At 43.6% G+C, this 144179-nt stretch overlaps 1 long non-coding RNA gene across 1 annotated transcript; it reads right to left on the bottom strand.

The window, feature by feature from the left end:
* Positions 1-69910: 69910 nt before the first annotated feature.
* On the bottom strand, positions 69911-143248 carry LOC132225999 (uncharacterized). Its single transcript, XR_009450996.1, has 3 exons — positions 143139-143248; positions 81465-81591; positions 69911-70433 (listed from the first exon to the last, which is right to left on the bottom strand). It is a non-coding gene; the product is annotated as an uncharacterized LOC132225999 (long non-coding RNA).
* Positions 143249-144179: the final 931 nt, after the last annotated feature.

The raw sequence follows: 144179 nt of genomic DNA, 5'->3' as shown, positions 1-144179 counted from the left end.
ATTCTTATTTCTCAGGCCTGTTTGCTGTGTGAGAAACTCAGAAGTCAAAAATAAACCCAGAGCTCAATTTTCCACCTTCCCATTAGGCAGCTGCTGTGAGCCTGGCACAATACAGGGTGTAGTTAAGGAATCCTTTCTCCCAGCAGAACTGGTGGTTGGGGTGGAGTAGGCAAAAAATAGACACATGCAGTAAAGAGTAACATGGTTGAACCAAATTAAAAGAAAACAATGTAAGAACTGTCACAAAAGAGACTGTGTTGTCCTACTATCTTCCATGAACCATGTCTTCAATAGAACCAAGCCCAGTTCCATTGCATTGGGTGCTGAGGGCAGAGGGGTGAGTCAGATCTGCACTGTTGGAGGGGGATACTTCCTGCCACTCCCAATGTTTCCTCCATGTGAAAGGATTACAACTGGTGTGAAATGGCACCTTCTCCCATGTCACCCTTGGATGGTTTGGGGGTCAGGCGATCAGTCCATTTGAAGAGTGTCACGTGAACAGTACACTTGCAAAGATTATAACGGGACGTGCTTATCTCAGGTCCACCTTTTTGGTTCCTTGGAATTGCATTGCCAACTGAGAAGCCTGCTGTTATCAGTTGAATTTCTTCTACCCTCCACCCAAAATCCATGCATGTGTTCAAGTCCTAGCTCCCAGTACCTCAGAATGTGACTGTGTTTCAAGATAGTAACTTCAAAAAAGTAACTAAGGTTAAATGAAATCTTTGGACGTGGGCCCAAATCCAGTATGACTGCTGTCCTTATAAGAAGAAGAGATCGAGACACAGACACACACACACAGAGGGAAAACCATGTAAAAATGCAGGTAGGAGAAGATAGCCATCTACAAGCCAAGGAGAGAAGCTAACCCTGACAACACCTTGATCTTGGACTTCTGGCCTCCAGCATTGTGAGAAAATTAATTTTTGTTTTTAAGCCATGCAATGCAATCTGTGGCATTTGTTATGGCAACCTTGACATACTCTGCCTGAGCGAGAACCTATGTCCAAATAAAACTGTAAGTCTTAGTTGAGCAGGTGTATCCCCACTGTCATCACGCCCTTCAATCCAGTGTTCTCTGGAATAAATTCATAACAAAGCTAAGAGTTCAGCCTCCATCTGCCTTCCTTTTTGTCTTTTTTTCTCATTTTGTTTAGATGTTGGGTGAAGCAGTGCTTTTCCTCAAAAACTCCAGGTTAGACCATAGCAGCCAAGAAAAGTCAACTCTACTGTGGTAGCCAATAACCTCCAAATCTCAGTGGCTTTACCAAACAATCGATTATTTCTGACTCACATTCTGTTATCAGCTTTCCTAGATGGAACTTGGATTCTACACGCCCAACACAGCTCAGCATGGAGACTATTCATCCTAGTCACAGTCACTCAGAGGCCTTATCTCATTATGAGAGTCCATGGTCATCTCAGAGGGAGGAAACAAACTTGGTGCATTGCACAGTGTCCCTCCAGAAATGACTCACATCACGTCTAATCACATTTCATTGATCAAAGCAAGTCATTGATCATGGCTAACATCCAAAGGGGTGGCAAAGTGTAATCCTATCTAATGTCCAAAAGGAGGCAATCTGGAAATATTTGGGAATGACTCCAAAGACCACCACATGGACCATCACCCCTGTCCCCAAGAAGGTTACAATTTAGAGCAGCAAGATGAGGAACTGAGCCCATGTAGTCATTCTTGTGTGAAGAAATTGCCCTACTTGTGTGTGTACTTGAAGATCCTCAGATGAGCAAGTTACTCCCTATAAAATGAGGCTTTAGAAGGGGAAGCTATGGTCATGGTTCTGCTCATTCAATAAACAAATATTTGTTAAGCAGGCCAGGCACAAATTCTATCCTGAATCTTGTAGGATTTGGGGAAATCCCTAACCTTCTAATCCCTAAATACCAGTAGGATCCCCCAATCATTGTGAAAACAAAAATATCTTCACAGATATATTTCTATGGCAGAAGTGTTGTTGCTGTTAAATTTTCATGATAGAAAAAAACATGTTATTTGCAGCGGGGTGTGGGGGGGAGAGAAGCATTCATTTTACAACAGGTTTGGTCGGGGGAGAGGGCAGGTATTTGGGACAAAAGGAAACAATAGGTTTCCAAAAATGGGTATGGAATGTTCATGAAATGATCATCACCAGAGCTGACAGGAACCTCAGAGAACTGCAAGTTCAAGTCCTTTTTTAATCAGGATTTCCGGTGGGGAAAGAAGAAGGCAGTTTCTCTTCTTCTCTATCCTGATCACGTTGTCCCCTTTCCAACACTGGTGCCCGGGACTCCTTTATTACACTGCCTTTCCATGAGTTTGGATTTGGGTAGGTGGAGGCAAGAGGGAGGGAGGGGCAGCAGAGGGTTAAGAAAGAACAAGGAAAGGAGAAGCCGAAAGAGCACTTGCAGAGCAGGTGTTCCCTTCTAGGCGTGGTGGAGGTGAATTTGAACCACTGAAAAGAAGACCCGCAGTGTAGTGGACCTCTGAGCTGACGCAAGTACCAAGAAGACAAATCAGAAGATTGGGGAAGCACCTGGCAATCGCTGGTGAGGAAGAGCTCTAATGGAAACACCAAGCAGCATTACCATAACTGTTTGTATTTATAGTGTAGTTTCTAAAACTGGCAGCCTGCGGGGTCAGCAGAACTATTTGAGAATGAAGGCAGGAAATAGACTTGTAAGCATCATCAAAACTTTGTTGGTTTCCTCTTCCTCTTTCTGACTGACACCATGGGTTTAAAAAGGATGAGAAAGCACTTAGTTTGTCGTAGTGGTTAGGTGCTCCAGATGTTAGATCACCTGCTTCAAGATTTCAGCTGAGACTTGCAAATGTGTTTCATCCTAATCTTTAAGTTGGTTTCAAGACTTGGTCCCCAAAGCAAAATTGGAGGTTATAAAATGAGCCCACAGGTACACCTCCCAGGCTAGAAGGCATTTGCTGCAGGTCTAAGCTGTCTTCCTGGTTAGAACTGCTTCTACTTTGGGGCTGCCCTAGACGAAGTTTCAGAAATGATTGGGAAGATCGGAGGGACCATGGATTCCTTGGGAACTGTTTGTTTCGTTTCCCTGCAGTATCTTATATAGGAATGTTGGTAGATAATGAATAGGGTTTGTGGGATGGTTGCCAGTGGCACCAGGAAGCAGTAGTCAATTCATAAGCCAATGCCATATGGTGTGAGAATACCCCTTGGCTCACCTCTGAACGGACAAGCCTGTGGCTGGCTGAGTGGACAGGCGAAGTGGGGACACCGCTGCCCTCTCTGCCACTCCCTGCATGTAGCGCTCGTGTGCAGCTTAGGAAGGAAGTCAAATGGATGTGTCCATGTTCCTCGGGGCGAAGCAGCTGTAATCAGCAAGCACGTCAAGAGGTGTGTGTGTGTGTGTGTGTGTGTGTGTGTGTGTGTGTGTGTGTGTGTGTGTAATGGGAGAGACAGCTCATTTTGTCTGAGGACATTTTGTTCTAACTTTGGCCTTTGTTCTTTGGCCAAAATGAATTGTCCAGGCCCCCAAAACACCACCAGCTGGTGGCGATTTCTTCATTTCCTTTGGTCTAGGTCCTATGTGGCCCCACCCCATAACAAAGAAACAGAATTTCCGGAGGATGAGGCCCAGAAATCAGGATTTTAAAAAGATTCCCAGGTGATTCTAATGTGCAGCCAAGGTTGAGAACCACTGGTCTAGGAAGCAGAGGATGGAGAACAAATACCCCAACTCTCTCATAAACCTGCTGCCAGGAGAAGCAAGTCGGCCAATCCTTTTCTCTCAGCTTCAATAATTAGCAGAAAGGGAAAACCAGTCTTTATGAGACGAAAGTGAATTGTTTTCATTTGGAGCAGCTAGTTCCAAATGACTTAGTTGTGGGTCCCACCAGTTTCCTAAGTTAGGAGGCAGAATGGGATTATGCTTCCAACACAGAGAGCTCTGCCACTTAATGGCCACGTGGCCTCAGGCAGGTTACTTTAGCTTTTTTCCCCATTTGAACATGAGAATAAGGACCTAAGGACACCCCCCCCCCCCGCCACTTACCTCACAGAGTTGCTGTGGGATAACATGAAATAATAGTTATGTAACACTCTGCCCTGGGTCACATAAGTGGCCTTGCTCTCATTACACAGATTATCCTGATCATGGGAGGACCTGAGCCCTGGGCTAGTGTTCAGGAGCCAAGATGGCTACAGGGCTCTTGAGTGGGACTGGCCAGGGAGCCACATCTAAGGGAAATCTAAAACACAAGTCCAGGCCCTGGACCAAGCAAAATGCCAAGCTTAAAGGACCGGGAGGGAGGACACAGTTGTGAAGCAATGGGTTGGAAAATGAATAAATCAAGTCTGAGCAGATAGACTCCCAGTGGCTAGTAGGACGTAAGGCCTGTAGACTAGTCCCTGAGGCCTAACCATGCAGCAGGAAGGCTTGTTATAGAGCGACTGCAGAGTGGATACCAGTGAGGAGGGCATTGCGGGGGGAGGGGGGGGGGACTGAGTCAGTCTGGATAGGGACACAGGTCCTGTCGTTAGTGCTTCTTCCCCTGTCCAGCCATAGAAATATGGCAAAATCGTTCAGAAGATCTGGCCCTGGATAGAGCCAAGGTGCTTGTCATCTGGTCACAGAAGTCCAAGGCTTCTATCAAGAGCTAACTTAAGAAAACCTCCTGAGGATTCTTACCCACCCATCTCACCACGCCCTGGCCACACCCAGCTTCACACCAACGGTGTAAAATGAGATGGTGGTGTGTCTGCCTCAGTTGCCAGGACCTCTGCTGAGGACAGACAATCGCCATGCACCTGGAGAATTACACAGTGCCTGGCCAACCAATCTCAGCAGCTCAGCATTACTGCTTAGGGGAGAGGGAGGAAAGCTTGGTGGACATGTATTCACAGTATTTATAATGTTATTAGTGTTTTTTTCCTTACTCACTTACCTTACTCAGATACCTTGGTTATTTCCAGGGTGTGTGTCTCTTGATTCTTTAAAAGGTCACTAGATCCAAGAACATCCACTAGAGGACAATGCCAAGTTCAAAGTGGACGCCTGAATTTAGTCCAGTGCTTGGCGTATTCCCCAGGCAGCTGGGAGTATATTCAATTATTTCTGATGCTGATGGCGATAGCTCATTTAGTAAATCATCAATAAGTCTTCTTTGACCCATCATTTGTGATTGGACAGTTCCAAAATCACATTCCTCTCCTTATTGACCCAATAGGACAGAGGTGACACGCAAACTCATTTTTTTTTTGGTTGATTTTTCTTTGTTAAATGGCATTTAAATATATAAATAAATATCAAAAATATAAGTCTTTGTTTTAATATGGTTGCAAATATCAAAAAATTTCTATGTGACATGGCATCAGAGTTAAGTAAGGGTTTTTCAAAATGCTGACACGCCAAGCTCAAAAGGTTCGCCATCACTTCAATAGGAGCTCCCCAATTAGGGAACAGGTTGACAGATGATACCATTCCCTGTCTAGCTCCCTTTCTCACCAGTCCCCTTTCTGCAGAAGACCTATTCTCCTGAATAAAATGACATTATTCAAGGACCTACTATATATGTCTGCTCAGGGTGGCCAATGCCAATGGGCTTCCCTGCCTTCTGGCTTCCTCTTGAGTTAGACAATGGGAGGCACCAGCAGGAGATGGGACAGAGGAGAATGAGGTCAGGGCTTTGTACTCCAACATCTTCCTCATCAAGACACCCTGGGCTGACCATGTCCTTCTAAAGGTTTCCTTCTCCTCCCAACCTTTTCAGTTTCTATGTTCAAGGAACCACACCCTGTCCTTGCCTGGGCGTGATGCCAGAACCTTGCTGATGCTAGTTCCCAGGGGAATTCTTGTCCTTTGTGGTGTGTCAGGTAAATTCCCTTACTTGAATTTATTAAAAGTCCTTGTATTTGAGCCCTCCTGGTTCTATTACTAACACCATCGCCTAACATTGGGTACTTTTTTTAAAAAAGTGAAAAAATTAGCAATTTGCTGAAAAATATTGAGCCTCTAAAGAGCAGAGCTCTGACCTCTTCCTTATCACCTTGTCCTCTCGCTCCTCCAGTAGCTTGCTGGCTTTCTGATGTCGCCCACCTACAGGCTTCAGCCCACCCAGTCCCTGTCTGGGTCTTGTATGTGGTCCTGGTCATACCCAGCAGAGATGCTGAGCCTGGGGCTCTGTGCTGAAATGTAAGAGCACTGAGCCTACCTGGGACAGACGAAAGAAGTGCAGCCAGGCAAAGTCTGAACTGTGTTGACCAGGGAAGCAAAAGTCAAAACTTGAGAGTGACACTAGACATTGAGTCTGCAGGATGACATGAGGCATCAACAGAGAGATGAATCATCAGGGCTGGGCAAGCAAGAGCAGAATTCAAAGCAGCTTGAGTGAAGTTGATCAAAACAGAGGCCATGAAATGTGTGCAGGTGTCTGAGGCTCATTTCTACATGATGGAGACAAACCCAAAGGAGGTGAGCACTTCATAAACCAATTCCTTCTGTGAGAATCTACAGCAATAGCCCGCATCTCACCCCTTGTCGGGCTTGGAATTGAGTCAGGCTCCCAGTCCCAGGTTTTGGGGGTGTGACCATGACCATTCAGCTCCCATGGAGACCTTGTAATTCTCCTGGTTGCTGAGTAGATCAAGGACTTTCTGACTGGGAGAAAGTCCTAATGTCCAAATCTCAGCTCTCCTAGTCCTCGAGTGAGCCCAGGCCATATGATTGTCTTCTATTAAAAGACCCTCATTAAATCTGAGCCTTCATGCTACTTCGTTACCCTAGCCATTCTCAATAAGGCCCTGTTCTGCTGCCTAACTCTTCCCCCTTCCTTAGGGCTGGATTCTGTTTTGATGACCCCCCACTTCTGATAAGTGTCTTTCAGTATAATTTCAGGTGGAGCGTCTTGGGCTCCACCTCTCTGATCCTGACTAAAGAATATTGATTTAACTTTCTCACTCTTCTACTGGGCAATATCCACAGCAACAGCCCAGAATTTGGATAAGGTCATCATTATATAGTCATCTGCAAGTTCTGAGTGTCCCTTAGAGATTGGCTTTTTGTGGTAGGATTAATATCGCCACTCCACACTGCATTTATGGAGTGGATTTCCCCCCATTCCCCTCCAGCCCTGTGTTGCTGAAAATTTAGGATGCCTTGGGCCCAGGCCCATCCAGGTGAAGTAATTTACAGCCTCCTTTTGTCTACTGCTTCTTTAAGGCTCATGAAGGCCTCCTGAGAGGAATGGGATGTTTTAAGTATTTCATGGAGAGTGAAATGAGTAACGTTCTAGCTCCTGGGGTTCTGTCTCTGTGGGATCTCACTATCTCAGGTGTGGAATGCAGGTAGGGTATCAACCTAGATTAAATTTGAAGCACTATTGCCCTGACTGGTTTGGCTCAGTGGATAGAGCGTTGGCCTGAGGACTCAAGGGTCCCAGGTTCAATTCCAGTCAATGGCATGTACCTTGGTTGCAGGCACATCCCCAGTGGGGGGGTATGCAGGAGGCAGCTGATCGATGTTTCTAACTCTCTATCCCTTTCCCTTCCTCTCTGTAAAAAATCAATAAAATATATTTTTTTAAAAAATAAATTTGAAGCACTATCCACTTAGAGATTTTGCCAACAGATATTCCCTTGCCTTAAAATGTATAGAAATTATAGAATGTCTATTATCCTACCTATTTTACAGGTCCTTTTATAGAACTAAGGTAACACGCACAGGCCAAATCCAGTGTCCTTCAGGAATCTCTGAAGAGAGAAAATTGTCCAAGGCATATATAGTAAGTCCTTGCTTAACACTGCCAATAGGTTCTATGACTTGAAGTGAAACAAAGTATAATGAAACCAACTTAACCATAGGTTAATAAATATATGTGAGAGTTAAGTTCCTACATAACCCCATTGACATTATAATGACAACATTGAATAAAATGACATTATTTAAGGACCTGCTATATATTTCTGCCTCTGTCCAGTCCACAGCAGGCCTTGAGTTTCCCTTCCTGTCGTGGCCACTCCTGTAGGCATGTTCTTATGGCTCATAAATCCACACAATCTACTGTGACAGAGTTTAAGAGATGGTTAACAGGATAGCTCTAGTTAGAGACTTGCCTTTCTCCCTGCTCACTCCATGATATAGAGATGGACTCCCTGGCAACTTCAATCTTTCAGAACATGGACCCAAACCAGGAACCCACACCAGGGACTACCAACAAAGGTAGAGGTGTGATCACTTCTTGTGTGTATGTACTCCTTGTTCCCAGTGAGATTTCCCCACCACCACCGCCACCATGATAGATAAGCATCTTATTTTTATTTACATCATCTAGAGAAACACCTGTCATGTTGCCCAATACACAGCTGGCAGAAAATGGAGATATTCTGGGTGATGACAGTGGAGTCAAAACCTGCTTTTTGGTGGTGTCCACTTAGCAAATGTCATTGGTCCATTTGCTGGAGCCATCCCAAAAAAGTGTTCTCCCTTCCACAGAAAAGCCTTTGCTTTTTAAAAATAATGCCTTTCCCCCATTCTGTTTATGGACATCATAATTGCTTTTGAAATATTTGAAAACAGCAATCATGGGGTCTTTAGAGTAAGACAGGCTGGGACTGAATGAATCCCAGTTCCAATTCCCTGTGTCCTGAGTCCCTGCAGCCCGCTAACCTTCCTTTAATTGTCTTTAAAACTGGGATGACAATCAGAAAGCCATCATGACACAGGTAATCTGGCCCTGAGGAAGATTCAGTGATCATTTGTTGAATTGAAAGAGAGTGAACCAGGTCTTAATCCAGTGCATTTTGACTCCAAGTTCGGTTAGTTTTCACTTTGATGAGTTGCCACCAAGCCTGGTCAAATTGACAGAAAATGCTCTTTGGTTATTTATTCCTCCAACTACCTTTTCCCCCCTCTCTTTTAAAAATATAACACATCTGGGATCTATTATTTGGTGGTATATCTTTCCGTGTATGTTTCTGCTAATGCTTTAGTAAACAGAAAGCACATGAATGTTGACTGCTCAAATACAGTAGCCGCAGTCTGCCTTGAGCGAGGCTCAATATAAAGTTAAACATTGTAGGATTTTTTTAATTGGGTTTATCAAAAAGAGAACTCTAGCCTCCATTGTATCTGAATCACTTTTCATAGTTACAGTAATGCTTTTACCCAGTGCTTAGCATGAGGAAAGTTGTAAAAGTTTGTGATGTTCTTATTGATATCAAAGGCAAGTGTATCAGGAACACTTTTGGCTGTTAATCTCAGTACACTTACCTAAAGGTGGATTTAAAAAATGAAGGGCTATTTTGTTATTATTTTCATATTTTCTCCAACAGAGACCTTGGTTCAAGGCCAGGATATCTTTGATTCTTTTGTATTTTCCTCATGGTTGTAAAATGGTTGGCCTGGTACCAGACATCAAGCCCACATTCAATTGAAGACCTAGGAATGAAGAGGTAGGACCAGTCACAGCTTTTTTTTTTTTTTTTTTTTTTTTTTTAATCAGAATAGCAAGATGTTTCCTAGAAGTTCTGAATAGAGTTACATCTCATAGTCAAAGTTGTGCCACAGGGCCACCTTCACCTGCAAAGGCGATTGAGAAAATGAAGTCTCTCCTATTCCAGCCTCTGTAGTGGAGGCAGACAACACAGAAGAGATGAAAATGGGTATTGTGTTAGCCAATCCCTAGTGTTTTTCATCATGAGCCTTATAAAAGCATTTGTGAGCTTATTCCTACTGCAAATCTCCCTAAACTAACTCTTAAAACAAAACAAAACAAACAAACAAACAAAAAACCAGATGTATCAGGCTATGGAACAAAGAACTTTGGAATCAGACTCACCAAAGTTTCAGTCTTGGCATTGTCATTTCCTGAGGGGGATGGCCTTGGACACTTCACTTCTTCTCTTTCAACTTCTATTTCCTCACTTATAATAATACTTTGTCCTGGGGTTATTGTAGAGATGAGATGAAAGAATCTGAAAGCCCTTTTTATACTGATCACTCTTTTGCACATGTATGTTATGCTGATGAAGGTAATGGTGATGGGCAAACAAATAAGTAAAAGAGAAATGTAAGAGCATCTTCTGCACTACACAGAGAAGCCAGGCTCCTAGGTCTATGATAACCCAGGTCTTTCTTTCTGTGGTCCTTCCTTCAAGCAGGTTATTATTTCACAGTTCACACCCTAGACTCTGACCTCATTGTGTCATGTTCAATTTTGCATCTCTAGGGCTTAATGAAAATGGAAGGTTCTCAGAGAATGTTTAATGAATGAATGAATTCCCCCAGAAGCATGGAATTGGAAAAAGAGGAAGTTGTAATTCAATCAAACATGTTTAATAAAGACAAAGTTTCTCAGGGAACTATTCAGCAACCATTTAAGAATAAATAGGCAAGGAATTTCAGGAAGAAGGAAGTGGCAGTACAAGTATAGTTTTCAGATCTTCTCAAATTTCCACAGAGCTGCTAGATATAAGGACCAAAATTCATGGGCAACATTTGCAAGAAATAGGTGACAAGGTATACCCTAAAACCCCAAAATATAGTGGATAATGGGGGAAAATGCCAATAATCATAGGATCTGCATTGCTAACCCATGCTAGAAGAACAAAGGAGGCAGGACGATGACTGAAGGACCTCAAATAGACAATGTTTATTCACTGAGAAGCACAGAGAGGTAATTTGAGAACAGCAGCTGGCACAGACATTTCAGTAGGATTTTGCCCATGAGAATAGGGGTTAGTATAAGAGGTCCACATTAAGAACTAAAACTCCTAGGACAGTCAGAAATCTTGAAAGTGATAGCCATTTCTCCCTTTCAGGACAAGGCCCAACACTGAGACAAAAATGGTAGGAGTGGAATCAAATTTAGCAGGTCAGAGGCAATACTAATGAGGAAAGAGAAGTTTCAGATAAAAGTAGAGGAAGGAGGAGGGGATAAAAAAAAACAACAGGAAATTTCAGAAAGAAACTTTTATATTTTTAACATGACATGAAAACCTCAGAAGAATAAGCTCTCTGAAGTTAAAAATTTTATCTGGTGAAAGCCACCTTCTTATAAGCAATTAAAAACTATGGAGGTCAAGTTCCATAAAAAATTATTTTAAGAAAAAGGAACCTAAGACATATGTAATATCCCTATGGAAAATGCAAACATGCCAGAATGGCATATTCCTAAAACAGATCAAAACGCCAATCTCTTACTTCACAATGAATAAAAGACATTAAGAAAATGATACAAAACATGAAAGAACAAAATAAATCATAATTTTTTAAAAGCTCAGAAAGAACTGAAAAAATAACTTAAAAGAACAAACCATTTTAGAAATAAGGACTAATCTATAAGGAACACACAGAACAAATAAGCACAACAAATGATGCTTTAAGAGAACTAGAAGATGAAAGGTGCAACATTTTTTTAAATAAAAAATACGTAAGGAAAGAGGGGGAAAGTATTAAAGAGAACATGACAAATAATAAAGATAGGTAAAGAAGATCCAATGTATGAATAATCAGAGTCCCCTAAAAGAAAACCAAAATAAAGAAACAAAACAAATTCTTAAAAAATGTAATTCAAGGAAACTTTCCTGAAATTAAATAATATTTGGAACTTCAAACTGAAAGAGCATATTGTGTATCTGAAAATATAAACATAGACGGAATGATAAGAAATATTACTAAATTTGAAATTTAGAAAAATTCCCTGGGCATCGAGGCATAAACAACTAGTAACTTATCAAGGAAAGAAAATTAGATTACCTGCAGGTTTTTGGACCACACTTTATAGCAGAATAAACTAGAATAACATATGTAAAATGGTAAATTTAAATGCAACTGTATTTTCAATTACATTAAATGTAAATGATCTAGCTTTTTTTAAGTTTGCCTTTCTCGGTATTCCTTCTAATCACTCCTCCCTCCATGTTGCATTCACACTGGGTCTTGTGATGGCAGAGTGAGCTTCCTGTCCATCCACCAGTGGCAGCAGACCTCTGCTTTGCACCAATGCAGGATCCTGATACAAAGCCTGAGTGAGTTTCCTTGCTCCTTCTCCAGGAGCAAAAGGGTTTTCCAATGCAACCTTTGAAGGCTTATTTCCCATCCCTTCCCTTGTTACAGCCAAGTTTTGCCTTGAAGTGAGGGAGAGTGACTCACAGGAGAGTTTTCTGCTTGTCTTGCAGTGGCAGCTGATCCCCACCGTGCACTAATGCAGGTGTTTTGGGAATGAAAGAAAAAAGGAAATACATATATGATATGGAAGGAATTAAGTAAACACCCTACAACTCTGAATTTGAAACACCACTATGAATTTACAAGATACTTCATATTTCCAAATATATTCATTTCCTCGTTCCATCCACCAAAAATGTCTAGAAACATGACTAATGTAGTTGCAATAAGCATTTGCAGTGCCCAAATTGTGATCTTCAAATATCACTTCCTATTATAAGAAACCAGAGTTTCTTGGAGATGTAGCTGATTCCAAATTTGGGGTGGGAACTATGCAAGATGGGGCTAGATAGAACATCTTGTCCAACCAAACAGAAAAAATGCTGTTAAAGATGAATAGGGTCATGTCAGAAGGACTCAGCTGCCAATTTTAAGAAATTTCTATTGGCCAAAAATGGGACAACTTGAGTTTGAATAAAGATAAGAAAGGCCATGTCTTTAAATCCATTAAATATGTTTAGATTCATGCGTTTATAATGATATATATTTTTAAAAATTAAAATAGTCACTTTTAGAGGGTATAAAGAACCAACTCATTTTTAAAAAAAAACAGGTAAATAAAGGGAAGAAAGCAAGCATTTTTCCTTTTATATATAAACTATTCAAGTGAGTAACCAAATAACAGATGAGAGAAGCATCTCTTTATAAATTATTCCAGCTAAAAAGTAAAATGAGATACAGAATTAGAATGTCACCATTTTTCAATCTCCAGTGAACTAATGGGTCTAGGCAATGACCCTCAGAGGCTGTTGACATTATTAAAAGAGAGACGACCAGACATATGCTATCTAATGCAATAACATGCCACTTCCTATGGTCTTGCCAAAACGACTGAGTCAAAGTTTTATCGGTCTCTGGATCCGGCTTCTGATTTGCAGATTATACAGAGGCCAGAGAGACATGTCCAAAAACACCGTGAATACACATTCAGCAAAGTCCAGACAAGTGGGAAAGTCCACAGGTCAAACCTCCAAAGATCTTCAACAGATAAATTATAAGCCAACGCAAGGGATGGAGGAAAAACAAATAGATTAAAAGAAAATTGAAAACATCAGAATGTTGAGTGAGTGAGAATAAACTGGAGTGCTAAGAATGTACACTTGGGTAACAAAATCACGCAAAAAGCAGGGAAGTCATTACTCTAAAAGTCAAGATAGTGGTTATTTTTGGAGAGAGCAAGGGGACACATGCAAAGGGCTTCGGGAAAAATCTGGCAAATTTCTATTTCTTGATCTGAGTGTTAGCCTTGTAATTCACTAAGCTATATGTTTGGTTTTTATAATTTTCTGTATCTGTGTCTTATTTCACAGTTAACATTTTTAAAAAACTGTTTAACAGTGAATTGCACGTGTCTACGTGTGAGAATGAAATACACTGTAATTTTTTTTAAAAGAATAAATAGGCAGGAAGTAAGACTATATTTCAGGTAGGGTTATATTTCCCTAAGTGCCTTTATTAAAACCCATTTCACAAAATCCTTTCCTTCCTTAAAAAAGCCTTTCAGAAGAGTCTGTGCACCTTTTTTCTGGACTTGCCAAGCTAAATAGCTAGAAAGTATTTCCTTTTCAAAGTCCAAGGAACATGCAATCCTCTACATAATAAAAAAATGTATTAAGGCTTCCAATCCCCCCACTCTTTTCTTCCATTTTCGAGGAGAAAATATATGAGTAAAAAAAAATGCACACACACATATATATGGAAGCTGTGTTAACACTATAATGTAAATGTAAAAGTGACATTCAAAAGGAAAACCTTCACAAAAAAAAAGAAATATCTTTTTCAGGTAAGAGTTAGAGGGTGAAACGATTTCATCAAAGTTTAACTACATTAAAGACTTTTTTTTGCCATCTGAGCAGTAATTTCAAAGCCCAAACGGGAGCCCAATATGGGGACTTTAGCAACAACAGGACTTGCTGACTTCTGAAAGGGGATTCTGGGCCCTTCCGAAGTCTTTTGAAGTTCCATTTTGCTTTGTCTTCTGATGTTGGACATAATCGGCCCATTGATGCCCTGTGCCGTCTTGTGGACATGAGCATTCGCCCACAATTCCATCTCAGGGCCCCAGACAAGGAGAGGTTCAGGCCCCTTTGACACCAGGGCGGCTGGTCAGGAAGTTCTCAAATGTGTAGCAATGTGAACTTTGAGCTGAACCATTGCCCAGTGGGGCACCCGTCCTTTCAATCCCCATAGGCTCAGGTCTTCAAAGGCTGGGGGCGTCTGTACCCAGTGACCTGTACCACTGGCCTGACACATATTTTTCCCATGGGGGGTGGAGCTGGGGGCTGGATTGACATGCTTTGTACACCTTCATTTCTCAAATTTGAGCCAGAACATGTGTGAGACTCACCAAGTTCGACGAGTTCACCCCCGAGTTGCCTTGGTCACTAAAAAGCAGCTGTTTGATCTGCATTGAGAAGATTGGTTGCCGTTCTTGGGATTAATACTGATTGTGATAATAACACTGGCACACACTCAGATGAATGTGAACATTGTCCTTGAGTAATCATTACAACAACTGCATGGGTAAATAGTATTATTATTTTCCCCTCTAAATTATTTTACAGGTGAGGGCATTGAGTGAATTTACCCAAGATCACATATGTAATTAATGGCAGAGCTGGGATTTGAACTCGGGCAATTCTGGCTCCCAAATCCATTCCATTAACTACCATGCGATGGTTCTTACAACTAGGGAATAAACAGTCATAGACTTAGCTCTGTAGAGTACTGCTGATAATAGCGATCATTTATTGAGCCCCTCTATGTATCAGGCACTCTACCAAACTTTACAATTTTTTAAATTTGATAGATATAAATATACAGATACTTGAAAGCCCAACAATTAAGAACTAGCCTCCAGTGTGACTGCCTAAATTTCCTCTCAGCAGTTTACCAGCTCTGGGGTTTGGAACAAATGACTTAGCACCCCTGAGCCTCAATCTCTTCATCCAAAAACACCGCCCTCGCCCGGCCTGTGTGGGTCAGTGGTTAAGCGTGGACCCATGAACCAGGTCACAGTTCCATTCCTGGTCAGGGAACATGCCCAGGTTTCGATCCCCAACGAGATCCACAGTTGAGATATAAACCACCAAAGTAGACTGGCGAGGCTGGAGTTGAAAATAAGCCTCGGGATAATAGACCATCCACACAGCACAAAGCACTGTTCTGAGCAAGATCAGCCCCTAACACTCTAAATAGCAAACAGTTGGTATTCAACTCCATTGCCATAGCAGGTGCTACCCATCTGGGGATCCTAAAAAATTCAAGCTGAGTTTGTCACAGCAATGGAAAGGTCTTTCTGTAACGCACTTTTTCAATGTTGATCTTGGCTCCCTTTCATTTCCTTACCTCAAGTTTTCTCCTTTCCTCTCACTGACAGAGCGATAGTGAGCAGGCTTACGTGAAGTGAGAGAGGTCCACTGGAATATGTAAGGCAAAAAGAATGCAGGCAGAGAAACAGAAGGGATAAATGCCTCTCAGGAGGAGCAGGCCTTGGGAAACAATAGCAGGGAAAACATACAAGGCAGAGAGAACAGCATGTGTAAAGGCCCTGAGGCAGGAAGGTTCTTGACACATCCAGGAATCCCAAGGCTGGCACCTCTAGCACAGCTCAAGGGATCAAACGAACAGCGAGTGAGAGGAGCTCATGTAGTAATAGGCAGGGACCGAAGACTTTGAGGACCTGTGTCGTCCATGCTACAGATTTTATGTTTTATTCTACATGAAATGGGAACTGGTAAGATGTGTCAAAAGTTATTTTTTTTGTAGAGTATTATTATCCTATATAATAAAAGGGTAATACGCAAATCGACACAACAGTGGAACAACCAGTCACGATGATGTACACTGACCACCAGGAGGCAGATGCTTAATGCAGCATCTGCCCCCTGGTGGTCAGTGCACTCCCACAGGGGGAGCGCTGCTCAGCCAGAAGCTGGACTCACAGCTGGCGAGTGCAGGGGCAGTGGCGTGAGCCTCTCCCGTCTCCGCAGCAGTGCTAAGGATGTACGACTGCCGGGCAGCGGGCCTAAGCTGTCAGTCAGACATCCCCCAAGGACTCCCGGACTGTGAGAGGGTGCAGGCCAGGCTGAGAGAACCAGCCCCCACCCCCATGAACAAATTTCATGCACCAGGCCTCTAGTTATTTATAACAAGTAAACATACTCAGGAAAGGTTACTTCACTGGCTCAAGATCACCTGTGTAGTAGCAAAAAAACCCAGTTTCAGACCCAAGTTCATCTGAGTGATACCCAAAACTGTGCTATTCCCCTGACAATTCTCACACAGCCTCTAAAGAGGAAAGAAGTGATCAAAGCATCCTCCGGAGAATATCAGGAACAGTGGCCCAGGGAGGCCAGCCAGAGATGGGCCCTGAACGCCCCTGCATAGGCCACACCAGGATCCAGTGCCAACACCAAGATTGTGCGGCCATGTCCTCCAAGAGCAGGAGACAGGACGCCACCGCCGGTCACACGGTTCTGGCCAGAATGGCTTCTTCTCTCAAATCTTTGCGGGGACTGAAAACCATGAACGTAGAGCCGTGGTCCCAAAACATGGTCCCGGACCAGCAGCAGCAGCATCACTGGGTAACTTGCTAGAAGTGCAAATTCTCCGTCACCACCCCAGATTGACTAACCAGAAACTCCAGGGTTGGTACCCAGCTCTCTGTTTGAACAAACCTTCCAGGAGATTCTGACGCACACGCAAGCGTGAGCCATTGAATTAAAGCATCTGGTTTCAACTGATCTCAGTTTTTGCCTCTGAGCAGCCCTTGCCCGAATGAGTGCAGTATAATCCCAATAACAGGCCGACTTTGGGCCAGTGAGGAAGCTACTACGGAAGCTGGATGGAAGCTCATTTTCCCCCTCCAATTCTCTCACATCAATCTGCATCCAGAAAGGAAATAGCCCTTTTTTTTTTTTTTAAAGGGACGTTTGTTTTGTGGTGAAAAGAAAGCTTTGCTAATTTTAGGAAGATTGCTTCAGTTATGGACAGGAAGTCTTCAGGGAAGGGGAAATTTTGACTTGAATTTTGAAAAGTTGTGTTCTTTTAGTCACATATGTATCCTTAGAGAAGAAGAAAGTTAACAGAAAAGAAAACACTATTAGAAAACCTCCGCTGACTGAAATCCCCGAGTGAGAAGAGGAGCCACAGGGGAGCCATTTGTCCAGTCCCCTGGGCGGCAGTTGAATAAGCCTGGAAGACAGCGGTCCCCAGGATTTCATTTTGACGGTGAATTTTTGCAGCATAAATTGGCTCTAGGAGGAAACAGAGCATCTGGCTTTTTGGTAAGACAGATCCTTGGGAACATTCCTAACCCGCCCTGCTCCATGCTACCGATTAGTCGCATTGGTCCCCTCAGAGTATCATCCTGAAGACCAAGTACCATATTCAAGATGACCTGTCTCACCGGCTTTATAGTTTGCAAATGCTTCCACCTTTCTTACCTTGTTTGCTCTACAGCAAGCAAGGCGTTTTGCATGATTTTCATTTCACAGGTGAGAAAGCTGAGACCTGCCCAGGAGGAAAGCAGGCCTCTCAGATGCATAAAAATCATGAGCCAGAGGAGTTTTAGACATTTGTCTCATTGACTTCTTAAAGGGAGAAGTAGTCCTGTTCTCGTTTCACAGCTGAGGACACAGAAGGCTCAGAAAGTAGAAGTAACTTCACTAAAGTCACCAAGTTAGGAAGTGGGGGATACCACTCAAACAGAAGGCTTCTATGCCAGCCTTCCTCTGTGGGTCAGAGATGAATTCTCTCAAGTAGCCCATCTAAGAGCTTTACTGGGCCTCTAATTGATCTTTAGAGAAATTGAACATTTCAAAACAATTGCTTAAAATTCAATGCATCCCACAGTGGGCCTCGCCAGGCAGTGGGCAAGTCCTTGCATCAGGAATGTTTGCTCTAATAAGCACAGCTCTCAGAAGCTCACTCTGATAGATGGGGGTGTGCAAGGAGGGGCAGAGAGATGGGGTAGGACCACAGAGAAGAAGCTTTGCCCACATATCAGAATTCCCTTCAGAACCTCTGTTCTGCCTTAACCAAGATGAGAATCGTCAAACCCCCATAGCTGCATGAAAATCCCAACCCCAACACCCTGAAAAGTGTGAAAGAGAAGTGTTTGCTATCCTTTTGGCACAGAGATGTGACCTGTGGCCACCTCCTCCATCTGAGTTCCAAATGATGGGAAATTAGAGGTGGCTGCTGGGCCTGGAGAGAGAGATATTGCCCACAAGGGTGGCACCTTCAGGCCACTTTTGGCAAGTCTGAATCAGTCCACATGTCCAGCAGGCAGGCCTATTCAAGACAGTCTGCCTCACACAGATCAAAACTGCTGTCCCATGAGGGTGTCTTAATAACCTCAGCTTCCTGTCAGATTTGACCCACGTGAATCACTGGACTATAAGTAAGAGCCTATCTATTACCTTCTGCTTGGAAATGTTTGATGGCATTCCACTTCTTTCAGAATAAAGTCAAAATAGGATGAAAATTAGAAATTTCTATATGTGCCAGCAGCAAGAAGTCTACCACTCAGTTGTCATAGATTCATTCATTCTCTCCTTCATGATTGATTTGTTTAAAACATCCACCTTCCAGATGAGAAGAAGAAGAAAAAGAAAGAGGAGGAGGAGGGGGAAAAGGAGGAGGAGGAGGAGGAGGAGGAGGAGGAGGAGGAGGAGGAGGAGAAAAAAGAGGAAAAGAAGGGAGAAGAAGGAGGATCAATTAATATAAAACAACAATGCCTTGGCAGAAATCTAAAAATGAACAAGTTCTGTTTTTTTTGTTGCCAGGTAAAATATACATAAATTATAAGAAAATTGAGTCTCAGTCACTCCTTTTATGCTCTCTCCAGCCTCTGGGATTGGCTCATAAATGTATATATGTCCCAAGTCAGGCCAATGAGACCAGAGGGGATGTTTTGTTGAGGTTTCTGCAAATAAATTTTTGCTACTGAAAAAGATGCTCCCTCATGCCCTGGGGGTGGTCGTATGTGGACTGAGGAAGTCATCTTTCTTCTATTCAGGGGACCACACTAGGCCTCAGAAGAGGACAAAGTCCAGTGAGTCACAAAGAAATGACCTAAGACCATGCTGGGTCTTGTGATATGACTCTCCCCGCCCCACTCCCCTTAAGGATGAAAGCCCCACAGCAGGAGCTGGGTGTTACTAACAGGTGCCTGTGCAGTGAGCCTGGCACAGTGCCTGGCATAGGGAAGGGGCTCAGCTCGGGAGGTGAAAAATTAGCAGATACATGGATTTAGGACCTGGGGTTTTTCAATGCTTTCAGCTGAATTGCAAGCTTAACCTCCTACAGGTAAAACTTCTTGACTGAAATCAGGGACATGCAGATCAAATTTTTTAAGTGACTTGGGTAGCATGTTGGGAAGGAAAGTGGCCGGAAAGGATGGGGATGGATAAGTGCAAAAGCTGGCTTTGGGGCAGTACCCTGGCCTGAATCACATGTGTGAGGTTGTCCAAGCCATGGACACAGCGTTCTCCTGTGGGTTTGTACATGCTGAGCCAGTGGGGCGTTTGGAAGGAATCTGGAAGAAGCGTCAGACCTTTATTAGCTTAAGTACTTTACCAGAGTCTAGATTATATCCAAACCTGGAAGTTTTCAACAGCAAACTTACAGTGGCTTTCCAAAAGCTTCAGGCTTGACTTCCCCTCAGTCAAAAAGACAACTGTGCCAGTTAAAGCTAAGAACCAGAAAACAACCGTGTAGATTTTAAAACTTGTATCTGATGAGATTTTTTTCATGCCTTTCTACTATGCAGACATCCAGCAATGCTGTAGAGGTAGGTCAAGTCCAGCCCTTAGGCTCTGGCTCTTTCTGAATCAGTGGCTGCCTTATCTTAAAAGAACTTCAAGGTCCAGTGGAAAACAATGCTGGGTTAGATTTACTTGAGAACTAATGTAACTTGGCTGAGATGCTTGGCCTCCCTGGGCCTACAGCCTCTCATCTATAAAGTGAGGGGTAGAGCTAAACCAATATCGAGTTCCTCTGTATTGAGAAATATAATTATATGAAATGAATATCCAAACCACACTTAGAGAAAAAAGGGCATGGGATCTGAGGACAGCCTAGGTCCATGTAGAACCGCAGTTAACTCATTATACAGGTCTGAATCTCAGTTTTATTATCTATGTTATGGGGGTTTGGGAAGGCTTCAAAGAGATGATATAGGTGAAGAAATTGGCATGTGGTGATCATTTAATAAAACATTAATTCAACAAATATTTATTGAGGATATGCTATGTGCCAAGTACTATGTTAGCCTCTGGAAATAGAATGATGAATACAAATTACCCTTACCCTCCTGGGGTAGGCAGACACAAACTTAGAAATCACATTTATTTCTAAGTTGTTGTCTGCCTACCCCAGGAGGGTAAGGCCTGCAAAGGAAAGGAATATGCTTTGATACCATGCTAATTCTGGTCCCAACTCATCTTTTCATTCAGCAATGCCACCAAATCTACCATTCACCTGATGTTTCCCTCATAGTTTTTTTTTCATGGCTCACCAGGGAGAATGCATCACCCTAAGCTAGATTTCCCACTAGGTTAATTTTACACCATTAGAGGTCTTTGGAAGTTTAGCTGATTTCACTTGCAAAACATGCATAAATAATTCAAGACTATTCCTGGGAGTAGGAGGCAAACCTTTGAACTGATATTGCCAACCTCATGTTCTTTCTCTTATGTCTACATTACTGCTCATCTCTGCTGCAGTAGATTTGATTAATTCACATATCCTGCCCCAGTCATCATCTACAAAGCTTTCTAACTACAAAGAATGAGGGCTTTCTGCCCAGTCTGACACCCACCTGGCGCCAGGTAGATGCAGGGGCCCCGGGAGAGCAATCCAGATGGTGTTGAACTTGTCCAAGAGCCAAGGAATGGGAGAAACCCCACTCTGGTAGCAGTGGGAGTTTAGCTTTGTTAGGCAGGTAACGTTTGGCATTGGAGAGAGACTTGGGCATGTGACTTCTAAGATCTGTGCCACTGTTTTCTCATTCACAAATAGGAACAATCACAGCCCGACCTGTGGGCTGTGCAGAGTTTTTGTTCAAAGTGAGATGATGTCCTATGACTTCTTTCAAATTCACCACTTCATTTACACATCTATAATCACAGCCTTAGTTCAGGTCTTATCATCTCATGTCTGGATTATTGTGGAAGTCTGCTAATGAATCTCCTCTCAATCTTGTTCCCAAATCCCTTCTAATCCAGTTATACTATTGCTTCCAAGTTTAAAACGTAAGTGATAGCCTATCGCCTTCTGCTTAAAACTATGTGATGACATCCCACTGCCTTCAGGCTGAAATCCAAAATCTTCAGCATGGCATGTGTGGCATATACTATGAGTTGCCCACCCACAAGCCATCCCTCCCCTCTTCCATACCAGCAGAATTAAATGTAAGTTCTGGTCCCAATGTGCCCAAACCAAGGGGATAAAGTATGATCACATTCCTCTTTGGACTAAGGGTTGAGGTCAGTGATATAAGGGAAAGTCTACTGGGATTTTAGGAGAAGACCATTTTTTGCTTGATGAGAGAGAAGTATGTGAGAAGATGGTCTGTTTTCAATGTCTCACAGTTTGGGGCTGTGGCAGCCATCTTGTGACTGAAAGGAGAGCAGTAAGATAATGAACTCATCCCACTTTGCTTAGAACTTTCCAAATTTTAAGACTAAAAGTCCCATACCCTGGGAAACCCCTTAGTCCCAGGATAACAGAGACAGTTTGTCTACTTAAGATACATCAGTTACATTCTGAGCAAGAAAAACACACTTATGACCATCATTGAGCTGCTGAACCAATTCTGAGGTTGCCTTTTTTAGTTCCTCTTGTGCAAATTCCCTAAATGCCCTCATCACATGTTTTGTAACTTGAAGCTGACTCTAACTGCTTTGCTTTTAAGAGTCTAGTTTGAAGAGTTCTGGGCTGGAGGAGATGGGGACATGGCTAGAAGTTTTGACAAAAAGGGAAGTAAAAATTTGCTAGTGATTTTTCACCTCCCAGAGCGTATTTTATCTGGCCCATAGAGTCTTTATGAAATGTTTAGCATGAAGCTAACTTCAAAATCTTGAAATTTTATGAAAAATAAAGAGTTCCATTGTCTCTTAAAATGTTAGGGGGTCTGGAAATGCCATCCTTTGGGAGAATGACTGGGGAGGCCGCCCCAGGTTCTGCAGTTCGGCTGAGGGGAGAGCACCCCCTGGGAGAGGAGGATATACTTACCTCACTCTTATTTTTAAGAAATAAGGCCCGAACCAATATGCTCAATTAATATTTGACAAAGGAGGCAAGAACATACAATGGAGCCAAGATAGTCTCTTCAATAAGTGGTGTTGGGAAAATTGGACAGATATATGCAAGAAAATGAAACTAGACCACCAACTTATACCATACACAAAAATAAACTCAAAATGGATAAAGGACTTAAATATACGACGGGAAACCATAAAAATTCTAGAAGAATCCAAAGGCAACAAAATCTCAGACATATGCCGAAGCAATTTCTTCACTGATACAACTCCTAGGGCACTTGAAACTAAAGAGAAAATGAACAAATGGGACTATATCAAAATAAAAAGCTTCTGCACAGCAAAAGAAACCATCAACAAACAACAAGAAAGCCCACTGCGTGGGAAAACATATTTGCCAATGTCATATCTGATAAGGGCCTAATCTCCAAAATTTATAGGGAACTCATACAACTTAACAAAAGGAAGATAAACAATCCAATCAAAAAATGGGCAAAGGATCTAGACACCTCTCAAAAGAGGACATTCAGAAAGCCAAGAGACATATGAAAACATGCTCAAAGTCACTAATCATCCGAGAGATGCAAATCAAAACAACAATGAGGTACCATCTCACACTTGTCAGACTGGCTATCATCAACAAATCAACAAACGACAAGTGCTGGAGAGGATGTGGAGAAAAAGGAACACTCGTGTACTGCTGGTGGAAATGCAGACTGGTGCAGCCACTATGGAAGACAGTATGGAGTTTCCTCAAAAAACTAAAAATGGAACTCCCATTTGACCCTGTGATCCCACTTCTAGGAATATATCCCAAGAAACCAGAAACACCAATCAGAAAGGATATGTACACCCATATGTTCATAGCAGCACAATTCACCATAGCTAAGATCTGGAAACAGCCTAAGTACCCATCAGTAGATGAATGGATTAGAAAACTGTGGTACATCTATACGATGGAATACTATGGTGCTGTAAAAAAGAAGGAACTCTTACCATTTGCAATGGCATGGATGGAACTGGAGAGCATTATGCTAAGTGAAATAAGCCAGTCAATGAAGGAAAAATACCACATGATCTCACTCATTCATGGATAATAAAGACCATTATAAACTTTTGAACAATAATAGATACAGAGGCAGAGCTGCCTCAAACAGATTGTCAAACTGCAGCGGGAAGGCCAGAGAGGGTTGGGGGGCAGGAGGGAGGGGGGTAAGAGATCAACCAAAGGACTTGTATGCATGCATATAAGCATAACCAATGGACATAAGACACTGGGGGGTAGGGGAGGCCAGGGGATTGTCAAGGGCGGGGGGGGGGGGGAAAGGACACATATGTAATACCCTTTGTAATACTTTAAGCAATAAAACAATAAAAAAGAAATAAAAGTTTATTAAAATGATTCAAATTCAATTTCTAATTTCGATATATAACAATATCCCAAAGTAATGCCTCTTCCCAAGTGTGACTCTTTGGGCACTCTATGTGAGTTAAGCTACCCCAGGCCTAAACCTAGCTCTGGGTCTGGTAAGTCTGAGCCCACCTGCCTGCAGGGTGATAAGCTATTGGTGTAGAGTAGCTGACATCTGCTTTGGAAGGGCATCTCTTCCCCAGTTAACTGCCATCCTCCATGGCTCCTATTTTTAGCAAGCCAATGTCACTCATTTATTTACCAGCTTCTGATGATATGTCTCAGTTTAGGGGGTATAGATTTGGGCTTCCCATAAGAAGAAATGAATTACTAACTATCTGAAAAAATTTTAGTGGAATAGCTTTTAAAATGAGATCATGAGTTTCTCTATTACCAGACACATTCAAGAGGAAGCAGAACCACCACCCATAAAAGGACAACCAACATGGACTGAAAGTTGGTTTCGAAGATGTTCTTCGAGGTCCCCCTGCTTCCCTGAAAGGCCCAAGTCCTTGAACAGCTGGGAACAAGCAGGACTTGTTCAAAGAGGACATACAGCAAGAGGCCCGAGAATTAGAAGAAAAAATAACTGGCACCTTATTTCAAAGTGGGGTCCAAAGCATCTGGCAACTTGATCCAAGGCAGGAAGAAAAATTTTAGTGCACACCACACTTGAAAAATAATCAGCAGTTATTCCAGGAAAAATAATGTCATTCATTTGCTTGATGCCATGGGGTTTGAAATACACTTTCACATACATTGTCTTGGACCATGTTCATGACTCTACGATAAGAGAGTAACCATTAATCCAATTACACAGATGGAGAAACTGAGGTGCAGGGAAATTGTCTCTCATACCCTACAAGTAAGCAGTAATCAGGACCTAAATCTGGGTCTCAGCACTCTTTGTCTTGTGCCCACCCAATTTTATCTCAAAGCAGCTAATCCCACAGTCATAATACCAGAGCACAGCTCTAAGGGTCATTAACCTCAACCTCCTGTCCTGATGATCTCCGGTTGGGGAGATCCCACTGAAGATAATCTGCCAAAGCAGAGACAAGCTGTGCTATGGTCCAGCCGTCTTTCCATCAGCCTCACTTAGATCTTCTTTCCTCAACAAAAGCCCATTTCTTCTTCTGCTTTAGAGAGGATGGACAGGTGCTCACCATCTTCCCCAGAACAGCCCCTCACAGACCTGAAGCCTGTTATTAAGCTGACTCTTCATCTTTTCCATCTCGAGACAAAATAATTGACTTAACCTTTCCCCCAGATGACAACTACCCTCTTGAGTATCAAACACCCTTTTCATATAAATGGAGAATTTCAGAGTGCCCACTTAACAAGCCCCTCTTATTTAAAAGCTCCTCTTTCCAAAAGCAGTGGGGCTTTTAGCAAGTTGGGCTGTTCAAGTAGCCCATTCATGTTCTGAAAGGATCAGCAAGAAATACGATTAGACCTTTGACCTCAGGTCTGAGTGAGGGCTTTGAAGAGAAGAGAATGGCCAGGCCCAGAAGTCAGGTCAGCCTGTTCCTCTCACCCTTCAACCCTGGGCATGAGCCTCAACTGCTCCCTTAGAAAGAGAAGGTTTGGGGTGCCAGGCCTGTCTTGGGAATCCCCTTCTGGCCTCATTCTTCATTACATCTCGAAGTCCATTGCTGATGATACCTTGAGAAAGTTACACTTGCTTGACTATTATCCTTGGGCCACAAAGGGGGCTTGCAAAGGGTTTAGACTACTGTGACCCAAACTAGTTTCCATCTGGTTTACGATAGTTAAACAGCTGCCTTTCTGAGCTGTCATGTCCTTCAATATAAGCGGAAAGAAACATTCCTATAGATTTGAACAGCTATTGTGAGACACACATGGAATGAAGTCTGTGCAAAGTTTTTGTCAACTGTGACATGCTTTGTGAAGGTGCAGGGAGATCAACACTGCCACCTCAGCCTCCGAAGATGACCTCCTAGCCAGCAGTTCCCCCTGGGACCAGAAAGACCAGGTCGCAGTTAAACCTGGCCCAGACCAGGGCCCGGTGATGGGCAGGCTGAGGGCCCCAGCCTGCAGCGTCCTGCTTAGCTCCCTTTTGTTCTTGCACACCTGCCCTCTCAGACGGCTGACATCCGTGTAAATAAGCCTCGCAGAGGGATTGCTTTTGTCAGTGCACCTGCCTGCTCCAATTCACTGCTGTGATCAGGGCCCAGGGCTCTTGTTGGCCGTTCACACACTAAAGGCACTAAAGAAAGTCTCTCCCTGGGGCCCATTTGTTTCTGTGGTGAGGTGCCCCAGCGGCCGCTGATCCATAAATGGGGCATCTTAGACCCCCCAGCTTGTTCATCCATCTCTGCCTTTGCTAAGTTCCCTGGAGTCTGATGTCTGACCCAGAACCTGCTTTTTTCCCTGTAATTACTTGGTCTGGAACTGGGTGTTTCCCTTTGTGAAATATTTAAGAAAGATCCTCTATCAATTTGTCATATACTATTTGTAATAAAAATAACACAATATTTTGTGAGTGAAATTTTTGCAAAGTGTTTACATTAAAACGCATTTTAAAAGTTGGGATTAACTAAATTTACATAAAGTTGCACAATTTCTAAGCAACTCCACCTTAAATAATATACCTGTCAATAATAGGAATATGTATAAATGAACCTGCAATAGACCTTTTTCTCTATCAACTTTACATCTTTACTGCTTTCATTTCCTTTCTTTTTTATTAAAGTAAGTTGACATACAATGTTATATGGATTTCAGGTGTACAACGTAGTTTTTCAACATTTATATACCTTCTGCCTTGATCACCACAATAAATCCAGTAACCATCTGTCACCATATAAGTTATTAAGATACTATTGACTATATTCCCTAGATAATTTTTATTGATAAGCCAAACCAGACACAAATAAACATCTCTGTAAATGTAGGTAAGAAGAGAAAAATCTCTTCTTGCCTGTAGTAGACTGATTGCATTATTGGACCCTATTCTTTATTCTTCCTTCCTGGGACTTCAGAGTCCCTCCAATGGGCACAGTACATTCCTTATCCCATGCGACTTGCTTTAGTTTAAAGAATGGGGGAGAAGTAGGGGTGGGCCTAGGTCTCAAGGGACCTTGTGTGTTTAAATTTGTCCTCTTGAGCTTCTACCTTTGGCAGATGGAGAACATGCCAGAGCTAGCTGGTGGACCCCAGGAGGGGGTTGAGGGGCAGATGGAGAAGAGCGGCCCCTGTTTAGCAGCCCCAGCTCAGCTCTGCTCCACTGAGCCCTCCAATCTACCTGCAGACACGGGAGAGAACCCAGCCAGGGTCAACTGCCCCCAGATGACCTACAGACACTTGAGCTACAATAAGAAGTGACTGTTGTTTTAAGCCACTGGGATTTCAGCTGATTTGTCACATAGCAATTGCTAATTTAAACAATGCCAATAACAAGTCCCTGGAGAATTCAAAAGACTCATCTATCTCTCCCTAAAATAAATGTGATGTTAAAGAAGGAGACATTTTAAGAAATACATTATTTTTCCTTATTACAGAAAATTAATGCATTCCAGAATGCTTGGAAAATATAAATAAGAAAAATCAACCATCCTTTTAATCCTGAGAAAATCTACATCTGCTAACATTTTGGTGTTTATAGTCTTTTAAAATGGTTTTGTTACTAAGTTACTAAGTTTAAAAATAACAGCAGTAAATCACAAAGGAAATTGTCAAAAGATTTGAATAGATGAAAATGTAATATATCTGCATGTTTCAAGGGAATACTAGAAAACAAAGCAAGAAAAAAATGAGAGGAAATATATTTGTAACACATATGACAAAAATGGTCATATCTTTGGATCGTTAAGAGTTTAGTTCACTGATAAGAACGTGTGGTCCTGAAAGCTAAATGGTCGAAGGCCACATATAAAACATGGACAAAAAGAGACTCGTAACTGGTAAACATCACATGGCAAAATGCCAAGTCTTATAAGCAAACAATAACATGCAAATTTAAATGACACTGAAATATTACTTTCCTTATCTCCTTAGAAAACAAAATTTAAATGACATTTAAGGTGGGAGGTGGCAGGGTACAAAAAGTACTCACATAAATTATTTGTGGAATGGTAAATATATATAACCCTTGGGGAAATAAATATGGCTTCTTAGCCCTAAAATGTACTTACATTTGACTCAGTAATTTCACTTATGAGCATCTATCCTAAAGGCATATCCAAAAATACAGTCTGAACTCTGTATAATTGCCCAACAGTGAGTTGATCTTTCAGTAAATTATGATATGCGCAAATGATACATAGCTACCAAAATAGGAAGCATGAGACATTGAAATAACTTAAAATGCTGACATTTAATATTAAGGTGTTTTTTTTTAAAACACCCCCTCAATTAACATGGAATGTAATTAAAATTCTGTACAATAAAATTCATGAAAGAAATACACCAAAATGCTCATAGCAGCTTCCTTTGTTTTGGATGATGCAATGATGAACTGCCTTATCATTTGTTCCCATCTTTTTGTTATCATCTGAGTGCAGACCTCATCTTGGCCCTCTGAGCAAATGCCTGGGAAGTGTGGCTCCTGATGCTGAGGCCAGGAAAAGTCAGGGTGAATGCTAGCAAACCCTTCCCGAGACATCTCTTGCTCCGTGACACCCATGGCACCTTGCAATTAGACAATTTTCTTAAAAAAGTATCTCCATGTTGACCCTGGATTTGGTCCTTAGCTGTTGGTGCCTGTGGTGATGTGGGTTCTCTAAAGCAGAGCCTCACATGAGGCCTCTTGTGAAAGTGATATGTTGGGAGAGAGCTCTTGAAAGGAGGGAATGGGGAGGCAGGATAGGACAGGGAAAGGAAGGTAAGGAAGGACTTGGTCCAGGCTGGAGATGAGCCTCAGCTTGGGCCTGGGAGCTCTGGACCATGACTTAAGCTCTTCATCTCTGTGCTCATCAGTCATCAGGTTCTGGTTCTCCTTCCCTCCCCACTCCCCTTCAGTGTGGGTGTCGCCTGTTTGGCAAGGCCCACTCTCTGGAGAAGAAGGCAGTTCTGGGGTGTCATTAACCTCACTCTCAACAGTGGAGTTGAAGGGGTCCGGGAGGGACACCAACCTCAATGCCACAGTATCTCTCTCCGATCTCTCCTATTGCCTGCTCCTTGTTGACCTTGGCCTTATTGGATCTGGACCACATTCAAGGCTAGACTTGCTTTGTTTCTTGACTTCTGCCCTGTCTCTCTGGCTCACGGTGTGATGGTGAGGACATCTTACAAGAAGCCAGGCATGGACAAAATTAGAACTATGCAATGCAGCATGCTCAGTCACCACAGAAAGCCCCTGACCTGAAAGCTGAGGCAAGATGGGTCAGGATCCTCAGCCCAGCCATTGTGTCCTCACTTACACTTGAGTTCAAGAGATGGGTTTTCTAAAGGCTTTCATCCCAAAGCCTGGGGCCATCTCCTGTGGGAACGTGATGGTGACCACACTGGCTACCTAGGGAGAATGGGGAAATGATATTTTCAAAAGCATGCAAGCAGTAAAAAAAAACAACCCTGGTGATGACTCAGGTCTGTTACCCTGCCAGTGAGTTTTCCAGCCTTTTGTTATCTCTTCTAGGAGCCACCATCTAGTGATCTATAAATATTTACTAAGGACCAAAGAGATAAGGGAGTGGAGGGTTTTCTAGGTCAATCAGTCATGAGTGAAGGTGAACTCATGGACATTCATAGAGTGCTCCACAGACAGTAAAAGATGGGCTGCCTGTGGGAGCAGGGGACTCAGTCAGTAGGAGATATTGTTCTTGGAATCTCACTAGTGCTTGAAATTTATCCTGCAATTAACTAGGATCTTGTGATGGTTCTATGGACAAGAGCAAGTGAGAAAAGGCATTACAAGCCACAGTATAGGTTTGTTCCTGGGTATGTTTTCATCAAAGTTTTATTACCAAAATATTTTACACCTATGCCTTATCTCTTTTAATATCTGATGCTTATTTCTCTATTCTCCAGCTCTAGCAGTACAGATAATTTTACACAGTATTTGTTGACCTCATTAGGAAAATATATCCCTAGTTGGATTGGAAGCTATAAGAACTGTCTTGTTTATTTTTGCATTCCAGACAACTGGCACTATGTGTTGAATGAATGAGTGAATGAATGACTGAATAAAACATGCTTTCCTTCTATAACATCTCTACCTCTGCCAGAAAGTCCTTCTATGTCTATTTAATACTTTGCCCAACAAACGCATCATGCCCACTCCTGCTGTTTTATCTTCCCTGCTCTGTGTTCTAGCATGCTGAACCCATTTGATGTTTTTGGTTTTGAATTCTAAAAGTCTAGCTTCTGCTTGTTCTGCCAGGAGAAGCCAATGCAAGTGTTACTCACAGGGCCTTTGATAAGTTATAGGGCCATTTTCCCAGCAGAATTTCTGTAATCATGGCAACTATGCAATGGCTAATGTCATTAATAATGATGATACTGTGTGTTGATCCTTTACTCTATGACTGGCATTGTGCTAAATGTATTTTCTCATTTAATATTCCAACCACTTTATAAGTAAAATGTTATCATTATTCACTTTCCAGTCAAGGAAATTGAGACTCAAATAAGTTTGGTGACTTGCCCAAGGTCAAAAGGCTCATCAGATAAAGGGAAGAGGAGCTAATGGAATGATAGAGCAAACATTTGAATGCAAGTCCAGGTGACTATCTGGTTCAAGTCCCCACCCTTGCATCATATTATGTCCCACAGTCACAAGCACTGACATTTACAGAAAACTCATAATTCCCTGGGCATCATGCTTAGTGGTTATCACACGTTTTATCATTGGGAACTCCAAGGAAGCACTGTAAGAGGGAGTTGCTGAATCGTGGTACAGGAAGTAGCCAGAGGTGGGTGAGGAGAAAAGGAGTGTCAGATACAGGGGTCTTCTGTGACTGGCTGAGGAAGATCTGACCACAGGGTCAGGGGCTGAAAGGGCCTGGAGCAGGCTGGGTTGTGAGGCACAAAATAAGTTGGGTGAACAGTTTGGGATGAGGATGGAGAAGACTGAGTGTTCTAGAACCCCACACTTTCACCTGTTATTGGGTGAATATGGAAGCAAGACTGTAGGTCCAAAGGGCCAGGCTGCACCACCACTGCAGGAACATCCCCCACAGGTACACCCCTCCTGGTCTCTTCTTTTAGGGCTGGTTGGGTGGCGCACACCTTCACTGTAGGTTCTTCACTTACATGAAACCATGCATGGAGGGGGCTACAGGTTAGAGCAGATCCAACACTGATTTGGGGTTCAAAGACCCTAAGTTCCTTTCCTGGTTCAGTCTTGCACCAGCTGTAGAATCTTTAGGAATGAATTTAACTTCTCTGAACCCTGGTTTCTTTAGTTGTCAATGAGAAAATGATACTTACTCCATAGGATAGTTGAAGGACTAAATGGGGTACCATGTGGGAAGCATTTAGACCAATGTGCACGTGGAAGGCATTTAATGAATATTAACTTCCTTCTCCAGTTGTCCTGCTATAACTCCCTTTTTCATTCTCTCTGTCATTTCTCGTTTCATGCACTTGATTCCATGTCTCCAGCGAAATTGTGAATTCTTTCAGAGCAAGGACTGTGTCTTTTATTGTCTTGGTTCATTCACTCATTCATTCACTCATTCAACATGTACTATATATGTTAAGTACAGTCTACTCACAGTTGATATTATGGCTTTGATCACTTGGTAAAAATAATGAATACTATATGATTGTTATTAAAAAAAATACTTCCCAAATGTGAAACTATGTATTATTCATCAGAAAAATGTGGCATAGAAAGGCTACTGAGTGTGTGACACTGTCAACATCGGACCAACACACTGAATGATTTGTTAAAAGGGATCATTCCCAGGAGATTTTCATTTCCCTTCATTAATAAATACATTGCCTTAACCCCACCCTGGGGACCTTTCACACATTTTGGAGGAGTAAATAGTTCAATCAGTTTTCACATATCATCCATCTTGTCAAGTTTTTAAATTAAAAAATATTTTTTTCCAATTACAAGAGAGCTCATGTTCACTTACCAAAAAAAATGCTTTAATGAAAATAAGAGAAAGGAAGACGCATTTAAACCATTGCTAAGAGGCACCCATTGCTAACACTTTGATACAAATCCATCTAGATTTTGGAAATGTGTTTTGGGGTATATTATCTGCCTAAACTAGGGCTGTGCTGTGTAATATTAGTGTGTCTTTCATCATTCTAATTTCCACTTTGGATTCTAGCCATCTCTATTTGTTTATCAGAAAGGAGAAATTTCATATTAAAGTGAAGCCGAGCATGGCGGTGTTTACGTGACCCAAGTTCTTGGCTAAAGTTCGTGTCAGCAAGTGTCTGTCCTCATGCACAGAGAGGAAGGTGTGTGTGTACTCCAAAACATCCTGAAGGTGCGGCTCCATGGCAAGTACTGTTTCTCTCACATCCTACTTCATTCTAAGTTTTTTTTCCTACTTCCCTCCCTCATTCTTGGCACATTCCTCTCTCCTGGCCTGCTATGAGTTACAAGGACATTAGCGGTGTCACCGCAAAGGAAGGTCAAGTCTCTGGAGACCTTTGCTCTGCGAACGTGTCTGCCTGCTGCAGATGGTCCCGCTGGGGTGTCGGCATGTCAGCATACTGTTCGAAAGACAGAGCCAAGCCAAGGACATTGTGTTCTGCCTATGCTCTCCTCAAATCCCATCAAAGGGCGAATCCTTCCATTCAAAAGTTTGAATAGGATGGTACTACTTTAAAAAGAACCCCAGCTGGTTAACTTGAGAGCCTGAAATAATTGAGAGCCAGTCTAATAAAATGATCTGGCTCCAGGCCCTCCACTTTCTTTAGCTGGGGGGACTGGATGGGTTTTCATTCATTTTGGGCTGCCTCTCAGCCTCACAGGCTTCATTGCTTGCGTTGGCCTGGGTAGGCCTGGGCCACTTGATGAGATGAGCAGCTTCTGGCATGTCCGCTAGCTGTTCAAGCAGCCCCGTGTTTGTGGATGCATTTCCAGAGGTTGGCTGTGCAAGAAATATTGCTATTTTTATCAATGGTTTGGCCTCTGTGGTCATCAAAGTGGCGTCGCTCCCCACAGGGCCCCAGCTGGTCCATCCATTCCTTCTTTTGTTTGTAAACTATTTGCCAAAGAAAGTCCCTGCATCTTGTTGTTAATGCCTATAAGGAATCCCCTCTGGTTGTGTTTATCAGCTCAATTCATAGATATTTTCAGGACGCTAAGTACCATTTTCCTAGTTCCCCGGGTCTTCACTTCCCAGAGCACATGGCTAGTCCCAGACCCTTATTCACAAGCACAGTTGGCAAATGATCCGGGACACTCTGCCATGTACCTGGGTGAGGAGAAGGGGGAGAAAGTCCCCATCCTGTGGATTCAAAACTTGGCCATACCCAGCCCTCCCCTGCCCCCTCCAGGCTGAAGCACCCCCCCTCCTACACTCGGTTACCATCTGCTATGAGCAGGCACTACAGGCTCTGCACACAGTGATCCCAAGCCCCCCAACTTCCTTGAGGTGTAAATATCATTAATCCCATTTTATAGATGAGCAAACTGGGGCTCAGGGAGTAAAAATTACTTATGACTGGGATGACACAATTAAACAGTGGCAGAGCCAGATGCAAACACGAGGGAACTGACCCCAAGGCCCATGCTTTTTTCCACTTATTTTTGAATTCCAAACAACTTGCAGCATGTTTATTTTATGAGTGAATGAATAAAACATTGTTTTCCTCCTCTATCAGAAGGAACGTACAGAAAAGAGCAGGGAGAGGAATGAAGTGTGTGTGTGTGTGTGTGTGTGTGTGTGTGTGTGTGTGTGTGTGTGTGTGTGTATGTGTCACGGAACCTGGGATAGCCTCCTAGAGGAGCTAGAATTAAGTTTATTTTTCTAAGGTTCTCCATGCTTCCCCTACCTCTGGGACTTACACTCAGCCTCAGAGGGCAGCTGGCCACTGGGACAGCCTATGCTGAGTGCCAGGGGGAAGAGCTTGTGGAGCTGTCACCCCCTGGGGCCTCTCGGGGATGTCCCAAGCTTGGTTTGTGAAAGGGATGCTCCACACACATGCACACACCTCTCTGGCTGTGAGTCTGCTCAACCCTCTGAGGAGTCCCTTCCCAGAGGCCACCTGCCCCAGGGAGTTTGGCTTCTCACAGAATCTGAGTCTCTTCATAGGATCCTTGTTCAGTAGAGGTTGGAAGGAGATAGAACTGGACAACTTTATCCAGGCTGGAATGTTCTGGAAGGTAGGGACTGCTGGTGGTGGTGGTGGAGTTGTGTGTATGTGTGTGGGGGGGGGGGGAGGGGGATAGTTAAGAAAATTTAACTTTCCACATTACATGTGTGTGTAGCGTCTGAATTTTAACAACAAAATCTTACATTTGCAATACGTGGGGAGCAGTTTAATGCAGTGATTAGATACCCAGGGCCCAGAGTCGAAACGCAAAGGTCAAATCTGAGTTGCACAACTTGTTCCAGTTACTTAAACGTGCTGTACCTCAGTCATCCGTATCTGTAAGCATGATGATGACACTTGCCTCGGAGGGGTGTGGCGAGGATTCAGTGAGATAAGGAATGAAAGGTTTCAGCACACTTTGGGCACAAAGAATACACTTAACCAACTTTACTGTTTATCATTATTGTTATGGTTGGTGATATTTCAAAACAACAAAATTTAATGAATCTTAAGGATTTCAGAGCAGAGAGGCAGCTGGCCACTCCCCCAGACACAGAAGCTTCTGGAAGCCAGCTGGGGGGCAGGATCGAGAACACAGCTGAAGTGAAAACCAATGGTCCCTTTTCTGCCCCCACATCCTTTCGCTTCTTCTCAGCCTTTTCTCATTTTCCTGAAGCCTTAGCTACCTGGGTTATGGGATGATGAAGGGGACAGAGTAAGGAAGAGTGACAGGCCCCAGGGAGCCCCAGCTGAAAGGAGAAATATTCATGGGAGTGGACTCTGCCGAGTGAGTCTGCATAACTAAATGTTTGGGTTCTTTGTAATTCCATGAAACTTTAAAGTCAGCTTGTCATGAGATCACTGGGTGCTCCATTAGAAGGGAAGCTTCTCTGATGCTGGTTTGACGCTGGCATGATCTCTCCAGATCATACCGGCATCAGGAAAACTAAGAATGGAAACTGGCCAATCGCTCATGCATGTGGCTAGGCCATCAGTCTTTCTCATCAGCTCTTCCTCGCTCACAGGGAGCCACAGAGAGGGAAATCTAATCAGACTGTTGCATTTCAAAACTTGCTCAGCAGAGATAAAAAAACAAACTCCAAACATCCACATACTTGATCAATTTACCTTTATCCCTTAATCGAATAAACCTCAGCCCTGCAATCAGAAAGAAAAACATTTTGCTAAGCGTTTCATTTCTCCAGTGATTCATCCAGCAGTGGTCTCAAAGCTGACATGATGGGAATGAGGTATTTAATGCTGAAATAATTTTTATGACCGCATCACAAGAGGCTGGAATGGCTTTTAAGGGACATTCTATTTTAATCAGAAGCACGCAGAAAGCAGATATTGCTTGAAAACTGTGGAAAAGCTTGGACAGGAATGTCAGAATCATAATACCATGATCAAGAAAGGAAGGACTGGCTTTTCTTTTTTTTTTTAAAGTTCATAACTGCTTTGGTGTCCTCAGTTAGCCTTATAGACTTGGAAGAAAAGCGTTTTACAAAGAAAATAACAATAAAAGGAGATTTCAAACCAGGAGTCGCCCAAGTGCACTAAAATGGGTAACCTTGGGCTACTGGTGAGCTGAGGGAAGGTCTCCTGAGAATAACAGAGAGTTTCCCAGGAGCCATGACATCAGCAGCATTTGCAGGGATGGTACCCATCGCCACTGCCTCTCACTGGTGTGTCCCAGACTCGGTATCCCTGTCCTCCACGGCAGGAGAGAAATAAAACCATCACCTTGGTTCCACTGCTGGCACTCAAGCCACCCTCTCCCCAGGCTGCTACCACGTAGGTCCAGGAAAACATAAATGAAAAGGCAAAGAGAAGTGGGCCAGGGAAGAAGGAAAGTAGGTGAGAGGAAGTGGAGAGGCTCTAAAAGTTTTTCAAATAGTCAGGGTGATGTGGTGAGAACATCCAAGCTTTAGAACCAGACAAACTTGGGTTCAGATCCTAGAGCTGCCATTTCCCAACAGTGTGACCCGGAATCAGTTACTTAACTTATCTAAACCTCATCGTCTCAATTGTAAAACAAAGAAAACTAACCAAGGTATTGGGTTATGGTGAGAATTAATGAGAAGGTTTGTGTAAAGACTTTAGGACAGTGCCTGAAATCTACTCGGTATACAATAAATATTAGTTTTCATACTTCCTCTTGTCTCTAACCTCCTCAAAGGTGAGAAGATAAAATAAAATGTTTCACTCAATTCAATCTTATCCTTCAACCCTGAAATCCCTTCCTGGTGCATCATGCTTTTCCTTTTTACAGAAGAAAGCCCTAGCTTCCTGGCAAGGCACCCTGGCTCTACAGAACCCGGCCCAGGCTGCCATCTCTCCTGCCAAGCACATCTGAACACCTTACACCACATCACCATTGGACTATTCCACAACCCTCCACTTCTCCACTTATACTTGTGTTGTTCTCCTCTGCTTGGGATTATCCTTATTCACTCATGGAAACCCTACAGTTCTTTCCCCCTTCCCTTCTCATTTATAGAGCAAATACCATGCCAGACACACTACTGGGTGGCAGAAACATGAAGAGAAAGATGACTAGTCCTGATTTGAGTAGGTGGCTTTGGTGAAGGTGGGGGAGATAGATTTTCAACAAAAGCTTTGGGAGCAATGGCTTCTGCAAGAGAGATGGGAGTGAAAAAATACAGAAGGGAGGTACCAATTGTGCTGGGCTATGAAGGTTGTGTAGGAGTGTTTTAAGGAGGGAGAAGAAAGAAGTGCTATGGTAGCCACACCACACAAAAAAAACCAAAAACAAAAACAAAAAACAGTATTTTCAGAGAGTGAAACTTCTAATTCATACTCTGTAGCTAGAGGAAAATAAAGTAGGGAAGAGCAAATAGGAAGGACTAGCTGGGAGGTGTTGCCGATGGGGTAATCATTTCTAAGGCACAGGACATGGCACCGATCTGACCTCACTTCAGAGCTGTGCATCCCTGGGCAGTTCTCTCACCTCTCTGAGCTTCTGTTTGCTCTTCTCTAGAGTGGGAGTAAAACTAGCACCTAGCCAGATGGGTGTGAGGATAAAATAAGATGATCCCTGTAATATTTTTGCAGAGACTCTGAAAACATGGGAAGTGCTGAACAGGCATTAGTGAGTCTTATAAAATTTTGCCAGCTCCCATTCAAGCTTTTCCTGACTCTCTGAGTCAAGTCTTGACTCCTTCGTCCTCTGTGCTTTCCTGGCAATTTTATAAACCTCTGGGTAGCATTTATTTCACAGCTTTTTGCATGATATCATATTTGTTTTCCTGCTTGTGTCACTAACAGATGAAAATCTGTGTCTTGTTCATCTGCGCCATGCCCTACAGTACAAAGCACAGAACTTTGCACATGGTGATTAATTGCTGAACAACTGTTGATTGAATGAATGAAGCCTCTCATTAAACAACCTAAAATGAATAATTTAAGAAATATTAGAGTTAACATCAATCCTCTAATCCAGTGGTTTTCAAACTTTGCAAACAAAGTTTACAAAAATGCATTTCAATAAGAAATGCATTTTACCTTAAGACCTGGTATGTGTCTACATATGTATTTATAGTTACGTGAAGCAAAAATTTTTTGAAATGATCATTATCCTTACTGCTGCAGTACACCCCAAAATGTTCTAATCAATTCTTTCTTAATAGATTTTTAAACAAAATTTTAGATTTACAAATTTTTTGTGAAGATATTACAGAAAGCTAATATACCTCACACCTGGTTTCCTCTATTATTAATATCTTACATCACTATGATACGTTTTTCACAACTAGTGAACAAATAATAGTATATTCTTAACTTAAGTCCATACTTTTTTATATTTCTTTAGGTTTTAACAAATGTCATTTCTTCTGCTCCACCCAGAATGTCATATTACATGTATGTGTCCTTAGGTTCCTCTTGGCTGTGCTAATTTCTCAGACTTCCCTTGCTTTCGATGACCTTAACAGTTGATTCACTTTAAACTTTCTTTCTGCTCCCAGAAAATCAGATTGTTCTTCCAACATCCTCTGTATTTTCTTTTGTGATTCTGAATTTCATGTTATAGGGCTTCCTCAAGGGTCTGTTTTTATTGAAGAATGAGATCCCATAACATTGACTAGAAGCCCTGGAAGTATGAACTGTTGCATCCTCTTGCATGACTCTTCACATTTCTGAGTGTCCCTCCTGCAGTTCCAAATAAAACCCCCAAGGACTATTGGCAAGACTGTTCTCATCCTAACAAACACCCACCCTGAAACACCTGCCAGGCCAAAAGCCTGCAGACAGCCCCAGCTCACAGGGGCTGCCTTATTTCAGGGAGGAGCCAGGGTTTGGCCTGTCCCCAAGACAGAAACCCTTTTAAAAAATATTTGAGCCCTAGCCAGTTTGGCTCAGTGGATAGAGTGTGAGCCTTCAGACTGAACGGTCCCGAGTTCGATTGCAGTCCAGGGCACGTACCTGAGTTGTAGGCTCAATCCCCTGCCCTGGTCACAGAGACTGCTAGAGACAACCAAGAGATGTGTCTCTCTCCTGTCTGTGTTTCGCTCTTGCTGTCTCTCCCTATCCCTTCCACTCTTTGTAAACATCAATGGAAATTTATCCTGGGGAGAGGATTAATAACAAGGAATAAATTAAAAAATTAAATCAGCGTTTCAATAAACAAACAAACAAATAAAATAAAAAAATATTTGAGCCAGAGAGGTAGGCTGTGGCATCTGCTTGGGGAGGCTGTCTCCTCGTTTCCAACATTCACGCCCGGGGGCCAGCATTGTTTGCCCACTTAAGTGCCTGAGTGTCCGAGGAGCAACAGAAAATGGAAAACTCCCCGATTTCACCCCACCTGGCATCAATACAGCTTTCCCTACGTGCTAGAAAGAAAGTCAAAATAAGTTTAAAATAAGTCCCTTAATGACTACAGTAAGCTCTAGAAGTAGTTAAGATTTTTGGTCTGTCTGCTTCAAAGGCTACACCTCACCTGTGACTAGAAGCACATCCAAGTCTGCAATCTGTGGAGGACCCCCTCACCTACCCACCTGGCCACCCCCCATTTTGGGGGGAGAAAAAAATGACACAGAAAACAAGTACGTTTTATACACTCCAGGCAGGGTCTCCTGAAAACTTGACGTTAAGCTAAGGCAGAGAACATTCGGTCTGGAGGGATGCTCCAGGACCTTCTTGAAAAACAATGGGCTATGAGAACCGAATGAGACTCATGAGATAGTTCCGTCAACCTTTCATGTTGGACTTGAGGCAGCCAAGTGTCAGAGAGTGTAGGCAACCTGGCTCAGGTCTCGGAACTAGTGAGTGTTACAGCCAAGAGTCAAAGCTGGGTTCCTGAAAACCTTACGACAGTGATTACATTTAGGAGAGATATTACTTAAGGAATTAGAATGTTGCTTAGAATGTTGAAAATCCCAAGAGAATGCTAATCCCACTTTAATAAGGAAGAAAACGCTGGATACTTGATAGAATCATCACCTTTTTGACGCGATCAGAGAGCTGAGGTTGCAAAGCTACCCCTTAGGGAACCACATTCCAGAGAGAGCAAACCTCACCAAAAGGAGGCAGGACGCACCTCGCCTTCGGTGGAACACGAAGGGAGAAAGAGGTGGCCCCTGTCCAAGGCGGCAGGAAGAAATCAGCTGAGATGTTAACACATTCTCAAGGGCCAATGTGGGCCAGCATGTGAGTGTGGGGCAGCTGGGCGCCCAGACGCAAGTGGGGACGGCACTCGCTCCCAAGCCTTGCTCCTACGTGCTCATGAGAAAGATGAGTGAAGGCTGGAGACTGGAGAGTCCCAGAGGAGGGACCCGTGGGCAGGAGAGGACACGCTGCTCTCCCAGATCCTTCTCTTTAGAAAACAAAGCCTTAAGCTGCAGAGGCAAGAACAGCAAACGTCTCGTCCCCGGGAAAACCGGAGCCAAACGTTTATGTTTGTCCTTCCTCCGGCATTTCTGATATATCTCCAATGCACTCAAATCTCTTTAGACTCCCAGCCGTAGACGTCCAGCTTAATACGAACCATTCAGCACAGCCCTGCCTGCGTGAATGACGGGTGATTTATTGAGATCACTTGAAGGATCTCAAGTGCAGGCGCTGCTGAGATTGCCGAGGCCTAACGTCATGTGGACGTCGTCCAAGGAATCCGGACTGCAGAGGGCTCATCAGCCCAGTGACGGTGTCTGCCGCGTTTTCTTCTTCTAGTGATTTTCCTAGAAGAGGCCTGAGCTCCGACAGAAGGGGAGCCCTTGCTGTCTGCAGGGAGCTCTGAGCTGCAGCCTCCTGCCTCCCGAGGCTCCGGCTCCGCTGTTTCTGCTCATTCACAAGGAGGTGAGGATTCCAGCTGCAGACTTGGGCTATGTTTGGATGGTTAACAAATATGCGCTAGAAGTGCCTGAATCTGCTTGGTTCCAAATGATACCTGTCCCCTAACTTTTCCACCTTTTAAGAGGTAACACAACAGCCTAGACCAGCGGTTCTCAACCTGTGGGTCGCGATCCCTTTGGGGGTCAAACGACCCTTTCACAGGGGTCGCCTAAGACCATCGGAAAACACATATATAATTACATATTGTTTTTGTGATTAATCACTATGCTTTAATTATGTTCAATTTCTAACAATGAAAATACATCCTGCATATCAGACATTTACATTACAATTCATAACAGTAGCAAAATTACAGTTATGAAGTAGCAACGAAAATAATTTTATGGTTGGGGGTCACCACAACATGAGGAACTGTATTAAAGGGTCATGGCATTAGCAAGGTTGAGAACCACTGGCCTAGACTCTACTGCCAGACTGTACTGGGTTCAAATCCCAGTCCAGCCACTTCCTAGCTTTGTAACTTTGTGTAAGTTACTTAGCCTCTCTATGCCTAATGGATTATTAGATAGATCTAGATAGACATCAATTAAGAGCAGTGCCTGGTACAGAGTATGTCCCACAGGCTATTAACTACTATTATCACCTGAATTTCAAGCCTCTCCTTGCTGAAGTCCAGGTTCTTCACACTGGAATTTCTGATCAGCCTTCAAGACTGCTGTATAGCCCATCCAGCATGGCTCAGTGGGTGAGCATCGACCTATGAACCAGGAGGTCATGGTTTGATTCCGGGTCAGGGCACATGCCCAGGTTGCTGGCTTGATCCCCAGTGTGTGGAGTGCAAGAGGCAGCCGATCAATGATTCTCTCTCATCATTGATGTTTCTCATTTCTCTCTCTCTCTCCTCTCCCTTCTTCTCTGAACTCAATAAAAAAATATTTTTTAAAAAAGACTGCTATATAAAGTGCCGCTTCACTCACCAGCCCTGTACATTACCCTTTTTTCTGTACCCCCAATGGTGCCCATAGGAAGCCCTGCTGTGTTGACCCATCTGCCTCTTCCTCTATCTGGGAGCTTCTGAAGGGCAGTGACTTTGCCTTGATCAAGTCACAGGCCAGCACTTTGTTAGCACAGGGCCCAACTCATCAACTGCGCTCACTCAATGCTCTTGGAAGAAACAGATGAAAAAAATCATCTTCCTCACCTTTAGAGGATGGGGAAGGGAGAACTAACATGTATCAGATACCTAGGAAGTGCTAGGCATTAGGCTGATTTCACCTATTATTCTGACTCATATAGTAAGATTGTAAGTGATGTGCTTATTAAAGGTTTATGTATTAGCTGGTCTTTTGGAATAGATCAAATATAAGTGGTTTGCTTATTCTTGTCCATAACAAAACGCAGTATGTAAATAGTTAAGAGCATAGATTCTGAAGGCAGACTATCTTGGTCCACAGCCAAGATCTATACTGGCTGTGTGACCTAGGAAAAGTTACTTAACCTCTCTGTGCCTACATTTTAAAAATTTGTTATATGGGGAATAATAGGACAGTGAGAATTATATTATGTGTATAGCCAATACACACATAAGGCACGAGTAGCAGTGATCACTACGTAGTGAATATTCAGTAAATGTTAGCTGTTACTATTATGCAGTGTTTGATCTTTTTAATGAAATAATGTATGTATTACAATAAAATTTGAGTAAATACACTTGTATATTTGACTACATTTCATAGGCCAGGAAGAGTGTGCACTGTTAAACAGAAAAGAAAGAAGTAACCTAATAATCTAAAGGGAGGTAGAACAATGGATTTGGAGTAAGGAAACCTAGTTTCCGGTCCCCATCTTGCCACCCTGGCATATTCTTAGCCTCCCTGAGCCTCCTTTTCCTCCCTAGGAACTAGAGAGGGGGGGGGGGCGCGATTCTCTCCGGAGAGTGCGAAAATTACGAGATTGCATCTGCAAAAGCACCCACCTTGGCACCAGGGACATTGGAGACTCCACAGAATCTGAGATGATGGTATTTATTTTATCTTTATTTTACTCATTTACATTTTTCCAAAGACATATTCATTCCATGATATGTAAACTGGGGAAGTGCTTAAAAATAAACACCTCTTATTTGGGGTTGGCAACGGGTCCCTGGAAAACCAGTGTCCGGGTTTAACTTGTGAGAGCAGCGGGGTGGGGCTGGTGTGGACAGTAATGTCAGCAAACATCTCTCAATAGCTAAGGGCCAAGCTCTTGTTCAATATGGGATCTCACTTGTTGAAACTCCAGAGATCTCCCTGAATAAACCCTCTGGTAAAGAGAAATTCTCTGTGAAGAGAAGTTTCCGATCAATTTGAAGGAGATGCGTTGGTAAATGAAGCCAAGAAAGAAGTAATTGCCACCCAGAGTACGCCTCCAAGGGGGTCACGATGGGAGCGTGAGCCGTCTTCCAGAGGAACCCCCTGAGAGATCCAAAGCTGGGAGTCAGCGAGAGCTACACCTAGTGGGGGTATGAGAAGGGTTTGGGGATAAGTCAAAGATGTCTCTGTTGAAGTTATTCCAGTTGCTTCCACTGCCTCTCTTTCCACTCCTGACTCGCAGAGAAACCAGCAGCCTGAATGTTACCCCAGAAATCTGGGAAGAGCAAACGTACTTAGTGTGGGAGTTGACAGGGACATGTCCTTTCTCCTCCGGTCACTTCAGGCTGCCAGATGGCTCCAGGCCCCCTCCCTACAGGTAACGCCCACCAGCTCAACTCTGCAGAGCGCCCACTCCAGGAAGAGGTCCTGAAAACAGACGCATGGCTGAGGGCACCTGCACCAGGGTTCTAGAATATGCAATCCAGTCTTCCAGGAATGCGTGGGTGGCCGGGACTGTTACAATGGGAAGACGGAGCTGCAGAGGACATTGGCACATTGCAAATCGTGTATGTCATTAAATCACATTAGTAAGGGGAAATTGGAAAATCTCACTGCATGTGTATTTCAAAATTTGGACTTTGAATATCTTTAGAGAATCCAACATAAAATTTCATCCCAAGACATGTCTGACAATTATAATGGCAGAACACTGTCCCTAAATTTATGAACAAGACATATTTTTTCGATTATAGTTTAATAGTTTTTAGAATGTTTCCACTGAAAACTTGATCCCTCTTTCCCTCCGCACTGATTGTCTATCACAATAGTAAGGCTGTGTAACAATTTTCTCCAAACTCAGTGTCTTTATTATTGCTTGGGAGTCTGTGCATCAGCTGGGTGGTTCTCCTGGTCTTGGCTGGGAACACATGCATTTGTAGTCAGCTCTGGGTCAGTTCTGCTGATCTTGGCAGGGCTCGCATGTTTGGAGGTTGACTGCTGTAGGCTGGTCTAGGATCGCCTTGGCTAGGATGAATGGGCTCTCCTCCGTGTACCTCTCAATTTCCTCCACTAGGCTAACTTGTTCATGTGCCAATGGGATAATTTCAAGAGAGTGAGCAATAGTGTTCAAGGCCTCTTGAGATCTGGGAACTGGAACATGTCACTCCTAGTCATTCTATTGGCCAAAGCAAGGTCCATGGCCAGCCCACATCCAAGGCTCCACAGCCTGATGGGAGAAGCTGGAAAGCCACATTGTGAACAAGGGCTGTGGCTACAGGAGAAGTGGAGAATCAGGGCCATTTTTGCAATCAATCTCCCACACCCTCCATTCTACTTGTTCAACTTTACAACTTCCCTCTTAGAGTGTGTTTTTCTAGTGGGGCAAATGTGATGCTCAAGATTGATCCAGTCTCATTAGACATCTGCCTCCCTTCCCTATGAAACCATAGTGTTCATGTTCAGAAAATCATAAATAAACAAAGATTTTATGTAACGAGAATAGCATACTAAATAGAATTTTTTTAAAAAAGCTTTCACAGGACAAGCTCAGACAGGGTTAATTTCTCTGAGCCTCAATTTCACAGATTTAAAATAGGGATTATAGTAGTTGATACATATTTGGCCAGGTTTAAGACTAAGTACCCGGACTTTATTTTATTATTAACTATTTTAACCCTCCCAATAACCTTATAGAATAGGAATGGTTCCATCCTCCTCCTTCTCATTTTCTAGATGATGAACTTGTTGCTCAGAGAACATAAGTAATTCATCCGAGGCCCCACAGTAAGTCAGAGGCAGAACTGGGATTTGAACCCTGGTATCTGACTCCAGGGCTTGTGCTCTTAACTAATATGTCATTTTTATCATTTATCATTCTGAGGTACCTACCTCATAGGGTTACTGTCAAAATCAAGGCACACATACAAAGCTCCTCAAACAGTGTCTGGCATATAGTGAGAGCTCATTAACATGTTTGCCATTATTATTGCTTGTCATTATTGTTGGCTATGCCGTGGAGATATTAATTAAATATTAATTATTAATATCAATTAAGCTCTCTATGGGACTTTAGAAGTTGCTCCTCCATGTCCCATATTTTTTACTTTATTATTATTAACCTCTGTATTCATTTGCCAGATTGCCAGCAGTCTCTTCGAGGTAAGTTAGGCTTTTCCTAACATGAACCTCAAAACTCTTCCAGCCTCTACCCATTCCCCAGTTCCAAATCCACTTTCGCATGTTTAGGTGTTTGTTACTTCTTGGTACCCAAACCTGTGTTTGTTTGCTAGGGCTGCCCTAACAAAGCACCACAGACTGGGAGGTTTAAACCAAAGAAATTCATTTACTCATAATTCTGGAGGCTGGAAGTTCAAGATCAAGTGGCAGCTGGGTTGGTTTCTTCTGAGGCCTTATTTTCTGAGCCTCACCTGCTCTTTCCTGTGTGTGTGTGTGTGTGTGTGTGTGTGTGTGTGTCCTATTTCTACTTCTTATCAACACATGAGTCATATTGGACTAGGCCCACAATATGACCTCATTTTACCTTAATCATCTCTATAGAGGCTTATCTTCAAATGTGGTCACATCCTAAGGTACTGGAGGTCATGACTTCTACGTATGAATTTGGGGGGAATATGCAATTTGGTTCATAACAACCTCCTATCAAAATCATCTAGAAGAGAGGTGACAAGAGACTAAAATGAGAGAGTAGGGGAGAGAGATTTACAAATAAATGCATTTTCTTTTTCTAGAAGCCCCCAGTCCCTTCTCCCCAAGGCACCTCAACAATTCTTCCAATGGGCAGAGGGGAAAAAGCTGAGTCAGACCTGTTCTTGGCCTTGTGTCTGGAAATGAATGACCCTGGGGTTTTCTAAGGGCATTATTCATTTTTCACTCCATAGTGTTGGCTCCATGAAGACAGAAGCTGAGAGAAACATTATGAGTTTGGAACAAAGTGACAAATGAAAACAGAGAAGGGCAAAAGGAAAAAAATAACACATTTCTGCCCCAGAGAGCTGCCAATGGAATTGAGACCTTCCAGTCTGGGCCCGGCCGACCCCACCCCAGGCAATGAAGACCCCAGGTCCCAGCAGGGTTGCCAATGAGAAGAGAAGATTCTGGAGAAACATGTGCATGTGTGTTTATGGTGGAGACTGACAACTAGAATCTAGGAAGAGGGTGGTGAGGCACATGCCATGTGAACATAAGTTTGGACACCATTCAAGCCAAAGAAAATCTCCAGCTGTTTTTGGAATGTCTCTGATGTATCTGGAAGAGCACTGGGGTGGGGTCAGAAGACCTGGGCTGGGTATTGAATCTGCCCCTACCACCAGAGTGACCTTGGACCCATTTCTTGATTCTTCTGAGCCAGTGAAATGAGAAGAAATGAGAACGTTATCGTGTGGCCTTCCCTCCTCTTCTTGTAGAATTAAACCAAAGGATGTACATAAAAGCACTTGGTTCAATTCTAAAATGATGAGGAAGAAAGCAGGCAGGCTTTGGAGTCAGACAAGCCTGGGTTCAAATGTGGTTTGAGACACTGACAAGGTGAATGATCCTGAGCCAAATGGCTTAGGCTCCGTTTCCTCATTCAGTTATTCATTCATTCAATAAATACGTTACAGAGGACAAGTCCAGGTCACGCACCAAATGATGAAGACCGGAGTGCTTACCTTCACAGAACTTCCTTATCTGTGAAAAAGAAAAAAATGAATTGCCTGCCTTACACTGCTGCTGGAAGAATCCAATAAGATTAAGTATTTGTAATGCTCAGCCTAGTGGCTTAAAAGGAATGTTCAACAAATGTTAATTCCACCGTCTTTCCCTGACACAAGCATTATCATCATTGGGAAACTTTCCCATATTATCATAACGGAAACTTCTTTTGATCAAGGCCTTTTAAGAAGAAGACATTGAAAACAATTGCAGAGAAAAGGCCACTTTCACAAATTAAAGATTGGTCTGAGCATGAGCACATGCTGCTGTGGCAGGATATCCCACTTGATGGGCTGGAGGATAAACGATTTGGAGGTTCCTTTTAATTGAAGTCAAAATTAATCAGAGCAACTACTCTGAGTCCACTTGACATCATGTAATTCTGTTTGGAGATTGTGGAGATATCGTTACTAATGAGCATCTGGAAGACATATCCGTGAGCATGAAAACCTAGGACCCATCTCTCTTCTGTCTTGATCCCCTTCTCTTTATTACACCCCCCCAGGTGTATACACATGAGCACACATATGTATACATGACAATACATGGGCACATATGCATACATATGCAAGGCTACAAATACACATACACACACACGCAATTCCCAGAAGGCTAGTGTATCCGCTTCATAAAACAACATGCCATTTTGAAAAATAGTGCTTATTTTTGCTACTCTCATAAATGTTAACTGAATGAAGAAATAGGTGAATGAATGAGTTAGCTCTCATGGGCCAAGCACCAACTCTAAATCCTGCTTTTTTGAAGGGTACCCCAGTCAAATAAATTTGGGGAACACTGAGTCTTATAATCGCTATAGGAAATTCACAATGCACAAGAGAATATAAAAGTCCTGAGAATTTTCCTAGTGAAAACAAACAAACAGGGTTTTTTCGATGATGTACTTATCATTTAAGCCTGGAAGTGTCTTTTTGCCAGCTTTATTGAGATATAATTGACATACCACATGGTGTAAGTTTCATGAGAAACCAGTGTAACTGTTAATGCTGGGCCCCAACTTACTTGGCCAAGGACAGCTCATTTATGTATGTGTTAGGGCGCTGTAGCACCCATTAATGCCACAGAACCTATTGTGCCGAGACAGACAGTTTGGAAGACTAGCTGGTTAGGTGTAACCGAGCCGCAGCCCCTAGACTCCAGTTGGGACTTTGCAATGTGCAATGTTGCTGTGTCTGAAGGTAAAGCTTGCCCTGCCTCGCTCTGTAGATAACTGAGGCCAGTTCCAGCCAGGCCCATATTAAAAACTGGGCTCTATTATAAGGACAAAGGAGGTCTCAGCAAACTCAAGGCCATAGGTCAGTGGAAGCTCAGAAAGTACTGGAACCAGGGACAGGGAGGTCACAGGACCATCTCAGTTTCCCATCCCGTCTCTTCTCCTTACATCAGCTTCATTCCTCTGTCTCTGCTTGCTCGGCCTTGGCTACTCCAGGTCACAGAGCAGGTGGAAGTTGCCCACATCTCCACCTTCACACCAAGGATTCAGGCCCACCCCAGCCCAGTCATCTGCCGCCATGGGCAGGGTCACATCTTATAAGGTGGCTGCTGGGCCCTTTCCCCTCAGGGGAGGGAGACAGCTAGAGGTTTCTCAGCCGCCACTATCCATGGGCCTGCCACACTCTCTCACAGGCTCTGCCTGTCTGTGCATCTAAACCAGCCGTGGGCAAACTATGGCCCGCGGGTCAGATCCGGCCCATTTGAAATGAATAAAACTAAAAAAAAAAAAAAAAGACCGTACCCTTTTATGTAATGATGTTTACTTTGAATTTCTATTAGTTCACACAAACACTCCATCCATGCTTTTGTCCCGGCCCTCCGGTCCAGTTTAAGAACCCATTGTGGCCCTCGAGTCAAAAAGTTTGCCCACCCCTGATCTAAACCCTGTCTATGCCTTAGAATCACCTAGAAGCATTTTCAAAATATTTGTTTTGGGCTTCCCAGAGAGATGCCAATTCAGTAGATTTGAGAGGGACACAGAAATCTGTATATTGTAAAAGTTTCTCTGATGTTTGCTAATATACAGCTTTAGAATCATCTATCTACTGTAGTGCCCTGGGTATGTCACACCATCCCGAACTCTAAATCTTTGGTTCTCATTGTCTTCTCACCTTTGTTCCTCTGTCATTTCTCAACCTATCAAAATATTTCTCAGCTCTCAAGGCCCAGTTTAAATGCCACCTACTCCAGGAAGTTTCCCTGATTTTGCCTGCTGGTGTAATCAATACTGTTCCTTTATTCTTCCATTGCATTTGCTGTAATTAGTTAGGAATCAATCTTTCTCTCTAACTAGATTATAAACTATAGCAGACAGAAGACAAGTTCTTTTAAGTAATGTATTTCTTATTAAAAGTAATGTAAAATTTGGAAAATGCAGATACTAGCAAAAAAAGAAGAAAATCTCTAATTCTCCAAATCAGAAATAGCCATAATTTAAGTTTGGGCATGTTCCCTCTAGTCTTTTATCAATGGGTCATGTGTCCTTTTTTCATAATTGGAATCATATATAATTTTCTACCCTGTGCTTTTCTTCGGTTGACTTTATATTGAAAACATTTTCCTATGTTATTGTTTCTTCAAAAGCATTATTTTCTTTAAAAAGAACTTCTTTTTTTCAAAATTGATTTGAGAGAGAGAGAGAGAAAGGGAGAGGGAGAGATAGAAGGATCAATGCAAGAGAAACATCAATCAGCTGCCTCCTGCATGCCCCCTCCTGGGGTTGGAGCCCACAACCCAGGCATGCGCCCTGACTGGAATCGAACTGGCAACCTCTTGGTACATGGGACGACACTCAACCACTGAGCCACACTGGTTGGGTGAAAAGTATTATTTCCAATGACTGTATAACATCCCACTCCAATCCCACACTTGGTTGGCTCGTTTCCCAATGAGTTGTTGGACCCTTCCATTATCTTCCATTTTTATTCTTGCTCTTAAAAATAACAAAGTGTGCTGGATATTTTTCATTTGTCTCTACAGAGCCACTGTTCACCCGGAGCCCATATGGACTTTGTCAAAGGGCTCGCTTGCCTTTGGCTCTGTTTGGACTCAGAATGGGAGGTACCGGCAGAAGACCAGAAGCTGGGAGGAAGGGAAGGGTGGGCCATCTACGCCATGTGGGCCACATGGAGGGCCTCCCCAAACAGCTTCTCTCTCTAGGTTCCGCAAACTGCTTATTCCCTGCCCTTTAGGCCTTGATCAAGGACAAGGGGCTGGCCCCACAGTCCTGCACCATCCCTCGTGCTCGGCCCACACTTTGTAAGTGGTTGTTTTGTTGTTGCTTTTAATTAAACTGTCCTCCAGTGACTTAGTTTGAGTATGCTGTTTCCTGATGAGATCCTGACAGATACACATGGCAGTGGACATTTTGTACCTACATTTTTTTTTTACCACAATCCACTTCCTCCTAGAGATTCCAGATAAATTCTTGAAACTGGGTAAGCAGATAGAAACATGTCTATGGCACTTAATTTATATATTGCCACATTGCTTTCCAAAAATCAGTGATGCCAAATCATACTCCTCCTAGTAGGGTTTAAGAACATTCAAAATTACAGTTTTGGATTTCAAAATATTGGTAAGTAAAAAAGCATTTTGTGTTTTAATTGGCATTTCATTGATTACTAGATAGGATTTTTTTCACATATTTTAATTATTTTATGAATTACCATGCCTGATTTTACTTTCTATCTCTCATAATATCCACCTTCCCACCTATAATAATAATAATCATAAGAATTGGAATTATTATTATCATTATTACCAATTTGGGCAACCTGATGGATGGCTGAAATATGTGATGAACCAGAGACTAAAGATGCTACAAAACAGAAAAGTTAATCTTCATCTGTTAAATGAGAATGCCCAGGGACCACATGTATTTTCAATCTATGAAGTAATGATTGTATTATTAAAAGTAGTAGCTATTGAATTCCTGTTATTTGCTAGATGCTGTGCTAAGTGACTTACATATTATTTCGTCAAACCCTAAATATATAATCTGATTGAACAATATGTTCATTTCTGAAACCCAGCTTCACCTCAAGTTTTATAACCACTAAAAACCCAATCTTTCTCTCCAAAATAGTTTTATCTAATAAGACGTGAGCTTCAACATGATGTGGTCTTATTGATGCTGTAACATCTCTAAAGTGACCTTTGGTTCCCAAGTTAAGCAAAAATGGAAATGTTGAAATTCCACTAGACAAACTGTTCTCGATTATTTCCAACTCACTTTTATAAACACAGGGGGACTGGAAGGTTCGCATAAACATCCAATATCATTTGAACCTTTTGTTGCTTTGAGCAAAGTGTTTGGGATTTATCTGTTGGAGATGAGACTTTTAGAAAACAACCACATAAAAGTTACTTCCAACTTCTCTTTACAAGTTCTATTTTAGAATGCAGGGAAGAATTTCTGGAGCAAAATGGGGCCAGTTTTGAGGTCTGGAAGCAAGCGCCTCTTGAGATAAGCCATATTGCCAGGCGAGCCTGGTGCCATATCATTTGGACACTGTTCTCCCTCTGAGTTCTTCCCTTCTAAACAGAGCATCCCCCCCCCCCCCACACACACACACACAAAGTTTTCAAATTTTGTAGTTTCCATTTTTAGAACATCGATCTCACTTTCCTTATTTTACTGATCCCTAATTTTTTTTCATTTGGAGGGACAGTAGTGAGAATGGCGTCAATTCTCTCCAGGGCTTGGTCTGGCAGGAGAGAAAAAGTGGTAATTTCGCAGAAGAACCAAATGCTATTTCTGAGCTCTGTGGCTTTGCATAGATTTTTATTTCTGGAAGAGGTTGTGTTTTATGTATTATGGTCTTATATTTCTGCTTGTTGCAGCGGGCAGCCAGGCCTGAGTTTTAATGTCATATTACTTTGGCTGGGAATGATGGGTCTGGAAGCTGAAACAGGCCTCAGAGACAATGCTCCCTTCCACCCCTGCTAAATCTGCCCCTTGCTCATTTTCAGAGACAGCTGCAATGTTTAAAGTCCAATGAAAGGAGAAGGAAGGAGAGAAGGGAGCCAAAGCCCCAGCCCCAGCTGATACCGGCGTCATTCCATGGGTGCGGTCATCCAGATGTTAGCTCCTCCAGATGTCCAGCCTTATCCACCTGTGCTGTGAGAATGTGATAGATGCGAGGCCAGGCTGCTCACCTTCAAGTCACACCGTTAAATCAAAGATGCTCTATGCTTCAGCCACTGGGCGTGCTAAGCCCATCTCTACGTCCCTATTAGGTCTGCAGATCATTCAGGCGTTGGGTTCCCAGAGGAAGACGAAGAGACCATTTGTCCAAGGAAACGTCTGTGATACAGGTTAAGTGGCCCATGAGAGAGCCCTCTCATCTACTGGCTGAAACATGAAACGGAAAACATGTGCAGCTCGCTCTTGCTTCTTCCCAGGAAATGGGGTGATGAAGGATGGAGCAAACACGTGAATTCAGGCAGCCCACATGCCTTGGTGTTGCACAATGCAAAAAGCATCTGTTGGATGGAAATCCTGGGCATCGGAATTGGAATTTATAGAGGCAGATGGACTTCTGGCCTCTAGCAGGGATTCTATTCCCGCTGCTATGGAAATTGATTTTTCCATTAAGTGAAAAGGAAGCATTCCTCAGTCAATTATGTTGATTGATGCATTTGATGTGCTTTTACCGAATGTCAGTGTCTGTGTTAGGGGCTGAGGGTGCACCAGCCCTACCCTCAAGGCACTCATTCTTTAATGGGGAGAAAGATAGAGAAATGAATATTTATAATATAAAACAGTCTTCGTGACTACAGAAATGCACATAAGGATTTGGGAAGAAACCAGGGGAGTGTAGCCATCTGTAAACCAAGAGTATTGGCTATTTGCTGTTTTGGCTATCAAAGATCCAGGCTTCCCTTCTTCTTGATAATATTTAAAATACATTTTTATTTGGGTATTCATCTGTACCACCCCCAAGCCCCTCAATCCCAGCAGTGGCCCCTGATTGGCTGAAGCAAACTGGGGTTTCAAAAAAGCCTTTGGAGGAGAAGATACCAAAGATAGATCCTCAAGGCTAGCTAAGAATTAGTCAGACTCATTTTTTCTTTTTAATTGAGAACGTTATTCTAAAAAAGAAGATGATCAATTCTAGAATTGCATGAGCTAAGGCACAGAGGTGCAAACAGGATGTGATATGTGCAGAAAACTACAAGCAGTTTCATGTTACTAGAAAACACAGCAAGCATCGAGAAGATAAGGATAAAGAAGCAACTAGAGGTCATGTCTTGGAGGCCCTCGTCACCTTTTAGGCTTTCTCTTCAGTTTCCCATTTGTGTCTTCTGCCTATTTATTTTAAACTAGGGGTTCCTGATCTTTGCTTATTGATTTCTAAGACATACAGACATTCTTGGATATTCCCATCACAAAAAGTGGCCCTCAACCCGCAGTCAGGGGCGAGAAGTGAGGGTTGCTGGGGTGCTGATGTGGAGATAAGGTGACTGTGGGGAGAGTGTGTCTCCACTGAGCAGTTGGATTCCCCTCCTTTATTTCCAACATGGAGGAAACTTATCAATCATCCTGATATCACAAATTGACTACTTGTCCCTTTAATGCCAGCTCCTTGGCCAAAATCAGTCATCATATCTCTGTAACAACAGCTGTAAGGACAAAGTTGTATTAAGCAGGATGTTGTCCACCAAACCAAGAACCTTGGACTAGACCAGGGGTGGGCAAACTTTTTGACTCGAGGGCCACAATGGGTTCCTAAACTGGACCGGAGGGCCAGAACAAAAGCATGGATGGAGTGTTTGTGTGAACTAATATAAATTCAAAGTAAACATCATTATATAAAAGGGTACGGTCTTTTTTTTTTTTTAGTTTTATTCATTTCAAACGGGCCGGATCCGGCCCGCGGGCCGTAGTTTGCCCACGGCTGGACTAGAAACATGGCAGTGCCCTTCTTGAGGTGAAGATCAGGATAAAGATGTGCAGGAACAGACCAGCACCCCATTTTTCTGGGGCACAGCCAACTCCTGTGGCAATAACAATCCTTCTAGCAATGCAGTTATAGAACATCAGGTAACCTGGCACCCGGCATGTGTGTTCTTAAATCCCTGCGGTATGTTCTGCTATGAAAAAACAATGGAAATGCACAGTGACGGAATATCTATCTCATCAAATGCCAAATCCTAGAGGACTCTTGTTTCTTCCTGCTACCAGTGGGTTCTTCGTTTTCCTCTTAATCTAATTATAGCAGGATAAACTGTGACTTTCAACAACAACAAAAGTGTCCCAGTCTGGGCATTTGCACAGTTTGCTCCCACCCTCTGGATCCCCTTGGAAAGATGTGTGACACTGTAGTCAGCTTTCTCCTGGGATATCTCGAGTTTGGATCCCTGGTCCTGCTGCCCATGCACTGTGTGATCTTGGGGAAATTCACAAAGGCCACTGTCTTAGTGTCTAACTATGTAAGGGAATAGGAAGTAGGGCAGGGCTGAAAGTGATAACTCCCTTGAAGAATGTTGGAAAACTCCCTAACACTTTGCACAGCTCTGAGATACTCAGTGTGAACAGGGGGTCAAACTCCACCAAAGGTCAACTGGACATTTGCCCAGTGACCTGGGGGCAGGAGGGTTGGGGAGCAGAGGATGGCCTAAACTATACGCACTTTTCACAAGGACAAATGAGAGCAGATGTGGCTCTGGTTCCCAGGAAAGGAAAGCCATCCTAGTGCACTCACACCCTGAGGATTTGCACAGCCTGCTCAGCAGAGGGCTTTGGGTGTGATGTTAAGAGCCAAATCCTAAATACCTTGAGCCTTCTCCAAGTCTACAGTATTGGGAAAACATCTTGTGCTTGCTGACCATGGGATGGCCTTCCACTCAAGAGCGAGAAGGACAGGCTCTGCTGTTCCTGACTTCTTTCCATGTGGGTGTGGGCATGACACATGCGCCTGCCACGGCTCAGGCACCACAGATCCTGCTGTCCCCTGGGAATTTGGGACATTGAGTCAGAAGGGATCTCTAAGGTCATCCACTGACGCCTGACTTTCTTTCCATCGTCTTCCACAAATAGCCAGGTCTCTTTTTTTTTTTAACACCTCCAGTAACAGGAAATTCATTAACTTGGCAGCCTGATTGCATATTTGGGGGGCGTGGGGGATTTTTTTATGTTTTATGGAGATTCCTTTCTTGTAATGAACAGAAATTTATTTTTTTGTAGTTTTTTTTTTTCTTTCTAGTCTTAGGTAGGATGGCCATATTATTTATTGTACAAACCCATTGTCTGAGACTAATTAGGGGCACTATTAATAATTACACCAGGACAATAGAGGTAAACTGGAACTCTCCTGGCAAAATAAGACTTCAGACTGCCTCAGTCTTAGGTTTATCCCAGGGGTAACTAGAACAATTCTAGGTCCCCTTCCTCATATCAAAGGCACTTGAATTACTCCCTGTGCCCTTTCTCCTCTAGAATGAACAGAGGAAGCTGATTTCTTTAGTGGAAAGATAATTGGACTGAGAACAAGAAACATATGTGACTTTTGGGTGCAATATGGGGAAGGGCCAGTTGCCTCCCGAGATCCAATGTTATGCTCTAATATTTCAGAAAAGAAAACAATTTGTAGCGTTCTGAAATGTGAAAGGTCTGTCAAAAGGACATGAGTTCAACCACACAAATTGAGAAACACAAATTGTGGTTTTATTTGTTCTGCAGAAGTATTAAAAACACTAAAATTTTTTCATGAGGTGGTATAGTGTGGTGGTAGTGGATGCCAAATTTGTCTACAGCCCAGACTGAGCTGGCTGCATCAGAATCTGGGAAGTGTATTAAAAATCAGATTCCTGGGCCTCAACTCAGAATCTCCATGGGGGCCGGCAGCATTTACATTCTGAAAAGCTCTATAAACAATTCTAATGGTGAGCCAAATGGTCAAGAGCACCAGCAAAATGGTCAAGAGCACCAACTTAGGTATCATATATTCATTCACTCCACAGATAATTACTGAGCACCTACTATGCGCCAGATACATTCTAAGCCCAAGAGAAACAGCGGTAGACACACACACAAAGGCAAAACATCAAACTGATTTGTAACCTGCTATTACTAGCTATGTGACTCAACTTTTCAATGCCTCAGTTTCCACTTCATAAGGTTGTTGTGCTGTTTAAATAAGGTAATATATGTAAAGTGCTTACCCCAGTGGCTGCCTCCACAGTGAATGCCCTACAAATGTTAGTTATGAAGGGCATATCATGTTGAGGATGGCGATGGTGTCAAAGATAACAATGATAAAGCTAGAAAAGGAAAACAAAGGAAGCTTACTAGCCATGGAGACATCGAAAGACGAACTACCATCCCAGCCAAGTTCACCACGTAGCCACTTGTTTTCACTAAGACGTTGAGTGGTCTTTTTTTTTTTTTTTATAAATCTTTGTCTCAAATATAATGTAAAGGACCTATATATGATGATAAATAGAGATTCCATCCAACATAAATATTCCATAAACCCCAAATCACTCAAATATTCCTCAAAAAACAGTGTCCAGGCACCAGGCCCACTCTGACTTTCTTCTTGACCATTCTAGCTGCTGGTGGGCCCCTGAGTCAAATGCATCATTTCAGGTATGATCTTAACTTAATAACATGTAGAAAAATAATAATAAGGAGATTTAAATGGCAAGGAATTCCCTGCTTGGTGTGGCTCAGTTGATTGGGTGTCATCCTGTGCACCAAAGGGTTGCCAGTTTGATTCCCAGTCAGGGCACATGCCTGGGTTGTGGGCTCAATCCTCAGTAGGGGCCGTACAGGAAGCAGCCAATTGATGTTTCGCTTTCACATTGATGTGTCTCTCTCCCCCTCTCCCTTCCTCTTTCTAAAAATCAATTAAAAAATCTTTTATAAATAAATAAAATGGCAAGGAGCTGAGCTATCACTTCTGTCATTCTAGTTCTTGCACATGTGTAGGCTGCAGACCAGGCTCATGTTCCCAGAGTTGGGATAAGGCAGTGGCTCAGATGGACAGAGGGACAGAAGGGATGTGCAGATTAAGACCACCATGGAGCAAGGCAGGGCCCTGGAGGAGGAGGAAGCTGAGAAGCTGCCTAGTTTTCAGGCAACAGTTTTTACTCCTCCAAGGAGGTCAACAGAGATTGTAATGAGAACATCTTGGCCGAGACCGTAATTCATTGTCCAAAACTGGGCTGGGCCCCTTGCACTGGGAGAATTTAGCAGTTTTTCACATTCTCAAACCCCATCCCCCTGTTTAAGGGTGTCACTCAGGGTTTATTGCAGAAAGGGTCCAAAGGCCTCTGTTCAGATGTCCTAGGGGGCCAGAGGCTTGGGAAGAGTGGTGGTGGTGATGGGGCAGCCAGGAGCAGGGATAAAGGGCTGTACTGGGAGAGATTAGCAGGAAAGCTCCTAGGAGGAAAAACTCATCTCTCTCTGTTTACACAGCCTTGGTTCAGAGCCATGAAGAGAAGCAAACACTGCAAGGCAATGGAAGAACAAGCAGTTGAAAGAAAGCGCAACTTCCAAGAGGCCACTGGCCAGCCACAGTGCCACCAGATACAGCTGCATAGTCTGGTCACTGCGCAATTCCAAAGGGTACCATTCGTACAGATTAGGGATAGGCACTTTTCTGCAAAGGGCCAAGGAATAAGTATCTTTCGGGTCTTTGTGAGCCATATGGTTTCTGTCGCAACTATTCGACTTTGCCATTATTGTTCAGGGGTTCAGATAAAATACAGGACAACATGTATGACATGAGAGCAGCCATAGACAATACATAAATGGATGGGTATGACTGTGTTCCAATAAAATTTTCTTCATAAAAGCAGGCAGTTGAAGATGATATAAATGGCAGTCTCTGGAATTTTGCAGTGCCACTGTCCTTGCCAGTCAGCAGTGCCAACAAGGCAGGCCGGTTTTCAAATAGGATGGCCAAGCAGAGAAGTAGCTTTCAATTGTGTTAAACCATAACCTCCACAGTAAGATACATTAGATATCATGATCACAAAACCTTACTTAACCTTACTAAGTATGATAACACTCTAAGATAGTCTATACTTTATTATATTCTATTTAATATTTTTAAAAATGTTGGTGGCAACCAAAACAATTAACTTTACAGTCTTCGAATGGGTCTCCACTCATGGATTGCTGGACTGGGAGCCAAGAGACCTGGGTTTCAATCTTCCAACTCTTACCAACAGCTTCTCTTTCAAAGAATCACTGCATTTGAGGATTTGCATCTAGAAATGGGGATCATAATAATTTCAGGCTTTATAGGAGAAACATGAAATAATTCAGTTCCTCAATGTGGTAACTGGGATGGTTTTAGGTATTGCATGGGTATACATTGTAGATAAGTATTTTAATTATGAAAAGGTACAACTTACATCAAATGTGTAATGTAGCAGTGATATAAAAATACATTTTTTGTGTGAAATACATTTTCAAAATACATTTATTTTAATTCTAATGTATTCATTTATAATATTTTAAATAAATTAATTTAGGTTAGGTTATTTGAATAAAAATATTAAGCAGATAATAGTACAGGTTATATGTGAATGTGGCAAAATCTGTGCAGATGGTAAGTGAAGTGTGAGAAGCATGGAGATAACACATGAGCAAGCACAATCTAAGAGATGGTAGACATGACATGAAGACCCTTGGAGACTTGAGCTGAGTGGATAAATAGGTAAATGAATGATGGATGGTTGGAAGATGAATAAGTAGGTCGATGGGTGAGGGACAGATGGATGGATGGACGCATGGATGAATGAACAAATGCATGGATAGATGGATTATGGATGCTTGGGTAGATGGTTGATGAATAATGGGTAGATGGATGGATGAATTCATGGATAAATGAAGAAATGAATAAAATAACTAACTCCCAACCTTTGTAATAAGAAGGCCTTACATTAGAATTACAACAGATGAGGGGTAGTGTCAAAGGTGTTGGTGACTGGAAGCGGGAAGGGGAGGCAGACATTCTTCCTCTGAGGTGTCATCTGGATGCTAAAACCCTCCACACTGCCACCATTAGCACTGAGCAATGGAAACACTAGGCTAAGACAGGAAACACTAATCTGAAGCCAACTCTGTTGGACACATCAAAATGTCATTGCTGGATGGAGACACTTGCAGCAAATACCTGGTGAAGTAAGCAAGAATGGAAATATCCAGAGCTGTAAACGTTTGGAAATGCTGACTCATGGAAGTCTAAACTCCTAACCATTTGCTGATGAGAAAGGCGTCCTCCAGGTGTAGCCCACGAGTAGAGAGGGTTCCAGAGACCACCAGCAACCACGTGCCAAAAGGATAAGGAAACACAAGTGCTGTGGGCTGCCCCACACAGGTAGGAGCTCCTTTCGCAGGTCAAATTTCAACGAAGGGGTTTTTGCATTGGCAGAGGGGGAATGACCATTTACGTGACAAAGGACAGACTACCCTTGAAATACACTCTCTGCTTCTCTCATGACAAAATGTTTTGGAAAACATGACTTCTTCAAGCTCAGAACCGACTCTTCTGCTTTCACGTGCCTGTCTCTTGCTGAAGGATTTAGAGTGATATTACTTTCATCTCGTCCCTTATTTCAATGCAGGAAAAGAAGCCTGATGGACTAAAGGATAAGGAGTACAACCTTTACCCACAGAGAGGCAGTTATAGTCCACCTCTGTGCACAGTCCTGGGTCCTCCACCTGTCTGTGCCTCAGGTTCCACATCTGCAAAGTAGGAATAACATCCCCAGGGCTGTTGCGAGGATTAAAGAAGTTAATAAAGGCAAAGCATTTAGCTATAGTAAGCACTCAATAAATGTTACCTAATGTTATCCTGTGATCTTACCAGAAACTTTCTCTTAGAGACTATCTAACCCTCAAAGATAGGACACAAACCAGGTTTCATTCCAAATTCCTTGTCTTCTTATCTTCCCTGCCATCCCATGCTGCTGTGCTAAGATTTGGTAATTAAATGCCATTTCCATAAAGTGTTCTTTTAAATTGGATTATATTTAAAATTTATCCATCTAACAACAGCATGAACTCTCCCCTTTTCCCCCCTTTGGTTTTGTTGTTGTTGTTGTTGCTATTCAGTGGTGTGTGTGTGTGTGTGTGTGTGTGTGTGTGTGTGTGTGTGTGTATTGGGTTGGGGTGAGAAGAGGTGCTAAAGTCAGACTCAAATGACCTTAAAGGTGAACGCGATTTCATCTTTTTTCTGTGAGACTTAGTAGTGAGCGTATGTGGAGGAGGGACTTATGAGAAGAAATGGTCCATGGAAACCTCTTGCAGGCCAATCCCAAAGACTGAGGCAGCTGGAAATTTTGGAGCCAGCCCTTTGGTTACCAGCTCCTTCTAGGACTCAAGGCATCTTCCAGCCCTTTGTCCAGACCCAGTGCCCATTCTGACCACAGACATCTTACCCTCCGAGAGACTGTAGGGTACAGAAGAAATGGGCATAAATGAAGACAGGTCTGATGGGAATGAGAAAAAGAAAAGAGCATTGAGTGAGGTTCTCCCAACAGCCTGCGATTTTCCCTAAAAAACGAAGCAAGAGCTCTGTGTGGATGAGGGGAGGTGAGTGGGAGCTCAGAGTGAAGTAGGAGAAAGCTGACTGAACAGGAAAAGGACATGCCAGGAGATGTTGAGGGCCATTTACTAAGGAAGGCTGCCTCGTTCTTCAGACCGTCCCTGTGTCTTTCTTAGAAAAGTAGCTTCCACTCTTAAAACGTCAGGCGCTGGTCTCTAGGGCTCCTCTGATGGCAGATGTTGAGGTCACACAGCTCTGCATGGATTCATTCAGTCCCCAGATAAACCCTTGTTGAGCACGTACTACATACTGGGAACTTGGCTGGGCCCTGAGGCTACAATTGTGGAAATAAACCATGTCCCTGCTCTCACGGAACTTCCAGTGTGATGAGGGAGGCTACAAACAAAAACAACCGTGTTCATAAATAAGGAAACCAGCAGAGTGTGAGGAGAGAGAATAACGGGGTGCGCCTTCAGGGGTGGGGTCGGAGAAGACCTCACAGGAGAGCAGGATACAGAGAGTTCCCTGGGGCAGAGGGAACAGTTGGGTGGAGGGGCCGAGGAGAAGCTGTCAGGGCAGGGAGCCTAGCATGCGGTGAGGAAGGGGAGTGAAGCAAGGCGGGTTCATTAGCGGACCAGGGGGATCGGGTGGGGACTGGCAGGATTAGGGTCATGGAAGTCAACTTGGGCATCAGCTTTTGTACCTAATGAGGCTTTCTCCATTCGCAATGTCTGAATTACACATTTTTAAAAAAATTCTCACGATATGTTTATTAATTTTTTAATGAAAGAGAGAGAGAGAAACATCAATTGGTTGCCTCCCATCTGGGCCTCAACCAGGGATCTAACTCGCAACCTAGGTATGTGCCCTGACCAGGAATCAAACCCACAACCTTTTGGTGTATGGGATGATGCTCCAACCCACTGAGCAAACTGGCCAGGGCCAAGTTACGCATCTTGAAATCTTTAGGCTAAGGTAATATCTGCATCGTCCACACTGTCCCCAAGCTCTCATGACCGGACAAAATACTTAGAGATGGCTGGGATCAAGGGTCATGCTAAGCTCAAATATTTTGCTCTGAATAGAGGCTCACAGCCTTGGCTAACATCAAAGCTGCTGGGGAGCTTTGTAAATACACGATGGATGCCCCCCCCTCAGGCCTTCCACACCAAAATCCCACGGGTGGGGCAAGAGGAGGGGGGGTTCAAGACCCAGACAGCTTTGCTGCCTTATGAATTTCCAGTGTAGCCATCTCGGCCCCATAAAACCCTGGCCTCACCACAGAGAATGCCTTTCCCAAGCATTTCTCCCTGCACCATTTACCTGCCACCGCCTCTTCAGAAAGTAAACCTGTCCATTTGTCAATATTTACTCTGTCTGCTGCCCTCAACGGAAGAAGGGAAAACTGTTTTCACTGTGGAACTCGTGTTTATCCAAAGGATTTGTAGGCTTTCTCAGAGCTATGGAAAATCAATCACCCCCCGTCAACCTGAGCCCTTGATGAGGTGGGAGCTCTTCTCCCACCATCCTACCCGGCAGGGATGACCGTGCACAGCTTGTCAACCAGTAAGAATCCAGGTTGAAAAGGATTTCACCCAGAACCCTGGGGAGACAGATGCTCAGTGTAACCCAATCCTGAGGGTAACGCCTGCCCTGCCGCTTCAGAGGACAGAGCCGTGGGCTCCATCTGGGACCCATTCAGAGGAGACTACCAAATGCTGAGGCTCTTACTATGCTTTGGCCCTGGGAGGGCTTACCAGCCCACCACATTCGCTCCAATCCACAGTCTGTCCAATGTTACTTCCAAGGCAGGATTCTGCTACTGTGGAATCCAAAGAAATTGCGATTCAAGTTGCTGGAACCCAGCATGGCTAGGGTGGCAGGCATTCCTGGGCCCGGCTCCCAGGGGAGAGCGATGTTTGCAATGGGAACACCAGCCAGCTTCCGTCGGCTTCAGTAGTCTCAGTCACAGCCACGTGGTCTTGGACATCTGAGCCACCTGGGACAGACACACTGAAAAGCCATTTACGGGGCTCAGGAGGAAAAACAAATCGGACCACTGCCTTAGTCATTCAGAAGAGCCCTGGGGTTTTATGGGTCAATCTGAGGGGCCCAGAGCAGGAACATCTGAGAAAGAGCTTCAGGGACCACATTCGCGCCACCAAAAGTGCAGCCCAGATGTGCTGCTCCAGCTCCCAGCGTGTGCTCAGCGCTGAGCCGGACACCGAGAAGTAACCAAGGCTGTGAAACACCTGGCAAGTCCCACTCTGTTTGATGTAGCCTTTGGAGGGGTTCTAACTCCTTACAAGAACTGAAGAATCTGTGTGAAGCTAGCTCTAGGTGGAAAAGGGAGGGAGGGAGGAAGGGAGGGAGGGAGGGAGTTGAATGTCTTTTAATGTGTACCTTACTGCTTGCCAGTAAGAGTTAAGTTTTAACTCATTGAATCCTTCTAACTCACCCTCTGAGATAAGCCTTGTTTTCTTTAAATTGGGGACAGATCAATGTCTCTCTCCATCTCCCTTCCTCTCTTTCTATAATCAATTTTAAAAAGCATATTAAAAATTAAATCTGATTCTTAAAGGCTTTACAAGGAGTTACAAATACTAGTATATGAAGTAAGTCTACAAGCATTAGGATTCTAATCTAATCTCCATTATCTCTCTTATTCTGTCATGTATTATTATTCAAACTTAATAAACATTTCTTGGCTCCAAAAGACTATTAACTTGTTTTTCAAGTTATCTAGCTAACCCGCTCCCTTTAAAATATCTGTATTAGTATCACACTGTCTCTGTACTAAGTATTTGGAAGATCTGATAACTTTTAAAATTCATAGGTTTTATTGCCACCATTAATAATTATAGCATTTTGCAATAACAAGTATCCATTCTGCTCTAATAGAATTTCAACATATGAAGTGCATCTTCACTCAAGATATATCTGGCTTGTGGTCCTCTATTTGAAAAATGCATATTCAGGAGCAAGCAATAAAGCCACATGACGTGGCTTGCTCTGATAACTGGCCATTTCCCGGTGTAGACATTCTATAACCTTCAGGGTCATGGATCATAGATCACACAGACACAGCCATATGCAGCAGGCACGCTGAAGCAGGCACTCAGCACTTAGCACTCAGCAATCTTCCGAAGGCCACGCCAAAGGCAAAACCAAACACATGGAGGTTGAATGTAGAGTCTGGTTGGCTGAAGGCACAATAACACACATAACATTGTTCTGAAATTATCTCTTTGCCTATTCCTGCAAACTAAATTGTGAGCCTGGTGAGGGACAATTTGTGCCTGACTCACTTTGGTATCTCTCCCCCTGGCACAGGGCTTGCCTGTCATGTAGTTGGTGGAATCAAACTGTGTCCCCAGAGGCTTCTGAGAGGTCAGCTCATTCTCTGAGCAACACTAACTTCACATGCCCTAGACCCACATGCTCAGGCTCAGGCCTCTGCTTCTAGGCTCTGACTGTCTTCGGCTAGACCCAGCAGACCAAACCATGCCATGGCCCTGTCCATCATAGTTAACCCTTGCGGCCTGGACCTCTGACCTGTCATGCTAGAAGCCTTGGCACAGCAGCTGCCCCTTTCCCTGACCTCAAGGAGCCAGGACCAAAGTCTGTGCCTCATCAAAGCAGAAGTATATTTTGGCATGAGATCAGAAAGGAGTGTATTAGTCTTCTGAGTTCTCTGGAGAAGTAGAAGATAGATGATAGATAGATAGATAGATAGATAGATAGATAGATAGATAGATAGATAGTAGATAGATAGATGACAGGTGGGTAGATAGATAGATAGATGATAGATAGATAGATAGATAGATAGATAGATAGATAGATAGATAGATAATAGATAGATAATAGATTGATTGATAGTCACAAGATCTACAGTCACCAAGTCCACAAGCTAGAGGCTCAGGAGAGCTGATGGTGTGCTTCCAGTCCAAGTCCAAGCCTGAGGAACCAGAAGAGCCAATGGTGTAAATTCCAGAGTCCAAGTTCAAAGGCAGGAGAAACTGATCTCCCAGCTCTAGGACAGTCAGGAAGAGAGAGCCAATTCTTCTCGGCCTTGTTGTTCCATTCAGGACTTCAATGGATTGAATGAAGCCCACCCAAACCGGGGAGGGCAATCTCCCTGACTCAGTCCTCCTGTTCAGATGTTAAACTTACCCAGAGACTCACCCCGAATAACATTTAACCAAATAGCTGTGCACTCAGTGGCCCAGTTAAGTTGATGCAGAAAATTAACCATCACGGGAGTTGAGCTGCTCGTGTAGATCATTGCTCCCAGGAGCTTAGAAATCCTACAAAATTCTAGCTGTGTGGAAAGAACATGAGTTCTGGCAGAAGTCAAGACTGAGCTTGAACCCCACACTAACACTTAAGAGCTGTCTGCCCAAACACAAATGACTTAACCTCTCTGAGCCTATTTCCTCATCTGTAAAATGGGGTGATCCCACCTGTCTTGCAGGGCTAATTTGAGGAATCCTTGAAATATTGCATATTGAGTGCCTAGCTCAGCACCTGGCACATAGAGAGGGTCTCAGGGAATGCCAGTTTCCCTCTCTCCCTATAACCAAGTACATTTCTGCACTGGCCTCTTCTTCAGCCTTTTGACCCATGCCTGGCGAATCTTCCTGTTCTCATCCAAATTCCACACGTCCTTTCAGGTCCTCTTCCCCTAGAGGCCTGTCCAGGAGCTCCAGACCCCTACCGTCAACTCCTATAGCAGTTTATCTGTAGCACACAGCTCAAAGCACACGTGTGTCTCGATGTCATTTTCATTTGTTCAACCAGATTCTAACTTCTCTGGAAGAGACAGCTATACATTAGACAAATTCTGTTTTCTCTTTCTAACCCCAACACATACCAGCAAAACAGGGTTGTGCACATTGAAGTCTCCTAGTGAAGACCAAACTGAGTCTAAATATATAACTCCTCATTGGAAGATACTGATCTCTTTTAATAAAAGAGAACCCCTTCATTTTTAATCCCAATGTGCTCCAGGGATTCCCACACCTCATGGGTCTGAACACTGGAGTGAGGGACCAAGTGAGTCATACCTCACAAGGCCAAGCCACATGGATTCTCCAAAGGCCACCTGGGGGAGATTAGGAATAAGAATGTCATATAGACATCATGAGAAGGTACTGGAAAATCTTGGAAACAAAAAGTTCCAGATTTAAATCCCCACTGCCATTTTCAGTGTAATTTTAGCAAATGAGTTAAACTCTATCTTACTCATTTATAAAATGGGGGTGATAATGCTCATGTCACAGGGTTGTATGAGGATTTAATTAAATAATCTATCTAATAAAAGAGTAATATGCAAATTAACTATCACTTCAACACAAAGATGGTGGCTCCCATAGCCACAAGATGATGGCGCCCAGTCTTCTCAACCCTGCTGGAGTCTTCCGGTCCCCGGGAGCAGCCGCTGAGAGAAGGGCCTGCTTAGCCTTTGCCTCAGCGACCCAGGAGCTGCCAAGCAGGTCCCACAGACAGCAGAGAACCACGGGGAGCGGGCCTAAGCCGTCAGTAGGACATTCCCTGAGGGCTCCCGGATTGGAGAGGGTGCAGGTCGGGCTGAGGAACCCCACCCCTGCCCCCTGCCCCATGCACAAATTTCATGCACCAGGCCTCTAGTATGCAAATAAAGTAAGAACAGCATAGACTAGCTTAGCTGGGACTCAGGAGTCAGCTTACTTGCTGTGTGATAGCAGGCAAGGTGCTTACCATCTTGTGCCTCAGTTTCCTAATCTGTAACATGGGGATTATAACAGCACCTATTTCTTGGGTTGTTGTAACATTGAATGAGTTAACACATGAAAAGTGCTTCAAACAGAAGAGTAGGGGACAAAGTACCGTAAAGCTCAGTAAATGTTAGCTATTATCACAGGAATGGCCAAGCGAGGTCCCAGGCATTTCGTGGGCATTCGGTGAATGGCAGCCACTGTCAGTTACATGGGTAGTCAATTGAGGAGAACAGAAAATATCTATAAACAGATATAAATAAAGAAATGTAGAGATAAAATAAATTATATTAATTAAAAGCGGTATAGTATATATTACTATATTATAATATTAATGTAGTATAATATTGACATTAATATAATAAATATCATGTATTAATATTAAGTATATAAATATATAAACACATATAATTATAGTATAGCAATAAAAAAATATATTTTTATAAATTTTAGGATAAGCTGGGTCAACAAAGTTCATTTAGGTATTTTCTGTTATGCTTTGGAGCAATCCTTAGGGATTTTCATATCCAGATTAGGTAAATGGATTTCCAGTACATATAGAAAGATCATTTGAACACCAATCAGATAGTTTGAAAGAGCTTGAGGCTATTTGAAAACAAGGCTATTTCTCTTAGTAGCTTAAGTATTACCCAGAACATTTTTCTTAACCCATTCAGGCTGCTATAACAGAATACCATAGGCTGGTGGGCTTATAAACAGAAATTTATTTCTCACAGTCTGGAGGCTGGAAGTCCAAGATCAAAGCTCTGACAGATTTGGTGTCTGGTGAGAGCCCACTTCCTGGTTCATAGCTGGCCCGCCCTCTTTCTCTGTGTCCTCACAGGGTGTAAGGGGAGAGCTCGCCTCTCTTCAGCCCCTTATATGGCTTCTAATCCCTCATGACCTAGGCACCTCCCAAAGGTCCCACCGCCAAACTCCATCACATTGGGGATTAAGCTTCGATATATGGATTAGAGGGGCAAGGGAGGGGACAAAATTCAGCCTACAGCAGCCTTGTCCCATTTCCATCAACTCTGAAGAAATGGTTTCTTATACAAGTGGAATTTTAACCAAGGCCTTGCTTGAATTATTACGAAGACCAAATTTGTAGAGCAAAAATAATATTAGCTGACATTTATTGAGTGATTACTTTGTGCCCAGACCTGTTCTAAGTGCTTTATCTGTATTTTTGCATTTAATTTTGACATTTCCCTATGAGGTGGTACAACTGAGACCCCTTTCATTTTAGTGGAGGAAAGTAATGCGCCTACAGTTAAATAAGGAGTGTAAGGCTGAGTAGGTGGTTGAGCCCAAATCTCTTGGCTTCTTGAATCTGGACTCTTACGCTCACGGCTACACCATTCCTCATGGACTGCTTCCACCTATTCATTCTTTCATTTATCTATAAACACAGAGTCTTAAAACATGTATTGTAATCAGGTGCTGTTATAAAAGCCGAAAAGAATGAGTGGCAGAGCATGAGACCAAGGAACCACCCTCCTTACATTTCTGAAGCTGAGGGGACAGGAGACAGAAAAACACACAAACAGTAGAATACATAGTGTGCCGCACGGGGATGAGTGCTATGGAAAAGAAAAGGACGCAGCAAAGATGGACAGGGAGTCCTGGGGGAGGAGTAGGCAGTCATTTTAAACCAGTGAACAGGCTTCCCTGTTGAAGGAGACCTGGGGAGGTGAGGAGTGGACCTTGCACACTCTGTTCTTAAGGGAGCTGCCATCCAGGCAGAAAGAACAGCAGTGCAGATGCCCTGGGGTGGACCCAGGAGGTCACCGTGACTGGTGCTGAGCAACCTAGAGCAGCGCTGCTCCAAGTTCTGTGCCCATTCCATATGTGAAGAAATGGAAACTCTGAGGTGGAGCCTGGGTGTGTGTGTGTGTGTGTGTGTGTGTGTGTGTGTGTGTGTGTGTTGTGTGTGTGTTGTGTGTGGTGTACGTTAACATTTTATTTTGAAATAATTTAAGATCTACAGAGGATTATAAAGATAGTACAGAGATTTCCCTTATACCCAGCTTCCCCTAATGTTAACATCTTACATAATTGTGGGACTTTTTTTTTTTTAACCAAGATGAACATTGGTACAACACTACTTACTAACTAAACTGCAAACTTTATTTGGATGTCACAGTGTTAGCAATCTTTGGTTGAACGAGGCCCCCATGTGATGCCCAGTGAAGTTTGAGGACCAGCAATCTAGGGGAACAGCCACAGATGAGGAGGACAGGGAAGCTTGGCGAGATCTAGATCGTATAGTCCTACGGGCAGTTGTAAGGCCTTTGACTTTTCCTCTGGGTGAGATGGAAAACGATCGCAGGATTTTGAGCTCACATGACACTTTCACGATGTGGTCTGACATGACGACCTTATTTTAAAGTGGTAAAGTCTCTTCCCCTCCCCTCCCCCCAACCTTTGCACTTGGGTTCCCCTTCCCTTGCTTTATTTTTCTTCTGGTCTTTACTCCTTTCTCCTTAGTTATTATTTTACTATATTATTCTCTGTCTCCCCTGCTAGCGATGCAAGGGCTGGAAGCTTTGTCTTAGCCTCTGACATATCCCCAGCACCTGGAACAGCTCCTGGCACAGCACAAGGGCTCTGCAAACATTTGCTGGGAAAATGAAAACACCTAGAGAGAAAAAGAATGCCGGAAAGGAGTAAACTGTTTTGACGTTCATTTTCAAAGGCTCATTCTGAGTTACTAGGTGAAGAAAAGGCCGGTAGCAGGTGGGGGTGGAGGGGCGGAACGGGCAGGGGTGAAAGCAGGGAGGCCCCTGTAGAGGCTCCTGCAGTGATCAGCGGAAAGGTGGTGGCTTGGTGTTGTGTGGGTGGATACAGGGTCTTGTGTCTTACACATGCGGGTTGAGCAGACATTAACATTACAGACATCTGAAAAGTACACTGTTTATGAAGAGCTCTGCAGAGGAACTTTTGAAGATACATCAACTTTTTATTTTAGGAATAAAAAATAAACTCCGAATATTTGGTTATTTTTAAGGAATTTCCTGTGCACGTGCAAAATGCCCAGCTTTTTATTCTCCATTAAGACATGCAGAGTCTATTATTACAGCCTTGATGTTTAACTTGCCATCAAAGAGGCAGGCCAAGATGGCCCGATCCCCAGTTCAAGAATGTTAAACACTATTCACAAAAGGCCCCAGACTTAACCTACTTTATTTAATACTGAATAGCATGGTTGACAAAGGACATACTCTTTCTCCCTGAAATAGGGTGAGTGTGTGGGGGTCTTTGAGATAACAGCCCAAAGATAGTATGAAAACTTTAGAGCAAGCATGTCAAACTTGTGGCCCATGAGCCGCATGTAACCCACAATGAACATTTTTGCAGCCCAGCCAATATAACAGTATGTAAGAAATGTTTTAATAAAAATTTCATAACTTAATTTTTTAACATCCTGTTATACATAATTATTAATAACTAGAGGCCTGGTGCACGAATTCATGCACAAGTGGGGCCCGGCCGGCCCACCCTGATGGGGGCCCATCGGGCTGGGCCAGTGGCAGTGAGAGACTGCGGGCAGTTGGCTGGCCATCCCAGTCCCTGATCGGGGTGTTGGGGGTTGATTGGGGGCCGGACCAGTGGTGGGGGGAGTCAGATCAGGGCCCAGATCAGACTGGTTGTCTGTTGCAGTACCAGTCAATCTGGTCATTCTTCCTTTCTAGTCGCTGGGCTTTTAGATATATAGATGAACTACAACGTTTGCTAATGACTGATTACTATAATCATGTTGCATTCATTTTCCATATGTGCCTTATGTGTAGGCGCACCATTTCTCTCCACTAATACCAGCAGCAAATATTTTAGCAGTTGATGGCCATTAGTCTTGGACTGACTTGTTTGGTGTACGCAACAGGAAATATTTCACTTTCGGAGAACAAGAAAAATAGGTTTATTTGCATTATGCTTATTAATTTGTGCAGTTATTCAGTGTCGGGTAAGTTAATGTTCAAGAAAAAATATTAATTTTTATTAAAATGTTCTATTATTTTATGTTAACAATTATTTATTTCTGCCCTTTGTATTCAGCATGTCTCTATCAAAATAAACCTATGTTTCTATGAAAATTGAAGCTTTTGTTTTTATTGTCCCACATAAACTTATACCTTGTTTATTTGGCCCGTGTTAGCCTTTGAGTTTGACATGCTTGCTTTAGAGGTAAAGAAAAAGCCCGGGAGCTAACCCTAGTTCTGCCTTGTATCAGCTGTGTGACCTTGGACAAGTTACTCAACTGCTCTGGGCCTAAAAGTCTTCACCTTACTATCACGGATAACAGTGCCTGGCGCTTTGCACGCATCTCAGAGCGCAGAACTTAATGATTTTCATTTTGCAAGGGAGGCTGCTATGGAGTTGCCAACTATATCTCTAATGGGGAAGAGAGCAAGTCGTTTTCCAGGAAATCGTTTTGTTCTTGGAAGAATTCTTCAAAGGCCCCTTTTGGTTGTGGATGCAGGATGAGAAGAGCCCCACTGCTCAGGAGGAAAGGCTCAGTAGGACAGTTTCTTGGCTTAGGAAAGACCACTCCTCTTCAGCCCCTTTCAATTTTGCTTAAAAGCAGAGGAGACCACTGGAAGGGGGAATTGGAGGGGCTGAACCCTTCTCTTTGTAGGTTCCACTGCTAGAACCTCTCTGCTGGGTGGAGGTGGACTTGACGGAGGTCAACTGGCAGGAAAGGATCCTCCCAGGGCCTGGGAAGGGGAATGATGCACATGTTTGTTATTATTAGAAAGTGAACATCACGAGCATTTGAACTGCTTTACAGTTTCCAAGACATTGTCACATTTATCAATATCATCTTCACAACACCATGCTTTGACCTGATTTCTCAGCATGAGGAGGCCATCCCCCTCTGTGCCCCCCACCCCCCGCCCAAGATTCTCCTGGGATTCATCCAAGGAATGCCCTAGTGGATGCCCAGCCTCTGTGGCTTCAGATAGATGAATACCAGTCTCTCCACCCCATATCTTGCCCTTAAATCCTTTCTTAAATGCTTTTCTCACTCTTTTCATTACCAGACACTCATTATCTCCTCCTGGTTATAATTCTTCTTGAAGCCCATCAGTTTAAATTAAGGCTTACTTTTCCCCAGCTTTGAATGCCTGGTCCACCTCCTGGCTGATACTTTCATCTCTCCTCTCTAGCTTGATGATTGCATATTCACGTCCTTCTGGGTACCTCTCTGCCAACAGACCCTGGCCCTCAAAACCTGCCCTTGGTATATTGCCCCATAAGCAGCTCCCCACACCTTCAGGAACATGGGCAATTCAATTCATCTGACAGAGATGAACCCGGCCAGGCCCATGCAACCACCCAAATTGTATCACCCCAAAGTGCAGCCCAGCTCTTGGAACCCTCCTACACCTATATCTCCACTCTGTCCCTCACACAGACTCAACTTTGACTTGTAAGAATATTAGCAACATCCCAGCTGTGCAATGCATTTATCGAAATGGGGTATTTCATTCAGTAGAATAAGGTTTTACCACATTTTTTTCTTATCTCATGGTGTGACACCCCACCCCACCCTACAATTATGGCCAGCGTGGTTCTTTTAAGGGTGATTGGGGAACAGCAGTAATAAGGCCGGTCATTCTAACCCAAATAAAAACTGATAAACCAAGGAGACATGACTGCAAAAAGGCCAGTGAGTAGCCTGAGCAAAAGAAATGGCCTCAGGGGGCCGGAATGTGCCAAACAGCTGACCAGTGAAATCTAAATTGGCAACAAGACCCAGTTCATATTTCAAAGGGGAAATTAAAACCAGGCTTTGGGGGAGGGCAGGCCCTAATCAAGAGGGAGGTGATGCCTGTAACCAAGGCAACATGCAAACACCAACTTTTCCTTTCTCCTCTTTTCCTCCCCAGTGGCCAGCTTCCAAACAGCCTCCACATTCATATATCTCAAGGAGAGGTGTCAAGAGAGGATGAAGACAGCTCATCATTCCCTGAGAAAATCCAAAATGCTTAGGATGCTCCCACCAACGAAAAATTTAAAAGATGAAGAAAAATCACCATCGTTGCTTATACCAACAGAGAGACTTATGTAATAAATATAAGAAGCCCCTTACACCTCCCAGACTGAGGTCATGAAGACCCTTCTAGAAGGGTCATAAATTTAAAAGAAAGCTATATAAAAATAGTCAAGAAGATCCTACATGTATGTGAGTGTTGCAATGCGCATAGTGGTTTTACATACATTACTATCTTGTGAGGTAGATCTCACTGTCTCCATCTGCCAGGGGAGAAAATAAGGCCCAGGCACTTTAAGTGACTAGTCCAAGATCTAGCACATGTCCCAGAGCCTCTGAGAGAGTCAGTCCTCAGTAAATACTTGTGAAAGGAATGAACACAGTTCATGTGAGAGCTGATCTTTGCTTTAAAATTTCCAAACCCAAGTTCAGTTACTTGCTGTCCTGATCCATCCTAGTTGTCCTGAATTCCTGCAGGAGCCTCTCATTCTTTCATTCATCAGTTCAGTGAATCTTCACTGAAGTCCCACTATGTGCCAGGCCCTGTGTAAAGCACTAACCCCAGCAGGAAGGAGGCCGGGCCCCTCGGGAAGCTCACAGTCACGTGGTGGGGGTACAGGCAGTGGGTAGACAGGAAGAAAAAAGAGACAAGTTAGATAATTTCAGATTGTGATAAATGCCCTGAAGAAAATAAACAGGGTGATGTGTCAGGAAGTGACTAAGCAAAGGTGTATGTGGGAGCCATTTATGGGGGTCTTTGGAGGGTTGCTATTGACATATCATGGCCTTACATATACATACAATAGTGTCCTGTTAAAATTTCTAACAACTGTAAGCTTCAATTTAAGTACACTTTTGGAGAATGTAGGTCACTATTAAAATACTAACCGGATAGAAATTTTTTTTAATAAATACTCTGCATCTCACTGTTTTGTTAGCACTTGAGTGAGGTCTAGAAAGCTATCAGCGCTTATACTAAATGATGACTCCGTTATTTCTTCTTGTTTGTCAACTGTCACCTCTTAGTGGAGCGGCACCAGAAGAGCCACCCACATATTTTTATCCTACTCTAGAAGGAACTAACTGTGGATCCTTTAAAATCAATAGTCTTTGGTAAACTGATTTCAATTACTCCTGAGAAGGGGAGGGAAGACAAGCAAGAGGAGCAGCAGTAGTAAATCCTGTATTTGTTGAGCAAATTATTGAAACACACACCCCCCCAACCTAACAGAACCAGGACTAGAACATAATACCCCAACCAACTTGGGGCTCTTTGTAATCTGGACCACGGGAATCTGTTCAGCCTCAGGGCCCTTGTCCATATAAAGAAGAATTGCCCTAAATAACCGGAGGTTCTTTCTGGCTTTAAAACTCTAGGATGCAGAAATTTCACTTCCGGTCCGCTAGGATAGGCCCTGGGGAGAAGCCAGCTCATCCTGCAGGATCTCAGACTCTTCCTGAGGGCCTTCAGCACGGGTCAGAGCATTTCTAATGAAGACAACGTCCCCATTCCAGTCCTGGTGATGCCAGCATCGCCAGCTACAGCGGCTCATCTGCCACTGGCATCTTCTACTGTGGGCCAAAGGTTTGCCTTTGTTCTGAAAGAACTCTTTCTAGTTTTCCTCTGAAAATAAGAAATTACGTATAAATCACCTACTTGGAGAGGAGAGTCATTTAGCAAAATACTGATTCTCTTGTATGTGATTTTTTTTAAAAAAAACAACAAGCAATGAACTCACTGGCCCAGGGTTCGCCATCCTAGCTGAACCAATCATAAATTATCTTGCTTTTATAAACTTTGCAAACAAACATTTTTTTAAGAAAAAAATAAATCTCTACGAAATCAGGGCAAACAGGACACGTCCAATAAAGCTACAGAGAGCTCTAGAAACTCCATCTCCCTCCGGCCCCTTTAAGAGCAGATGCCTCCACCCCTCTTGCTGGGTCATAATTCATCCCAACAGCCTCTGGGCCTTAATTAATGGCCACCCTTTTCTAATGGAACAGTTAATCTCTTCGATATTAACTGGGACTAACCTCAAGTTCTGGCTTTGAATAAAAAGCCAATAAACTAGGATATGGAACCTCCAAGATGCTGAGCTGTCTCTGCCAACCACACAAGGTAAATGCTCAGAGGAGACCCAGACGCCCTGGGCCTGCTCCTGCTTTCTGCCTGCCCTAGTTTCTGTGCTGCTGACCGCAGGGCAGGCTTTGCAATGGGTCAGCAGTTGTGGTGGGCTTGGCCTGCCATGCTGCTAATTATATAGGCTATACTTACCTAGAAAGTATGGGTGGTTTCTTATGAATCTGGCTACGATGATTACAAATTCAATTCCTAAAAGTAATCCAAAATGTGGGTTCCTCCCTTTTTATTTACCCTTGCCCTTGCCTTCCCCCCCAAAGCATGCAAATACATGCAGAACAAACATCAGAAGAGATTTTTGAGTGAAAGTGGAAAGCAAATCCTTTCCACCTTTGTTTTGGCTCACTTACTTTGTGCTTTACATACAGTAGCTCAAGTTATTGTCATGTTGTCCACCCAGAGGCCTTGTGAGGTCATGGCTTATTTCGTTGATGAGGAAATTGAGAGGTTAAGTGACTTGTCCAAGGTTCCAGGCATAAGTGGCTGAGGGAAGTGTAAGGGCAGGCCTGTCCGACTCCAAAAGCCACCTTGGAGTCATGAGATGAAAAGCACAAGGACCACGAGCCAACCTGTTAACCATTTATCTCTTGGGCCGCAGGCCTTTCAGCCAGTCTGGGGTGCCCATGCCCAGGGCCCAGAAAGAAAGTTATCCTTTCGGAATTCATAAAAAAGAGCCAAAAGTCCAAAAGTGTGTAGTTGTGAGGGCCTGAAGCTGGAGCAGGTCAGGAACACCATAAGAGAATTCAGGATCCAGGTCCCACAACCTCCAAAGCCATGCTTTGTACCTCAATTCTGCCTTTCCCCTCAGCCCTGATGTATCCAACTCTTCTGTTCTCAACAGCTTCACCATCACTTATAAGGCTATTAATTACATTGGTCAAGGAGCAGCTCAATTGGGCCCTCAACAGCTGGAGCAGACCCTGTCAGGGTTACGCTCAGGTCCTTTCAGTCTGTTTTGTGTTGGTTTTGTATATGTATCCCTGGCTTCCTTGTGCTTTACTTCTAACTGCTATTATCTACCACTTTTCCTGGAGAGATACCCTTGAGCCACTGACTCATTTTGCCCATAAGCACAGAGAGATACAAGGTCCCAGGAGTTTAGATTCTCTCAAGCAACCTATAGCCCAAGGACACCCAACTCCCTTGCCTTGAGGTGGGACAAACTCTCAGGATGCAGTTTATACTCTAGGGTTCCCCAAAGGTTCAGCTGAGAACAGAACTCTGCCTGCAAGTGTGCCCTCAACCCTTCTTTCTTTTCTCTGACCTACTTTACTCCTTTCCCATTTCTCCTGGAGCACTCTCTTAGTAATTTCCTGTGGGCAAATTGTCATGCTTCTGGAGAACGGCCCTAAAACAACAGATTAAGAGGACTTGCTGTGATTTTTGCACCTTTCAGCAGCATTGTGTTCCTGCTCTGGTCAGTCTCCTAAGGGCGATCAGGTGGATCTCCTCTTCTGTTCCTGACTTGCTCCAACTCCCCCTCCCCGCCCCCCATTCCCTTCTGAGTCTCTATTCTTGGATCTAGCTTTTCTTCATTGTTAGAAAAGGAGTGATGGTCACATATAAAAAAAAAAAATAGTAAAAAAGCCCAAATCCAAACCAGGTCTGTCTGATTCCAAGTTCACTCTGTAAACCACTAGATTGTCTAAAATCTTGTCTTTATAGCTGATATCTGGGATCCTTACTCTGGAATATCTTCCAAAGATTTTGATTTAGATTTACCCCATGCAACTTCCCCAGCTCAAACTCCCTTAAGCCTTTCTATCTGACCACTTAGAACCTAATGTGTGGCCCTGGCTGGCCCATCCATGTCCAAATGGAAGACATGATATCTTTGAACTTCATGCACACAGTCTAGAAAATATTTATTGAATGCAGTCTCTATATCAGGCTCTATTTGAAACACTAGGGATATATGAGTATTGGATTAGGGAAGGAAGGGAGGGACATTAAAGGCTCTTTCTTTCCTGGTTTTAATTTTCTTTAAGGCCTTTTCCCAAACTCCACCAAAAGTTAAAAACAGTATAACATAAAAAACAATGGGCTTTGGAGTGGAAGAAAAAAAAAGAATCCAAGTTTTAAAATATTCCACACAAAACAATAGCTCTGTGAGACTGGGTAGATTCATGTCAGGTGACTCTTCAATAGTGGTTCTCAACCTTATGTAGCCAGGAGATAGTTAACAACGTCTGGAGACATTTGTCCATTCTCACAAGCTGGGGATAGGGTCCTACTCTAGTGGATAGAGGCCAGAGATGCAGCTAAGCATCCAAATATGCACAGGGCAGCCTCCCACAGCAAAGAAACTATTTGGCCTAAAATATCGATAGTGCTGAGGCTGAGAAACCCTGTTTTATAATAGTTCCAAACCCATGAGGCTGATGTAGAAACAAATGAACAACTCTCTCCCATTAAATTTGAGTCTCCTCCTTTCCTCCCTCCCTCCCCTGTAGCACGGATGACCAACACATTCTCAGATCTGGGACTTTGCTGGGAAACATGAGGCCTGACCTAACTCTCCCCAACTCCCCACCACACCTCACCCCAAGAGAATTGCCTACATTCACAAGGCAACTTTTCTCACTTCAAAGGAGATATTCTGTTCCCTTTGCAGTGACAGAGATTAAATAGGTGCTTATCATCCTAGCATATGTTGGGAGGCTAAGGCCTTTTTTCTTGTTGTAAGAAGATGGAAGCCACAAAAAGATCATATAGCAAGTATAATGGTAACCAGATTTCATCCTGTGTTATTCTTCAAAAACCACGCTGCAGGCATTTGCCTGAATGAAAAGCACTGGCAAGACCGAGCCCAGGTAAACTGGACGCAGAGCCTCTGGGACTGACTGCACTTGACCCTTTCCATAAGCTGTGGCATTCTTAGTAAATTTCACTTCCTTTGCAACATTAATTAGAACTTGCCCAGACTAGGAAGTTGTGGGCATTAAATCAGCCCTTCTTGATTAGAGCCTCAGCTGAGTCACTCACCCTTGCACGGTCCAATATGGTAGCCACTAGCCACAAGTGGCTATTTAATTCTAAGTTAATTAAAATGTTTAAAAAATTAGAAATTCAGGGCCAGCTGGTGTGGCTCAGTGGTTGAGCATTGACCTATGAACCAGGAGGTCATGGTTCACTTCCCAGTCAGGGCACATGTCTGGGTTGTGGGCATGCAGGAGGCAGCCGATCAATGATACTCTCTCATCACTGATGTTTCTATCTCTCTCTTCCTCTCCCTTCCACTCTGAAACCATTAAATATATTTTTTAAATAAAAAATAAAAATTCAGTCCCTTAATCACACTAGCCACATCTCAAGAGCTCATAGTCCCTGTGGCTAGTGGAGGCCGTATTGGACAATGTAAATAACAGAACTTTCCCATCATCACAGAAAGTTGGGCGGCGCTGCAAAAGTGATGTTGGACAAAACACTTCATTTCCGTGAGCCCTCATTTCTTCACCGGTAACATGGGAACCATATTTGTAGACGTGTCCTTTTCCCAGAACTATTAGGAAGATGAACCGATGGAGTGTTCGGGCTTTTTTAGATATAAAGCAATATGCAAATGTAAGAATTGTGACAAGAGCCCCAATCATTTCCTTTACCAGAGATGGCCGGCCTTGCTTTATTGACAAGAAACCAGAATGCTTTTCTGTCCAGGTTTTTTTTTTAATTCCTGGATTGATCACTGGTTGTGAAGGGTGAATAACTTTAAGGTGAGGAAGTTTTGTGGGTATGTTTTCTTTCCTTTGTAGCGAAGGCTTCTGCCATGTACATAGTAAACAGACTGAGCCATTCCAGAGTGTTACAGGGCAGGAATCTTCCCTTTGCCTACTTATGAAGTGTTCACTGTGATTTTGCATTTTTTTCATACAAAAAAAAAAAATCAGCCCAGCAACTTCATCCCTAATGGAATATTCAAGCAATCTCAGTCTCTGAGCTTGAGGGAGTCAGAATTTTTTTATTTAGGATCAGAAAGCCTTCCAAATCAAACAGAAGGAATAATTCCCATTAAGCCCTGACTCGTCTTTGGTGTTGTCTCTGCTGTCAGCTTGGACACACTCCTCCAAAAAAGCAAATCTCTGTTTTTACTTAGGCTTGTCCTGATCTGTTGTAAGTCATAACTCGATGAAAGCATTATAAAGCAATAAGAGTATGCATGTCAAGTAATTGGCTAAATTATGTCTGAAAGGGCTCAAAGCGTGCCAACGAGGCAGCTCAAGCAATCTAGAAGGTGCCATTGGAGCCCGGAAGGTTGAACCGTTCCCAGGACTCTCAGAGGCCCTGTGTTTTTCCAGGGGTAATAACAAGCTCAGCATTCGCATGAGGCTCTTCATGCTCTTCAGGGTGAAGATGCTTTATGAATGTCGGCTGTGCAGCCATACCATTCATTCCTCCTTATGCAAGGACACACTAAAGACCCGAAAATAGAGTCCTGGCATCAGGCAAGCCAGGAAGAAAACTTAAGTGTTGCTCCTTCTACGTATCAGGACTAACCCAGTTAACAAAGTAGACAAAACTCCAGCCCTCACAGAGCCCATAATCTGGAGGGGAAGGAAAAAGAGGAGAAACGCAATAACAAAAGAACAAAAATATATACACGAAATGAGAAAAATACAATGGGACAGGAATGCTAGAGACGGGAGAATGAGTTGAAGTCTCACAAAGAATGATCAGGAAAAGCCTCACAAAGAGACATTTCAGCAGGAACCTGAAGGCCACGGGGATGCAAGCCCTGGGGATACCAGTAGGGAGAGCTCCTCAGGCAAAGGAAGCTGGCAAGTGCAAAGGCCCTGGGGCAGAGGCGTGCCTGCCTCTTTGAGAAACAGTAGCAGATTAGAGTAGTTGAGGCAGAGTGAATTATGGGGAGAAGGGGTAGTAGGAGATGAGATCATAGAGGCACGGGACCAGACACTATAGAACCTCTTTTAGTATTCTATCCATGACACGTGGAGTAGTTTTGAGAGAGGAGTGAAACGATCTGATTTAAGTTATTGAAGGATCATTCTGGAGTCTCTGTTGAGGGTAGACCAGGTGAGGGGAAGGCAATGCCAGGATGAAAGCAGTTTATGATCAACCAACCTTACAGGGTTTTTCCCCTGACCCCTGTTTTCCATCAGCAGTTCACCATCCTTGTCTCTAGGACCTGCAAACATTAATGCCCAATCAGCACCGTCCTCAGCAGGCCATCTCATAGACTGCACTGAACTGTGCCATTGGATTCATTCTGTTCATCCAATTCCACTGAGAGCCTCAAAAAAAATCACAGCTTATTCCTGATGGAAAGAGCCTGGACAACTACTTGGCTCATCTGTTCAGTTTTTAAAATTGTGAAATGGATCATACATAGAGAACAATAAAGTACTTATGTACTACCATTCAGTATCCCTTAGATACCCATGGTGTCTCTTCTCAGTCTCTTGCCTCTCCCTTCACCCTTTACTCCCACCCAGAAGTAACTACCATCCCGCCTTCTATGTGAATCATTCCCCAGTTATACTTTGTGGGTCTCCCACTTACACATGAAGACCTAAATAATATATTTAGTTGGAAAATGGGGCAGCAGCACAAACCTATGTGTGACCCTGCTAGCTAGAGACCCACAGAAGACCAGCTGAACTGAGTCTCTAGGTCATGGTCTGGCTTCAGTTTCCCTGAGGTTTTATAAGAGGCCCTTCTAGGGAAGTCACTGGGAAAGGTCACCAGTGAACCCTCAAAAACCTAGGGCTCACTTCAGGAACACTACAGCTTCTCTGGCAAGGCTAACTGTGGGCCAAACACTAGATCTATGAAAGGAGTGTAGTTAGGGAGAGTGGGCTGCTCTGAACTTACATGGTCTAAGTCTAGCTTTCAAGGTCAGGTCAAAGCGGAACATTTCTGTGGCTGAAGTAAGTGTCCTCAGCTTATTCAAGAGCAGGGCATGGAGCAGAAAGGAAGACCTTTCTCAGCATATTGTCAGGACAAACCAGGTATGGTACAGAGTTCAGACCAGACTCTCCTGGGTGTCCTGCCCTCAGGTGAGCTAGGAACTTGGTGTTGATGACCTTTGGTGGGGTTGCCTTTGCTCAGATCCAGTGGGTTGCCTTCATGGGTAGACACAGCTGCCATCCTAGGAAATCCTTTCACGCTGCTCCTGGGAATTCCCCTCCACCCTCTCCTCTTTGGACTCTGCTATGTGCTGTATCCCTGTCTTCCTCACTCTTCATTTTTTAAAAATATATCCTCCATTTGAGGCCTTAAATATCTGAAAATGTCTCTATTCTATGCTCAATTATAATTAATAATTTGGCGAGGTATATAATTGTTAGTTGGATATTATTTACCTTTAGAGTTTTTGGAGATGCTGTTGATGGAAAATCTAAAGCTATTCTGATAACTGAACCTTTGTATGTAGTCTGTTTTTTCTTTCCAGAAACTCACAGAAGCTTTTTGTTTGTTTGTTTCCAATATTCAGAAATCTATAAGAATATACGTGTAATATGCTAATTAGACTGAATGTCCTTCCAGACATCCTTCTGGACGACCATCCAGACAAAGCTGGGGCTTCCAGGGAAGCCCGGGTCCTGGGTGCCGGAGGGAAGCCAGTGCCGGCAGCCAGGGGAAGGAAGGCCTACTCTTGCACAAAATTCATGCATCGGGCCTCTAGTTTTATTGTAATTCTTTATGTGGATCTTTTTTTCATCCTGTGTGCACTAAGTGACAACTCTTTCAATCAGTTAACCCATATCCTTCAGTCCTGGGAAATTTTCTCAAACTATTCCAGAGATTGTTTCTCTGATCTCTTTGTCTGGTATGCCTTTTAGACCAGTCCTCTAATATTTTTATATTTTTCCTATATTTATTTACTTGTATTTTTGCTCAACTTTTTGTAATATTTCTTCAAATTTATCTCCCAATCCTTCTATAGAGACTTTTATTGCTTTCTCATTTTTTTAATTACAAAAACTTGTTTCCTTCTCTCTTTATTTCAGAGCATCTTTTCCTCATTTCCTTCATGGACTATCTTGTCTCTCTTAAGAACATTCATGAAAGATGTTTTGACATTTCATCTCTGTTATGTCTGTTTCCTTTTTGTTGTATTTCCTCTGTTCATTTGTTGTCATCTCTGTATTTCATGTTAGAGCCTGTCCAAATGTCTGGTAGTCCTGGTTGCTTGTTGTGAATAAAAGGGAGGAACCAAAAGACTTATCGGAAGCTCTCAGCAGAGCACTAGAACTCATTAGCATGAACTTTATCAGGCTGGGTGTTAGGAAATCCCCTTTGTCAGTATCTTTTGGTCTTTCTTGTTGGCTGGAGGTTATAGTCCCCAGAGGAGATACTACCCATCGCTGACCTGAAGGGGAAAGATCCTGACAAAATTCTGTGATGAAGGTCGGGGAGAGGAATGGATAGCTCAGCATATAGCAGGCATTTTCAGTCATTTCAGTCCCTTTGATATGGTGTCTACCCTTCATGCCTGGTACCTCCTAGTCCAGTGATCTCCAGTTTTGTGCCTCCATAAAAATAAGTTTTCAGACTTACCATTTTTTTTAGTTGCATAACCATTTAAGGTAAATAATACTACATCAGTAACAAATTCCCAAATTTCAATGGCTTAACGAATACATTTACCTCACACTCCTGCAAAGTTCATTGTCCATGTTCCTACTTGGTAGATGGCTTCCATGCAGTCATTCAGGGACCCATTTCCTTCCATCTTGTGGCTCCACCAGGTCTCACACATTGCTCAATTTAGGTCCTGTAGGCAGAAAGAAAGAGAGGATTCTGCATGTAAGGTTGTTATTGGCCAAGCCTGAAAGTGGTGCACATCATTGTGCCCACATTGCATTGTGGACTCAGTCACATGGCCATACCCACCTGCAAAGGAGACTGGGAAATGTAACAAGCTGTGTGCTTGGAAGGAAGAGAAAGTGGGGTTTGGTGAACACACAGCAATCACTGCTCCAAAGACCCTGGCATATGGTTTAACCTTTATGAGTCTCAATTTTCTAACCTATGAAATGGTAAAATGGGTGCAATACTTGTCTCACAGTGTTATTGTGAAGAATACATTTGTGAAATGCTTGGTCTGATGCCAGGCACACAATAAACCCTCAGGGAATAATAATAATAATTATTATTGTATATTTTTCTTATCTTTCATTCATTCATTTTACCAAAAATGGAAATCCATGAATGATCAGATCTTTCATCTTTCAAGGAAGAAATTTATAAAGCAGATGACAGTATACAGAAAAAAGAAGAAGATGAAGGAGAAGGAAAATACTTGCATAGTGAAAATCACATCTATTTCATTTATATGTTACATATTTTCTGAATATCTATTGCGTAGCAAGCATTGCGTCAGAGGTCCAGAGATACTGAGATAAATAAGATTCCTGCTGTTGGTGTCACCACAGTCTGAGAATAAAAAAGCTAAATTTTATCACTTTTTTTGGAAGCTATGGGCTATTTTTCAAAAGGAAGTTGGAAGATATCCCAGAGGATAAAATAATCTGAAATAATTTTCCAGTTTAGTGGTCAAAACTTGGATTAGTCAAAATTATCAATCATCTCCATGTTGCTAAACCCAGTGGCTAATTTTTGGTCTTGCTCTTACTTGATTTGCAGCTAATCATGACCTCACCTTTGCAACAGTGTCTTCATATGGCTTCCAGGACAACACACAGCCTGGTTTTGCTTTTGATTTATTGGTTTTTTCCTTCTTAATCTTTTTTACTGGTTCTTTTTCAGTCTGTAGGGCTCAGTCTTTGTACCTCTATTCTCAATGTACACCTTTCCATTAGTGATCTCATACCATCTATAAATTGAAGACTCCCAAAATTATGCATCCTGAACTTCAGATTCATACATCCAGTTGCCTACTGAACTTCTGTATTTGGATGCCTAGCAACTGAACTGCTCACTTTCCCTGTACCCACACCTTCTCTTCTCTTCCCACAGCAGTGCCCCACCTCATCAATTAGCAACATCCTTCTACTGTTCAGTCCACATACCTAGGAGTCATCCTTGACTCCTCTCTTTCGCACCTCATTCAGCCCATAGTAAATACTGTTGGCTCCACTTTCCAGATATAACCTGAACCCAAATATTTTTTATTTTATCACCTCTGCCCTGATCCAAGCTACCATCAATCATTTCCCACCTGGGTTATTTCATTAGCCTCCTAATTTGTCTTCTTTCTTTATACCATAGCATTCATCACCATATGTCATAATTATTGTCTGTCCCTGCCACTACAATGTAACTTACAAGAAGATAGATTACTGTCTGTTGTGCTCACTATTGTATCCCCAGTAGCTTGAACATTGTATGGCACTTAGTAGGTGTTCAATATTTTTTGAATAAATGAAGAAAGGAATGTGGGCACCATTTTTAAAACACCTGCCTTAATTTACAATAGCCCCTTCCATCTGGAAAAAAATCAAGGAGCTTAATATGATGTGAACAATTCTGTCGCCTTCATTTCTTTTAGAGTGTGATCATATTTGCTGAAGCCAGAGCTGGGGCTGGCCTCAGACAGAAAGATGAGCTCTCAGGAGAACAGCACTGGTTGAGTTATGGGGGCCCAGTAGAAATGATACAGCCTGGTGGTTTTAAAAATGGCACAATTCAGCACAGTGCCTGTGTGGAAAGATGCTCTGTGACTCCCACACAGGCAAAGTCAGCAGCCATCTCTTCTAGGGATCCCTGGCACTTCGCTCATTGAACTTAGAAGATTCTCTACTTCTTGTAGAAGACAATGCTGTTACTCCCCTTTATATTCCCAGCACCTAGCTCAAGTGACTCACTTACCCTGGTTTTTCCTGCGACTGTCCCAATTTTAAAACTGAGAGGTTTGCCTCCAGGGAACCCTCTCAGCCCTGGATAAATCAAGATGCTTGGTCACCCTATACTTAGCACAGCACCTGTCGCCTAGTAGACCACAATAAATGAATGTTGGATGGAACTAACTGTGTTGTAGTTATCTGCCCATGTGTCCATTCCCACCCCAGTGCCTGGCATAGGGCATAATGTTTCCTAAAATATACTTCAGAGAGCCCTAGTTCCATATGATAGCAATATGTCATCGCTATACCCGATGCTATAGCAATAGGTCATTGCCATAGCCGATGCTGTTGGGTACCCCACCCAGATCTCCTTTCCGCATCCATTCCCTAGATCAGTGGTCGGCAAACTCATTAGTCAACAGAGCCAAATATCAACAGTACAACGATTAAAATTTCTTTTGAGAGCCAAATTTTTTAAACTTAAACTATATAGTTAGGTACATTGTTATTAACTTAATTAGGGTACTCCTAAGGCTTAGGAAGAGCCACATTCAAGGGGCCAAAGAGCTGCATGTGGTTCTCGAGCCGCAGTTTGCCGACCACAGCCCTAGATAATCTAACTGTTGAATACTAACAACTCACAGCTATACCTTTCATAGCAACGATCAGCCTTAGCCTATGGAAGGCTTCTTGCCTAGGGATTTCAAAGACATTTTTGTCCTTCTTCCCAAAGGACTGCTTGGAGGTGATAACTGTCTGATACTGGGGAAAAATTTTCATCCCACTTTCTTCAAGATGAGAGGACACTGTAGTGTCATCCAGACTCTAGAGCTCCCCATGAAGCTAGACTTCAGCTGAACCTATATCTTTGTGAGACATCCCTTAATAAATCACTTACAAAATAATCCCTGTCTTAGATTCTGCTTCTAATAAGCTAAACATAAAACAGTTATTACTTAGAGTTATTCCCAGGATAACTCTATGGATTCTGGAGTTGGGTCACCCACCTCATTGCTGCTGGCAAGGGGCCCTCACTTCTACTGGCCAGTGGAAATTGATGGTCCTTGGTATGCTGTAGCACAATAAATGCTAGGATTGTCCCCTGAACATGGATAGAATATGGGTATAAGGAGATACATATGAAAGATACAAGGGAAATAGTCATTATAAAGATAGTGGAATTTGGGGGTAGTTATTGAGTTCCCTTGATACATTAAAGAAAGAGAACATCATAGGTTCAGATTGATTGCTTACAAATTCAAAACAAAGTGTGAAATTCAATGGGCTACTTGATAATATTTCAAGAGATTTTTCTTATCCTATAGCCAGAAGGCCAGGCTCAAACCTAATTGTAATAGTAGAACTTTAGAGAAGGTTGAATTCTAATCCTTACAAAGTCTTCAAATGCCACAGTTTGGCTCTGATGGAGAAGTGTGACCCTGAAGCTTGGGATGAGGATACCTGGGTAGATATACTTGAGAATCTCGAACTACCAGTTTTTCTACGCTGGGCCTGTAGAAGTGAGTCACTCCTCTCATTAGAGGCAGAGCCTCCTCTTCCCACCTAGCCTTACCTGAAGATTGCACAAAAACCTCAAATGAGACAGGTGCTTTATAAGACAATGCTTGCCCCTCTCAGGATCTGGCTGCATTTCCCTTCCTAGCCACCAGTTCCATAATTAGGGTCAAGTCTCAGCTTGACCTGACTGACAAAGTGCTTCGCCTGCTAAGGCAGATGAGGGACTTCACAACTGAACGACAGACATAAGTGTACCAGCAGGGATTAGGAAAGAATCTCAGAGATGAGTCGTGAAGGTATTGGATCAAGGAGAACAATACATGAAGTCAGATAAGGGAGAGTGTCAGTATTGGAGTACTTCATTTAACACTAATCCTCAATAATGGTTGGAATACACTGATTGCTGTTAAAATACCTGACCTGAGGGCCAAGAGGCCAGTCTAATAAATTGCTAAGATGGATGTTAGAAACTTGGAAGAAACAACTGTCAATAGTCAGTGAAGTTAATACCAGATTTGCTGGGCAGATTGTGTAGGAAGAGATCCAAAAGCCCATGAAAATGAGTCTACTGAATGAAAACAAAGAATTTATTAGCTGTCCATGTTCCTCGGGAGAGCCCATAAAACATCCTATTTACCAAGGTGACTAAGAATATGTTGGTCAGGAGAGTGCCCGCATTGTTCAGAAGCTCAGTAACGGCTGTGCTCTGTAGGCTGAGCTGATGATAGGTTACCTGGTAGCAATGGGATGGCAGAGGTCAGGAAACGGTGCTTAACTTCAAAAACCATGTAAAGAGAACTGCAGAAAGGGTGAGCAAGTTTGGAATGGCAGCCAGGGAGGCCTGACATCCAAGTATATACAGAGAAACCCTGACCAGGTAGCTCACTTGGTTAGAGCAACCACCCAATATGCCAAGGTTGCAGGCTCAATCCCCAGTCAGGGCACATATAAGAATCAATCAATGAATGCATAAATAAGTGGAACAACAAATCTCTCTCTCTCTCTTTCTCTCTCTCTCTCAAAATTTTTATAAAAGGAATATACAGAGATAGCTAACAGAACACAGTGTTTCTAAGGACAATATAGACAGACAGCCAACAAAAAATTAAACTAATTGCTTTACTATAAGACTGCTCAAATCTTATAATAGGTTGAGGCACATTTGTGTCCTCTAAGACAGGGAATCCTTCTTTTCTTTACAAACCCCTCTCCTGGGATTGGTGTTTTACAAATAAAAATGCTACACAGTTCATTGTTCAAAATATTTATGGAGTGAATGCACATATGAACACATAATTGGTTCCTTAGTACAACTTCATATAGGCATTGGACGTAGCTAGATCTCCAAAGCATTTTTCCAATGCCTACATCCTGGGAGAAAATAATGAGGAAAATATTGATCTAGTAAAGAAAGAATAAATTTGCTAACAGACCGGCCAAACCACAAACTAAACTCAGAGAGCTCAGGAGCAGTCAGCATTTGACATGTCAGCAAACCATTCACCCTGCCCACCCCCCCCACCCCCCACCCAAAAAAAAGCTTACAAAGTCAGGACATCAAGAAAAATGGCTTTGGGAAAATTAATGGAACAATGTATAGAGAAGAGGAGAAAGTCAATAATGAAATCGGTCCAATTTAAACAGCCCAGGCCAAGACCACAAGGTAAAAAACTTATTTTAAGTTACATTCAACACTGGAAATAAGTCCCCCTGATTTATTTAGCATTCCAGAAGCTAAAGAGCAATAAACAACTACTTCAAGTACATTACGTTATCGTCAGAGTTAAATGCTTCAGTGATTCAAAGCTGGGCACAATACAATCCAACAGCACACAGTAAGCTTTGTCCCTTCCGTCTGACTGCCTACATGATCCCACCACGGCATCAACAAAAAGGCTCCAACCGTCATAATAGGTAATTTCCCTTCCACCAGTAGGCAAACTATCAGAGGGAATAAATCCAACATTAGCATTAGTTCCCAAAGAAAGACATTCATTTTTCAACAGCATCTGTTTTCTGCCTCGGGCTCTGTTGTTCGAACTCTTCAGGAACAATCTCTGCTCTGTTCCTCTGGGAGATGTCTCTTCCACCGATCTCCAAACCTTGCTGGCAGAACATCGTGACTCACACTTTCAAGTGCCAGTGGCTCCCTTTCCAGTCCCACTGATACCCAGATGTAGACTTCATCGCGTGTTCAGACGACTGCTATAGACTCAATGAGTCACCCAACCTAACGCTCTTTCCATTTAATGCTCTCCTTTATACCTCTCCTGCCCTTTCCTGTTTAGAAACCGCCAGCAATATAGTGCGCCATTAATGAAGATCCATGTGAGAGGATCCAAGAAGTAGTGAGAATATGTGGAGCTGTGGAGCCAAACAGACCTCAGGTTCAATCTCAGGAGGCTAGCTGAGTGTTCTTGGGAAAGTGACTTCACCTTCTTGGGCCTTAGATGCCTCATCTGAAAATGGGAATAAACCTTGATGTTGTAGGACTTTGTGCATCCTCTGAGAATATATACAGGGTGCCTGTCACCATGTCCAGCATACAGTAGGCACTCTATAAGGCTATATATATATGGTTGGGTAAAGGTAGGTTTACAGTTATTAGTATGAAAAACACAGAGTTTGTTCTTGTATTATTAATTAGTAATTTTTATATTATTTTTCCATATGAACAACTGTATAGACAGCTCCACCAAATCTCAACAAAATTTTCAATATGCGCCTTTTAGTCAAATGATCAAGGACTCAAATATGTTATAGAACCTGTTGAAACTAAAAACATGATTTTAAAGGTCCTTTCCAGTTCTAACATTTCATTTCTTACTGGACTATAAGATGATTTTTTTCTATGAGACTCCCAAAGTCATGGAACACAAAATTAAAGGTAAAATTATCCTCTAAAATGAAAGAAAGGACTTTCACCAAGTGTAAAAGTGAGAACTAGAAAAAGAATAAAGTTCACTAGAAAAGGCCATCTTTTGAGTTCTCATAATGAATATTCCACTGGTTTAATATGAAGTTTGAACTCCATTTAATTCCGGAAATTTCTGCTGAATGTCCACCATGAGCCAGACCCCATCTTCAGTCCCAGATATACCAGGGGAACATTTGCAGACTTAAAACAAGGAACTTACAAGGTCAGATTTGCATTTGGGAAAGGTCACTGGAGGGAGTGGAGGTGAGTGGAGGAATAAGATAAATGGGGAAACCGAGGGGAAGGTTTAGGAGGTTACTGAAAAAGTCCAGACAAATATTCTGGTGGCCTGACTCAGGGTGTGCTGATGGAGGCGAAAGGGAATGGATAGTTCTGAGAGGTACGCAGGAGAAAGAAACCGTAAACTTGGGGCCTGGTTGCAAGACACATGAACAGTGGGGTTACATTCGGACTAGTGTGTGTGAGCATCGGTGACATACGGGGAGGGGGTGAACTGAATGCTGTTCAGAAGCAGGTTCTATCCCTAGGACCAGCTGAGGATCTGATTTATCCTTGAATCCTCCCCAGAAATCTGCACAGGAGAAAAACAAGAGGCTGGACAAGAAGATGCATGTCTGAGGTAAAGGGAAAAACATATTTGGTCCTAATAGGGTGGTGGGGGGAGGAGGGAAAGAGGAGGAATGTTCTGGAGCAATCTGCCCCGAGGTGAGGACTGGTTTGGGAGGCTGCCAGTATCTGCAGCAGCGAGATGTTAATGAGGGTTATCAGCTGTCCCTGAAACAAAGGCAGGCAGCATTCTGGCAGCAGTGGAGCTGGAACCAGCCAAAACCTGTGTGAGTGTGTGTGAGTGTTTGTGAATGTGTCTGTGTATGTGTGAGTGTGTGTGTATGTGAGCGTGTGAGTGTCTCTGTGTTCATGCCCCGGAAGAAACACCAGGCATACTGTGTACAGATATCCTCAGAAAACCAATGGTCATGGTGCAACCTGTGGACACACCCATGACACAAGACAGACACCTTCAAGTAGGGAGGGTTGGCACTTCTCAGGGGGTGCTATTTGCATAGAGCTGCTTCATTCTTCTTTTATCTCTGGCAGAAAGGGGGACCCTTTTATCCTTCCACAAACATACACCAACCACACACAGTCACACCGCCCCAGAGGTCTTCTCTGCACTGAAGGCCTGTCCTTTCTTTGCTTGCCAATACATATTTACACATCAGGGCTTATATTTAAGCATAGTCCTCTTACTATTCCCATAAATGGTGCTCGTCGAATATGCTAAGAGCCAGATATCAAATGGAGGAGGCCCAAGGGCGTCTCTCAGGCAGCAGTTTGGCATTTCACCCTGTTTGACAGCAGGAATCCACTCGGTGGTCTAGGTGGCCTGGAAAATACTGCCTTCTTCTAGAGATCTCAGTAGTAAAGACAGTAAAAGCATTCACTTTGCAAGCAGGTAGGCTGGGCTGAGCGGTGGCTTTTCCACTGACCTTGGGTCTCTGACTTCATATCCCTGCCTCAGTTTCCTTCTCTGAAACATGGGAATACTAACCAGGAGGAGGAATCACCATTATCCCCATTTCACACATGGGGAAAGCTGAGGCACAGAGAGATTGTCTCAGATGAAGCCACTGGATAGCACAGCTTGAATTTGAACCCTGGCAGACTGGCCACTCCCTGCACTGCCTGCCGTACTTATGCAAAATTTCTTCTTTAACCCTCTGAATGACTCTGCTAATGAGAACTTGGACAAATTACTTAACCTGCTCAGTCTTCATTGGCTCAAGAGAAAATAAGGTTTTGTTATTGCAGTCCCCATAGGATATCTTAGGAAATAACCAAGAAATGCAGGTGATAATAGGATTAGCCGTGCGCCTGAGCAGTTGCAAGCACAGTGATAAAGAAAGCACAGTGGTAATGGATGCTAGCATCACAGCATCCATTTGGCTTTAATTACTTGTTTCTGTGTTTGTGATTTTCTCGAACTACATGCCTAGTACATGTTCCGGGTAGACAGAAATTCTGTTCCTTTGTTGTTGTTTTTTAAATCCTCACCCGTGGATATTTTCCCATTGATTTCTAGAGAGAATGGGAGAGGGAAAGAAAGAGAGAAATATCGGTGTGAGAGAAACACATCAATTGGTTGCCTCCTGCAGGTGCCCTGACCAGGGCCCAGGCCAGGGAGGAGCCTGCAACCAAGGTAGGTGCCCTTGGCTAGAATCGAACCCAGGACCTTTCAGTCCACAGACCAACGCTTTATCCACTGAGCCAAACCAGCTCAGGCAGAAATTCTCTTTCTTATTTGACCTTGCACTCTCAGCCTTTAGCAACCTGGCACAGACCTGGAACAAACTGTGCTTTCAATGTTATTCATTGATGAATGAACAAATGGCTTTAATACTGCCTTTCTCTTGGATTGCTGTAAGGATTAAATGAGGTAATGTATGTAAAACAGCTAGTACAATGTTTTGGCTTGAGAATTCCACCCAATTAGTGTCAGATCTTTCCCCTTTGCAACCAGAGCACATTACCTGAGACAAACACACTGGAATCACATGGTCCAGAGAGTAACACGCAGAATGTCTGGGCTCCTCTGAGGAACACAAACATCCCAGCCAGAACCCGTGCACCACGTGACGTGGGCAGGTGAACTGAAGAGGAGCACCAGCTGGGATCCACCTTGGTGGGCAGCATCACCCTGAATCACAGAGAACCACGCTGTGGGCATGTTTGAAAGTCTCGAGAGCAGGAAAGGGAAGGCACTTGATGTATTGATTGATTACAGTGACTAATTAAGTCCATGCACAGTACGAACACAGGCGGCTCTTACTACTGGGTACCAGGAAAGAGTTTGGCAGAGATGAAGGAAAGCGCAGCCAGTCCATCCATGAGCCAACGTGCTGCATCTATAAAGGGATGAATCAGCTGAGCACAATTGGAAACAGAAAATGCTGACAATGTCCAGAAACTCTAAATAGAAATAGTTGTTCAGAAACTAAATAGAAATGTAGTGGATTGTTGGGCAAAAATGTCTCTTGCTCAAAACTGCTCAGAAAATAGCTAAAAGCAAGACAACAGGCAGTGCAAACAACATGGAGTTGGGCTTCAGACAGACTTCCTTTCTAGTCTTGGCTCTACCGACTGTGGCTTGAGACAAGGCAACTAACGCCTCTGAGCTTCCCATATCCTCATCTGCAAAATAAAGAATACTCACTTCGCCAAGATATGAGAAGCTTAATAAATAATTTGTATAAAGGCACTGGCAAGTGGTGTATCTGCTACCATCACCACCACCACCACCTAAAGGCATCCACCCTGATTAGACGGTCCATACCACCTGGAATCAGTGCACTCCTATCTTCCCTCTTAAGTGGCTCTAGTGGTTGTATTCTTCTGTTTTGCTGTGACTCATCTATTAATATAACTTACCCAGGGCTTGTAATAGGACAAGTGGCAAATAAGAACTCAGAGATGGAAGGTCCTCAAACAAGATAAGCCACTCCAGAAATAAATGACACGGCATTGGCTGGGTTGGGGAGGTGAGGTTAGGAATAGAAGGGGCTGGCATGAACCAAGGAAGCTGGAAGAAGGCAAAGAAGGAGAAAAGAGGCAACAGTAAGAGCTCTAGGGGAGAGCTGAAGGTCAGAATTGGCTCAAATAAGGGAGAGGAAGCTGAGTAATAATGCATCATCACCTGCTTCATTAATTCTCCACCTGGGGCTGCCCACCCACACTGCATTATGGAAGGCTGGCAACAGCCAATGAGAAGCAAACTAATTCATGACTGACAACCCTGGAATATCTCAGGAAGTGGAAAAGCAGATAATGCAGGAGGTAGAAAATGAATCTAGCCTGGAAACAGGGGACTGACTAAACATCCACATAATAAGAGCTTTAGACACAGGAGTCGTCTACCCTTCAGGTAATGGTGGGCAGGAGACAGAGTGGGTCTCTGGTGAATCTGGACCAGCAAGTCTCTAGACTTGCCTTTCTCCAACCCTTGCAATGATTCTTATGATGTGAGGAACTTAAAAATTATTATATGTACAATTCATGGTACAGAAATATAATCAGTGACTTTAAGCTATCACCCAATAATAATTTCTCAATGCCCTTTTGAACAGAGAATGTTTTCTGCAAGTCTGTTTGTTTTGCCTACCCAATTAGCCTAATCTTTTTCTGTGGTTTCTCCCTCCCCATCAAGAATAGCAACTCTAATGCAGCTCAGGAATGTTTTTTGCTTCTTATTAAAATTTTTTAAATCATGTAATTAATTTTACTATCCAAGATGCTAGTAAGATCTGGTCTATGGTATATGACATATGGGGAATTTTTGTTCTTTAAAACCAAAAATAAATTGTTAAGCTAAACTTTATTGGGGGAAAAAAAGTCAATTAAATTTAACTTAAATTTCTTGAAACCAATCTTTCTTTTTGTAAATTTTTGAACTTCATAAAGAGAACACAATTTATCTGTGCCAAATAGTTGACTTAAAAATGGAATTTAATTTTTCTGAAAGCAGGTTTCATATATTTAATCGAAAAAGAAGTTGTAAATTATTTTAACGAATGCTATTTAAATCATGGAAATGTATTGATACTGCTGACTAGTAAAGCTATGGAAATCATGAACCAAAGCAATATAAATAAAAAATAAAGCCTAGGACAATTTATAGAAGACATTGAAAAAAAACAATTTCTTACTAACATCATCAGGCTTAACTGTAGGCCTAGTTGTACCAAAATAATTATAGACATGTGCTTATTTCTTGATTCTGATAGGCCTGAGTGTACACAAAAAATTTTATATTGGAATTAAAAAATAAATTTTAACTTTGTAATGTGATACCTGGGTTATTGTTGTTGTTGTTATTTACTAAACAAATACTCAATTTTTGGTCCAACTTGGGATAAGTACACAAGGTTTTATTTCCAACTGTAGTGACCATTTCTTTCCTGGCTCTTGATAGATGTTAAAAGGAAAAGCTTAGTCACAGATGTGGGAAGCTGAAGGCTGTAGAAAAATGGCCCTTGCAATACTGGATATTCTTTTTCACAGAAACCAGAGCTTGTAGGGAGCTGATCAGTAAACCTCTTCTTGAGTTTACTATCTGGCTGCCCCTCACTGACGTCTTCCTCTTCTCTCAAAGTCAAGTTCTCAGACTGAGCAGAAGAGTCAGAAAGAGGGTCTCTCACCTCGTCATACACATGAGTTGAGAGGGAAGGGAATACTGTCCCCTTTGGTCCTGCCAATCTTCTAGGAGGTTTATGATAAGACTTGAGGCAAAATAATATCCTTCCTCTCTGTCAAGCCCAAGCCGAGTGGAAACTTGTCAAGATTTCCTATTGAAACATGAGTTCCCCCCAGACTATTCTTACTTAAATTCAGAACATTCTTTCTAAAGCTTTGCAGAGACTTCCTCCCCCGGCTCATGTGAGGAAAACTGTCTTGAGACAGGCTAATTTCTGCAGCCAATTTTCACCTTCAAACGTCTCAGCAAATCTGGCCAATTATTTTTTTTTAATAACCCCGTCATTCATTCACCTTTACTAGTAAGGTCACATGCCTGTTGAGAAGTCTCCTCAAATTTCTGTATGTAGAAACCTCTGATGGAGCCAACCACCCATGGGCCACCATCAATACAGCCACCAACACAATTTCTCTAAGACAGACTTTGTGTTTCTAGATATAAAGAGAAAATATTAAATATAGGTGGGTTTTTGCTTGTTTTAGGCCATTATTTTTGGTAATAGTAAACATTTTCTTGAATGTCAACATCAGTTACATATCTTGCAAATACCACATCATGACATTTATTGGTGAAATCTGCTGACTCGTCAACTTGGATAGAGAACCTATTGTATTTCAGTTTATTACACTCTTTATCATCAAGTGACATGTCATCGGTGTCTTGACCAATAAAATGGCCTGAAAGTGGGGCCTTTTCCATTTCTCCTCCTACATCTTGCCCTACCACTTTACTCATTTTAATTTTACTAGCATTATTAGGTTTTCACCAACAGTGTGACTTTCTTTTGGAGGGTCAATAAGTTCTACTATTAAGTAATTTGCTCCCTGGACCCAAATGTGACTTTTTAAACTAAAGGTTTACCCTGTTCGTTTTGAAATTCCAATAGCCATTTAAAATCACCAGCACCTTTCCATGCCAAAGGGCTGTGATTTATAGTTCGAAGTCATATTTTGCTGAAGCTATCATTGCATTTGTGAGTCATTTGCCACAGACCCTGTACAGTGGAATAGGACAGCATAGATCACCAGCGTATAAATCCATGGATGAGTAGCTTTCACCATAATGAGGGACTTCTATGGTATGGCACTGTTGCAATAGTGCGGTGAAGTGACTCAAAAGATCGGAATTCATCATTACTAACCTTATCAGAATTGTCCATACCTGTAAGACTGGAAAAGTTCACATGGAAAAACAAACATGAAGAAGAGCCAGGGAACACTAAAAAGGGAAAGTGTTAAAGGGAATGAGTCCTATCACATGTTGGAACATACTATAAAGACAGTGTAATTAAAACAACACAGGGCTGACACACGAATCTACCAACAGACCAATGGAATATAATTGGAAACCCAGAAATAGACTCAAGTACATTTGGAAATTTAATATATGATAAAGGTGGCCTCTCAAATCATTGGTGCAAAGATTGGACATTTTAGTAAACAGTGCTGGATAACTAAGTAGTCAAGAGGTTGGGCTTATGGAAACAAGATGAGAAGAAGCCCTCCACAGAGCCAGGAAGAGCTGGCTGGTGCTGTGCCTCTGAGAGGGTTCATGGCACAAAGGAAGCTGGAGGCTAAAACCTACTGCCAGGGTGACTTTGGCGGGAAGAGCAAGAAATAAGTTCTCCCTTTCAGCTTCCAATCTCCTCTGCAAAGCCAGCTGGTAGAGGAGAAAATGGAGTGAGCCAAGTCCCAGCGGCAGCATCACAGAGCAAAGTATCAGAAGGTGGGTTTGGAGCTGAGCTTCCTGGCCGGAAACATGTAAATGCTGAGTCCTTGTTTAGTTAGCATGCAGCATCCTATAACTCTATTGAGAGGAAGAGCGAGGGCAAATGAAGACAGGACGGGATAACACTCCAAATCTTCATGTTCTTAATAAAACGATAAGGGAATATTCAAAAGTGATGTCAAGAATAGAAATATAAACACAACACTTACAAAAACAATATGAAACAGCTAAAAAATGTTTAAGGAATGGGATGTGGGTGGGGAAGAGAGGGAGACGTGGTTAGCTTTTTAAATTATAGACACATTTGACTTTAATTTTTAAAAAATTAAAACAAATGAATGGAGAGGGTAAAAGTTCAGATCTATGGTGGCATTTATAGTTTGGAAAAATAAATGTAATACTGTAAGATCAATAAAATAAGGTTTCCATTGGGAAAGTAAATTGGAAAACTATCATTTGGATAATACAGACTACCAAAAGCAAAAATGGAAAATCCTTTTTGTTGTTGAATCCTGTGAGAGATGGAGAAGAAATTAGATTGTGGGCCTCATAAGGGTAGATTGTGTGTCTGTTTTATTCACAATTAGGCCCATATTTTATGGCCTAATAGATGAAAAATTGAACAGAATAGCTCACAACAGAAAGAGCAGGTGCTCACTCCTGCATTGACTACAAAGAACTTTGAGGGCTTACCAAGTAAAAATAACACCAGTCCTAGGCCCACGTTGCTGGTTTCAGACAGGTAAGCAGAGCCTCACAATGCCACGTGATTAGGGCCATTTCAATGATGAGGACAAAAAATTGTAACCCATTGAAGGTAGAGAATCTCACTCTGCCTGGGAATGGCTGAAGATGACCTTAGTGTTGAGGGGCCATTGTTGGCCTGATTTTTAAAGGAAGTCTAAGAGTTTACCAGATAAAGAGAACAGGGGAAAGGGGTAGGAGAGGACACAGAGAGGTAACCAGGGGAGAGTCAAATGTCCTGTGGTGATGGAGCAGATGGTCTGATGAGATGCCTGGTGGGCAATAAGATGGAGCGGGAGGTGGATTGCCAAAGTCTGAGCTTATTGGATCTTATTCCTTGGACACTGGAGAGCAAACAGAGGCAAAAATATCCCTTAGTCATGTTTTAATTTGAGGGAAGATCGTTCTGATAGCAGTGTGGAAGAAGTACCCAAAGCAAAAGAGAACAGACACAAGGCACCAGAAATAACAATAACAAGAAGAAGAGCTAATGGGCCTTTGATGCTTATAATGTGCCCAGCTCTGTGCTCAGGCTTTGCCTGCACTATCTCACTTAATCCTGAATATTACTCTGTGAAGTGAGGTGTGTTTTTTACCCCAATTGTATAGACAGAGATGCTGAAAAATAAGAGTCTGGGCTTTCACTGAAGAAAAAAAAATGTTCCCTAACCTGGAGGCCTCCGATTCCTTTTCTTCCTGGGCAGGAACCAGTCCACACATTGGGGCTGGCCTGATTCCAGCAGGTGTGATCACCTGGCAGAACAGGAAGCATTGGGGCAGGAACCAGGGCAGCTCCTGACAAGTGCAGGATGACATTTGTTGAGAGGGAAGTAAGGTCAATGCCTAAATATGGTTATTAAAGAGAAGTTCAGGAACATGATGTCAGAAGACATCCAATCAGTCTCCCATTTCCAGTTCTCTCCAAGGCCTGTCCACTCTAGCCCTGGGTGACTTCATCTTGCCATTAAGAGTTATTAATCATGCCTCCCCTCAATAAGTGACCATTTGTTACCCCAGAATGATATGTGCACACTACATGTTCAATGTTATTTTCCTTTGCCCACTCCCCTTTTCACTGAAATCCCCTCCTCTTGTCACCATATGGCCACTCTCCTATTTAATGAACTCAACATTCTCTGACCTTTGCAAAGTGTCTTCTCCACATTTCAATAATGGCTTCATCTACTCAACCATTGGCCAAGTAAGAAGTCTCAATATCATTGCCAGCCTCCTCTTCTCCTTCTCCATACTTAGTTCTCAAGTTCCATCTTGACCCTAATTCTTGATGCTTTCGCAACCATTTTCTCTTCTCATCTGACCATCTCGGACTTACTTGGTCATCTAAAGAGCCTTCTATGGTTGTCCAAACACCAGTCTTGCCCTCACCAAAATAGCCCCTCACAGCCTCTGTTACAGGTTTAATTGTATCCCCCAAAATATGTTGACATCCCAACCCCCAGAATTTGTGAACATGACCTTATTTGGAATTAGGGTCTTTGCAGAGGAACAAGTTAAGATGAGGTCATTAGGGCAGGTCCTAATCCAATATGACCGCATCCTATAAAAAGGGGCAATTTGGACACAGAGTCAGACATGCACACAGGGAGAATGCCACATGAAAAATGAAGGCGGAGATGCGCCTATAAGCCAAGGAACAGCAAAGATTACCAGCAAATCACCAGACGCTAGAGGAAAGGCATGGAACACCTTCTCTCCCATCCCCTCAGAAGTAACCAACCCTGCTGACACCTTGATCTCAAACTTCTAGCCTCCATGACTGTGAGGATGAAATCCAGTTGCTTAAGCCTCTCAGTTTGTGGTACTTTATTAAGGCAGCCCTGGCAAACTAACACAGCCTCCAAGGCTTTTTTTTACAAATGCCCATCTGCTCACACCAGTCTCTGCTTAAAATCCTTCCACAATAATGAAAAGAATGGGCTCTATTTATCCAGCACCTGCTGAGGGCGGGGTGCTCCATCTCTGTTATAGCTAATTCTTAAGCTTCCTTTGAAACAAGACATTACCATTTGTGATTTTGCAGTTGAAGAAAAGCGATCTTCTAAAAAGCTGTCGCTTGCCCACATTCCCATAGGTAGTAAGCAGAAGAACTGAATTTTGACTCTTGATCTCTTTGAGTCCTAAAGTTGCACTGGCATTGAGTGTTACGTCATAACAGGGAGCAGTCAAACAGTAAATATTTTAGGCTTTGCAGGATGCATGGTCTGTGTTGTGACTGCTCAGTTCTGCCAGTCATATCCTGAAAGCAGCCCTAGACAATATGTAAATGAATGGGCATAAATGTGTTCCCATAAATCTTTACTTACAAAAACAAGATGCGGATCAGATTAGGGTATCTGACTTTAGTTTGCCAATGCCTGTCCTACAACATTGTCTTTTGGCAACAATCTACGCTCTTTGATAAAATAATTCTTAATATTCATGGTGCGCTTGCCTTTTGCCAGTATTTGTGCATGAATTAATTTATTTAAATTTCCACTATTACCTCTATTTTAGAGGTTATGAATTTGCCAAGATCACACAAATAGTGTGTCAGAGCCAGGATTCTAGGTTGGGTGGTCAAGTTCCAAAGTCCATGATCTCACTCATTGTCTACAAGGGCCTTCCCACCTGCCCATTTACATATCCCAGCACGCTCTTCCACCCTCTGCCTACTTCCTTATTCAGTAGCTGTACTTCTTTCAGCCATTCCACAGTGAAGAAGGGGAAATGAAGGAAGGAGCCTGAGCTAGCCCTGCCTGCCTGCTCTGCAATGTACATTTGGCCAAGGCCAAAGCCCTGGACTTGCTGTCAGTGGGGATGGGAAATGCAGAGCACGGAGTAGGCACCTACTTCCTTCACCTGGTGGTTGTGAGAATCAAGGGAGATTACATGCAGTATTTGAAATAAAAGTCCCAACATTGCCGGGCAAATTGCCTAGGATTGCTTTAAAGGCACTCTTATCATTAGCCTCCCAACAGCTATGCTCTCCTGTGTTTTTTTTAAACTAACAGAACCTCAGTTTAGTTTGGGATTGCAGCTAGAGGTGACCTTCAAATCCAGTTCTGGCCAGCGATACATAAATGGAAGTCTATAGTGGGTATACAGGAAAGATGTGTTTTTCTGATATAAATAAGTATGCTTTTTTTCTTGGTAGTTTTCTTCTCCTTTCCTTCTGGAATGGGGCCAAAGGACTGGAAATAGATCAGCTATCTCACAGCCATGAGGATGAATGCTCTTAACTAAAGCTGGGGGAGGGAAAAGCAGAATCCTGGGGCACTGATGGAATCGCTCAACTGCTAAACCCTACTGCACACTCCCTACTTCCCAAGGTTTGGTTGTGGGAGAAAACTAACCCTTTCTTTGGTAAATCAATATAGTTGGGTTTCTGATACTTGTGGACTTAAGCCTTCCTAACCGATAGAAATAGTCAGAATACCAGACACAACTTCGGCAAAGAGCATGGTTGCTAGAACAGAACATAATAGATGTTTGATGAATGAATCAATAAGCAAATGACTGTGTTGCCTTAGCAAAATAATAATAATAATAATAATATTTATAGCTATCACTCACTTGATAAGCACCTACTATGTGCCCTGCATTCTCTCAGCAATCTTCACAACTGTCAGGTATTGATATTGCCATTTCCATATCACAGATCAGGAGCTAAACTCAAGGAGCCTGAGCTAGCTTGCTCAGGAAGTCACAGCCAACATGTGATGGAGCTAGAATTTTAATCCAGATCTGGGTGACATTAAAGCTTGTGTTCCTTCTCTTAGGCCAAGCTACTGTCATGATGAATGATCACTGGGCACTTGGAGCCAGGGCTCCAAGAGAAATTAGAGAAATTTGGGCTGGAATCTCAGCCCCACAACCACCAAGCTATACAGCACGTACAGTTCTTTCTTCTGTCTCAATATCCTCATTTGTTTTAAAAAATGCTAACAATAGTCCCTTCGTAGATCGTACGAAACATGACATGCACAGATAAAGTGTTTAGCAGAGTGCTAATAAAGGCTTAAAATTATTTCTTATCAGCCTTATTGTCATCTTCACCACACCTCCCCCACCCAAAAACATCTATGGCAGGAATGGGGGCCGGCCCTGAATGGAAGGTTCTGGAGGAGGTGTCTGGATGAGTCAGGCCTCGCTGAAGCCAGTATGATTTCTTAACTCTGGAGACCTGATCCCACTGCTCACTGTATTCATTGACATCCCCTTCTGAGCAGAGATACCCACAGCCTCAGAAATGCCTGTGAGATTTCTTTCTCCCTTGAAGTTCAGATAATTGGCTGGCTTCATTGTCATTCCCAGCTGAGGGAGTGTCCCTTGGAGCCTGAAGGCTCACCCCTTAATCCTGCGCAGGTGTCAGACAATGCCCAATGGGTGGAGAACACTGTCTGGCTCCAGGCTGGGCCCCACCTCAGCACGGGGAGCAGCCGGGAGGTGGACGAGTCTGAGGCGAGATGCCGGGTGGATTTGGATCTGAGATGTTAATCTGCCCAACTGAAGCTCTTGCACCTGTCTTGGCACAGACACAGGCACACGGAATCTAAAGAGAATCAGTTACAGCTCTGAGCAGGTGGGGTGGGGACCCTGGGCGGTGAATGCAGGTAGGGCTAGATGCCTACCCTGACAAAGCTGGCTGGCAAATCCCGCTGATGCCCTGGGCTGCTCAGGAAACAATGTCAGTGTGGGAAAGAGTGGGGCAGGAAATTGCTCTCTAAAGAGGGCCCTTGCACCAGCTCTGTTTGAATGCCAGATCTTATGCTTATTAATTGTGTGACTTTAACACATTACTTTATCTCTCTTAGATGCCTTTTTTTTTATCTGCAAAATGAAGAAAACAGTAGTACCTACTGTTGTTCTGAGTATTAGAGGAGATGATTGAACATAGTTTTCAGCGCAGTCTTTGGAAAACTTTTAGAGCTCAATACACATTAGCTATAATCATATGGCCTGTAGTCTGTACTCCGCAAGCGCTAAAAGTTTCTGAACAATCGATTAGAAACTGCTGAGTGGTCTGGGAGGAATCCTGGGCTCTGGCTGCACTTTATATTGTTTACTGTGGCTCATCTAGGTCCCGGAAAGGTGTTAAAATGAATGAGTACAGTACTGTTTTGTGGTAAGAACCTACCTGGTTCTTAAAGCATAAGTTGTGTCAGTTCCTACTATCTGCTCAGTGCTGTGTGTTATTCTGAATAAATAAGTGGATGCAACATAGTCCTTGCTTTCAATTTAATTTGGGGAAATAGTATGACCAGAGATTAAAGTTATATAAAAATGTGAAGAGCCTATCACAAGGTATATAACTAAATGCTAATGTGGGTGCTAGTGGCCATAGTCCCTGGGTTTATTCAGAAGAGAGAGGTATCCAGGGAGGATGGAATGGATGCCTAGGGTCTGGCTGGCCCCTCCCAAAGAGCTTTATATCATTAAAACTTGGCATTGACAAGGAAAAGTGATCTGCAGTCCTTATATTGTGCTTACTATATGCCATATACTAGTCCTGTACAGTGAAAACTGTGCATATGTTTTCACTGTAATCCTCACAACTCCATGCAGTTGGTCCTGTTATTATCCCCATTTTAAGGACAAGCAAGTGGGGTACGAAGAGGTGGAATAATTTACCCCAGGACACACAGCTAGTAAGTAGGCAAAGCTGGATTTTGAACTCAATCTCATCCCAAAAGCTGCTCTTAACCAATATGCTCTGCTTCCTTTCAGAAAGAAGGAAACCAAATTTTATTAGTTACACATAAGTAACAGTAGATGCTGTAACCAACAATCCCAAATCCTCAGTAGATTAATGGAACACAAAATTCAGTGGAGGCATTCAGCAGCCACACTACCATTCAGTGATAGAGGGACCCAGACTCTTCCCACCTTGTGATGCCATCATCCCCAAGGGACAAGGAGTCTTCTTCCGGATCTCACCTGGAAGGGGTCTCTCCACACAGGAGATTTCATAGCCAGACCTGTACATGGGCACCCCTCATTTCTATTCACATTCAATATTCAGTCACACAGTGCCGGGAGCCGGTCCATGCTTGCTGTTTCAAGGGACCTGGTATATATGGAATACTGTTCTTAATATGTTTGCTCACCTTCTTGGCACTATGTGTTTTAACCAAGGTCTCTGAGAAAGGTTGTTTCCCCAGGTAGGGATTTTCCCCTGAAGTTAGGGAGGGAATAAAACCCCTCAACTAAGTGCCAGGCGGGTAATTAATCACTTTAACTACAAACAATCATATTTAAGCTGCATAATCTTTACTCCCTGGAATGGAGATAAGAAACGCCCTAACCTTTGTAATAGAGATTGATAGGATTGAATCAACTGGTATAAATACAGATGTAACAAGACAGAAAGAGACAGAACTTAGAAGAGAGCCAAGAAGACAGAACCTACAGACAGAAGAACTTCGCTGGAGAGAACATGGCAAAAGATCCTGGACTGAACCTGACTACAGAAATTGGCAAGAGAACCTGACTAGAACCTGGTGACTGAACCTGGCTGGAGAACCTGGACAGAACCTGGCTGGAGAACCTAGCGAGGGAACATGGCCACAGAACCTGGCTGGAGATCCGAAGCAGAACCTCTCTGGAGATCCAGACCAGAACTTGGCAGAAGATCCTGGCTAGAGATCCTGGCTAGGCTGCTGATCAACTGAACACTGCCTCCGTGTCCTTCCTTCTTCGCCGACTCCGTCCTCACCTTTGGGGAACCCCTGGACCCGCTGGGGCTGGACCCCAGCAACACAGCCATTCCTAACTGCAGGGGAGGCTGGGAAATGCAGTCTACTGAGGCCTCCAGGGAGAACATGAAACTGGGTGAGCACTCACAATCTCTGCCACACAAAGCAAGACCCAAATCATTCATCCAAGCACAGAAAGGATAGAGAAACTAGCTCCAAAGGCCAACCCCAAATGCACAGCCACTGCCCCCAGTGCCCAACTTGCTGCAATAGCCTTGGCCCTGATTCTACGAGAGGTCCAGAGGCACCCGAACGGCCAGGTGCACAGACAGGACACAGCAGTCTGAAGCAGAGACGCCAGGCGATGACTAAGTGCTTAGGAACACCAGAAGCAGAGGCTCTTCCTTCCACGTGCTCCGCTGCAAAAACAAAAACAAAAACTGACCAGATTCAGCAAGATCTCTGCCAGTGAGTCAGTGAGTCAGAGGCCTCTGTCTGGAGCTTGGCAGGACACCAGGGCCCTGCCAAGAGGCGCTGACTATTGAATAGTCTAGACCATGACTGGATTCAAGGAGGGGGCTCATGTCTAGAGGGGATGACTAGGATGCCAGGCAGAGGGATTAGATAAGATCCTGTAATTGAATCATTGTAAGAGAGAGAAACAGGACTAGACTACCGACACCTTGAACTCAGATTATCTGCAAGTTCTCCCCATCCTGTACTCCATGTCCTGGTAAGCTGTGTCACCATTCACTAAGCTACCTGAGTCAGAAACTTGGGCATCATTGCTAATTCTCCACCCAATCACAAGCCCAGTGTATCCAAATTGCCTCTCAAATATCTCCATTCTACACATCCCCCACATCCCTGACCTGACTCAGACATCTCCCCTTTCCCAACTAGGCTTAAAGAACTACAAATGACTTGCCTTCCCTCTTTCCAATGTTCATTGGGTCCTCCAACAGATGTTTATTGAGTTTTGAAGCAGATACTAGAATATTTGCCTTCCCAGTATCCTTTCTCACCTTCTTCCTTACCAACTGAATCCCAATTTGTTCAGGAAAGTAACGTGCACAATTTAAAAATCTCACCTTCCCTGCCTTTTTAGACACTAAAGGTAACCATGTGATAGAGTTCTGGCCAATGAGCAGTCAGCAGATATCTCTAGGGAGGGTTTCTTTCTTTGAATGGGAGCAAGGGGCGGGGAAATGTTTCCAAGAAAAATATTTTTCCTATTTCCCCTTGGTTCTCCCTCCTAGAATGTGGACATGATGCACGGAGATGCAGCACCTTCTTCCAGCCATGAGGAAGAATGCCATGTGCCATGTGCTAAGGATGGTGGAGCAGGAAGCTAGAGGGCCCAGATCCTTGATGGTTTTCTCAATCAGCTACACACCCCTTGAGCTGCCTACTTCTGCATGTTTTCTTAGGTGGATGTATTAGTTTCCTCTTGCTGCTGCAACAAATTACCATAAGCTTAGTGACTTAAAACAACACAGATGTATTCTCCTATAGTTCTGGAGGGCAGAAGTCCAAAGTCAGCTTCACAGGTGTTAAAGTCAAGGTGTGGGCAGGACTGGTTCTCTCTGTTATTATTGAGGGAAGGATCCATGTCTTTGCCTTTTACAGCTTCCAGTGTCTCTCAGCTTGTGACCCTCCCTCCCTCTTTGAGGTGCATCACTCCCATCTCTCCTCTGTCATCGCACCGTCTTCTCTCTTACTCCTGTCGCCTCCATCTTTCAGGACCCCTGTGAGGACACTGGGTCACATCGTGGACCTCAGCATAATCCAGGATCACCTCCCCATCTCATGAGCCTTAACTTAATCGTATCTGCAAAGTCCTTTTTGCTATTTAAGGTAACATGTTCATAGCTTCCAGGCATTAGGATGAAGACATCTTAATTCAGCCTATCACAGCAGGAAAAATAACTCTTTATTTGTGTAAACTACTATTTGGTAATTGTCTGGTATAGCCAAAGGCAATCCAAACTGACAAACGCATCTACTAGGTCACAGGTACTATGCTTGGTACTGGGGATACTTCAGCGGTGGCTGAGTAAGTGTCCCTTGCTGAGAATCCATCATGCTGGGCTTGCAACTATTTATTTGCTTATCTGATGGCCTTGAGAGGCTGTGAACTACCGAAGGCAGGAAATGTGTAAGTCATAGTTTCTCATCATCCCAGCACCTATCCGGGACCTGACACATTGTGGTTCTCAAAGAACTTTGAACAAATGAACTCAGCAACTTGGGGATCATGACTCAAGCCACTGAATCCTACATACACGATCCAGAGTTGATTCTAAGCATCACATAATAGGAAAATGAAGACTATTGATTAACTAACATTCTGTCCCAACAATCCCCAAAAGAGGTTCCATGTGACAGATACTAGATAAAAATAAAAAGGGCCAGGAAGGTGGAGGATGGGGCCTGAAACTGTGGAAAGCCCACACAAGCCTGCCTCTGCACAACTCTGAGATGCTCCATAATGAAGATACCCATTTAACTTTAGCTCAGCATTTCCCAAACTTATTGGGCCAGGATATTCATTAATCATGGAGCACATAGTAATCTCCTATAGAACTAGTGTTCCATGGAACACCCTTTGGGAACCACTGCTCAGCCCTTCCCAGGACTGGTTTGGGAGCTAGGGCAGCCTAGAGCCTGCAGTGGATTCAACAGTCGATCTGACTAAAAGTATACAATTTGCCCAATGTGGGAGCTGCTATTGTCAGGGAGGGCTTTGGGGTAGAGGTGGACCTCAAAAAGCAGTGACAATAGTCCTGGCAGAGGGGTGGGGGCAGGGAAGCATTCTCCACTTACCCCCAAAAGCTTCCTGGCTTGTTTCAAATGGCCCGGGTGCAGAGTCAGTAGGAGCAGGATAAATAGGACCATGCAAAGGCATCTTTCTTGTGTGGCCTTGGCTGGGCAATCCCCAGTTGTGCCCTGACCTAAGTCAATTGACCATTCCCAGCCACCTCTAGCCAAGTGGCAGCCATTGTGTTAGGATCTGATCTCCTCCATGGAGGCCAGCCTGGACAGTGCTGCCTTCACTCTGTCACAGGGACCCATGTGACCCTGCATCTGACCCAGCTCCTCTGCATCTGATCCACCTACAGTGAGAATTACTGCTCCTTCTTCACTGAGCAGCCAGCACTGGCTGGCCTCTGGGCTCAGGGAAGGCCCCGGCCCTTTCATCCCAGTCTCAAACCTCTTCTGATCTCCTGCCCAGGGGCTTGGCACTCAGATATGAGCCCGAGGAACAATGGTGAGCATGCTGCTGAAGATCCTTTGTTCTGTAGTTTTCTAATTAAAATCTGCAGCTCCATTTGTTCAGTTTCTAATTGAAATCTGGGAGTTCATCATGTAACCCACTCTTACAACACAGGGCGGCTTTTACGTTTTTCATATTGAACTCATTTCTATTTCTTACAAACACTTTTTAAATTTTTTGAACCATATTCTCAGGTCAAGATCTTCCTATCACACCTGGGAAAACATGACCAGAGAAAGGAAGTGCTCATGATTGCCAAGCAAACTAAAGGCGTCTTTGGAAGGAGACTCCAGGTCCTTGGCTCCTAATCCGTATTGTTCCCATCACACCGTGCAGTTCCCAGCATGGGTGGCACCAGACCAGAATAGAGCATCTGATGCAAAATATTTATGAGGCTTTATTTTAAAAGAAATCTCTAACAGTTACTAGAAACTGTAGGAGAAAACAGACTTTAAAAATTAATATGAGTGACAATAAACAGCATACTTCTTAAAGGACACTCCCTAGGGGCTCATTTGGTAAGTTTACTCTATCGTTCATCTCTTTTGAAGGTTCCACTGGTTAAAATGGATTGGCATTTAGGGATCTCCTCCCCTTCCCCAACGCTCCCAAACTCTACCTACTCTCTCTTCTCATCAGCTTCTTGGTCATTTTTAGCAAAATCACTCTAGCCAAGGAAAGAAAAGTATTCTTGATCCTGAGTGGGCTTAGAATAGCCATGTACAAAATAATTAAGCACTGCCCCCACCCACAAACAGATCACAGCCCAATTTACTTCCTGACCCAATCCCCCCCCCACCCACCCACCCCCTCACACACACACCATCCCCTGTGTGTGGGGAGGGGGGGCGGGATTGGGAGTTCATTAGGGGTGCCCTGTGTAACCCACCTGGACAAATAAAAATAAAATAAAATTAAAAAAAACCTCCTTACTTTTCAGAAGACATGTTCAAGAGAATAAGCATCTATAGGAAGTTTCAAGCACGGAAATCCTCAATTTGCAAGTTTGAAAGAACTTGTATCAAAAAAGACTGCCTGACAGGACCCACCCATTGAGTTCAATGGAGCATGAGCTTTCTCCTGTTCTTTCCCTACACCTGTCTCCCCTTGATGCCTCTTTTATTTGGGGTAAAATTAACCACTTACTTTCAGGGAAATATGCTCTCTGACACTGGAATTAGTGCCCTAATGCAAAGTGAAGAGTGTTTTGTATTATAGTCATAAAAGAGCTAAGCTCAGAATGACTAAGTGACTTGCCCAAGGTCACACAGCAAGTAAGTGGTAGAGCCTGTAGACCTAGGAATTAGACTTCAGTGCTCATGTTTTCTCCACCTGGGCCTTCGTTTCCATGACAAGTAATATTAACAACATGAGCTGCATTTATTGAGGTCTTGCTATGCGCTGGGACTGTAGAAAACTGCTGCCTTTGAAGAAGTACTGAAATAAACACACACCAGCAAGGAACAGGAGTGGCGTCTGGATTTTTAACCTACTTCCGTCTTCCATTTGAGACAGAAAAAACAGAACTGTCCATCTTTGGAACTTATCATGGATTCGTGTAAGACTCATGGGCCCAGAGAACTAATTGAGTGATCATCTTTGCAATCAGACCCCTTTATTTAGAGAAGAAAAATATGATCCTCTTAACTTTGCAGATGCCTCTCAGCATTGTCACCTCCTGCGCTCCTTCTAGGTCACAGAAATAGATGTCAATGTCACAATAATATTACCTGCGTGAATATTGGATGTAGACTGCAGCCTACATCTTACCCATGGCAGTCAGGCATGCTGGATGATTTAGGAGGGTTCCAGACCTGGCATCTGTCCTGTTGTTATCCATATCAGTGACTTGCCAAGCCATGTGGTTGCCATATATAAACCCCCCATATCTGTCCAAATAGTTAACATGAACACCGTGCCACCAAAGCCCAGAGTTTCAGTATGAGCTTGAGCTTGCCCTTGGAATTGCTTTGATTTACGACTATTTCAGAGAGGCTGGTTTCCAAGTTGCAGGACCTGATCTCAGAGATAGGCATGAGCCCTTTCTCTGTTTAACAGATTGGTTTTGAGAATCCAAGATCCCAAAGATTGAAGTATCTGTCACCTGTGTTTTGGAAACAAATATCTGCTTAATCACTACTCCATTGCCCGAGGAGAGAATCACAAGCTATGCATGTGTTCCAAAGGAATTCGGATTCCCAGTTGGCGATAGATATCATAAGTTTCTAAACTGGGCATGTTTAGGCACTTGACACGGTATCACTCTGCAGATCTAGGAACAAGACAAAAGGTGGTTTTATGCCAGAGCAGAATGGTGGAGAAGCTGAGGACACCCCAAATTCTCTCATCCAAAAATATTCTGCCACCACTACTCCCATTTCACTACCCTAATCACACACAAAAAACAGCCACCATTAACATCCAGGCCCTTTCCCTGGGGTCTGAGCCATCCTGGTGTGCCCACTAGTGATGAGGATCCCTTAGGCTTCAGGACCCAGAGGAGCCAGCTGGAGGGCAAAGTGCTGTATAGAGAGGCTGAGGCCTAGCTTATCAGAAGAAAAAGAGAAAATTATAGGGCTCAGAAGGGGAGAAGCAACTCAGCCTTCCGTGTTTCTCCAGCTCTAATTCTACCAGAGATAGAACTCTGTTCCCCTACACAGTCCTTCAAGTATTTTTGGAGTCACTAGAGGATCTCAAGTGAGCTCATGAACAGGTCTTCCATTACCCTTTGACTTCTGCTCCATCAGGAACATTTGCTGCCCCAACCTCTGCTGCTCACCAAGCCACCTCTACCCACCTTGGCATTCTCACTGCTAGCCTTGGTCTCCTAGCATTGCCAGAGTCTCTTGAAATAACCCCTTCTACTTTATTCTCAGCACTCATTTCCTGAGGACACAGTCAAGGACACCTCAGTGATGGGTGAGACAACAGGTCATGCTGAGGCAGCATACACTCATGCTGTCCTAAACACCAGCCACCATCATGACAGTTCTGTGCCTCCTGAAACAAACCTTTGTGCCTCTACTCTTCTCTTAAGTTGAATTCTAACCCAGAAGGTTTCTTGGTTCCCCATATAACCCATCCCTCATCCGATTACACACATTGATACATGTGTTCATTGTCTAATATAATCACCATAGCAACCCCACATGGTAAATTATCCTGATATTAAGCCAATCCTTACATCCCCAGGTTTCTCCAAGACACACCAGCCTGGGGATAAATGGGACTAAATTAATAGGAATACACTACATCCCTCTGATTCTGGCCCTGTCTCTGTTGCGAAATCTCGGGTATTCTTGAGAGTTCCCTCTTTCTCTAATTTCCAGTTTTCTACTGCTCTTAAACCCAACTTAAAGGACCAGATTTATTAAATATAATGTCAGGGAGGATAGTAGTTATCACTTCCACCTCCAATGACATCTTTCACTCATGCTTTCCATATCCACTTAAGCTATTAATGCTCTCGATGTCATCAAAGTCGACAACAAGCCAACATCAGCCATCAAGAAATCATGACCAGACTAGCCAGGATTCTTAGGGTTGCCAGTGATGGATGCCTAAGTCAATGTGAATAAGCCCAGGAAGGATATTATTGGGTCACATAATTGGAAAAAAATCACAGTAGTACAGTATTCAGGAATTCCAGCCTCCCTTTCTCCCCCTCTCCTCTCTGCTCCCCTTTGTGCTAGCTAATTCCCAAATGGATTCCCTCCTTGTAGTGGCTAAAGTGGTCACTGTGATTGAAAGGCTCCAAATTTATGGCCACGCATAGCAGGATGATTGAGATTACAAGCTTAGTCACTCAATAGCGCCAGAGTAAAATAGCGCCTGGCAAGATCTGTGACTGCCCCAGCTTGGGTGACATACTTTCCCTGAACTAATACTATGACCGGACGAATATAAACTTAAGTTGACCAAGCCGAGGTCATGTGCCCACCCATGTGTGGGAGAGTGTTGGCTTCAACTGAACTAAATAAAATAGTGTCCCCAGGGGAAAGAAAGAATCTGTCACCAAAATAAGGAGGAGAAGAATTCCAGGAAGGCTAAAGCAACAGAAACCCAAATAGACTGTATTCCGAGATCTTACATCTCTTAGTTCTTTCAGGTTTGCTCAGGAACCGTGATAAAGCCAGATCTGCAAACATGGAGGTGAGAACATCAATGAACTTTAATGTGAAGATCAGGAGAAACAAAGTAAGGACAGCTATTGATTCCAACTCAAAGTGGCCTTGGACAAGTCCCTTTCTCCGTGTGAGCCTCATGAACAGATTGGCCTAAATCACTGTCCTTAACTGAGGGCCCTGAGCCCACTGAAGCTTTATTATTGCCCCATGATCTAACATCAACATAAAGTATTAGAACCCTGGAGTCTGTCTGTACATCATTCGAGCCCTGATTCCTGCCATGCCCACAGCCAACGTCTTCCTGTGGACTGCTCCATTATAGAAGCCATAGAGTTCTTTCTGCACACACCATTACGAGTTGGGTTTTCTGTCACTTACAACCAAAAGAATCCTAAGTGTGCTACCCAGGGAGTGGCTCCCCTGAGCACTTATCTTGAGAAACGTGATGATACAGTTGTTTAGTGGCAGCACGCAAATGCCTAGAAATGCCTGTCCAGCTGGGACAGGCAATGTTGGCACCTACACTACACACTTGAGGAATTCGGTAAATGCAAATGTGTGTGACAGAAAATATCCTGTCTTTAGTGCCACGGATTATTGACAATTGATCAGACCCCAATCTCCATTCCCCAAAGAGAAAATGAACTTTGAAACATATCCAACACCCATTGCCTAGCAAGATAGAGGGGGCCAAATTTTTTTCCCAGGATATCAGGGAAGCCCGTGCCATGAGATTCCATCTGATTTGCAAAGCAGCAGGTCTTGTGAACATTAATATGCTGATCAGCTTTCAGAAAACCAACCAAGTGCCAAGCCAAAATAAGGAGACTTATATGGGCTTCTATGAATCAGTTATCTTACTGATTAGTATTTAGTTTCTCTCTAAGGATTAATTCTCTCAGTACAAGGTGAGTACCGAGAATGTGCATGAATTTGCTCACCTTATGAGAAGCTTTGTATGAAGCTAAATACCTAGGGCTTTCATGATATTGTGAAACCCTAATGCCCCAAATGGGCAATTGAGATCTTACATGCAGCTTAGAAGATAAAGCACTTCAAAGACCTTCTTGGAGGTATGAGGGCCTTGGACCTGTTCACCTTTGGGTTTGGGGTTTGACTCCCATTTGGGGCTTGAAGGATCTGAATCCAATTTGTTTAACTACAGAACCACAGCCTCTTCACCACTGCTCTTTCCTGCCTAATCAGCTCCTAGAACAAACAAGAAGCCAACATAATATTTTTAGTGTATTTCCTTCCCCTCTAGAAGAAACCCTAAGGTTAAAAGGTCTACTCCCCGACACTCAGACCAATCTATACATTAGCTTTTAGAAAACCAAATTCAAATGATAAAAGGAATCCATTAGTTAATGTATGGCTCGGAGATGAGAGACGCTTCAAGCAAAGCTTGATCCAGCCTTTATATTTTGAGATCAGGACTTCATTTCTTTGTGTCCATTTTTAAAGCTTAATATTAGTCTATTTTCTTTGATGTTGGCTCCATTCTTAAGCGGTTTCTCCCTCATCATGTCAGGATGACTGGCAATAGCTCTCAGAACTACATGATTTTTTATTCACATCCAACAGAACTGGAGTCTGTGCCTCAGCATTTCCAGCAAAAGTTTTTAGGTTCTTTCTGATTGGTTCCTTCTGAACCAATCATGATGGTAAGGGAGAGTGCAACATGCTGATTGGTCAAGCCAGATTCCATCCTTGGAGCTAGGGGAAATGTCAGTTTTACACAGACCACATGGCTAGAGAACTTGGGGTACAATAGGTAAGGGGATTAGAGGTGGGGGGTGTCAATCCCCAAAAGTCCGTTGCAGCCCTCATTTTATACATGAAGCAACAGAAAACCAGAGACGTTACATTACTCATTCAGAATCTCACAGTGAGCTAAGTGGGAGAAGAAATTAGACTTCAAACCACTGCACTAATGAGCCTTGTTCTCTCTTTACTACATTCAGCTCACTCCCAACTAAAACTGTACAAATGCCTTCGTGGCTCTTGATACTTCTAAAGTTTCTGGGAGAAAAGGCTGAAACACTCTATAGATATGTGGGGGAAAGAGGCACTCCATTCCTCAGAGTAGGTTCAGTGATTTTTAAGAACCAGCAACAATAAAAAAGTCCCAGAACCCAATGCATAGACCTGCTCTTTCATCCCAGCCAGACTGAGCAACACAGGATGCCGGTCAGGGAAAGCAAAGGAGCAAGTCCTGCTTGGGCCCAAGGACTGAGTCACATTTCTGCCTTTCCCTGCCCCCAGTCCTCCTGTAGGCTATTTGCATTTCGTTGTGGAGCCCAGTGAAAGCCCATGGACTTGGCCAGGACATTCATGCTCCAGGGAAAATGTGACAAATGTGTATGGCCGAGTCACTGCAGTATCAAAGGGGCTCCTTGGAAACTTGGGAAAGGCATGTCTCCTCCCAACCCCACTTCTGCTGTTTTATTTATTTATTTATCTACTTGATGAATTGATTTCTCACCTGTTTCAAGTGTTTAATACCCTTCTAGGAACTGTCACTCTTCCTGTCTTTGGGACCACATCTTCTCAGTTCTGTAGTTCTCCCTGAGTTCTGATTGGCGGTCAGGGTTGAAAGGAAAAGGTGAAGGACACCAGGCTCTGGCCCAGCCTTTTCCCTCTGCCATCCCCTCCAGACACAATTTGTTTTTCTCAAAGAAATCTCCTGATTGGTTTGAAAGGCAGCTTTACTCCCAGAATAAATAATACTCATGGGAAGTGGCGAAGGGAGGGCAGAGCTGGGAGTTGACAGTGCCTATAAGCCCAGAGCTGGGAGGAAGGAGTAGGATCTCTGGACAGGGACAGATATGGAACAGATGGGAACCTTGGCCCACTATCTGACTATGAAGCAGGCCCTGGCCCCAGGGGACTGGGGCCTTCATTGGGCAGGAGGAGTGACAGTAAGAAGGGAGAAGTCTGGGCTTGTCTTTGCTGGCAGAGAAGTCAGGTTTGGACAGGTCAGAAGGGAATGACAGCTCGGGTTATATCTATATAGTTCTGTGGACAGAGAGAAGGTTGCTAGTATCCAGGACACAGAAATTGTCATCGTCCCTGCCTCTTACAATGACTGAGGTCCAATAAGATAACATAGGGTGCATACTCAAGAAATGGTAGCTACATTAGCATTTCAAGAGCATTATCTTTGCTTCATTGACATAGTTAGGTTCCATCACAACTACCTCTTTTCAAGGTGGAAAAATCAGAACCCAGATCAGATCTCATGGTCCCCCCCCACCACCCGCCCCCCTCATTTTGCCTGGTGGCTTTTTGGGCACTGAGGCTGATAATGTTTTCTTTTCCGCTGTCCCGTCATCATAGAACTTGGCTTTCTGACATCATAAAAGCCCTCTTGCCAGGACAACCAATTAGGCAGCAGTGGATGGAGGAGGCTGCACCTCAAGGGTTCATTTTTTCCATGTGTCTTCCAAGAGCAGTGATGGTTGCTTTCCAGAGCCACAGAAGCTCCATCTGTGTATAACCCTCCAACAGAATGATTTATAGACATCTCTTTAGGGGTGCCTTGCCCACTATGTGGGTTCAGTAGTGTCTAAATCACCCTCTGGCTTCTTTCTTCCATTTGTAACACACCTGGACCCTTTGTGTCCGCCCTCTAAGCTGTCATCCTGTGGTTCCTCGGCAATTGCCAACTGGTTTTTCATATTAGCCCAAGAAAAACATCATTAGGAAGGGTGAGCCTGTGGCCAAATCCATTGCTTAATGGTCTGCATAGCCAAACAGAAATAAATTGGAGGTATCTGAGCTGAAGGCCTCTCTACGAGCAAGGAAAGTGAAACTTGACCCTTTCAACAGGAAAAATGGCAGGGTTGCCATTATTGCATTGCAGGAAGTTTTTCCTGAATAAGATCACTGAAAGATGCTATAGAAAAGAAGACCATTTTCTCTATGAGGTAGAGTGGCCATATTATCAGTTTTTATTAAAATTCTTATTCCCCATAGAATGGCTTCTTTGGTAACTGGCTCTATTTCTTAACAGAGCTGCAAAATTAAGGAGAAGGCGGTTTAATGTCACCTAATTCTTCACCTCTACCTCTAAGCACTCACCCATCTTCCATAACCACCCCACCCCTACCTCTATCCACCTCTACACACCTAGTTTCACTGTCTTACAATCCCATGGACACACAAGTAGAAAAACCAAGTTACTCACAAGGGTGAAATTCATACTAGCACCAAATATCTCAACAGCATAAGGCTGAGGATCAGAAATTTTGAGGAAACAAATGGTGACCCAAGAATTTTACACATGAGGAAGTTGTCCAAATACAAACGTATCAGCCAAGATAAAACATACCAAAAAGAAAGAAAAGAAAAAATTAGAGATAGCTTAGGAGTCCTTTAAAAAAATAGTTTTCTATCAAACCTAGCCAACCAAAAAATGAATCAAAATAAAGAACTCAGAAAAAGAAAAATCAGATATTTTTTAAAAGAATATATGGTAAACATTAATATATCAAAAATATAGCAAAAGCTATTTAGCTACAATAATTTTGGCTTAAAATGTAAAAATAATAAAAAAAAACAAAAAACAATGCAAGCCTTAGCATTAGTATTAGCATTCTTTGGCTTGTAGAACTCCAATCTCTGCCTCCATGATCATCTAGCTTTCTTCTCTGTGTATCTCCCTGTGTCCTCACCTTTTCTTATAAGGACACCAGTCATTGCATTTAAGACCCATCCTAAATCCATAATGACTTCATCTTGAGATCTTCAACAAATTATTTTTATAAATATGTTATTTCCAAATAATGTCAGAGGCTCTGGGTGGACATAAATTGGGGGAGAGGGGTGGTAGCGCTATTAAACCCAGTATAAGCCCTGAATAACTCAACAGAGGACTCAAACCCATGACCTCAGGTTCATTAGCTACCACAGGGCTCAGCCCCTCTAGCTGAGCCAGTATAGTCACTACACTTCTTGTGCCTATAGAGATGATACAGAAAGGAAAGCCTAGTGCTGCCAAATATAGGAGATCTTTCTTGGAAGAAACTGGCCCGTGATATTTTGCAGTGAACTTGGGAAGGGGCTCTCCTAAGCTCTTCCTAACAGCAATTCAAAAGTTGACAGTGCCTATAAGCCCAGAGATAGGGAGCTTCTTGGTGACATTCCAAACCTTGGAATCTTTCTAAGCTTTCAAAACTGGACCTGGAGGCCAAAATTGATAGTGTCCTGGAACTACTTCAGTTTATGTCCAGTTCAATTAAAGAACATGGAAAAGTCACTTTCTCTACAGAGAAACCTGCTGATTGTGGTTGCAAGAATGTCATTGCTAGGTGATGCAATGGGAGTTTCAAAGAAGGCCCCAAAAGAGGCCTACACACACACACACACACACACACACACACACACACACACACACACTGCCTCTTCATCTTGTAAGCCAACTCCTACCACAAGAGGAACCTGGAACCTGTGGTTCTTTACCTACTTTGCATACCTGGGAAAGATTCACACACAGCTGAATCCAGATGTTTAGACTTTGGAAACCTGATTATGCCAACAGGTCTCATCAAGCTTGATTAGTAATAAAGCAGATTAATTCATGCCTACCACTCAGTTAGTTTCGACTCCATAGGGAGTAAAGGTTTTGGCACTTCAGAAATCCCAAGAGTATCCCCCCAACAATAACTCGCCCAAAGTCAAACAGCCAGGAAGTGTGTAGATGCGAGATTTGCACCCGACGTCTGAGCTTTAATTGCTAATCTACATTGACAACAAGAAGGAAACTGAGGCCCAAGGAGGTGAGGCAGAAGACACATCATAATAGGCCTTGTGAAAAGTGGGGGATGTTTGTATTTTATCACAAGGGCTGTAGGGAGCCACCTATGTGATTCAAGCAAGGAGAAGAGACACTCCCACCTGCAATAAATGTGTGCTAGACCCTCATGGTTAAGACTTGGTGTTAGGATTTTCTTCCCAACGAAAGAGTATCTGAGAAAACAATATTGTTACTGGCTTTGAAAGCTATTCGTGACCTGTGAGGTTGAGGAATGGCAGTGTTCATTATTGTTGTTTGTTCCTAAAGGAGAAACATATCTAAGTGAGTGGGTTGTTTTGTTTTTGTTTGACTTCCTCATTCTTGAGAAGTCAGGCAGGTCAGTGCGGCAGCCTGGGAATGTGTGTGGTCCACCTTGGCCTGGCCAATGCATCCAGCCGACCCAGACTTTGCCGGTACCTGCTGGTCTTCTGCCTCACCAAGCTCAGGATCAAGCCCACGTGCACAACTTGATTATTATCATCCACTTCCGCATCATCATTAACAATTTCCTCTGCCACCTATGTCAACTAGCCACCTGGCATGGTCAACCTCAAATAATTTTGTAACAAGCCTGTGAGGTGAGTACTATTATGATTTCCATTTTACAGTTGAAGAAATTGAGGTGTGGAAAGTTTAAACAATTAGGCCAAGGTTAAACAAGTAGGATTTGGCAGAGCAGGAATTTGAACCTTGATCTGTTTGATGCCAGACCTCAAGGCTACACTTTCTACATAGGAGGTGTTTATGATTGGTGTCAAGGCTACCAGAGGTATCTTTTGTACAATGTTTGGGGTGTGGTTGGAAATGGGGATAGCTTTGATAGGCATAAGGTTTAAACTCCTTGGTTCAGAGGCATGTGGAGAACCCCCCACCACCACCATTATCCCCCTCACTCACCTCCACCCCCTCTACATAATGATACCTTAAAAACAGAAAATGTTCTCAAGGAGCTTCAAGTCTCAGCTCATTCAGAATATTGTCAAAACATCAATTTAGTCATCTGATATGCCAAATAGATAAAGACATTTGCATTTTTATCTTTAAACATAGTTTACATCACAGAAGTAAGGGCAATGGCTATTGATTCAAAGCAATTCAGTGTTTATGGGACCTATATTATACACTAGACACTGGACACAGAAATGAATGAGGCACAACCATTGCCCTAACAAGGCCTACTGAGCACGGTAAGGACAGGGATTAGAACTCAGTAAACTACCACATCCAGATTTAATAGATGCCGTAGGAATGGGGTATTCGTTGGAGCACAGAAGCCTGAGCAGTCACTTCTATTCAGAACTTAAGGAATGCTTCACAGAGGTGGACATATTAGAATTTAGCCTTGAAGGATGAGAAGAGTTGGATTATAGGGAAGGATATTCTAGAGAGGGGAATAGCTTGAAGAGCAAAAGTGTGAGCAGACACACAAAAAAAGTGTAAGGTATATAAAAGACCTGTGAGAAATGTATTTCTGGGATGTAGAGGACAGATGGAGATTTTGCTAGGGAAATAGGCAGGGCTCAGATCATGGAGCACCTTGCATGCCAAAATAATGAGATTAGACATGATCTTGTGGGTTATGCTTAACCACTAGAGAGTTTTAGAAGCAATGAGAATAATCATTTGGTGAGTACTTTTGGAAGCACGCACTGATGTCTGGGTGGAGAGTATACTGGAGGGTATAGACTAGAGGTGAGGGTAAGAGAATACTTAGGAGGCTATGTAATAATCCAAGTTATAGATAACAAGGGCCTAAATCCTAGTAATGGCAGAGGACTAGAGAAGAGGGGTGGTAGTGCACAGATGTCTCTGGGGTCGAAGTTTGATGATTAATTGGTCACGGAGGTAAGAGAGTGGGAAGAGAAGACCCCAAGGTCTCCCATGTTTGTGAAAGGGTGGAGGGCTATTGATGTCATGGATCAAGATAGGAAACCAGAGCCCTAACCAGTTTGGCTCAGTGGATAGAGTGTTGGCCTGTGGACTGAGGGGTCCTGGGTTCGATTCTGGTCAACGGCATGTACCTTGGTTGCAGGCACATCCCCAGTAGGAGGTGTGCAGGAGGCAGCTGATCGATGTTTCTCTCTCATCAATGTTTCCAACTCTCTATCCCTCTCCCTTCCTCTCTGTAAAAAATCAATAAAATGTATTTTAAAAAAATAAAGATGGGAAACCCGAAAGAGAAGTAGGGTGGAGAATGGAGAAGATAAGGGGTTCTGTGGGGGATATGCTGCATTTTAAGTATTGCAGGGCAGACAGAAAATTGGAAAGCAGTTGGAAGAGAAGCCTGAGTCTCTGAAGAGAAAGGTAGAAATGTGAGTCATCAGCATTTCATGGTAGTTGAAGGTTTGGGAGAAAGCAGCTCCCAGTGGATACAGAAATTGCCACAAGAGCAGGGAGGGCAGGACCCGAGGGAAAATTTGTATTTATAGCACTATTAGAGAAAGAGGAGCAAGAGATGGAGATTAAAAAATAACTAAAGAGGGAGTAGGAGAAACAAGAGAAAGAGGTAGGATGGAAGGCATAAAGGTGTTCTAAGACTTGTGTCAAACGGCATAGAGAGATTGAGCATCAGTGTTCTGAGTCACCTGGAGATAATGTTAAAATGCTCACTGTGAATCAGTAGGGCCAAGGGTAGGGCCCAAGATCTGCATTTCTAACAAACTTCCAGGTGCTGCCCTTGATCCTGGGTCCATGGACCATGCTTTTTGAATTAGCAAAAGAGTAGAATAAAGACAGAGAGGAGCCATAAAATTTGGCAATTAGATCACTGGGGACTTTTGTGGGGTTTCTAACAAAGTGACAGAGGTTAAAGCCAAATAATAGATTTGTGTGAAGAGTGATTGAGACACTGGGGGAAATCAAGGCAAGAATGGAACCAAGCTCATCCAGAGGGTCATCCATGAAGAGGAGCTATGAGGCAGTGACTGCAGAGCAAGGCAAAGGCAGGGGAAGATTTTAGGAGAATGGGAAACATTTGAGCCTGTTTGTTGGATGGTGAGGGAGGCAGTGAAGAGGAGGTGATGATCATTCTAGAGAAAGTGGGAGGTCATGTTATACTAAGTGGTTGATCTTTGTCTTCTTACCTCCTCCAAAGACACCTCTTCTCAGACAAAAGGGAAAGAGGGGAGGCTGGGCAAAGAAACAGGTAGATTTTTGAGAAAGCAAGGTAATGAATTTCATAACTAATGTCCTTTATTTTCTCAAAGAAGTGAGAACTAAAGTTATCTGCTGAGAAAAAGAGCTGAATTGGTTTTGGAGGATATGAGAGAATAGTAATGATTCAGAATGCCCCATGAAGAATGGGAAATGATAAGATGCTGATAAAAACAAACAAAACAAAACAAAAAAAAACACAAGATAAGATGGGGACAATAAAGGTGAAGTAGGAGAAAAATGACAATTCCTATTAATCCTTCTTACATAATAACCCATTACATATGTAATATTCTATTTAGCATGCAAGAATTAGTTGTAGGACCTCAATGTCCAGAAAATGTTAGCGTTGTTAAACTTCTCTTTTTCTTGGAACAGAATTGCCAAAACCATAGAGTGAATGCTGCACAAGCAATATAACGTGTTCGACTTTATTTCAGAGAAATCTTCAGCGGCTGCTGCTCCAGGCTCTGGGTGTAGGCCTCCGAGACTCCACAGACAAGAATTTCCCTATACCTCCTCATTTTTTCAAATTTAATTCAGGTACCAGCGACACCAATTTCAGTCTATTCTCCTATTTTATAAGAAGCAAATCTTTTTTCACAAGCTTCTCTTTTGCAAAGACCTCTAAGTAACAGGGGCCTATGAGATGAAATTTTATAAGTGATACCATCCTCTTCTCTCTGGGTGAAAAAGCAAGTCATTTTGGAAGGGTTTCTTATGGGGTTTGGGAATATATTATTTGAGGGGCCTCCCTTTGCCCATGTGAGACCCGAAGGCTGTCTCCCTGGCCCCAGAAAAAAGGAGTGTGAGACCCAAAGGCTGACTCCCTGGCCCCAGAAAAAAGGAGAAAAAGAAGTGTTTGTGGCTCCTCTTCTCTGTGGTTTTCTGAAGCTTCGCAGCACTTTTGCTTCTCTTGGCACCAGAGCTCTAGAGAAGGGGTTGATTGAATTGCACAAAGAGCCCAGGAGTCTCCTGGGAAGAAAGGGCCTGAGACTGAGACTTTCAACTCCTTTTCCATGAAATTCAAAATTGGGACTCTGCCAGGCATGGCCCTTATGAAGGAATATTGAAAAGGAAACGTCACCAAGAATCTGCAAAGTCTCAGAATCTCTCAGGAATCTGACCACTTCTCACCTCCACCATGACCATCCTGGTCTGACACCAGTCTGTCTCTTCTGGATTATTGCAGTTGCCTTTTCATTGTTCCCCCTATTCAACCCCTAGACACCAACACTCCATGTTCAAGACTGCAGCAGAGCGATGCTTTTACAACTTGAAAACTCAAGTCATCTCTGGTCACTCTCCTGCTCACATCTCTCCAATACTTTCCCTCTCACTTAGAAAAAAAGGCTTCTTATAATCATCCACAAGGTCCTAGGTGAAGAGGATCTCATCAGTTGTTTTACTTCATCTCCAGCTACTTGCTAGAGCCTCACTGTCTGCTTGCTCACGCAGGCCACCCACATCACAGACTCTGGGCCTTGGCACTCTCTGTTCCCTCTGCCTGGAATGTTCTTCCCTCCTTCTGCTCAACTTCAGTTTTGATTCAAATGTCATCCTCCTCCTAAAGCTTTAACTTACAACCTATTATACTTGCAACCCCATGTTTTCCTTCATTTCCAATCTACCATCCCTGCTTTTTTCTCCCCGACACTAATCACATTCTAATAACCTATATAACCAGTTATGTGGCTTATTGGCTATGTCCCTCCACTGAATGGAAGCTCGTGGAAGTCAGGATTGTTGTCTGCTTTGCTCACTTTTGTATTCTCAGTGGAAAGTGCCTGGTACATATTAGACACTTGATAAATATTACTTTAATGACTATACCCAGGACCCAAGCCCAGTGTAAGAGCCTAAAGCATGCATTACAAGCCCCAATGCATGTAGAGGCTGGGCAGGCAGTGACCAAGAAAACTACAAATGGTGGGAAGTAGGATACACAGTGAGTCCCTGCCAGTCAGATGCTTAGCCTCAGCTGATTGTTGCTGGGGAACAGTGTAGGCCAGATCTTCACATTTTTCAGAGAAACCAGAAATATGATCTTTATATGAAATACCAACATTTTCTTATTGATGACTAGGGGTCTGGTCTAAGAGCTCAAGGAAAATGCTAGCCCTATAGGGCATGTGGCTGAGGCCGGAAGTCCCTCCAGATCTGCCCATCCTGCCTAAGTGAGAGAAGGGGATTAGAGATGTCATTCAGGGTCACCCACTCTCTGGGCTTCAGTGTCCTCATCTGTAAATGAAGACCTCAAAAGAGAGAGTCTCACCCGGCCAGCAAGGCTCAGTAGATGAGTGTCAATCTATGAACCAGGAGGTCATGGTTTGATTCCTGGGTTGCGGGCTAGATCCCCAGTGTGGGGTGTGTAGGAGGCAGCCAATCAATGACTCTCTCTCATCATTGATGTTTCTATCTCTCTCTTCCTCTCCTTTCCACTTTGAAATCAATGAAAAATATATTAATTTTTTTTTAAAGAAGAGATAGCCTCTACAATCCTTTCCTACTCTTGGGGTACTAATAGGGCACCCTCCACTCACCCACATCAGAGGGACAGAGATTTACCCACCATGACCTCCATCCTCAAGGAGCTCATAGTCTGATGGGGAAAACTGGAAACACGTGGTAAGATTAAGCCACAGAACAAGATATATGTTCTCAGTGTAAAGTGGAGGGAGTGGAGCTTGAAAATTAGCTGTCACCTTTGGGTTCAGAGAAGATCACTGTGTGACAGGATGGTCTGGAAGGATTTCTAGCAAGAAGTGGACTTGACTCTATTTTGATGTAAGTAGAGCGCCTAGGATCAGGACAGTAGGGTATTAGGCAAATTCCAAACCATTTTCATTCATTTAACAAATGCATGCTGAGCCCCTGCTTAGTCTCCTCTTCTTAGAAAAGTGAACAAGTCCACCATTGTCCCTCAGTCTTCTGGACAAATAACCAGTTCCTTTTCAAAGGAATCCCAATTTCAGTCCTGTTGTTTTTCATATTAGCTTCAGTAACTTAGCTTCACTTTCTTCACAAAGGCTTCCAAGGTGCCCCCATAGCCCTCATGCTTACTCCTAGTGTGATATTAATGTCATATCTGTCTGTTTGTTGGTCCCTCCAGCTAAATGAGCATCTCTCGGAAGGCAAAGATAATTTATTACTCATGTCTTTATCCCCATCCTCTAGCAATATGCTTGGGAGTCAACACATTTGTGATGGGGAGAAAGACAAAGAAAATACTCACTTTCTACCTCACTCTACAACCTCTCTTTCATCAAGAAAATTCTAACTTAGGTCATTCATCATCTTCCCCTTATTTAATTTTTTATAAATATATCTTATTAACTTTTTACAGAGAGGAAGGGAGAGGGATAGAGATTTAGAAACATCGATGAGAGAGAAACATTGATCAGCTGTCTCCTGCACACCCCCTACTGGGAATGTGCCAGCAACTAAGGTACATGCTCTTGACCAGAATCGAATCTTGGAACTTTCAGCCCATAGGCAGTTGCTCTATTCACTGAGCCAAACCAGCTAGGGCTATTTTATAAGAGTTATTTTCAGCCTTTAAGTTACTGGACATTATTACACAGGTCAGGTTAACAAGTGGGGTACAAATATAAGAAACAGGAGCAAATAAATGTTTACACTAGAGAAAGAGCTATTGGAAAGACCAAGAAAGGCCCCAAAGATGGGAAGGAGGAGGAAAGAGCCAGGAGTCATCACATGGCTTGGCTTTTAGCAGAGATTTTAACAGAAAAGTCAGAACAAGTATTGAAGAGAAAAAGGGCCTGGGGCCAGCTGTGAAGTTTAGGAGACATTGAAAGTGATGGAAGTGGTAAAAGAGGATTTTAAGAAATGTTGCTGAGATCTAGGAATTGGATCTCCTGTAATATTATTCAAGAGATTGAAACCAAGGGTCCTTATGACTGATTAAATTTAACTTTAAATCCTGGCTCTAGAAATTATTCCCTCTCTCTCTCTCTGTATCTCTCTCTCTCTCTGTATCTATCTCTCTCTCTCTCTCTCTCTCTCTCTCTCTCTCTCTCTCTCTCTCTCTCTCTCTCTCTCTCTCTCTCTCTCTCTCTCCCTCAGAGACCAGATAATCAGCAAGCCCAAGGCAGCAGAAGAAAATAGCTCACATAGTCAGGAGCTCTGTCAGGCTATAGATAACATCTTGACCTAAGTTAAGTTTCAGCTCCTGAGCCCTCAGGTGGAACAGATCCCCTGGCTACTTTCCCATGAAACCAGACAGAGGGGCCACAGAACAGACCTCAGAACTGTCCTTAAGATCTGAAGAAATGATGTATTACTCTTACCTCATCTCCAACCAATCAGCTTCCAGCAAGACTCTGAATTCCTTAACCCACAATGTCTTGTGATTTCTGCCCTATATTCTAGTAGTCTGTAACCTACACACCATGGGGGAGTTGGAGCTTTTGAGCACTAGTATCCTGGGTGGCACCATTCATCAGTGAAATAGCCAACATTTCTCCACTGCAATTCTCGGTGTCTAGTGTGTGGCTCTGCTAGTTCCAGGTGGACGAACTCTTTCTGTTCAATAACAAGATACCCAAGGAGATTGAAAGAGCATTTAAGAAACGTTGTTTATTAAACTATTCTTTATCAATTTTGATACCATGCAAAAACTAGGCAATGGATGCTTCCAGCTTATCTCTGGGTAACAAACATATGTTCAGAGTATTAGTTCATGAATGAGAAATTTCCAGGTTGTCTAGTGTACAGCAAGGTTTAGTTTATGTGAACCACTGAAACTTATTCCAAGCTGTTAGGTCATGTTGAAGAAGTTAGGCTCTGGAGACCAGTTTCCTGGGTTCATGTGCTTACTAGCTGGATAACTCATGTAAGTTGCTTTACTTTATTGAGGCTCCATGTCATCATTTATTAAGGGAATAAGAGTATCTATTAGTTAGGATTAACATGTAGACTATGAGTTAATCCATGCAAAGCTCTTAGGACAGGCCCTGATATATAGTAAGCATTTCATTAATATTATTTTTTATTATTTGTGTGTGGTTGTATAACTGGACAATCAATGGGTCCACACTGCCTGTCACTATTTGAGCCAATTAAGCAGAGACAGGGTTGAATCCTATATGAGTGTTTATTCTAATACTGCTGGCAGTATGGGAGAGCAGCAGGTAATCCACAAAAATCTGTTCTGTACTCCATCATAAGCCAGCTGCTTATCCTATATAATAAAAGGCTAATATGCAAATCAACTGAACGGTGGAACGACTGGTTGCTATGATGCGCACTGACCACAAGGGGGCAGGCGATCAACGCAGGAGCTGCCCCCTGATGGTCAGTGCACTCCCACAGAGGAAGTGCTACTCAGTCAGAAGCTGGGCTCACGGCTGGTGAGCGCAGCATCTTTGCCCTCCACAGCAGCGCTAAGGACCCCTCAGGGGCAGCTGGCAGGTGGATATCCCCCAAGGGATCCCAGACTGCGAGCGAGCACAGGTTGGGCTGAAGGACCCCCTCAGTGCACAAATGTCATGCACCAGGCCTCTAGTATTGGATAGAAGGACAAAGATTACATAGGAAGTTGACAAAAGGGTATGCCAAATGGGCAGTTTATAGGTAATGCAGGCTGGAGATCTGCAAAGGCCTGCAGGTATGCAAAGGCTGGGGGTCTTCAAAGGACTGGCAATATGCAAAGGACTAGTGATATGCAAAGGGCTGGAGGCTCTGGTTTCTGCAATAAGGTTGCTAATCTTTCCATGATAATAGGCAGCTCCTAGTTGGAGAGGATGGGCCTCATGTCCAGGTGAGCTCCCAGGTCCCACATTCAATTCCCAGCCCGGTTAGAATACGCCTTCGTTAATCAGAACAAAAACAATCACAATTAATAGAGCATGATTAATATTTCTTACAATTATAGCTGGTCCCCAATATTCTATTTCTACCCCTCTCATTAGGAAGTAGAATATGCATCCTTGAGTCCTCCTCTACTATCTCTGGTTGTGAAGATGGGCAGATCACTTACCATCTCTGAGTCTTACTTTTCTCAACCACCAAATGCAAATAGTAAAATTCCCCCTACATAGTCTTGTTGGTCAGAATAAAAGAATATAACATCTGGGAAGGTTCTTTGAAGGGTAAGTATACCAATTTAGTTATTGTTCCTATTATCACATTTAAGAATCCACCCAAGAGAGGGTGCCTATGGAAGAGCCACGGGCCATTGACCTTCCAGCTTGTGTTCAGCCTCATTAACATTCACCCAGAGAGATGCTGAGAGTGAGGGCATGAAAGGGACAGAGGATGTGGGGGATGTGGGTGGGAGAGGAACAGTTGATGATGAAGACAGAAAAATCTAATCTTTTGCTAATACCAAAGGCCCCGGCTTAAGAACACACAAGCAAACAGTGAAGCCTGGTGACCTGGGACCAGCAGGGGGACCTCCTAAAAAGCAGTTAACAATACTGCTTTCAGCTCTGTGAATCTCCTGGCAGCTTGGGCTTGGGGTCACTAGAAAAAGAAGCTGGGGTCCTGCCTGGAGACCCAGCCTCCCCGTCAAATGTCATCCCATCAATACCAAGTGAGCAGAAAAGAGCATAATGCTTAGGGCCTTTGTTTCTTTGTTTTTAATTAGTCTTTTGTTCACACAGCAGAGTCCTAAAGAAACCTCTTCTGCAATCTTTTCAAAATCCAACTCCCCCACATGTACCCACATTAGTAAAAACAGAATAAAATCTGTGGTTTTGGCTCATTGCCTTGGCCACATGGTCAAATAGGACTTTGAAGGGCTCCTCTTTTCTTTTTTTTTAAACAAGTGTTTATTGAGTGACTGCTATTCACTCAACAAACATGTAATGAGTGCCTACTACACTACTGGCCCTGTGCTTGGTGTTAGGGACACAAAGATGAATAAAATCCTAACTCGGGACTCAACAAGCTCAGTAAGGGAGGTCAGGACATCGACACCAGTTAACACGGTGCCTGGTAGAAAATGCTGGTTGTCATGAGAGGCAAGCAGATGGAATGCTCCACGAGCTCAAGGAGGAAAAGGACATTCTCTTAGGCAGGAGCTGGGAAGACTGTGCTTCATGGTGACATTTGAGTGCTAAAGGATTCAGACGTGCATTCCTCCACATGTTTACCACGTCAAAATAATAGCAAACGTGTGGAACATCCATTGGGCGTGTCAGGCACGGTTCCCAGCACTTTCCTCCTGTAACTCACACAGTGATCTTTAATGTAGGCCCTCTGATTTTCTCCTGGCTTCAGGGCCCGTGCTCTTGACCTTAATGCTCTGCAGAGTCTGTACACCAGACCAATCATCCCTGAAATCTGCCTGCCTTTCCCACCTGAGCCCTCCATAGCCGGGGACTTCTCTTCGTGTCCGCAGCAGCCATGACAACTCCTGACACAAGGTGAGCCTTCGAAAGAGCTTCCTTGAACTGTTGAACTGAATCCTCTGCAGCCAGAGGCTTAGGTCCCAGCAGGCCTTGTGGTAGGAATTGGCAGGTTGGAACAGCAGGGGGGTCAGAGCAGGGGTTGGGCTGAGGTGGGGCGGGGTGGGGAGAAGGGAAGACACAATGGACTTGTTTCACAAAGCCATGCTTGTGGCTTTTCTGAGGCCAGGAATGAAGGCAGCGCTGGAATTTGGAAAGTAGAGGCCCCGGTCCTTCATGACCCCGTGCACATGCTGCTTCTGCGCCAGGCACAGACCTGCCCTCGGGTGCACTTTTGTGGCTCTGAGGGCAGGCTTTGGGCTTTTGATAATAATTGCATAGGTTTGCTTAGTAAACACAGGGCAACCATAGCATAATTACATGTTCTTACAGAGATGGGGCTCAGTAATTACTTTCAGTGGCCCCAAAGTATTATTTAACACATATTCTGGTTTATAAGGCAGAAATAATGATGAATTTGCTTGGTAATTACACAGCACTTACCCACTACAGATCCTGCCAGTAGCTGATACTTAGCCCATCATTAAGGAGCTAGCAGTTGCTTTGGTAAATAATAAGTTCTTCTTATTATTGGTCTCTAGGTACATACAACATTATTAAAACATCATTAGTGACATTTCTCCAAAGGGTAAATACACATGTCTATGTGAGAATGCAACTTTCCTTGGGCTAAACACTTTATTTTTATCTTTTGTGACAGAAGCAATAAAACGGAATCAATTCTAACCTGAGTGCCTGCTCACTTCAAACGCCTCCTTCATAAAATGAAGCCAGATCTTCCCTGGCTTAGGGAACGGAAGGGAGTCACCACTGTTTCCAATATGAAGAGCGTTCTTCAATGTACCCAAATGATTGTGCCCAGTTTAGGAGGAGCCCCAGGTCTGGCGCCACCACCCCTGTGGTGGGCTGGGTCAGCACATTGAGTGCCAGGGCCAACCACAGCCTTTTGATGGGTCTTATTGGCGGCATCCTCAAGGCTCCTCCTGGGATGGGACCTGAGAGGCTCATGGACAGCCTGGGATTCTGGGAGACGGGGCACCCAGTTTCTTAGGCCATGTGGAGTAGACATGGGGGAGGAACATATACACATCAGATATCAAAGAAGGGAGATGCAAGGCGGGATCCAGCCTCTTTGTCTTTGAAAGGGGCTCCTGGGAAAGCTGCCTGACATATTTCATGTGGAAGGCAGTAATTTTGGGGGCCATGGCACAGCTCTAACTGCCCTTGGCTCAGCCACTTGCATCAGAAGAAGAAAGCAACCCTTTGTAATCAATAAGGGGCTTAAAGAGGGTGGTCAACCATTACAACTGGTGGGCAGGAGAGGGAGTGGGCCCTCTGGAACAAACAGAGCCCTCATTACCATTCCATTCCAACCCATCCCATTTCTGGAGGGAACGATGCAACATCAAATACGAACTCAGTTCCAGATCCCAACTGCCAAGGCAAGTGGCCAGTTCCAGAGGCCTGTTTCTTCTGTAATGAACTCCAGGATCCTGATTTCGGCTTTGGAAGTGACTGTAGTTACACTGAAAGCAGGGAGTAACTGGGAAAAGCTTAGGGTTAAAGCCAAAAGACCCAGGTTCAAATCCCAGCCCTGCTCCTCACTGGCTGAGCCATCTTTGGCAGTCACCTATCTGAGCTTCATTTCTTTGTCTGTAAAACAATCTGTGAAGACTGTAAATACCCTTAGGCCAGAAATCACATCTATTTTATTGTCCACTGAATTCCCTACACCCAGCCCGATGCCTGACACTTTCTGAATCTATAATCAACACATTTAATGGAATAAGACTGGGGGAATGCATCACACACTTAACTGACATGAATCCACCCATTTGCACTTAGTGACAAGAGAGAAATAAAAACAACAATTTAAATAGTCCAGATTCTTCTTGATAATCCACTCAATGCACATGTGCCCCAGAATGATCCCAAAACCAGAAATGTGGAATTGCTCTTCTTCCCCTTCCTGGGTGTGAAGATCTTGCTGCCTTAAATGGCTGTACTTTAATATGGCACTTTGGAATATGTACTCTCACTAAATATGTACTATATCCACCTCACATACGTCACAAGTATTACCAATTCTTGTTGTAATCACAAAGCATTTTAAACTACTTTATGGATTACTTATAGGCATGTCCAGGGAAATTTTGACTATACCTAGCTTTTGCCTTAAATTTAACCTTTAGAAAGAAGCTTACCCTTTCCTTTTGTTTGATTTGATGTTTTTTGTTTTTTGGCTTTTTGTTTGTTTTTTACATATTTTTATTGATTTCAGAGGAAGAGAGAGATAGAAACATCAATGATGAGAGGGAATCATTGATCAGCTGCCTCCTGCATGCCCCACACTGGGGATGGAGCCCACACCTGAGCATGTGCCCTGACCGGGAATCAAACTGTAACCTCCTGGTTCATAAGTTGACGCTCAACCTCTGAGCCACCTGGGTTGGGCTACCTTTTCCTTTTGGATTATCTTTCAGGGTCATTGTGAGTCAGGTGGCAGTGTAAGTACCGCAAACTAGAAGTACTAGACAGAAATAGCTGCTCAGTGCTCTCTTGGTGTGGCTACTTAGCTTGCTCAAGGTCACGAGACTTGATTACAACACAAGCCTCTTGACTCTCAGGCTTGAGCACTGGTATCTACATCACAATTTAACCCAATCAAAACCTGTTCAGTGAGTATTAGGTGCACAGGAATGTTAGCCACATAGGGTAGGATAAGAGAAATATAAGGGATAGAACCCTGACCACTGATTGGTCAATGATTCACATAGACTCAACAAGTGCTCAGCTGGCCCCAAAGTATGGCACATCTGGGCATCCTACCTGAACTTGGAGGCAGCTCCTGGGACCATGCGGTAGAGGAGCACTCACACACACAAGTAGAACTGGCCCCCAGTCTTTGCCAGTAAAACCCATTTGCACCCTGTTTCAAAGTGACTGTTAACTGTTGTGACTATTTTCCCCTGATTCGAAGCTGCCTGTTTTCCTGTTATGTCACTGGATTTCAAATGAGGAAATACAATGTTATTTCTACCCCCATATCCTACCCACATCCCACCCTATATTTCCAGGAAGGTCCTTCAGTCCCAGTGGAAGAAACATGGGAAGTATGCACAACCCATATTCAACTGTAAAGTGTTACAGTGATGAGAGAAGGGGATGTGGACCAGAATGAATTTGAACTTGAGAATCAGGCTATGTATCATGTCTGTTGATTTGCCATGTCCTATATCCATTCAACCCTATTCTCATGATAGGATCCTGATTTCCTTTGGGGAAAGGTCCTATGCCCGAAAGCAGTGGTTCTCAACCTTCTGGCCCTTTAAATATACTTCCTCATGTTGTGACTCAACCATAAAATTATTTTTGTTGCTACTTCATAACTGTAATGTTGCTACTGTTATGAATCCTCATGTAAATATCTGATATGCAGGATGGTCTTAGTCGACCCCTGTGAAAGGGTCGTTCGACCGCCAAAGGGGTCGCGACCCACAGGTTGAGAACCACTGCCCTAAAGGCTTAAGGGTAAGCAAGGGACATAGGCCTGGACAAATATGGGAATCTCCTCTGCTGATTATAGTGATTAGTTCATAGGTGAACATGTGCATGGCCCAAGATGGTCTATTCAGGCCTATCCCAGGGTTCTTGGGAAAGAGGCCATCTCTACCTATAGGCTAGCTAACCTGGTACGATATAAGCCTGGAGCTGCCAGGGAAGCCCATCCAGTGCCTGCCTGAAGTTGGAGCCAGTGTAGAAGGAAACCATCTAGACGTGGAGAAATGGTCTAAGACCAGGTCCTAGAAAAATCATTTGGATCCCTGGATCCAGCTATACCTGATTTTGAAAACAAATGGTCCTGGACTTTAAGTTACATTATTTAATAAGTATAGTTTTTGTTTAAAGCAAGTTGGATTGGGCTTTCCTTAATTGCCCAATTGGAAAGAGACCTAATAAATTAGATAAAGGATGGCAGTACAGGCATGGATGGTATAGGGATATAGGCTTTGGGATATCTCAGTCATATTCATCAAAAACCATAGAAGATAAAAGGGGGACATTTTATAAGAAATACCAAATGAGCCCAACCACAGTGGCTCAGTGGTTGAGCATCGATCTATGAACTAGGAGGATACAGTTTGATCCCTGGTCATAGTACATGCCAGGTTGCAGGCTCGGTTCCCAGTCGGGGGCGTGCGGGAAGCAGCCAATCCATGATTCTCTCTCATCATTGATGTTTCTATTTCTCCCTTTCTCTTCCTCTCTGAAATCAACAAAAATATGTCTATTTAAAAAGAAATGCCAAGTGGTAGGAAGAGGCATTTGCCCTTCTGAGAACCAAAATCCAGAGTTGAAAGTAGGCAAATACTAGGGCCCAAAGGCATTTCATGAACTGGCTGGTCCAGTTACTGATCTCCTCACTCAGGGAAATCCCTACCATGCCAGATGCTACACATCTGTGGTTCGTATTGTTCCTTTAAGGAATAACACAGATTTTTCCCTGGGCACGCCACACATTTTCATTAGTTGTGGTCAGGAGGGAGACCAGGCTCCTTCAGATGAGTTGCAGCTGACAGACTGCTCTGGGGCATGGCTTTCAGGGAAGCTGATTCATCTTCTCTGTCGGCTGATGGTGGGGGATGCACACCTGTGTCCTAGGAGGATTTCAGAGAGAGAGACAAAAGACCACGCTGGGCTCCAGCTGCCTCTGCAGACACTCCTACCGTGGAGGGGACGCAAGTGCAGCCATGCCTGGTGGGCAGTCAGCAGTGGGGGTGTTTATGTTCAGCTCCAGAGGACCTCCACTGGAGGCTCTTCCTCTGAGCCCTGTCCAGACCCACGGCTTGGATAGGGGAGACTGACTGACATCTGGGCTTGATTTTGATCCCCCACTTGTCCAACACTCAGCCATCCACATGCTACATTCTCCAACTATTGCAGAATGCAAGCTGCTCCAAGTTGCCTTGAGGGTGGAGCCTCCAACAGGGTGGAGGTGTAGTCACATCATGTCCACCTTTAACTTATAAGAACTCTGCTACAGGTATACCTAGGAGATATTGCAGGTTCACATCCAGACCACCTCAATAAAGTGAATCATAAACATTTTGCTGGTGGAGGGCCTTGCCTTCAATTTGTAAAAAAAAAAAAAAAAAAAAAAAAGACACAACATCTGTGAGGCACAATAAAGTGAAGCTCAATAAAATGAGGTCTGCCTACATATGTGCTTGGTGAGAAGGAGAAAAAAAGAGACTTAAAGAGAACCATATAATGGGTGTGAGTCACTTGGCCTTCTATCCCACTCACAGGGAAGATGCTCTGTAGCGACTAGGAGAAAATACATGTAATCTGTGGTCCCTCAGTATGTCTCAGTTCCCGAGGACCTCTCAGGCCATAAACATCGTGCTTTGCTGAGTATATCTGTCAAAATAAATAGAGCTTTCTGCTGCAACAAACAATACCAAATCTGAGAGCATAACACAGTAGAGATAGATTGTCTGCCCCTCATCACAAGGTAAAGCACATCTGGAGATGCTCCTGAGTGACTGTCCTCACAGTAGTGATGCAGGAACTCAGCGCCTGCCATCTGAGACACTGAAATACGAAGCCCCCTGGAAGGGGAGAAAAAGCTGATGCGCATTGGATTCCCCAAGGTCAGACTCTGAGATGGAGATCAGAGTGTGGGACATTTATTAGGGAGTGTTCTGGGATGGACACAAGTGGAAGCAAGGCAAGGATGCAAGATTGGGCAGAGGGAGAAGGTGAGCTGCAATACAGCCTCCCCTCCCTCCAAGGTCTCTGTCAGCCCAATGGAGATTTCTGGAGCTGGGTGGTCTCTCAGAGGTGTCCTGGGTTAGGACAGGTGGTCATGCTGTCGAACCTGTATTTACTGGTCATTAGATGCAGACGAGGCCCATCTTCCGGCAGCACTCCAGGCAGGTAAGGAATTAAGATTTTCATTGCTAAAGCGGGAAGTGGGTGGCACATCACAGCACCCCCACAAGAAGGCTACAGCAGGGGTCGGCAAACTTTTGGTGAATATTTTGGGATTTGCAGACCTTGCAGTCTCTATCAGGACTACTCATCTCTGCTGTTGCAGGGTGAAAGCAGCCAGAGTCAATGTGCAAACAAATGAGTGTGGCATGTTCCAATAAAACTTTATTGACAAAAGCAGGCGGTGGGCCAGATTGGCTCACAAACCATATTTCACTGAATCCTTGACTAAGTATTTCAGAGCCAACCCCAGAACTGATAATAGACCACTCTTGTCCATATTCCATTGGCCAAAATGCATCCACACGGCCCCACTTTAACTGCAAACGGCGAGAAATGGAGTCTTTCTCTGAGTCCCAGAAGAAAATAAATGGAACTTGTGAGCATCCAGTGAAACTGCTACATTGTGATTCTTGTGTTGAAAGCCATATTTTAAAACATGATACAGCCCTGAAATATACTACACATTTCTACATGTCTACTACGGGATTTAGTCAATACATTGATTCCTACATCTCCCTGGGCTTTGATTATACCTTCAACCAGATCATCAGATGGCCCCCAATGGAGTCTCCCTTCCTCTTGTCCCCTACTTTTCATACCTGTCCTTAAACCTACAGTCCTCTCTCTTCCCTATACATTATCTCTTCTCTGCTTTTTTCTAGACATGCCAACCCACCTTAAAGAATGATGGGGGGCAGGAAGGGAGCATCTCATAGAGTGGTAGAATTGAAGCATATGAAGGAAGGAGCAATCTTAAAGACACCACCAGGCTAATAAGACTCAGGGGACAGACAGAAAAGAAATGTAATTGGTAGAACCAACAAAACTCAGTGATGTGGGACTCCCAACCATTTCCTGATGGACCACCCACAGCCAGTTTTATAATTTACAAGACTCCGTGTGAAATAAACACGTGGGACTCCTGTTCAACATGCAGGAGGAGAAGGGCCACTAAAGCTATTAAAGTGTGACGTTTTTCCTTTCTTCCACAGTCTCTCTTGCAACTTTCGTGGTACCTTTAATTACTATTTAATGCCACTCTAAATAAAAGAAAATTAAAAATTTGAATTATTGGCATGAATTTTACCATTCATCTCTATATTGTACAATGTCCATTTTTTGTCTGTTTGTTTTTATGTTTTTATTGATTTCAGAGAAGAAGGGAGAGGGAGATAGAAACACCAGTGATGAGAGAGAATCATTGATTGGCTGCCTTCGGCACGCCCCACAGTGGGGATCAAGCCCTGTGCCCTGATAGGGAATCGAATAGTGACCTCTTGGTTCACAGGTCAATGATCAACCATTGAACCATGCTGGCTGGGCTGTCCATTTTAAATGCAAATACAAGAACATTTAACAGAATCACCAAAAACACACAATTCTTGTTTCATAGGTCTTATGTACATCTTTCTTTCTTTCTTTCTTTCTTTCTTTCTTTCTTTCTTTCTTCCTTTCTTCCTTTCTTTTTTGCCAGAACAGTAGAAACACTGCACAAAACTAAATTGTTTTCATTTCTTATACACACACATTCTACCAAGACTGATAAGTAAGGAAGAAATGAAAGGAAAGAAATGATGGGCTGCCCCGTGTTTCTCTTCATTTCTATACCTTCCTTTTCAGCCTGTCCACGTTTATTTCTCTCTACAACTCCTAGTGTCAGCCATCATCAACTGTAGTAGACTCTTAATTGGTCTTCTTGCTTCCATTTTTGCCCCTTACAACCCGGTCTCCACATAGTTTTCAAAAGTGTTCAGCCTAAACTGTAAAGACTCCATCCAACCCTTGCTACTGCAATCGCTTCATTAACTGGCTCCTTCTGACTCCAGATTCGAGCTCAAATGTTACTTCCTCAGAGATGAAAATGGACCTGCCGCATTCCCACCCCATTTTTCTCGCACAGAGAGCCTGCTATTCCTTCATCACAACTTGAAACTATGTATTTGTGGGTGTTTCTTGAGCTAAGATATAAATTCAGAGAAGACAGCGATGATCTGTTTCATTTGCCACACGATACACCCAGCAATTGGCACAGTTCTTGGTCCTTGGTGGGCATTTGATTGTTTTTTAAGGAATAAATGGATTCTTGAGGTCAAGGAGAAGGAAGAGTCTAACTCCTCTTAGATGACAGGGAGCTAATGGCGGCACACAGAAGGAGGAGTAGTTCTAAGGGGGAAATGACTGATTTGAAAAGAGAATGAGCGGATATAGGTGAAATTGCTTCGTAAGCTATAGACAATATAAATGTGCAATCGCTCATGTACACTGAGGTGACCATACTATCAAAACCAGTGCATTTTAAGAGTAGATGGGGCACTAGAATTAATTATGTTTGGAGAATAGACATAAACCAGAACTGGCCAGTCAACAGGACATATGGTCACCCTAGGAATAGATTATAAAGACATAAAGACACAGGGCTATGTCACAGGGCCCCAGAGCAAGAGTGTAAGGGGACCTCACATCATTCTGGAACTGATAATAAGGAAGTTCTCTTTCTCTCTCCCTCTCCCCCTCACTGCCACCACCTTTCCTTCTGTCATTTTCCAGTTTCAAATTCTCAGGGAGAGTTTCTAATTATCCCAGCTTTTGGTCAAGTGTCAACTCTCTAGTTCACTATACTAAGACCCCTGCCTCACAAACATGGCTTCTAGGTAGTATATGAAGCTGAGCAGACTCTCTAAAATAAATCAACCACAAAACATACAAATATCATTAAGGTATTCTGACTCTGCTGACAAGGCATGATGATGCATCAAATAAGAAGGAGAGTCTAATGTTTTGCAAGAGCTCCAAGCACGGAAAGGTAGTCAGGGAAGACTTCCTGGAAGAGGTGATCCTTGAGAGACCGGAAGACTGCATGGAGGCAGAGAAACTGGAAAATGTTTCAAGAGAAGAAAAGAGTAAGAACAAAGGCCAAAAAACAGGATAAATGAAGTTAAATTGGTCACTCCCATTTTTTTTTTATATTCCCCTACTTGGCTTCATGGTTCCTTATTGGGAAGCCCTTTTTTTTTTTTTTTTTTTTTTTTTTTTTTTTTTAGTAATAATTTTTTAAGGATATGAAACCTTACTCCCATCACCCTCCTGCTCCGTGTGGGTGGGCAGCAGTGAGCACCTGGCCATAACTGGTATCATCTACAGCAGCGGTTCTCAACCTGTGGGTCGCGACCCCTTTGGCAGTCCAACGACCCTTTCACAGGGGTCGCCTAAGACCATCCTGCATATCAGATATTTACATTATGATTCGTAACAGTAGCAACATTACAGTTATGAAGTAGAAACGAAAATAATTTTATAGTTGGGTCACAACATGAAGAACTGTATTTAAAGGGCCAGGTTGAGAAGCCATTTTATGAGAGGCTGTGAGTCTGTTTACAAAGATTTCTAGAAGAGTTTTTTCAATTATGCATTAGTGGGTCATCCAGAAATTTTTTTAGTGACATAAAATACAGCAGAATAGCACATATCAGAATCCACTGTAGAGTGCAAAGGTAAAGAGTCCCACTTTGTGAAACCTTTGTTTCAGTCCTCTTTACCTGATGTGTGGGCGATGGTTAAGATATGTGAGGGCCAAAACCGGTTTGGCTCAGTGGATAGAGCGTCGGCCTGCGGACTGAAAGGTCCCAGGTTCGATTCCGGTCAAGGGCATGTACCTGGGTTGTGGGCACTTCCCCAGTGGGGGATGTGCAGGCGGCAGCTGATCGATGTTTCTCTCTCATCGATGTTTCTAACTCTCTATCTCTCTCTCTTCCTCTCTGTAAAAAATCAATAAAATATATTTAAAAAAAAAAAAGATATGTGAGGACATTGCCTGAGTCAGACTCTCTTTTTATTAACTTTCACTCCTGGGGACATAGCACTATGGAAGAGAGAGAGCTGGAGGACAGTGGTGTTAACTGGATGCTTTCCTAAGATCAGAAATGTGGGTGGAAGAGAATCCTCTAGCTTTTGGTTTTTGTGTTTTAAAGAGGTGCCAGAAATGTGTGTCATGCTAAATGACAAAGTACTTCTCTTCCTCTCCTCCCCTTCACACCTCTCCTCCCCTTCACACCTCTCCTCCCCTTCACACCTCTCCTCCCCTTCACACCTCTCCTCCCCTTCACACCTCTCCTCCTCCCATCCACGAATAGGTCCATCAGTATGGAGAGAACAAAACAGAAATAGCACAGGCTGATGCGGGCAGTGGCCAGGAATCTGCTGCTCGTCACCCTCACCGTGGGCTCCCCTGATGGGCTGTTCTTGGAAATGCCTTAACAATGACCGATCATGACCCTTGAACTACCTCTCTAAGATACAAAATGGCCAGCCCTCCCTCCCACCAATGCATCATCAACCCGTATCTTCACCGGGTTGCTCCGGCTATAGCCAGCCCCTGATCAGCAAGCTAAGCAGACTCCCAGGTCCCAGCTACTGGGTCAAGATTCTAAGAGCCAACGGATCCTCCCCACCCATGGAAAACTGCAGATTTGGGTCAGTGCAGAGGCCACTGAACAAATGCCCAGTTGGCCCAGGCACCGTGCCTTGATCGTCTCACTGTGGGAGGTCAGTTTCTTTTTTCCTTAAGAATCCAGCACTGAGTTTCTAAGTCCCTGTTTCCTCATTACATAGCCCAGCTGTTTCCTGCAGCCGCCTGCCGAGAAGGGAGCACTGGGCTGGGAGCCCTGGCTCTAAGACCTGTGTCCAGCTCTCCTGGCCCTCACGCAGTTGCAACCCTCTCCCCTCTTGGGGCCCTTCTCCTTCCCCTGCCAAAAGGGAGCACCCTTCCTTGTCCTCCTACGGGGCTGTGGAGAGGACAGGTGTCTGACCACCTCTTCCCCTTCCGGAAGCGCAAGGTGGGGGTCCTATCATGAACCGCTCTGAGGGGTGAGGCTGAGGGAGCGGCCGGGTTGATGCTCAGACAAAATGCTGACCCAGGGATACCTTCGTTGTACTTGGCCCTTGGTCCACCCACAACTTTCCCAGCAATCCTGCTGCTGCCGCACCTTAAAACCACCCAGCGAGACCGGGGGAGACTGCTTCTCTCAGTAAAGCCCTGGGGTCCTCCCTCTGAAACTAGAGCTTGGGGAGAGCAGTGAGCGAGCGCTGACTCAGTGTTTAGTCTGTGGCCTTGTGTGTGCACACCACGACTCAGGGGGGTCTAGCGAAGCTCCCAGCCCCGCCTCGAGGGAGTCTGCCTGGGAATGAAGCACATCAGGGAGCAGCTGAGCCCAGGGTGCTGAGGCCCAGGTGGGATGCTGGACCACAGTGGGTGAGGCCGCAAAGACGGGAAAGGTTGCCCTGAGCATGCACATTGGGTCAGGCCTGGGCTGGGGTCAACCAGGGGGGCCATCCAGGAGGAGGCTTTTGGGCCAACGTGAGGCAGTTTGGCAATCAGAGAGCTTCCCCCCACACACGGATCCCTGGCAGGGGATGCAAACAGAGCGTGGTCTCCTCGGGCCCGAGCGTGACTAAAGCTCAGAGGAAGGACCGCTGGCCCACCTCACGCTTCTGCTCAGACCCCCCAGCTCGAGCCCTGGGAGCAGCCAGGGGCGATACCCCCACATCTCAGCCACTGCCGAAGCGGAAACCATAACAGGAGAAACATCTGCTTCTCTTCAGGGGAGTCAAGCGGCCTCGGTGTGTGCTCCTCCGTTTCCTCCTCGTGCCTCCCCTCTCCAGTCTCTCTCGCTTCCCGACTTTTATAAACATAACATGTGATGCCAGGGCTCGCAGAGCAAATCCCAGAGATATCTGGGCCGGTTCGATATGCGGTTCACTTGTCACCACGAAGGCCTGCCTGCCAGCGGGGACACCCGTCCCCGAAGAGCCGAGGGAAGGAACAGGAAGTCGGAGGTGTGAAAGGAATCCAGGGAATGAGGGTCGAGCTAGACTCACACCTCCGAGATGTCACCACCTTCTCAGCCCATGCGCCGACGAGAGCCGGGGAAGCTTGATTTGTCCCTTCCTTACAGGAAAGCCTCCTCAGTCCCAGGCCGTGCCTTCCACCTGCACCTTAGTTCATCCCAAGCTCACCGCCAGGACTCAGCGAGTCATCAATAACGGTAGAATGAAGACTATCTGGTGGAGGTTAAATCGTTCCATAAATCTTCCTAGCTGGACATCTTCCCCTGTAACTGAAGGGACCAGCCACAGCCACAGCAGCTGCTCCCTGCGGGCTGCTCCAGCCGTGTGTTTTGACCACTATTCAGATCCGATCTGAGCACCCATCATTCTTTTCTTCTAACGTTGCTGCAAAGTCTAGCTACTCTCGCAAGTTTTGCCTTTTCTCTCCTAGCCTCTCATTTCCCAGAGATGCCCGTGCTGATGACTGGAATCTGCAGAGCAGTGTCCTGTTGATTCAGAGATGTAAAAGGAAAGTGGTGATGAACAAAGAGGTCTGTCTAGTACTGCTCTAGAAAGCTTTGGGGGGGAGGGCACAGAATATGTCCAGAAATAAAATTGTCTTTGTGTCACAGCAAGAGAGAAGATGCTCAATCCTCTCCCTTCATAATACAAAATGTGATCACTGCCTGACATTACAGTATTTGTTCTATGTACCTTCTGGCTCCTCCACTAGAAAATAAACTCTGCGAGGCACAAACCTTGACTTTTAGGGTTGACTGCTCACCACTGTGTCCACAGTGCCCAGGACAGTGCCTGGCACATAGTGGGTTGTTTATTCAATGGATGGATGGTTGAATGAATCTCTCTGATCAGCATGGATCATGAATGACAAGTGAAACGTCAAGCCAGACAAACACATTGGACACAGACATACACACACACACACCCAGGGGACAATGGGGGTTTGTGAGTGAATATGATGATAATATCAATGCTCAGAATAATCCCTAAAAGCCATGCCTTTCTATGCCAAAGATTGTGCTGATCGCTAGCTCAATTTTGAAAAGGAAATGTATTTTCATAAACGCTGCCTTTATAAAGATTAAAAGTGTGTATAGACGTTTTGGGGGGAGACATCCTGTTATCAAAGAGATTTGAGAAAGGTCCTATAAGGGAATAAACTAGTTCTGTTCAGAATCTTACTTTCAATACTATTTAGAGGTTTGAGAGAGCCCAGGAAATGTGTCCTTTTCCCTGCCTCTAAACCAAATGAGAGAGAATTTAGAAAGAAGCTTCTATTAGAGAATGTGACTTTAGGTCAATGGGCAAGTAGGCTTCTTCATACCAAACCCCAGGGTCAGACCAATTGGCCACCTGGTCAGTTGCAGGCTGAATTGGACATTGACTGCACACGACCCGCCAGGACCCAAATGGGAACTAACCATGTCAAACTCACTTTCAAAGAAGCCAAGGAGAATGTGTGCATCCTGCAAAGTGGATCACATACCAGAGAAAGAGGAAAGGACCGAGACACCCATTATCCCAAACTCACTAGTCAAAATTCAAAAGGCCAGAATTCTCCCACAAGAAAAGAAATGGGGAAGAGCTCCCACTCGACCCCACCCCAATTTAGCATATAATGTGATGCTATCCATTTCTATTCCCAGCACCAGACCACAAGTGGGGACCAGGTCGCTCTGCTCTCCACTTTATTCTCCAGCTCCCATCACAGTACTAGTACTTGACACATAGGAGGCTCCTAATAAATATTCATTGAAAAAAATAATGATTAAATGTTGACTGAAAAGATCACAAAAGGCTTCCAGAAAGGAAGTGATATTTGAGTTAAGCCTTAAAAAATCAGTAGCCGCCCTAACCGGTTTGGCTCAGTGGATGGAACATCGGCCTGCAGACTTAAGGGTCCCAGGTTCGATTCCGGTCAAGGGCATGTACCTTGGTTGCGGGCACATCCACAGTAGGGTGTGTGCAGGAGGCAGCTGATCGATGTTTCTCTCTCATCCATGTTTCTAACTCTCTATCCCTCTCCCTTCCTCTCTGTAAGAAATCAACAAAACATACATTTTTTTGTAAAAATCAGTAGCCAAGAAACCACAGGCCAAAGCCACACCCAGAATGAGATCCCAGAAATGCAAAGGGTTCCCCTGGAGAAGCAGGGGTTAACTAGCTAAACAGCTCACTTCACTTTCGGGGTTCCTTTCAGGGGACATGAATCATTTGTGAGATTTGTAAATCAGAAGAGAAGCAGAAACCCCCAAGGATCCATTGGAGAAATAAGGACAGGTTGTGTCACCTTGTGGCCACCATCATTGCCATCCAGGATCATAATCTTGGGGCATCAGCTGAGGGCAGGCTGCAGGAACCTCTGTGCTCCTTCAAAGGACAGGAAGAAGCCCACATTCCCATTCTCTGCATTCCCCAGAGAGCCCTGCCCCACACCCCCCTCCCTCCCCTTCTCCCACATCCCTACCCCATCCTACACACACACACACACACACATATGACATCCCACCCCACTCCTTCCCAACACACAAGCAGCTGTGTTCTCATGATTGGAATGCTGATATGAGGTCTGTTTATTTTGGGTTAAGAAGAAAATGTTTATACTTCATAAAGTCGATGAATGGTTTCCTAGTAATTTTGTGTATATTTATTGTGAAATAATTTTCCCTCTCTTTCTCTCTTCTCTCTCTCTCTCTCTCTCTCTCTCTCTCTCTCTCTCCCTCCTGTCCCCCCCCCCCACCCTCCAACATTCTCTCCCTAACCACCAATGATCCTTTTTCTGTTTCAAGTAACAAAATACATTGAGGATTTCATAAAAACTGAGAATCTCTCTCCAGGAAAATACACGTAAACAAACACAGGTTCACTCACAATTTTGTGCCTACAATTCAAGGACTTTATAGAGCCCTGAAACCTTCCCATGGGACCCAGTCAATAACTCTGCCCTACACACAGGTAACATACCATTCGCTTGATATCTCTCTTATCAAGGCAAGGAAACAAATGGCCATGGGGGATTTGCTGAACTCAACTATCACCTCCGCCCCTCTCAACATCACACAGTCTAATCCCAGAGCATCTGAGCCCGCCCGTGCCCAGCGGGATGTGATCTGGCTGCCTAGCTCAGCGGTCCTCTAGCTGCCAGCACTCCGGATATGCAAACACACTAGGCAGCCTGAGAAAAATGCCATTAAGATAAGGCACCTTGAAAGCCTTCCAAACCCAGTGCAAATGGCATTGGTGGTCTCTCTCCTCTCCAGGCCTCCTTCCCCTGGCCCAGCCACCACTGGACGTTGACCGTCTGTGAATGCCCCAGAGCCACGGCCAAGTGCAGATGCTGAGCTGCCCTCCTCTCCCTTGCCCCTAGCCCGGCCCGCAGCTGACTTCATTGCTGCGTGAGGCCCACGGGCCTCATAAATGTCAGCTGGACTCAGGTAACCTTAGGTCCCTGATCACTTCAATGTCATCAAGTTGGAACGTCTCCTTGATCCAGTCCCTTATAGAATAAGACACACATGGAATTAAGGAAGATACTAACAATTATCATGTAGTGCTTATTATGCGCCAGGCACTAGGTCAGGTGCTTGCCCTACATGTCCTCCTATTAGCCTCATGAACAACCTTCTAAATTATCATTTCAAGCAGCCCAGCCAGGATAACCGGGTTGGAGTCCCATTTCCACTATGTCTCATCTGTGTGGCTTTGGACACGTCATTTAACTTCTCTGTGCCTTGGTTTCTTCATCTATAAAAGGAGAATAATAACGTTTACAAATACGCCTGCGATAAGGTCGTCATGTGGATTAAATGAGCCACTACACGTAAGACATTTGGAACAACCTCCAGCCATAGTAAGCATGCAATCAATATAAGCCGCTAACATGCTTTCCATTGTACGGATTGGGAGACTGAAACTCAGAGGTGAAGTGACTCTCTCAAGGTCACACTCCTAAAGTGCGTCTCTAGCGAGTGAGACTAAGGCCTGGGATAATAAGCCCTCTGATGCTTCCAATCTTTCATATATATCAATTATATATTTATATATATATATATATATATATATATAATTTATTTTTTACAGAGAGAAAGGGAGAGGTATAGAGAGTTAGAAACATTGATGAGAGAGAAAGATCAATTCAGCTGCCTCCTGCACACTCGCCACTGGGGATGTGCCCACAACCAAGGTATATGCCCTTGACAGGAATTGAACCTGGGACCCTTAAGTCCGCAGGCCGACGCTCCATCCACTGAGCCAAACCAGTCAGGGCTCCAATCTTTCTTGAATACCAAGCCCTTTGACACCATCGCCTTTTTTCAATCACCCTTTAAGACAATGTATCCCTCTTGTGCTATTCCTGCCAAAAGGGCAAACCTGCACCTTACTAGAAAGGAAATATCAGATAGACACAAATTGATGGTAATTCTAAAAATTAAAAGAAATAACTGGCCCATATCCTTGAAGAATGTCAAGGTCATGAAAGATAAAGCCTAAAGACTGTTTCATATCAGAGGAAACTAAAGAGACTTAATTTCAACACATGATCCTGGATTGAATCCAGATCCAGAAAAAGGTTTTTTCCTTATGCTATAAAAGACTTTATCAGGTCAACTGGCAAAATATGAATAAGATCTGTGGGTTAGACATACAATTACATCAATGTAAATTGCCTGCTTTTGATCATGGTAGGAGAATGTGCTTATTTCTTGGGGAAATACACATTGAAGTGTTTAGAGGTAAAGGGACATCGTGTCTGCAACTTCCTCTCAAGGAGTTCAAAAAAAATCATGATACTATGTCTACAGAGAGAAAATGATCAAATAAATGCGGTAGAATGTTAACTTTGGGGAAATCTAGATGAAGAGGACTCAGGAATTCTTTGGACTATTTTTGCAACTTCTCTATGGACCTGGAATGACTTCAAATAAAAATGTTTTCAAAAAAGAAACAGGAAGAATCAACCTCTTCGCTTTCAATGATCACCTCTGAGTAAAAGAGGTGGACAGCAGGACGTCTTACCGTCTCACCCAGAGGCACAGCTTCATTCCAGAGAGGACTTCTTCTCGAGGTTTACCCAGTAGATTTGCTTTTCCGAGACAGAAATACTCCCAAGCCACCCGTTGGGCCCTTTAAATAAAAAGAGAGACATTTTTAAATTAGAAAACATCTTTCTCTCTTGTCCAAGAGGATATAGCAACTCCTCACCCCGGCCTCCGCTCCTAAAAATTGTCCATGGTTGCGCTCATCCTTTGACACCCACTCACAAGACCCTTTTTTGTCTGCCAGATTTTCACAGGCTTCTAAAGAATGCAGTGAATATGCTGCTGCTGAATGTGGCTCATTTGCGCAAAATTCCTCAACCCCTTTTTCCATCCCCACTTTCATCATCCATGCCCTTTTCTCCAATAGGCCACTTAAAAACAGAAGCAGAGAGTGGAGGGAAGAATGGCAAGGGCTACAGGGAAGGCTGCAGTTCATTCGGTCGGCCAGCATTCATTTTGTGAGCACCTACTATGTGCTGTCTACCAGGCCAGGGGCCCAGCAGGAAGGGGGCAAGCCTGATCTGCCCTCACAGAGCTTGCTCTGGGGCAGACACTTGGGGCTTCTGACCAAAGCTTGGAGAGTATTACAAAAAGAGAGGTTCAGGGTGCTGAGGGGTCGGAGGGGGGGGGGCATGTAGAAGGGGAGCCAACTTACTCTGCCCAGATCAAGGAAAATCTTACATCTAAAGGATGATCAGATGTAATATTATAACTAATATTAGATCAGAGGGAGTTGGGTGGGGAGGAGAGAGAGGAAAAAAATCTTTTCACTCTTAAAACTAAGCACCCATACTTCCTTAAAGCGAAACAAATAGCCCTGCTGGTGGGATTGTCAAATGGAGGCACCACTATGGAAAACAGTGTGGAGGCTCCCAAACCCCCGCCAACTTTGCCTCCTGCCTCCCTGCCAGCATTGCAGCACCTGACCACACCCAAACCTGGGAGGCAAGTGGAAGGAGAGTGACTGCATCTGCTTTCACCAATCATGATTTATCCCCGGGCTTTCCAGAACAGCACA

This window comes from Myotis daubentonii, chromosome 2 (genome assembly GCF_963259705.1).
Source record: "Myotis daubentonii chromosome 2, mMyoDau2.1, whole genome shotgun sequence".
Lineage (NCBI taxonomy): Eukaryota > Metazoa > Chordata > Mammalia > Chiroptera > Vespertilionidae > Myotis > Myotis daubentonii.
This window is presented reverse-complemented; position numbering and strand designations above follow the sequence as displayed.